General features: G+C 37.1%; 3 protein-coding genes and 1 non-coding gene across 11 annotated transcripts; 3 read left to right on the top strand and 1 right to left on the bottom strand.

Moving 5' to 3' along the window:
• Nucleotides 1-2,858: 2,858 nt before the first annotated feature.
• On the top strand, nt 2,859-2,940 carry TRNAL-AAG. The gene has a single exon. It is a non-coding gene; the product is annotated as a tRNA-Leu (tRNA).
• A 274-nt stretch (nt 2,941-3,214) lies between these two features.
• POLR3E (RNA polymerase III subunit E) lies at nt 3,215-30,906 on the top strand. 4 transcript variants are annotated; one of them, XM_031941979.1, is made up of 22 exons: nt 3,215-3,451; nt 5,110-5,182; nt 9,480-9,558; nt 9,676-9,726; nt 11,221-11,298; nt 13,741-13,856; nt 14,266-14,348; nt 15,077-15,184; nt 16,173-16,222; nt 17,531-17,650; nt 17,904-17,989; nt 18,252-18,296; nt 18,402-18,493; nt 18,920-19,040; nt 19,527-19,608; nt 21,387-21,446; nt 22,062-22,219; nt 22,768-22,829; nt 23,735-24,255; nt 27,174-27,251; nt 28,486-28,611; nt 30,162-30,906. In XM_031941979.1, exons 3-22 carry the CDS (start codon nt 9,523-9,525, stop codon nt 30,216-30,218), a joined length of 2,130 nt encoding a protein of 709 aa, XP_031797839.1. In that variant the 5' UTR covers nt 3,215-3,451; nt 5,110-5,182; nt 9,480-9,522; the 3' UTR covers nt 30,219-30,906. The 4 variants fall into 4 exon arrangements, with proteins under 4 accessions (XP_031797839.1, XP_031797838.1, XP_031797844.1 ...); XM_031941978.1 differs by having other exon boundaries at nt 5,110-5,186; XM_031941984.1 differs by lacking the exon at nt 5,110-5,182.
• A 2,490-nt stretch (nt 30,907-33,396) lies between these two features.
• CDR2 (cerebellar degeneration related protein 2) lies at nt 33,397-63,893 on the bottom strand. The gene is made up of 5 exons (XM_031942022.1): nt 63,498-63,893; nt 52,300-52,412; nt 38,172-38,320; nt 37,710-37,874; nt 33,397-35,380 (listed from the first exon to the last, which is right to left on the bottom strand). Exons 1-5 carry the CDS (start codon nt 63,574-63,576, stop codon nt 34,522-34,524), a joined length of 1,365 nt encoding a protein of 454 aa, XP_031797882.1. The 5' UTR covers nt 63,577-63,893; the 3' UTR covers nt 33,397-34,521.
• Nucleotides 63,894-64,044: 151 nt separating this feature from the next.
• LOC100917830 (transmembrane protein 180) lies at nt 64,045-112,285 on the top strand. 5 transcript variants are annotated; one of them, XM_012542761.3, is made up of 7 exons: nt 64,045-64,178; nt 80,663-80,838; nt 82,911-83,642; nt 90,713-90,867; nt 94,366-94,449; nt 96,722-96,865; nt 111,483-112,285. In XM_012542761.3, the coding sequence occupies exons 2-7, from the start codon at nt 80,689-80,691 to the stop codon at nt 111,622-111,624; spliced, it is 1,407 nt and encodes a 468-aa protein (XP_012398215.1). In that variant the 5' UTR covers nt 64,045-64,178; nt 80,663-80,688; the 3' UTR covers nt 111,625-112,285. The 5 variants fall into 5 exon arrangements, with proteins under 5 accessions (XP_012398215.1, XP_023353201.1, XP_023353202.1 ...); XM_023497433.2 differs by lacking the exon at nt 64,045-64,178 and adding an exon at nt 64,185-64,529; XM_023497434.2 differs by lacking the exon at nt 64,045-64,178 and adding an exon at nt 78,464-78,564.
• The last annotated feature ends 1,548 nt before the right edge of the window (nt 112,286-113,833 follow it).

The raw sequence follows: 113,833 nt of genomic DNA, 5'->3' as shown, positions 1-113,833 counted from the left end.
CTGGTTTTAGGATAGTCCTAGGTCTGTTGGTTAGTGATAATTAAATTCCCAAGACCACTCCTCAGTTCTACTTCTAGGCCATAAAATTAGCATATCAATGATATGAAGAACTAGATAAATGTGTCTCCTTGATTCTAGTCCTTTACTAAATTCTTTTAGAATTTAGCTCACTTCAATTGGCATTACAATTACAATAAATTTTGCCCTTTGACTTGAGTATGGGTTCAAGCCTGCAAATTCTTTTGAAACACCTCTGGAGACTGGTCTGTGACCCCCAACCTTTTGGGGTCCCTTCCCAACCTCAACAGTCTCCTCATAATAATTAGCTCATTTTATTTGTCAGGGGAATTATAATGACCCCTGAATGTCCAATTGCTACATTCTTTGTCTGCTTTGTTACCTACTCTTAAGTACTAGGGAGTTTATTTTAGATGAAAAGTCTTAAATTCAGTCATAATTGCTCCTGAGTCCCCGGTTAGGAAAATCCCTTTAACTTGGACAAAGGTTACATTTTCTGTAACTTTACATTTAAATCCATCTTTAATTAATCCCTAACTTCTTTGCAGGTGAGGCAAAATTCAGTTTGCTGGGGGGGGGGGGGGGGAAATTGGGTAGTAAAATAGCATATGATATTATAGTGACTGTGCATAAACAGTTGGGGAAAAGCTGTCCTTTACTATGGACTTCTGTAAGATTAACCTAGGTTCCGAATTCAAGTTCAACAAGCATAGTCTTAAAGAAGATGATTACGAATTTATTACTGTTTAGAATCTTGATTTAAACAAGATATAAGAGGAAACTTAAAGCATGAAAGTAACGAGCAATTAGCAAACCCGGAGATCACCAAGACAATATAAGAAACGGACAACGTACAATATATACCATCTCCACTACGAGGAAGCACCAATATCTGAATTCCAATAGCTGGGAGAATGGGTCACAGCTATCCAAAGTCTCCAGGGGGAAGGCTGGTGGGCAAGTAGTACTAAGCTTCCCAACTGAGTTCTCAAAGTCCCTTTCCACTAAGGAGTTTTTATAGGCTGAAAACAAAGAAGGCACTACCCTAAATATTCTCCGTTGATAGGTGACCCTTGAGCCAGAATAGCCTCTTCAGGTACAGGGAGCAAAATTTGCATTTCTTTGTATCGTGTAAGTAAGAGAGTAAGCGTTTCACACTTAGTAAGTGCTCAATAAATTCCTGTTGTCTCCACTTTTTCCTTTTATACAGATGCTTAAGGGTTTGATTAATGGCTTTGATTGATTCAAGGAAGCATACACATCTTATTCACACTGTTCTGATTTTTTGATTTAATTAAAAAAGTATTTTCACCTAATCAAGGAACCAGAGCCAAAAGGGATGATTTTCACCTCACCCTTATGCTGTCTCCCTTCCCAACTCAAATTACAAGTTTATAAGATCAATTTTTTTAAAAAATAAGTCTTTATATTCCACCTTTCTAATGGCAATGATATTCCATTGCATTCATGTACTACAATTTGTGAAACAAATTTCCAAACTTGGTTTCCAATTTTTTTCCTACTGTAAAAAATGCCATTAATGACTATTTTGATATATGAAATCTATCTCTCCTCAGCCCCCTCGGGATTGCTAAATCTGAGGCTATGGACATTCTGGTCATTTTTTCAGCCTAATTCCAAAATGCTTTCTGGCATGACTGTAGCAATTCATAGTTCCTCTAACAGCATGTTTAGTGCTCTTGTCTTTTCCTCTAATCTCTTTAATATCAACTATTTCTGTCTTTTATCATCTTCACCAGAAGTGAACCTTCAGAGTGATTCTAATTTAAAATGTTTTTATTGGAGATTTGGAGCAACCTTCCATAGGGTCTTAATACTTTACTATTCTCCTTTTGGGAATCCTAAAAAAAAAAAATGGTAGGATGTGTGATATAGTAAAGTAAGTACAAACCTGGAAAACAACAAAGATGACGATAGTAATATAAATGAAAAATACACAGTAAAACGACACTGAAATTGTGTAATTATAACGCTCCAAAGAAGAGCTAGGAAAATCTATTTCCTGCATCTCCCTTCCCGAATCCCAGAAATGGGCGACCATGGCTGTGGAATATTGCAAATAACTACCGACTTGGTGACTGATGTGTTGCTTGTTTTTTTGCTGAATTGCAAGCACTTCCGCCCTCCCTCTCCTTTTAGTTCTTAATTTTTGCATCACTGGGTAAAGGGCAAGGGAGAGGATGGGAAGAGAGATAATGAAGTTTAATTTAATTTAATTTTATTTTTATTATAATAACTCTTTATTGACAGAACCCATGCCAGGGTAATTTTTTACAACATTATCCCTTGCACTCACTTCTATTCTGATTTTTCCCTCCCACTCCCTCCCCTAGATGGCAAACTGAAGTTTTATTTAAAAAAAAACATTGATTAAAAAAAAATGCAATAAAAAAAAAGGAAGAGTGTTTTTTTTTTTAATTTAAAAAGAAAAGATAACGAAAAAAATATATACATATAGCCAGGCAATCTTTCCTAGATAGCTCAATGCAACGCAATAGTGTTTGATATCCAGTATGTGCAAGATATTTTCTTGCTTCTGCAGATGCAAAAAGAAAGTCCTTGCCCTTCATTCTTGGGGTGAGAGGGGATCAGGGGAGAGAGAGAATATGCTTTGGACACTTATTTCTTGAAATGCAAAAAAACAAGACCGAATGATGAAATTCAGTCTTTCATCAGTAGGTGAATGAATTCTATTTTGGGGAAGCTCTAACACATACTTTTTACTTGGATCTTAAATCACGGGAATTTAAAAAAAAAAAAAAAGCGAAATCGTAAAGTAATAGATTGACTAGAGCTTAGGAAGCCATTTTCTCCATCTAGGTAGCGTGGCCGAGCGGTCTAAGGCGCTGGATTAAGGCTCCAGTCTCTTCGGGGGCGTGGGTTCGAATCCCACCGCTGCCAGAAATTTGTTTTTTTTTTCGGTTCTCCCTAGTCTGATGCACTTTAGCGCCATCTGTAGTAGAACTGCCGAAGTTATCGATGATAGAAAAGGGGAGAGCCGTTCTTCTCCAGGCACTGAGGTATTGGGGGAAGAGCGAGAAAGCGCGCAGAGGGGAGGTGCCTCGGCGCCACCTACTGGTCCGATGCGAAAGTACCGGGGGATAGTAGAGAGAACTCGGCTCCGCTCTGGGGCGGGGCATTGTGGGTAAGAGGAAGAGCCGGGGGAGGACCAAACTCCCCCCACGTGTCTGCTGGAGTTTTACCAGCAACATGGCTGCTGCCTGAGAGAGTCCGGCCCGCCGCCGCTCCCGCCGCCGCCGCCCCTGCCGCCCCTGCAGCCTGCGAGGATCGCTGCCGCCCCGGTCTCCCCTGCCGCCTGCTTCCTCGCGCTGCTCCGCCTCTTGCTGCCCCTTCCCCGCCCGCTCCCCCCTTCCCGCCGCCGCCCCCTCCCCGGCGTCCGTCTTCGGGCCAGGTGAGTGAGAGCTGCCCTCCTGTAGGAGCGGGGGCCGCCCTCGGGGAGCGGGAGGTTCTGCGGCCGCGCTCGGGGGCTAGGCCCGGCCGGCCCCGAGGGGGCTCCTGCGGCTCTCCAGGCCCGGGCACCCCGGAGGGCCGGGGGTGAGTTGGGGCAGCCGGGGCCGGGCCTGGCACCTCTCTTCCTTGCGGACCGAGAGCGAGAAGCAATGCGGGGACTCCTTGGTCGCGGTCGGGGTAACTGCACGAGGGTGGGGAGGCGGCCGGGGGCGGCTCCCACCGCTCCTACAGTTGGGGGGTGGGGTCTTGGGGGCCCAGACCCCGGGGCGTTCTAACCTGCTGGCGGTGCGGAGGCTGCTGGGCGGGGGCGGGGATCCCGGCCGGCCCCCGCCCCGGAGATGAGGGGCTTGGGCCTGGGGGGGCCGAGTTTGCCCGGGAGCTGCGCCCGGGCTAGGCTGGGGACGAGTAGGGGGCGGGGTGCTCTGGGGGTAACTCCCGGTGACTCAGGATCCAGGTGACCTGACTATGCCAGCCTCTTCTGGAGACACCTGGCTTGGAGAGAGGAGGTTCCTCGTTAGCTTATACAGTGTTTTCTCCCATGGACGGTGACAGCTTGCAGGGGGCTGGGATGGACTTGGCCAGCTGGCTTGCGAAAGAAATGCCCATCGAAATGAAGTGAGTCAGAGTTAGGGGCAAGTCAGTTCCCCTGGTCCTAGGGGAGAGGCAGTGCAGTGCCTGGAGAGCCGATGGCAGGAGGGACAGGAGGGGAAGAATCTGGGTAGAAGTAGAAATCCCTTTGGGGTAGCACCCTTGGGATCCTGTCTGTAGTGTGCTCTCTTCCCTTACAGGCGGACTTAGTCCCTGTCCTTTGTCCTGATAGCGTCTTTTTATTTAAAGGGTCAATTTAGAATTATGAACTCCTAGATCGGGAAGTAGTCTTGGAATCATATTCCCTCATTTTATTGAAAAGGCAGCAGAGACACAAAGAACGGACTTCCAGTCATTTAGCTCTTGATCCTTTCCATTTGCCTTCATTATTTCTTTTTGAACCCTAGAGGTTATGTCATTGATGCCCCCTCCTGTTCAGGTCTGAGGTTGGTTCTTTGGTGCACAGTGAACACTATATTAACTTATGATTTCATCATTTATGACTCCTCACCCCAAAATACATGTACACATACCTTCTTAATTCTCAAGAGTGCGCTGGCTCGCTCTCTCTCTCTGAGTCTGGGACTACTGACTATTCTAGTTCCCTGGGTTCATTTCAGTTCTGATGATTCCTTAAAAATAATTTGCCTGGTGTACAAATGTATTAGTAGAAATTCCCTATTCTTCCTCCACAGCAAGTGGTTTAGAGAAGACAAGGGCAAAATGCTGTGACCTCAACTTTGGATCCTTTGGAATTGGCGGAAGGTCTACTTTTTTTCTTTGACATCTGTTCCAGCTTTGGTGTCATGCTGTAAATTCTCCATTCTCTTAGTGGGTTTTTCATGGTAACTTGGAATTGACTTTGTTTCATTTCCTGAGTAGTATAGGCCTAAAGCAAATGATTAGAAAGTCAGACTAGAAGGGCAGTGGCCATGGTTATGAATTTCTGTCAGGCGTTATGGGCAGGGTATTCCAATTTTTTTATATTTTTCGTGCCTCTTTTTCTTTCAGTTCAGTTTGAGAGGGGAACCTGGCTGTTGGTGTACTGCTCCCAGGGCAAACCCACATCTGCCCATCTGGGCAGGTAGGTATGTGCTCTCCAGGCCTTCCTCTGATCCCCTTTGAGGCAGAGTTCATGAGACTGGGAAGGGCCTATTTCTTTTGAATAAGGGAAAAAGATTTAAGCTCAAGCTTGTCTGGTTAGGATGGAAAGTAGATAGAAAAGTGGTCACAGAAGTGATGCATTGAGTTGATTGTGCAGGAGAACGTTAACATCCGAACATAAATCCCAGAAAAAGAGGAGAAGTGAGCAACTGAATATGAGGTCTCCATTATATCTTCTTTTCTTTTGAACACTTTTCTCCCTATAAAAAGCATTTGTACCATATAATTGTGCACTTGATTTTATGTGGCATTGTATTCTCTAGTTCATTCATTCCTTAAATAACTGTCAAGAATTATCTCCTAGGCACAGAGGTCTTTGGTCTTGTATTTGTTTTTAGAGATGATGGTGAGATCTGTATATAGATACTAGTGAAGTATGATTTTTTTTCTATGTGAGTATGCCCTCTACCTTAGTAGATCTGTGACCCTTCTGAATTGATATAGCCAAACAATTCATCATTGTACAGTCATCCTGGTAATGCCTCTTTCAGAACTTAGCTAGCCTTCTTTAAACAATTAACAAATCCCACATGTTTCTACTGATGCTTTTTTCCATTTCCAAATATATCTTCCTATCTCTCCACCCAGTGAGCCTTCCCTTGTAACATTTTTTTAAAACGGTTAAATAAAACACACAGGAAACATGTCAAATATCCAGCACACCCTATCTCCTACTTTTCCAAAGAAAAGAGGTAGATGTACTTTTTCAATCTAAAACCAAGACCAAGATTGAAGGGGAAAAAATAGTTCTTGCAAAATTAACTGATTTGTCAACCAAATATGACATGATATATAGAACTTTATACCCTATGCCCACCATCTCCCACTTCTGCAAAGAAGGGCTCAGTTTCATTCTCATCTGTTTTAGGGGTAAAGTTTGGTTATTATAATTTCATGGCGTTGACTTTCAGTTATTCTTTTACTTTGACATTTATTTCCTTGGTTCTGTTTATATTACTTTGCATTAGCTCCTATAAGTATTCTCATGCTTCTCTATATTCTTATTATTTATTGTTTTCTCTAGCACAGTATTGTTCCAGTACATTTATGTACTACAAATTGTTTTAGCCCTTCCTCAGTGTACTGTTACCATTTTTTTGTTATGAAAAAAAAGCTTCTATAAATATTTTGGTGGATATGGGAGATATATTTTTTATCTTTGATATCATTGGAGTATGTATCTTAGCAATGAGCTTTCTGGCAAAATGTGTGGATAGTAATAGATTTTTATTGATAGCTTTCAATTTTACATTATTTTCCCGATCCTCCCTCCTTTTCTCCTCTACAACCCCAAAGAGCCTTGGCTAATAAAAAAGAATAAAGAAGTGGATGCAGATTAAAAAAAAGAAGAAAGAGGGGAAAAAATCAACAACACAAATTACCACATGAAAGACTCTTAACACTTATATGTAGCTTTCCCTCCTCTTTCCCCTCCAGAGGACTAGGGAAAGATGTTTTTTCATAGGTTTTCTGAGGCTAAGCTTGGTCATTATAATTTCATAACATTTGGTTGCAATTGTTTTGGAAGGGTAGTTCCTTACATTTTTAGTTTTCCTGGCTCTGTTCTCTTCATTCTGTGTCATTTCATTTAAATTTTTCTGGGCTTCATCTTGTTTGTTATTTTTTATAATACAATAAAATTCCATTTCATTAATGTATGATAATTTGTTTAATTACTACACATTGATGGACACCTTAATTTCAATTCGTTGCTATCACAAAAAAGTGCTTCTAAAAATATTTTTAGTACATGGAATGTTTTTGTCATTTAAATCCTTTGGGTATGTGTTTAGGAGTATGTTCTCTGTGTTGAAGATTATGAGCATTTTAATTACTTGATTTATTCACATGATTCTAGATTGTTTCTTGGAGTGGGTTAAACCACTTTATAGCTCTTTCAACATCCACGCTTGGATTTCTGCAGCCTCTCTCATTATTTTTATGATTTTTCATCTTTATCAATTTGCTAAGTATAATGTGAAATTTCAGAGTTGTTTTCATTTATGTTTCTGTTAACAGTAGTTTAGAGAAATCCTTAATATGGTGGCTAATTTGTAATTTTTCTTTGGAGAACAAGCTATTTAGTAAATGCTTACTATGTACCAGTTATTGGAGATAGAAATGCAAGGAAAGAAACAATCTACTCTAAAGAGGAAACCACAAGTAAACACATATGTATAAAGTATAACTATAAAGAGAATAAATACAAAGTAGTTAAGTACAAGAAAGTTTGGGAGGGAGAACACTAGTAATTGAGAGAATTTGGAAAGGCTTTTTTGCATCTTGAGTTGGAAGGGAAAAGAGGGATTCTGTGAATTAGAGAGAGGTAAAGAGCAAGTACTTTCTAGGCATGAAGACTAGCCAATGTTAATTCTCTGTATATGATTTGAAGATTTTTTTTTTTGATTCAGGGGTATAATTATTTTGTATTTTCTTTCCTTTCTGTGTGTGGAATTTGGTCCATTGCAGAACTGTTCAAATGAATTCATATGCCACATTTTGTTCAAACACTCAGTTTTCTGTCAATACAAACAATATTATGGATATTTTGGTATATTTATATATACTATTTCATTGTGTCTTTGGTACCTTGGCTTATCGTACCTACCAGTAGGCTCTTTCCATCAAGGGGTAGCTACTAGCTTGTTTATCACATAGTAGACTGCATCTGTGTTCCCAATATGTCCAACATGGTAGGACTTGCCAGCGTTTCTTTTTAGCTGCCTTTGAAAACTCAGGATAGTGTTCATAACAGAAAAAAGTACTAGGGCAGGGCTTTAATAGAAATACTAAACTAGGACAAGTATATTCAGTGCTGTTTGACATGAAATGAAAAAGAGACAGTTTCTTGCTAGGAAAAAAATCAAAAAACTTCAAGGAGAAGCATTTGAGCTAGGCCTTGAAAGACAGGTAGAAGGTTTTTATCTATGTACATTTTATCTCTTCTCCAACCCATCTTCAGTCCAACTGCTAAAGTGATAGGCCTCTTTGTAAGAATGTTAATATCTTTGGAATTTGGAATTTAGTTCAGGTTTGTTTTTTTTGTGTGTGTCACTCATTTCTAGATATGTTCCTCTATTTTCCCTACTGCCACCACCAAAACCTGTGAATTTGTAAGAATAAAAAACAAAGGGAAAAGAAGCAGTTTAGCAAAACTAAACAACAGATTAGTATAACATTCTTCTTTGAGATCTTCTTTGATTGTGTTTACAGAATATTCACTTTCATTTTATTATTTCCACTTACGTTGTAATCATGATTGATACACACACACACACACACACACATATATATATATATATTTTTTTTTTTCCTGGTCCTGATTTATTTACCTTGAATCAATTCATATAAATCTTCTCATTCTGAATTCTCCAAATATATCATATCTTATGGCTTAGTTATATTCCATGACATTTCTCATCAGTTTGCTTAGCCAGTCTCTACTTAGTGAGCTTCTACTTCTAGTCCTTTTGCTTCCATAAAAAGTGCTGCTTTTGAATATTTTGGTGTGTATGGAACTTTTAAAATTCATCAAAATAATTTTCCTAAAGCACAGGTTTGATGTATATGTCTCTCCTGTTCAAGAAATTCCTGTACTTCTCAATCACTAACTTACAGTCTAGATCCAGCCTATCTTTCTAGTAGTATCCTATATTCATTCTTCTGATGATTTTTCATGTACTGTATTCCATCTCCTGTCTCAGTTTCTTTTCCTGGCTTTGTACCTTTGCAGAGTATGTCCCCTATACTTAGAATGCATTTGTTCCATATCTTATCTCTTAGGAGCCCTAGTTCCTTTAAAGCTCAGCTCAGGTGCTAACTCTTATAAGACTTTTCCCCATCTATGTTATTTCTTTCTGCTCCATAAGTTTGTATTTACCTTGTATGTACTTTGTATATACTTAACATGCATACGTGTCGTTTCCTTTGAAATGTAAGCTTTTTGAGAGTAAGGACTGTTTCTTTTTTTTTTTCCCTATCTTGCACATAGTAGGGGATTCTCAATCAGTGCTTGTTGATTGATTTTTGTATCCCTAGCTACCATGTAAGATATTTAATGGCAAAAATTTGTTTTGTGGTATCTTCCTTTACTCTCTTGACACAGTTGTAACAGCAGAATTTCATAATCATTTATTGACTTGACTTGGTCAGGCCTGAGTGAATAGGAAGGAGTTTTTGAGTTCTGCCTAAAACTAAACAATTTCCTTATTTTTCAGTTTGTGCCCCAAGAAGGACTGGTTTTTGTTTGCCCATCCTAGTATGGCCAATGAAGAAAATGATCCAGTCGTACAGGAGGTAAATAGGGCATGGTGTATGGAGTATTCCTCCCTGCTTCTTGCTCCATCATCATCATATGCATTTGCTTGGTCTTTGAGTGCCCTTGATTGGTAATGTGTTTTCTTACCTTTTCAGATTGATGTATACCTGGCCAAAAGCCTTGCTGAGAAGCTCTACCTATTTCAGGTAATTATAGGAGTTGAAATTCTGAAAATTACAGGGAAGAAGAAAGCCATAAAGAAAGTGTTTCTTTTAAAGTGTGATCATACATAAGTCTTGAATATAATTTTATGCTATTCAAAGCACATTGTGCTTTGAAATCTTAGGCTTTTTGTTTGTGTGGGTGGATGGCTAGGGGGTTGCTTTTCTCATTTTATAAAAGAAAATTGAGCCTTTGGGATTGTTCACCAGGTCAGTGGCAGAACTTGAGTTAGAATTCAAAGACCCCACTCTGTTTGCTTGAGATGTGGTAGTAGCAGGGTTCCAGCATGACAGTTTTCAAGAGGTAGTAACATATAGAACTTACAGAATTGGGGGTAGAGGTGATACTGAATCGGATGCTTAAAAATAAAAGGTAAATTTGCTGGAAGGTACTTCTTAGCATCACTTCTAAGTGATGCTTTTTCTCTTCTTCCACTTCTGAATTCCCAATGTTCAACTTATTATTTGGGATGTTTATAAACCATGAGTTTAGGAGGTGACAGCTCATTGTCTTCCTATTTGAGTGAAATTTTAGGAAATAACTCTTGTTTCCTCAAACTGGGATTTAGTTGTCCTAAAATGGCTTCTACCTTTGGCTTTGTGTAGTATAATATGTTTATCAGACTATAGACTTTGTAGGACCTTATATAGACTGGAGAAACTAAGCAGCGAACTAAAAATAATGTTAGTTACTTCATTTAATTAGTGCATCTACTTTGATGCATTGTTCTCCTTTATTTTCACAATAACTTTAGTAGGTAGAGTTGGTATCACCATTTTGCAAATTAAAAAATAGAGAGAGATTAAGTGCCATACCCAAGGTCATACAGCTAGTTCATGGTGTTGTTAAATTGAGAATCCAGTTCTTCTGATATTTAACCTAGGATTTTCCCCCAAAACTAGAGCTTTCTGATTAAGAAAAAAATCAGGAAGTATTCTAGGTTGCTTTATTTTATGCCAGCTGATTTATGCCCTTTCATTTCCCTTCATAGTCTTGTATGAGTCAGAGTAATATAAGTCACAGGTTCTGATTCTACCACCACTAAAGTAATGACTCTTAGGACCCTGGGATAGAAATATCAGTTCTTTGGGCCCAGGCCAGCAGCATGTTTCTTACATTGATCATATAGAAAGCACATATTCATTGTCTGAAAGAATGTAAACCAAGATGAAGAGAAATAAGACTTTGCACCAATGAAAAGATTCACATCATCTACCATTAAGATCTCTCACATTCTTGCAAAATAGTTTACTTTTTAAACTTTCCCTGCTAGAATTCTAGATTGGGGGGAGTAGGGAGAGTGAAGTAAGAGGTAGTATTTTACTCTTTTCTGCTTGACATTTTTTTTTTTTTTTTTAGTGCCAAGAGCAGTTTACCGTGTCCCCCAATCTAAGTTTTGTAGCCTAATTTGGGGGTGGTGAGATGGTAGAAAGGAATGAAACTGGAGAGATAGCTCAGTTTTTATTTTCCTTCTACAGTACCCTGTCCGTCCAGCCTCGATGACCTATGATGACATCCCTCACTTATCAGCCAAGATTAAACCAAAGCAACAAAAAGTAGGATTATGCTATTTGGTTATATTTTGGAAAGGTGGGGAGGAAATTGAAGAGGAGAGTTGGAAACTAAAGTTTGTTATAGAGGGGAGGTCCAAATTTGGGAGGGGAGGATTCGGGGAGAAAGAAAAGGTAATCCTAGGTTAGTATCCTGATTTGGAAATTAGGAAGGAAGTGCATTAGCACAAATCTCTACCTCCTATTATTACAGTCTTTAGAAGTTAATTCTCATGATAGGAGCTCAAAGGACTCCTTGCCTTCTGTCAGGAAGGTTAGTTCATTATTCTGCCCAGTCTTAACTCTACTAGAAAATATGAATTGAATTGGAAGAACCCAACACTTGAAGAAAGGAAATAAGTGGTGATAAAAGAGAAGGCTGAATTTAGAAGGCAATATTTAGTCCCCTTTATACATTAGGTGCTGTGCTCTGTGGTTTGGAGACACAATCTACTAAATGAGTTGAGAGATTTACCTAACAATTTGACCCAAACATAGTAGGTGGTATGTAAATATTAGCTGTCATCATTATAACCATAATTGTAATTATTATTGAAATTGAGTGATGGGAAATTGAGAATTCAATTTGGCTGGAGTATAGTTTTATGTGTTAGCAAGTAATGGGACATAAGACTTGAAAACTGGATTTCAGCTGGAGTATAGAGGGTTTTTTCTTGCTAGGCTAAGAAATTTGGACTTTGCCATTGAGAAGCCAATAAAGATGTTTGACATGGAGTTATTATAATTAAATTCATTAACACTTCTGTATGATGAAGAAGATCATTTCTGAATCTGAAGGAGACAGGTAGTAAAGAAATACTGAATGAGGGAGGTGGTAGTAGGAATAGAATAGCAGGAAGGTATGGAGGTAGAAATAGAAGCAAATAGAAGCAAGAGAACAGGATCATGGAGTCCAGGGAAAAGAGGTAAAGTTGATGTCTTTATTAGGAGATTGGCAGTGCAATATACCCAGAAAAAAGGAAGGTTAGGAAAAATAGCCAGTTCCAGAAGGGAAGATATGTAATTTGATAACAAAATTTGTGCTGCTGATTGCTTTAGGGAGAGAAGAGGATGGTAAATACACAGAAAACGAATAGAGGAAACTCTAAAGCAGAAATAGGCAGTTAGTGTTTGATGTTATAGAGACAGCAAGAAGGAAAACTAAGAAAAGGATCATTAAATTTGTCAGATAGTTGATTGATTTTGGAGAGACTAGTTTCAGTAAAAGGGTTGGATCTGAAGCTCTTTTGTAGGCATTTAAGAAAAATTGGTTAGTATACTTACTAATTTACTCATGTTACAAGTACTTACTAGTACTCAACTCATGTTATCCATTATACCTTTCAAGGTGTCTTTTCCTTTTGTTGAGGGGCCTGAGGTCTCACTGCAGGTGTGTAGAAGGCTACTTGGCTGTAATCTGTTTGAGTGTCTTCAAGACTCAGGCTATGCAGGCTCTGGATGTTTGTATTATGAGGGCCAGGTGAGGACAAGTTCAGTCTTGAAGTTGTAGGTTGATGTAAGTTGGATTCAGATCCTATGGGTCTGAGGGCAAGAAAGAGGAATAGAGAAGACCTGAGGCAGGGAAGTCACAATCTAAAATGTCATCTTTTCCTAGAGAATTCTTATTATGTGAAACTAGTGAACCCCCTCTTCATCCTTTTCCCTAAAGGATGATCATAGCCATCTTTGGAAACCATCTTTTTAAAAATTAGGACTTTTATTCCACATAACTGAAAAAAATATATACTTTTTATCCTATTAAAATTTTGAGTCCCAAATATTTTCTCTATGTCCTATCCCTCTTCCTTGAGAAAGCAAGCAATTTGATATAGATTATATAGTATACGGTAATGCCAAACATATTTCCAATATTAGCCATGTTGGGAAAGAAAAAAGAGACCCCACTCCCTCAAAAAAATTCAAGAAAAATAAATAGGTATGCTTCAATCTACAGTCAGGCTCCATCAGTTCTTTCTTTGAAGCATTTTTCATCAAATTCTTGATGATCTTGCATCATTGTATTGCTGAAAGTAGCTAAGTAACTCTCAATTGATTATCATACAGTATTACTGTTACTGTGCCTAATGTCTGATTCTGCACTTCACTTTGGTTTTGAAAAACCTGGAAAGATTTATATAAACTAATGCATTCTGCTCATTATTTTTTCTAACACTATAGTATTTTATCGCAGCCCTACACCATAGTTTTGTTTAGCCATTCCCCAATTAATGGAATCCCCTCAATTTTCAATTCTTTGCCATCACACAAAGAGCTGCTGTAAATATTTTTGTATATATAGGTTCTTTCCTTTAAAAAAAATCTCTTTGGAATACAGATCTTGTAGGGGTATTGTGGTATCAAAAGGTATACACTGTTTTATGCCTTTGAGCATAGTTCTTGGAACCATCTTAACGAGGAATGTTCTTAACCTGAAATGATTGCCTGCAGGTGGAGCTCGAAATGGCTATTGACACAATGAATCCCAACTACTGCCGAAGCAAAGGAGAACAGATAGCACTCAATGTGGATGGCACCTGCACAGATGAGACGAGCACTTATTCCACGTGGGTCCTCTTGCTAATTCAAGAGATTGTTCTTTGCTCCCTTGACTCCTTGAACTTTCCAGGAGGCTGCTCTGAAGCTTCATGGGGCTCCTTCAAACTGCAGATAAACTTTTTTCAGTGAAGGCTCCTTTTAGATGGACTATGATGTATATTATAAGTAAACGTAAAAATCCTGCTTTCTAGGATTGTTGTGAGGATCAAATGAGATAATGTAATTAAGATCTCGAACCTTAACTCTGCAAAAATGCTAGCAATTATTATGATTGGCCAGACTGGATTCTATAGGGATTGAGAATAGGGCAGGTCACTTCCTTACAGGGAATTTTCCTACCCTGAGCAAGGAAAGTTCTTGTATGCCCGTTCTTTCCTATTTTCCTCCCTTTAAAATAGGTTTCTGCTGTATTTCCAGGAAACTGATGGACAAACAGACATTCTGTTCTTCACAGACTACAAGCAACACTTCTCGCTATGCTGCCGCTCTCTACAGAAAAGGTGATTGGGGTTGGAAGCTGCTTTCGGGGTAGGGAGGAGGGCGAAGGAGGGAAGAAGTTTTTATCCTGTAGGCAAAGGAGTTTACTCACCTGATCAGGTCCAAAGGTACAAGCTTTTTGGTTTGAATGTGATCTAAATCTCTTTCAGAACTTTAGGTAATAGCAGGATTTGTCTGATTCTTCTTAAGAGCTAGTTGACTTATTAAATAAAGAACATATCTTTGCCCCCAAGTGCAGGATTTTAACCTGCCTCTCTGGGCTTCACTGCTCGTTTCTAAGTGAAGGCGTTGGAACCAGCTGATCTCCCTGGGCCCTTTTTGCTGTAGTCTTGTGATTATGTAGTCCTTAAGAGGTCACAGCTTTTTAAACCCAACTACAGTCAGACTCGTTCAGTTATCCCAGTGCTTGTGGATTGCACACATAGCGTGTGACCCTCCCTGCTCCCTGGACAGACTGCCTTGAGAAGTCAGGCTCAGACCTGGCATGAGAGCCCCTTTTCTTAGTTCAGCCCTTCTATGACCGAGCAGAGGGGGTATGGGAACAGATTCGTTCTAAGGGACAACTGGGCCAGGAATTGAAGCCTTGGAATTTGGCTTTTGCTTCACCTTAAATCAGTCCAGGGAGCTTGTTCTCTATCTTGTATGAGGGCCCCATAACCTGAAATTGGAAGTGGTTGGGGAAGAGGCCAGTCCTTAGAGAGCCCTGGGAGAGTCCCTCTTCCTCTGCCAGGCGAACTTCACTTGACCCCTCTGCACGGCATCCTGCAGCTGCGGCCCAGCTTCTCCTATCTGGATAAAGCCGATGCCAAACACCGAGAGAGAGAGGCGGCCAATGAAGGTAAGCACCCCTTCTCTTTACAGAGACCTGAGCATCCCATGGGAAGTCAGGAACTTGCTTGGGAAAGAGATAGAGGTCACTGGGGGAAAACAGGAGGGGGAAAAAATGAAAAAATAAAGTTGCAGTGGGCTCTTATTTAGGAGTTGGTGATCTAATGTGCATTTTTGTTTTTAACCTATCTTGCTAAATCTTGCTTTTGACTTTGAATGGACTTGAAGTCAAGAAGATCTGAGTTTAAAATAGAGCCTCAGACATTCACTAGCTTTGTGACTAAGCAAATTACTTAAACTTGTCTGCCTCAGTCACTTCATGTGTAAAATGGGGATAAAATAGTACCTACTTCCAGCATTATTGTGAAGATCTATTGAGGTAATTTTTGTAAAGCATTTTGCATACCTTAAATTACAAATATGCTGATAACATTAATAGACATTAGAATATATATATATATATATATATATATATATATATATATTTTTTTTTTTTTTTTTTTTTTTTTGACCCTAGGCTTGTCATTTAACTTCCCCTACTCTGATAGTGAGAGGATCAGCCCATTGAAAATCAGGGACTAGTTTTTTTTTTTTTTTTTTTTTAAGGGACTAGTTTCTTACTAGGGATTATAACCCAGTGACCAGAGCATTGACTCAAGCCAAGTGGCCTGGATTCTGGTACTAGTTTTGCCTATAATTTTCAGTCTGATTATAGTTCTTTCTGGTCCCTAATTTTTTCATTTGTATAATGCAGAGGGCTAGGTCATCATTTCCCAACTAGTTTTGTATAAGAAGAAGAGGAATTTCATGAGAATCTTGATAGCAGAAGTGTTTTTCCTTCTAAATGAAATGTATTAGAAATTCTTATTGTATGATGGTAACATTGCCTAAGACATTGTCTTGCCCTTAAGAGTAGACACTAATGAATGCTTGGAATACTGGATCAGCTTTGTAAGGTCCTTTCCAGCTCTAATATTCTATGATTCTTCTATTTGCAGCTGGGGACTCTTCTCAGGATGAAGCTGAAGAAGATATCAAGCAAATCACGGTATATCTGAGGCCTCAGGGCTGCTAGAACTTTCTTCTGTAAGACTGTTGTGGATTCTTGGGGGATTCATAGGGCTGGGGTTGAGGTAGAAGGGAGGATTGTGGCAGGATCAGGAAGAGGGTTGGAGGAAGGGAGGGGTGTCTGTAAAATGTGAAGTCAAACACAAAGAAACTAGCACGGGAAGATCTCTACTTTCACTTCTAACTTGCTAGGCCACTTAAAGTGAGTCCCTAAGTCTTTTTAAAAATCAGGGTTTCTTAACCTCTTCTGTGTCCTGGGCCCTTTTGGCAATCTGATGAAATGGACTCCTCAAAAAAATGCATTAAATAGAATTCAGTTAAATAACAAAGAAAACAATTATATTGAAGAATAATTATCAAACCATTATGTTGAAAATATATTGATAAGAAATTTTTTTAAGCTGAGTTCATGGATCTTTAATTTCAGTTATTTTCAGCTGTGAAAAGAGGGGCTAACAGTATCATGCTCTGTGCACATAGATTGAGAACTTAAGAATAAATGGCAGAGAGTTAGAGGCAAGGTCATTCAGCAGTCCAGCATTGAGTCCTGCATGCAGGGCTATGTGACAGATTTTATTGGTCATTGTCACTTCAACTTGTTCACTCCTTTAAATTTCACTTGCCATATATTTGAAAGGAGAATAATTCCTTATACCCCCTACTTCGTGGGGCTGCCTTGAGGACAAAAATGAGGCTTTCTTACTTTGGAGCACCATATACATATGTGGTGTGTGTGTGTGTGTGTATGTAAATAAAGTAAAAAAGAAGGGACTGTTAAAGGACATCTTTTTATAAGTCTAGGGGTTATCTGGCTTAATTTTCTTGTGCAGATGAGAAAAGTGTTTTACTCACAGTCCCAGGCAAGGTGTAATGTGAAAATTGGGACCAGAACAGGTCTTTCCCCTATACAATATTATCTGTGCCTTAAGTTCTTGGTCTAATTGAGATGTCCTCTATTCTGTCATCAAGTTACTGTATATCTACATGTTTTGAGGAGAAAAGGTAGGTAGACTGTAGGCTATGGTGGCAGATGAGACAATGGGCTTAGTCATAGAATTTTTGGGGGCAGAACTAGGCTTTGAATTGAATATTAATAGGAGCCCAGTAAGAAGAAGGAAGTTCTGCCATACATTTGGCATCAGTTTTTGGCAGAGGGTTTTGACAGTGGAGAAGCAAGTAGCAAGTGTTAGGCAGCAGGGAGAGGGTCTATACAACTCACTAAGGGGTTTGTGCCAGGACTTACAACTTTTGCAATGGCATGCTTCCCTTCCTCCCTTCCTTGACACAGGTGCGTTTCTCTCGGCCAGAGTCAGAACAGGCTCGCCAGCGGCGGGTTCAGTCTTACGAATTTCTCCAGAAGAAGCATGCTGAAGAGCCTTGGGTGCACCTGCACTACTATGGCCTGCGGGTGAGGACTCTGCAGATGCTTGGGTAAAAGAGGTCCTTGGCAAGGACCAGGAGTTTATGATTAGAACTGCATCCAGGGCTTACCTGCCCAGCACTGTTTCCAGTCCAGTCTTTTGTTTATACTCTGACTGTCAGAAAACTGTCAGTAATATGTGATGCAGTTTAGTCTCTCTGAGGATTAGTTCTGCTATTTACGATTCTGGGGAGTGGGAGTCACAGTTTGGGCAATGAAAAATGTCTGTTGTGTTCCCCAGGACAGCCGATCTGAGCACGAACGTCAGTATCTTCTGTGCCAGGGCCCTGGGATGTCAGAGAGCACAGAGCTCATCAAGTCTCCAAGGTGAGAATGTCCCCTCTGCTGATGTGGTACCTTCTAGGATAACATCCTCTCCTGGGAGGGCAGCTTCTTTGGGCCAGATTGGATGCAAGGTTTCTGGACAATGGGATAGGGAATCCCTGGTAGCTCCTATTTTTGGACAGTTTGGTTGTTACCTTTGGTCCTGAGCCTGTGCCTTGGATGGCAAACCTTAGTTTTTATGGTTTGGGAGGTGAGGGAAGGAAACCCTTGAAGTTATTTTTCACCTGTGATTTTCTGTTCACAGTGAGTACTTGATGATGTTAATGCCTCCAAACATCGAGGAAGAGAAGTGAGTGTCTGAACTGTGATTCTGTTGTAGCAGGGTCTGTGATACAGTATGAGGGCCACCTAGGGCTCAGTCTGTCTCTAAAAGCTCCTGTTATTTCTCCCTTAGGGAAAAACCTATGGCTCCTAGCAATGTCCTGTCGATGGCCCAGCTGAGGACTCTACCTTTGGCAGATCAGATTAAGATACTGATGAAGAATGGTTCGTGCCTTCCCACCTCTCTCTTTCTTATCCTTGTCCTCACAGTTTGTATTTTGTTATTCTCCTTCCTCACCATCCTATTCCTCGTCTACACTAGTTCCACAAGGCCTAAAAAACAAAAGACCTGGTTAAGTCTGAGCTCTCTGAGCTGGGAAGCCATTCTCCTGGCTCATTGTCAGTGAATGTGGAGCATGGACATTGTACAGGAAGCCTTCACAGGCGCTGGAAACCTTGTGCTCTAAGAGCCAGAGAGAGAACCCTGGTTCAAGTCCCATGCCAGCTGGATGAATTTGTCTTGGTAGATCAGGGTCCATAGATATCAAGCCTCCCTTTTGGTTCCCATTTTGGGGAAGAGTGTGCATGATCCAGGCTTTCGTGGCTTCTCGGCTGGGTGCTTTATGGAACCTGTTGTCTTGTTTGTCTCAGTGAAGGTCATGCCTTTTGCCAACCTGATGAGCCTGCTGGGCTTAGGAACCGACTCAACGTCTGTGCTGCGCTGCATCCAGCAGGTGGCGATGCTGGTGCAGGGAAACTGGGTTGTGAAGAGGTATGTTTGTTCATTCAACAAATATGTATTTGGCTGCAAAAATGGTTTGTGTCCTTTTGGGTCACACAGTGGTGTGCTCCAGACACTTTCTACAGTAGATCAGATGTGGTGAGAGTGAATATCTGATGTTAGGGCCTATCCTGTTAGAAAGTGTATCACCCTGAGCTGTTGAGCAAGACCCAGGGGTCTGCCAAATAAACAGCAGTCCTAGGGATTGAGAGTCCCAAAGAAATGAAGTAGGTGGAGAAAAGAGGAATCTCAGCTCTCCCTGCCCTCCTGGCATATCCTCCACTCTAGGTAAATGATTTCCAGAGTGGAATGAGGAGCCAAGGACTGGCCAGTATGATAAGGGATAAAGTGTTATCCTATCACAGGTGGGATTTGTTTGGGGCTGAGATAAAAGTGACCATTTGCCAGTTCTGGAAAGTCAGGCATTCCCTCACCTTGGTTTCCTGTGACATCTGTTGTTTGGTTTCTCATTGGCAGTGATATCCTGTACCCAAAGGACAGCTCCAGCCCTCACAGTGGGGTACCTGCAGAAGTGCTCTGCAGGGGTCGGGACTTTGTCGTAAGTAACAGAAGGGAAGATTTGTAAAAAGACAGCTGATGTGTAGGTTCTCTGAGAAGAGCCGAGTTCTGTCCCTGGGCTAAACAGGGAGGAAATCTATATTTCAAATGCCCCCTGTTTTTTTACTGTAATTTTCTGTAATCCTGGAACTTCCTTCCATGGCCTTTACATCACTTGTTCTAAACTCCTTTTATTCTAGAGCAGGGATTCTTAACCTTTTTTGTGTTGAGGACCCCTTTGGCAGTTTGACCTGAAAGACACCAATTTTTTTTTTTTTTTTTTAATTTAATAGCCTTTTATTTACAGGATATATACATGGGTAACTTTACAGCATTAACAATTGCCAAACCTCTTGTTCCAATTTTTCACCTCTTACCCCCCCACCCCCTCCCCTAGATGGCAGGATGACCAGTAGATGTTAAATATATGAAAATATAAATTAGATACACAATAAGTATACCTGACCAAAACGTTATTTTGCTGTACAAAAAGAATCAGACTCTGAAATATTGTACAATTAGCTTGTGAAGGAAATCAAAAATGCAGGTGTGCATAAATATAGGGATTGGGAATTCAATGTAATGGTTTTTAGTCATCTCCCAGAGTTCTTTTTCTGGGCATAGCTAGTTCAGTTCATTACTGCTCCATTAGAAATGATTTGGTTGATCTCGTTGCTGAGGATGGCCTGGTCCATCAGAACTGGTCATCAGATAGTATTGCTGTTGAAGTATATAATGATCTCCTGGTCCTGCTCATTTCACTCAGCATCCGTTCGTGTAAGTCTCTCCAGGCCTGAAAGACACCAATTATATTGCACACAGCATTCATGAACCAAAAGTTAAGCAATAGAGAATTTCAATAGAGAAATTCACACTAATGGATTGATCCATAAAGTTCTCTCTTTTCTTCTGCACATTCTACTAAAAAGTTTATTTGGCGTTTATAGTAGTGTTTTACCTATCTTACTTGTTTGATTTTCCCTACAAACCTTTCAGTTGATTACATAGGTATTACCCCATTTTACAGTGTAGTTGCAAGACGTTAAGTTACTGATTCAAGGTTACATAGAGAATAAGTGACAGAACCAAGACTCTATCCCATGTTTCTGCCTCTGTCCAGCATGCTTTTTGCCCTACTACTCTCTCACCCAGGATGTGGATTGGTTTATCTTGGAACTTTAAAGCGGGCTGAAGCAGTGCTTTGGGTTGGTGGCAAGAGAAGGAAGAAGCGAATGGGTAGAGAGTTAAAAGATGGGGGCTTTCTCTTCCTTGTTGATGTTTGCACCTTTTAAGAATGCCTCTTGTCTTTAAAATTACCTACTCTGTGCTTAGTCCTTTCTGGGATTATTATTCAAGAATTCTTGGAGTAGAATAGGGAAAGAGGAGGGAGTTAGTGGTCTGGGTGAAGTTGGTGGGGAGGGGAATGATGATGGAAGGGGAGATAGGAGACCCTGTCCGTGGCTTTCCACTGTTACACCCCAAGCCAATGTAAGGACACTCATGTCAGTATTGGTGACATGGAGAACTTGGGATGATAGAGATCTGAAGGAAGCTTCTAGCAATGGGGAATGCTGTGTATTTACTGTGGCTTCTAGAAGGCTTTCTGGCATCCATTCTCCAATGGAGACCAGAAGCATGCCTCCCTCCTATCACTAAGCACTCTTTGTGCAGCCCCCTGAGTATTAGGAAGTTATGTTTTTGTTTCTGCTCGGAAGCTATCTTGGAAGCCATCCCAGAGCTTATAGGATATGTGGAAACCCTTGTCTTTCTTTTCCCCAGATGTGGAAATTCACACAGAGTCGCTGGGTAGTGAGGAAGGAAGTTGCAACTGTTACAAAAGTAAGTATTTGTCTCTGAATCCCCACAGATTGGGGCCCAAGCAGTGGGAGAAGGGAAGAAAGGGGAGGACTAGGCCAGGCAGGTAGCCAGAGAGGCTCATTTCCCTCCCATTGAAGAAGCAAGTAGAGATGTCCCTGCCTTAGGTCAGTTGCCCACAGAACTTGTGACAGGATCCCTGAGATGGCTATTATCATAAAAGCCAAAAACTTTTTATGCAGTTTAAAGCACTTGTCATGCATTATCACATAATCTTCACAACTAACTATGATGATCATATTCCTAATTCTCAAGTAAGGAAATTGAGTCTCAGGGAACTTAACTTTCTCAGGGTTACATGACTAATGTCCTAGTGGTATTTGGTGGGTCTGTCCATCTCTTTATCCCCTCTGCTTAGTGACTTCTTTTCATCTCATTCAGCTTTTTCTTGAGGCCCTCACATAAGTCTGTTGGAGCAATTTGGGGAAAGAGAGTGAGAATCAGTGTGGTCTAATCAGGGAAAAACACCAGCTCTTAACACTTGAGGGGGTCTAAGAAAGGGAGCTAATTAAGCCCATCCAGAGACTAAATACGGGAATCTCAGATTTTCTCCAAAATCATTGTCCCTTTGGGTCCCAGCTTTGTGCAGAGGATGTAAAGGACTTTCTGGAACACATGGCCGTAGTGAGAATCAACAAGGGCTGGGAGTTCTTGCTCCCTTATGATGAAGACTTTATCAAAAAGCATCCAGACGTCGTTCAGCGGCAGCACATGCTGTGGATGGGCATCCAGGCTAAGTAAGTTGTGCTTGCTGAGAGTATTGGTCATCCTGAGAGGGGCTGGGAGGCCAGCAGAAAGGACTGGAGAGGGCTCCTCCTTCTCTCCGGCATTGAAGGAAGACCTACTGCTCTCTGCCATTTGTGCATTTAGAATCAGGATCTAGACCTTGTGTTTTCCCATAATGGTGATGTTAGTGAAGGTATTGGCTGAGGCATAGAAGGGTGGGTAGAGGGGAGTGGGGAACTTGAAGGTAAAGGAGCTTGGATTTTGAAGAAAGGATTAAAGGGAATGAATTGGGAGACCAGGAATTGGGAAGTTTGGAAAAGATGGGCAGAGAATGAAAAACGAATAATGTTTAGGCCAAATTATTGCAGGAAGATGGCAGGCAGGAGAGGCCGAGATGAATGGCCTATGGGATTTATTTAGTGAGGTATTAGAGATAAGAGATAACGAGATATTTATGAGGGGTATAGAGGGGGTTGTAGCCCCTTTGCTTAAGAGATAAGAAAAACTTTTAGCAAAAAGGTTTTTTTTTTTTTTTTAACCTGATACTTTCCCATTTCAGATTAGAAAAAGTCTATAGTCTTCTAAAAGAGACTGTGCCAAAGACTGCAGAAGGACAATCAGGTTTGTTTGGAGGAGGTAGAGAGAGGGATCTGGGCTGAGAGGGAGGTTGTGGACTGGGCTGGGAGGAGGGCCTCGGAAGAGAAATTTCCCGCAGTCCTCTCCTGTGGTTTGATGCCATGTGGGCAGTGCTTGGGGAAGGTTTGACTTGTTATCTTTTCCCATGCTTTTCTTTTCTTGTCCCTTCTGCCTCCTCTGGGAGGGAATCTTGAGTTTCCCTGTTGCTAACCTCGGGTCAATGTGAAAAATGAATTGAGGATCTGGCCAGAAGCCAGGTTCAAGTCCCTAGCATACCAAGAAGGCTTGGCCTGGGCAAGGTGACATGGTACGGTTGCCCCTTAGTGCAGAATGGAGTGGCATTCAAGACCGAGGGGGAACCAAAAGGGACTTCCGACACCTTCTAGTCCCACTACAGATGAGGAAACCCAGATCTGTGGAGGTCAGGCATGCCCCAGGGTTACATGATAGAGAGTTGAATTTAGGGCCTCCCACTGCAGGGCCCTCTTGTCCTCTCCCTTTCCCCCACCTTGGGAACTGTGGTTTCTTTCCCCTCTGTCACTGTTATCAGCAAACTCTGCTTCACCAGCTGAGGGGCAGAGATCCTTGTAGCTATGGAAGCTGGGAAGGGTTGGCTCTCTTTCATTAGTATTTCCTGGGGGCTTGGAGAATTCCATTGGGTTTCAGGCTTTTCCTATTTGGGAAATGGATAAGAAATAATTCTTCCTTTGCACTCCCCTCAGGCTGTGTATCCCCTTAGGCTTCTCTCCTGTTGCCCAACTCTTTCTATAGGAGTTTTTTTGGAATGAATTTGTAGTTGAGATGAGGGGCTCAGCTTTTGGGTCTTGAAGTATCATCTGCTAAGATCTGGGGTTCCCCATTCTGAGCAGCGCCCTTTCTTGTCCTTGTAGTGCCTGTTATGCTGATCTCTGGAGATCAGCGAGTCCAAGCTGCCAAGGCCAAGGCCCAGCAGAACCACCTGCTGCTGGAACGGGAATTGCAGTGGAAGAAGGAGCAGCTGCAGGCAATGCAGGTCTCCTCCAGTGTGCGGATCAAAGAAGAACCAGTGAGTGAAGAGGAAGAGGAGGAAGAGCAAGCTGACAAGGAGGAGGAGCCCATGGACACCTCAACCTGTGGCAGCCTCAGAAATAAGTTGGCCAATGGGCTTCCCACTGGACGAGCCATGGGAGGTGACACCCTCAACGGGCACCCCCCAACAGGCTGTGGGGAAGCACCTATGGCTCGGGAACTGAGGGCCTTTGTGGAGGCCACCTTTCAGAGGCAATTTGTGCTTACTCTGAGTGAACTGAAGCGCCTCTTCAACATGCACTTGGCCAGCCTTCCCCCTGGGCACACACTGTTCAGTGGCATTTCAGACAGGATGCTACAGGACACGGTGCTGGCTGCAGGCTGCAAACAGATTTTGGTGCCTGTAAGTAACATCCAGAATGGAGAGGAAGGGTTAGCAAGACTTAGTGTTTAGAAAGGAGTCTTGGTTTAAGTATAATCTTAACAAGTAGTTATGGCTTGGAGTTTTAGAGCTTCTCCTAGTACAGGTTGTCTGGTGGTTTCTGAACCACTTCTGCTGGTCATCCCATATTTGAGAGTGGCCTAGAATACAGATTCTATTGGGCAGAGAGAAAGATATTAGAGAGGTTAGTATGGAGAGCCTGCCTTTAAGGTAGGCTGTTTCCATAGATAGCCTGGATTATGAAGAATGGCAATTCCAGCTGATGTTGTGAAAGGGAATTCTTAGGTCTCACTGAAGCATCTCAGAGATGCCAGACTCTTCTAGTCCACATAAGCTTAAAGTAGCCCCCAGCATTCTGTGAGTTTCACAGGTGGCTGCCCTGACAGGCCAAAGTAGCTGCCCATGGTAAGCTGTGGTTGCTTTTTTTTTTTTTTTTTTTTTTTTTCTCTTGGTAGTGTTTTATTTTTCTAATTACATATAAAGATAGTTTTCAACATTCATTTTGAATTTCAATTTTTTTCCCTCTCCTCCTTACCCTCCCCCCTCCCCAAGATAGCAAGCAATATAATAGAGGTATATACATACAGTTATTTGAAACATATTTCCATATTAGGTTGTGAAAGAAAAATCAGAACAAAAGGGGAAAAAACCACCTTGGTTGCTTCTTAATAGTTAAGCTAACCAACCAAACCCATTTGATTTTTCATGATTGGCTAGATATTTGAAGATTGGAATTAACCATGGCTCTCATATTTCAATAGGCATTTCTTCAGATATTTTATGAAATTGCTGTTTTACAGATGTAAAAACTTGAGAGGATCTGACATATTCAAGCTCACCCAACTATTATTTGTTAGGGATGGTAACCACACTTGGAACTTCTGCTATTTCTGTGACTCCAGTAGTTGCCCCATTGCTCAGCCTTACTGCAGGCATCTCAAGGGCTTCATTCTGATTGGCTGGCTGTGGCCTCCATATTGATTGGAAAATAAGAAGAACCATTTATCTTTAAAACAACAACAACAATAGTGATGACAATACATCCACAGGTGAAAGAAGAGGCTGAGAAACTTTTTCATCCCTTGAATTTTTAAAAGGCAACTATTAACAGTGGATAGAGGATGGTGTTTGGAGTCAAATCTGGCCTGAGACACTAGCTGTGTGACTATGGGCAAGTCGCAACTTCTATTTACCTCAGTTTTGTCAGCTGTAAAAATGAAGATCATAATAGCACCTATTTCTCAGGGCTGCTGTGAAAATCATCTGAGGTCATATATTTTTTTAATTTAATAGCTTTTTATTTTCAAAATACACACAGATAGCTTTCAACATTCATCCTTGCCAGAATCTTTTGTTCCATATTTTTTTCCCTCACCTTCCCCATCTCCTAGACAGCAAATAATCCAACATAGTATTAGACTTGTGCAATTCTTCTAAACATATTTCCACATTTATCATGCTGCACAAGAAAAATCAAATCAAAAGGGGAAAAAATGTGAAAGAAAAAAAAAAGCAAACAACCAAAATGGTGAAATTACTATGTTCTGATTCACATTCCCCATAGTCCTCCCTCTGCATGCAGATGGCTCTCTCCATCACAAGTCTGTTAGAACTGGCCTGAGTCAAATGGTATGCTTAGCATTGCACCTGACACATAGTAGGCACTAAATATAAATGCTGTTGTTGTCATCATTATTTTTCTTAAAAAAATCTTTGATTTTTAGATGAGCATCCCAGGAAGGAGATGGGGCAAGGAGACTTCCAATTACTAAGCACACCAGTTGGGGACTGTGCCTTGTATATGATTGGGGCCCTAGCCTTCTGGACAGGTTACCTTTATCTTACTACTTTCTCCTGTCTCCCCAGTTGACTTGTGTTGGTGGAGATGGCTTAAAATAGGGTTGTAGCTCTGATGTCATTAGAGATGCTGGTGCCAAGGGAAGGTACATCTCAAATCTTGAGCAGTGCTATGGTCGTAAGACTCAAGTTCTATGAACTCGAGGGCTGGAAATGGGGTCAGTGGTCTCCTCTTGTTCTAATGACCTTGTCTTACCAACCCAGAAGCCTGACCTTTACTGGACAGTCATAAAAGGCTTGTGTCAGCTCCTTCAGCCATTCTCTAGGTTTTTGGCAGAAAACCAGAGCCAGGTGCTCCTTAGGTGAAGTCTGAGGATGCCTTTATGTCTGGGGGTTGGTTACTGGGGCTCAAGAGAGATGTCTTCCCTATCCCTAAGAAACCACTTTTTGGTTCCTTGTGGTCATTTTTTTCCTCTTGCCAGTTGGATTGGAAATCTAGGGGAGAGCCATTCTCTTGTTCCTTTCTTTTCTTTCTCTATTAGAATTAGATCTGCAGAGAATGAATGGCTGTGTCAGGGAAGTAGGGAAATGTCTCTGTGTAAAGTCTCTTCCCCTCAAGGAGCTCATCTAGGAAGAGACAGAAAGCAGTTATGTGCAAACATGAAGACAGAATAAGTGGGAGATAGTCAGCATGAGGAAGGCTTCTTGCAGAAGGCTCAAAGTCTTTTTAGTTGAGACTTGCAGGAAGCATGGGGCTGGAGGTGAGGAGGGAGAGTGATGCAGGCCGCGGTAAAGCCAGTGAAAATAAATGGCCTTGATGATTGTAATGTCTTGTTCAGGAAACAGCAAGGGGGCTGGTTTATCAGAAGTGCAGAGAGGAATAGGTCTATGTGAGAAGACTGGAGAGGTAGGAAGGGGTCAGTTGTGAAGACCTTTAAAAGCTAGGTGAGATTTTATATTTTAATTCTGGAGGTCATAGGCAGCCAATGAAGTTTATTGAGTAGAGGGTTGAAATGGTCAGATCTGTGCTTTAGGAAAATCAAACCCAGTGCAATCCCAGCTCACATGTGTGCCATGATTAGTTTCCCCCACAGACTGCTGCTTCTCCTGATGAGCAGAAGGTGTTTGCACTCTGGGAGTCTGGAGACATGAGTGATCAGGTAAAGGAATCCATCAAGTCCTTTTCACTGTTGCCCACTTGTTGTACTAGGAGAAAAGAGGGTTTCTTTGTGGCCAAATTCTTAAGAGGAGGAGAGGGTTAGGAGAATATTTATCCCTTAGCCACAGTTGGCCCCATTAAAAATAAAAAGGTGGAGGGGAAGGGAAAGGGCTAAAGGTACCTGAACTTGTTCAGATGTATTTGACCTTCAGAAAATAACAGATTTAAAAAAAATAATAACTGGGCATGTGTGGTGACTGTTTGCATTAGAAAGGGATTATTTGATTTAGAAAAGAATCCCCTATAGTTTTTGAGTTTTGAATAGTTGGCGTTTTTATAAGCATGAAAATTGTGAGGTCCATTGAGTTTCCCCATTGTCTTAGTGCTTTGAAAAGAGGTTCAGACAAAAGAGCTCTTTTGTAAAGTAAGGCACTCCTGCTCTGACCATGTCAGGAGCCCTGCTGAAGCATGTAGCTATGTGTCCCTACTGTGTTTCCTTCCACAACCCACTGTTTGTGTCCTTAGTAGAGGCGACATGATAAAGTGGGCAGAGAGCTGGGCTGGAAATCAAGGAGGACAGGATTCCAGTCCCACCTCTGACCTGAATATCTACGACTCTGGGCAGGTCATTAACTTCTCTGCATCTTAGGCAACTTTCCAGGATTTAAGTCATAGGCCAGTTGTGCTTGTTCCTGTATTTGAGTAAGTTTTGTTGATGCCCTTTGCTTTTACTCTCCAGTATCCATTTCTGATAAATGGATATTTATCCTGCTTCTTTCCCATTGAACCCAACTTTGTAAATAGAGGAAAAACAGGAGAGCCATCCAGGCCAGCTGCTGTGAGACCGTGGGCAACATTTATGTAGCCCCCGTTTCACTACCAAGAAGAGTGACCTCTTTTTTTTTAAAAGCAGATCTTAAGTGACTTGGGCTAAAAATGGACTTGTTAGAGAGTAGTTTGACTGTTTTTCCTGGCCCAGAGCAGAGCTGAAGGCCGAGTGCAGATCTCCCAGAGGGATGAGGAAGGCTTCAGGCCAAAGAGAACTTGTCTGTTTCCCCTCCTCCTCCAGAAGAAGGGCAGGAAGGACAACTTCCTGTGGGAGGGCTTCATTATCGTCTTCTGAACTGTTAGCTCATCCTGTCTCCTGTCATGTTTATGGATTTCTTTTTTGGAATTTTTTTTTCCTTTTTCTGGAGCGAGTGTTACAAATGATCGTGTTTTTACTGCCCCTTAAGCATCGACAGGTTTTACTTGAAATATTTTCCAAAAATTATCGGGTGCGTCGGAATCTGATCCAGACTCGACTAAATCAAGAATGTGGAGAAGATCTCAGCAAACAGGAAGTGGATAAAGTGTTAAAGGTAATAGCTCACTTTGGGTGCATCAGATTAAAAAGCTCTTCCTTCATGGCAGGGGCATCTATAAATTACCAGACTGCCCTGTGTTTGAGTTCCAGCAGTGCCTTTTACTGTCTATTTCTCCACAATCAATGGAAGTGAAATGATGTGCCCTAGGGTCTTACAGCTACATTAGGAGCCTTTATCAGGCTCATAGACTTAGGCAAATTTGTTCAATTCCTTCATTTAATAGTTGAGAAAAGGGAAGCTGAAAAGGTTGACTCACCCAAAATTCTGTAGCTATCATAAGTTGATGGAGTTGTAATTTGTTTTTTTTTTTTTCTTTTTCTTTTTTTTATTTTTATTTAATAGCCTTTTATTTACAGGATATATACATGGGTAACTTTACAGCATTAACAATTGCCAAACCTCTTGTTCCAATTTTTCACCTCTTACCCCCCTCCCCCCCTCCCCTAAATGGCAGGATGACCAGTAGATGTTAAATATATTAAAATATAACTTAGATACACAATAAGTATACATGACCAAAACATTATTTTGCTGTACAAAAAGAATCAGACTCTGAATTATTGTACAATTAGCTTGTGAAGGAAATCAAAGATGCAGGTGTGCATAAATATAGGGACTGGGAATTCAATGTAGTGGTTTTTAGTCATCTCCCAGAGTTCTTTTTCTGGGGCATAGCTAGTTCAGTTCATTACTGCTCCATTAGAAATGATTTGGTTGATCTCGTTGCTGAGGATGGCCTGATCCATCAGAACTGGTCATCATCTAGTATTGTTGTTGAAGTATATAATGATCTCCTGGTCCTGCTCATTTCACTCAGCATCAGTTCGTGTAAATCTCTCCAGGCCTTTCTGAAATCATCCTGTTGGTCATTTCTTACAGAACAGTAATATTCCATAATTTTCATATACCACAATTTATTCAGCCATTCTCCAACTGATGGACATCCATTCAGTTTCCAGTTTCTAGCCACTACAAAAAGGGCTGCCACAAACATTCGTGCACATACAGGTCCCTTTCCCTTCTTTATAATCTCTTTGGGATATAATCCCGATGGAGTTGTAATTTGAACCCAGGTCTTTTGAACACTATCTCTTAGCAGACAGAGTAGAATTTGGCTCCCCTGACTCCCAATCCAGGCTTCTGTTATCTTGGTTAACCCTTTTGAGAAAAATGTGCTTTACCTAGTATTTTAGATTTCAAAAAACACCACAGCATTCCTAAGAAGTATTGAAGTGCAAAAAAGTCCCAAGTAGTTTTGTCTCTTTATTCATAATGCTCTTTTCCCTTCATAATATCCCTATGTAGTTAGAATAGTCTTCATTTTGCTTTTGCTGTTTCATAAATGAAGAGACTATAGGCTAGCCTGGTAAATTTGTCAGCATGTTCATGTTGTGACTGGAGACCAGGTCTCCTGACTCCTAGCTGTTCATTAATTAGCCTTTATTGCTTAAATACTTAGTGATGGCATCTTTTAGAACATGGTGAATGTAACAGAAAGTTCCTTGTTTCTCACATCTGATTTTTTTTCTTCCCTCCATTCCCAGGACTGCTGTGTAAGCTATGGAGGCATGTGGTACCTTAAGGGAACAGTGCAGTCCTGACAGTCATAGTGCACTGCTTAATCCCACAAACATAGGCCAGAGGATGGATACCACAGTGAGCAGAGATGGAAGTAACACCTTGACTTGCTTCAGGGAACACGCGGCAGGATCTGATCTTCATGTGGACTCGGGGCATTGCACAAGGCAGTTACAGAGGTCGTCAAGTTGAGTTTGCATGACCAGCTGGAGGCCAGAGTGCTCCCAGGAAAGATCAGCCAGGATCCTCTTCCAGTGTCATTTGGAATTCCTAATGTATTTTGCTTCTCATTTGGTTCCATTCTAATAAAAAGAGTATATAATGATACAGGCGAGATGGGAAAAAAAAAATCATGGTTTAACATTTTATTTTGTAATTTAATGCCAACCAAGTTAAAAGTTCTGTTTACAAGATGAGAAAAGCTTGAGATTTTTAATATTTAAAATGCCTAGAAGCTGATGCTGAATCTTAGATTTTCTGTCTATAAAAGCATCTGCCAGTTCCATTAAACAAGCCAAATTGCAGTATAATACTGTTGGGGTTTTATAGCCACTTAAAAATTTTAAACAATGTTAACTACCTTATGTAGTGACTTTCTCTTAATTGTTTACATGAAACAGCAAATAGAGAGGACAGATTTGTGAATTAAATTTATATATTCTTTTGACCTGTTTGCACACCTATGCAAATAAAGGTAAGTCCTGGACAACATGGAAGTGTAGTTATCACAGTTTGTGATGTACAGATCTCTATTTTGTGTATTTTAAAAATAAATACTAACACAAACTCTTGGCATCATTTTGGTGCCATATCTTTTTATGACAAATAGAAAAACAATGTAACCAGCTTTTAAAGCAGTTGCACAAAAAAGTGGAGGAAGATCATTAAATAGAAGGGAAAATGAGATTTTTACTCTGTCAAAACTAGAGGTATCCAAGCTCTGATGAACAGGTTCCAGTTCATCACAGCCAATGTTAGACTGTGAGAGATGCTGGGAAATTTACTGTTTTGCCTGCACATAGGAAGATATTCAATTGCCAATCTATATCTTGTACGAAATCTGAGGGCAGCCTTTGTTCACCCTCTTGATATCAACTGTATATGTTGGAAAGCTTTGGAAACTATGTAGAAATTCCTTAGTTTTCATTAAAATATCATATCCCCTTCAATGGTGGCCATTCTTTCCTATTAAGTGTGAGACAATCAGAAACTTACAATCTCAGTCTTAAACTTGGGTCCAGATTTTGGAGATTATTTTAATCAACATCTGTCTGAAAGCGGTATCCCTTTTCACATTATCCTTGACAGTATCTTCTGGTGATTGGAAGCCATTGCTTCCTGAGTTTCCCTTATCATTTTAGCCAGTTTTTCTTCTAGAGGTAAAATAGTTTTTTAGGTCATAAAATACAGGTGATCATGTTTTGTTAAAATCAAAAGACCAAGATGAGAAATGGAGTCATAGGACTTTTAAAATAGCAATGATTAACTTGTTTAAACTAAGTTATTAAAAAAAGTAAAGTCCTTTAAGGGCAGCCTCTGAAAATATTTTGCCATGAGGAAGCTTCCTACTAGGTGAGAAACTTAAGCCATCATTGGATATGTGTACAGCTGGATCTATATGTGGGGAAGTGTCTCGGTGGCTTTCAAAAAATGCACATTTGAATGCAATGGATGATAGCGGATGAGTTGGGAAGATGAAGATATCGATAGTGGGTGACAGAAAAAGCCAGTGATGATAAAAATAAAACATTTGAACTGAAAGAAATCTAAGTCTTAAAAATATCTTATTTAAGATTTCACTTTATAGCCCATTTTCTTTTTAAAGCGATCGTATTTTAGGTGGGTAATCTATATTTGGGCAAATACATGAAAGATATGCAACATTAAGCTTAGTTTGTTTCCTAAAAAAGTTACCTAATGAATTATATAGTGGTCAATGAGGCAAGGTATCTGGCTATGTAGCTCAGCAGATAGTACCACGTTAACTGGTACTTTTTAAGATCACCCATCAGATTATAAGAACAGTTCTAAAGAAATTCAAATATAGTTAGAACCGATATATAATAGAAACATTTTTTTAAAGCTTCTCTGTCTTAATATGTCAAGGAGAAAGGTTATATTCCCTTTTAAAGTTTATTAGGTTTTCGGTATCTAATACATTAGTCATTCATATACAGATATATACACACACACACCCCTTTCACATTAGGGGCAGATTTGGTCTTTTTATAACCTTATACATGATCCTGAAAATTTTCTACCCATAGAGATATAGATTTATTGATTTGAATTATACAACTTGCATATCAAGGGTGTAATTATGCCCTAATTTCTTATATGTAGGTTTAAATTCTGTTATAATATTTCTGAAAGTGAAGGCACATGATTATTTTGTGTTCTTCTGGTGCCATTTTTAAGTTTGGGACTGAGGAGAGTGTGAACGAAGGTGGTTCTGTTTAGAAAAGTTTTGCTTTCTCTATTTTGAGCAGCAACAAGATATTGGGGTGGGGAGGGATGGGGACTGGGGCAAACACTCAAAGGTTTAAGAGACTTGAGTTAAATCATGTAAGTACTAACTAAGCACCGATGTCCCAAGTCCTGTTTGGAGGGTAGGGATGTAATTGTCCAATGAGATCCTTGACCTTTGGGAGCTTGGTTTGCCAATAGGCTTTTATAAAATATCGATTTCTTTATCTGCCAAATGTGAAGGGTGTCATAGGTTTTGAATTAAGACTTCCAGGGTCCTGTCCAGCTTTACTATTTGATGAATTTCCATAGTTCCCACTTGCATATTAATGGGGTTTTAGTATGAAGAAAGACTTCTTACACTTAAGTATAACAACGAACTTAAAGAGACAAATTGATGTTCAGAAGAATTCTAAGCATTTAGGTTATTTTAAGAAATGGAATTAAAAGTTTTGGTGTAAAGTGAGTTGGAAACAGTTGCAGAGATGAAATATTAAGTTTTAACTCCCAAGGAGTTATGCCAGATGAAGTGAGAGCCTTTGTAGTGTTAAGTAGTGATGCTACTTATCTTGCATATTACATCTTGCTCTGCCACAATGCACAGTGCTAAATAATTGAGCATGTGCCTCTGCTAACTAAATGGTGGTCTAAACTTTATAACCACTTAAAGGAGGAAGAATAGGTTTGCCCAATGGAACAATTTTAAGTTTATGGTATGAGTAACAGGCTTGTTTGTTTCCATAGATAGCTTTATTTTTAGAAAAATATTTACAGTAGTTCAGAACTCCAGTTCTTTTAAATAGTCTTAATTTATAAGAATGTATATAGGTCCTGTATATATTATATATATACTTACAAATGGTAGAAACAAATACTGTTTAATAAGGAAACAGATAGGAAATAAGTTTTTACAACTTCTGCAATTAGTGAGAAACATTAACAAAAATTCTAGGAATTGAGTTTATTTGGCCAGCCAGCCAACAAACTGCTTTCTAGTAAAACGTAATATACATAATAAACGGAATATACATAATAAACAGGTGGCTTTTGCAAAGAAAACCTTGGTCCTAATCAACTTATGAACAATCCCCATGCTGCTTCTCAACCCTTTCCCTCTCCTCCCATTTTTCCTTTCTAAATGAGTTCTGAAAACGTGCTCTTGAAAACAGGTATGTTATAAGAACAAGTCTGAGGACAACTATTTCTCCATGTTCATTGCACACAAAATATGATTTGTGAATAACTTGCCCTCCTTTGGTTCTTTTTGAGTAGTGAAGAATAACTTGCCTTTAACATTTAAAATCAACTCGTACAAGATGCAATTAAATTAGAAAATAGTCTGCCCTATTACAAATCATATTTGCCAAATGGCCTATTCCATGGTATATTTTCCATAACTAATTTATGGTTTTCAAAAATCATGTACCCTATACACATTTCAGGATAGCTGCCTCAAACATTGACTTTTACCTGGTTTTTTAAATGCTCACACTAAGCTACATTAACCATGTGGGTGAGAATGATTCGCCCATTTTGAATACCAGTGTTTTCAGGCCCCACCCTCCCACTATAAGTACACATAATTCTCCTACATATACTCTATACTCCATTCAAGTCCATGCACCAGCCTGTTCTGCAGAGAGCCAGCTGGTTTTGTCACAGCTACTGATCCTAATAGCTATTTTGCTTCCTCTCCTTGCTCCATACATTTGTGGGGTCAGCAAAGAGAGAGTCTTCATTTGCAACGTTTACAGTGGCTGCGGCATAACCTGGATCAATTATAAACTCTGGCTTGAAGTGTTAAGATGAGATGACAGAAAAGGTATAAAAGCAAAAGCTAGAGTACTACAAACAGGTTAGCTAAGAACGTGGTGAGCGAGACTGATACTTTGTTCTTTGTTCATCTATTTCTTGCTTAGTTTTCTTGATGCAACTAAAGATCTCCTTGAAGAGAGCTTTGTATTCTGGAGGAGGGGTGGTTGGACTACTGGGGCCTGGAATGATGCTGTCCAGTTCCTGGCTGCTGGGCACCGGCTCAGCTTCTGTGCTCTTCATATTCGGGGATGGGGGGGTACCCCTGCAAGTCTGCACTGCTTTATGTTTCAGGGAGTCCTCTTCCTGCTGGCACTTCTTTAGCAGTTCTTCGTATTTGACCTTCAAAGCTCTGTACTGGGTATCTACTTCATGCAACAGGGAAATCCCTCTCTGCTTCATGGCCTCAGTCTTCCTGATGCAAGTCTCTTCATGGCCTTTAACGATGTCACTGCCAGCCAGACTACTCAGGACTATCTCGCTGCTGCTGCGTTTAAGAGGTTTTTTGCTGAGCTCTGGCCCAGCCAGTAATATTTCCTCAAGCAGGGTCTGGCTGGGTTCTTTAGTGGACAGAAACAATGAATCTGGTACCAACTTTTCAACACCATTCACAAATGAATGCTCCGTCTGTAGCATCTGCCGCATTTCCGCCACCTCTGCCTCCAGCTCCAGTGCCCGGGCTCGGTAGGCATCGGAGGCGCCCAGCTGCTGCTCCAAATCGCAGTTCTCCTTCAGCACCATCCCGTACTCCTCCTCCATCGTCATTCTCTTCTTCCGCTCCAGGTTCAGCTGGGCCTGCAACATCGTGACCGTCTTTTTCAAGTTCTCATTTTCTTCTTCATCAGGCGTTTGCTGGTTATGCATGGAGGTTATCTTCTCAGCAAATATGTGATCGTACACGAAATGCCTGGGGGAGGGGGAAACAACGCACAGAAATGATTAGGATTCTGTCTCCAAAACCATCAATGGCTACAATGAAGCCACATGAGACCAGTGAGCAATAATAATACAATAAAAGTAAATATTCAGTGTTTAAAGTATCTCAAATAACTTCAATTCTCAGGGGAATCTATTGCTAGGTAGAGAGCAGTATGTTAACTTATGGGAGAATTAGTGCCAAGTCATTTACCTCTGCTAATGGACAAAGGTGCTTATTAACTGAGGTAGCTAGTGTGGCATAAGGATTGGATGCCGGGCCTGGAGTCAGGAAGACCTCAATACTTCCTAGCTTGGCAAATCATTTAATCTCTGCCTGCCTCAGTTTCCTCAACTGTAAAACTAGGAAAGTAATAGTACCTTCCTCAAAAGGAGGTATTGTGAGCCTCAAATGATAAAACGCTGTGTGGCACAGAATTAAGTACTGAATACATGCTTGTTTCCTTAGCAGTTTTGTCTCTCTCAAGTTATATTCTATTTAATTGTAGACACAGGGAAGGTGGTATAAGACAAAAGGGTCTGAAAAAAAATGATGGGTAAGATCCCTATTAAGAGGCAACCTGAGACCAATGAGGGGAGAACAAGGGCTGAGAGAACAGACCTGGCAGCCTTCATAGGCCTTAGGCTCAGATAAAACAAGCTTTTAAAGTTGTCCTAAATAGCCAGAGACTGATGGATTAAGTTAAGATCTCAGGAAATGAAAGTTACTGGTACACTTCCCTGCATTCTCTCTCTCTTTCTGTGTGTGTGTGTGTCTGTCTCTTGTCTCTCCTTCCTCTTCTCTCCCCCCATCTCTCTCTGTCTCTCTCTCTTAAGTGACTTGCCCAAAGTCACATAACTAGGAAGTAGTAAGTGTCTGAGGTCATATTCTAACTCAGACTCTCCTGAATTCAGGGCTGGTGCTCTTCTCTACTGCACCATCTAGCTGCCTCTCCTAATGGTTCAGTCTCAAAGATCACTGAGTTTTCCAATAATCGCATCTGCCAATTCTTTATATTGGGGTATAGTTATAGTGGGCCTGGTGACTGGAAACCAGAAAGGGCTGGTAGGTAGCCAGTTTCAAACTCCCTTCCAGTACAAAATGTAATTTTCTCTTGTAGAGAAAATCAAAGTCAGACTGACAAGCTGAGCTCTTCGCATTTTTCCATGATTGTCCCATCTACCCCCTATCCTACGGAATAGCCTTGTTCTGGTGAAGATGTACTAAGACAGCAGAGGTCAGCTGTTGGCTATAAGATCCTTGTGATGACAGGCAACCATATGCTTCAAAAGACTTAATTCTTTTAAGACATCACCATCCTACGAGTTACTTGAATTCCCAACTGGGATCATCTGTGACTCTTTCCTTGTGCCCCCCAACCTCTCCATGCCCTTGCCAAGTCTCATCAATTTGCCCTGTCCTATCCCCTTCCCAGGATCCAGCACTTACAGTAGCTCAGACTCTCATCACTTCTTAATCATTATCAACAGCTTTTGATTTGGTCTCCCTGCTTCTAGTCTCTATTCTTCAGTCTTATCCTTTCACAAACTGGACATTGATGTTACCAGGATGTGGATCTGATTATATCACTCTCTTACTCTTCAGTGGGCTGACATTGAAAGCCCTCTATAGTCTGTCTTCCATTTTAGTTAATATTACTCACCTTCACCCACTCTCCCTTCTGGTCAAACCTGCCCACTCATTGTTTCTCATGCTCATAATCTTTCTATCTCTGTGATTGCCTCCCTTCCTCCTCACCCTTTTATCAGACTCACTAGCTTCCTTCAAATTACTGCTCAAGTCTTCCCATGTCCTGACTCCTTCAGGTATCAGTGCCCTTGAAATTGCATTGTATACTCTTTGCATTTTACTGATCTGCATATCTTTTGTTCCCTCCTTAAAAAATGGAGGCTACTTGAAGACAGGGGACTCTCATTTGTGTCATTGTCTTCAATTCCAAATAAAGTGCCTTGCACATTCTGGCTAATAAAGTATCCACTTAATTAATCTTCTAATGTGAAAACTCAAAAATCTCTTAGAATGATTTCAGATAAAAGAAGAATCTGAAATGAAAGAAACAGCTGGGTCCATCTTCCTCAAATTTCTGGATCCAAGTGATGAGGGTTTATACTGAATTGCCATTAATGAAAGAATCCATCATTTATAAACACAGAATTCAAGTTATAGCCTTGCTTCATATCACTTGTGATTTAAAAACTTTTTTAAAGAAAGGTACATTTTGAAAAGTAGACAATTTCTGCTTAAGTGAAACTCTGAATTTGCTTGTAAATACAAAAGGAAGAGACAAGCAGTAGCATACTTGCGTAGGTCATACAGTTCCTTCAGACACGAGAAGCTGTGTACAGACTTTCGCTGCTCACACCTCTCCTGGCTCCCCCTCCTGCCATTAGCCATCTTCAGCTCCTCCATCTGGTTCTGGAGGTAATCAACATGGCTCTGTAGGCATTCGATTGTTTCGGTAAGACTGGAAGAAGAGAGCATAGACCAATTACAGCTTGTCACATTCAATCAAAGGCATGAGCTGCAAAGGGAGATTAGTTACACTCAAAGTGGGATTTCTTAATTGGAAATGACTTCTCTTAAACTCACTCTCCTTTATTCAGGGCAAAGAAAACAAGCCCAAACTTTACCACTTCTATCACTTCAGTGGGTCACACTTCCCTTGAATCCCCTAACTATTCAGTCTACATCTACAGAATAGGCTAAACAGCTCCTCAAGGTCTCCTCCAACTTCCATGACGACAGACTATAAGAACCTTACCTCTGTATCTTTTGCTGGGATGCCTTGCTGTCCGAAACTAGCTTCTGGTTTGTCTCTTCTAGTTCCCGTGCGGTAACATCCAGCTGCTCATAAACCTTTGCATGTTGTTCATTCATCTGTCGTAGGAGCTCCACTTGTTTGGTCAGGTACTACAAGGGAAAAATGCTCTCTTAGCAGCTCAACCAAGGAAGACACAACTGGTTTATTTATTGAAAAAGTGACTTTAAATCCAAAGTAACTGTAAAACAACAAAGTACATTCTTGATAGTGAACTTTCCTGTTACCATATATCTATGTGCATATAGGCATTCAAAACACTATTCAGAAGCCTTAACAATAACAACAACAAATCTAAATGTAGGACAGGGTAATCCCATTGGAAAATATGTTTTAGAGGAAATAATTTCTATTTAATTTATTTTACTATGAAAGCATTAAGTATAAACTCCTTTCAAAGAGCAGTAACAACAATGGCTCAAATGGAAGATTCTAATTAAAACTGAAAAAACAATGCCCAATTAGGGCAATTTATTATTTTTGGCAGAAAGTTAAGAAAAGTATATTCCTTTAACAAAAAGATATTTTAGCATAATACCAATCAACCTTCCTCCCCCCTTATTTTTAATTCTGTGTGAAATGTTCTTTCTGTAATCCTCTTTATGTAAGAAACTTGCCACGTTATTTATTTTTGTAGTTCTAAGACTGCTTTCAGAAAGAGCTAAGGATAAAGGATTCTTACAGTGAAAGGGGAAAGAGACCTTATAGACTTAGCATTTAAAGTCACCTTGAACTAAATTGACCAGTTTGTAGACATTACAGCTTATATTAAAATATTTTTCATTTTAAAATACACATTTATTTTGGGGCCTGAAGCAGAAGAAGAAATTTTAAAAGTGGGTTAAAAAATTACTACCAATTACCAATAAACTCACTATATATACTTATTGAATGAAGGTCACAACAAGACAGACAGGTTTCTAAGATTACATAATACTGAGAAATGATATTATGAAACTTAGGCAGCTTATGGTATCATTGAAACAACAGTAGATAAAGACATAAGACAACCTCAGGCAGAGTCCTGGTTCTGCAATTTATTTGCTTTGTAGAAATCTCAGACAAGCTACTTAATCTCTTTGACCAATCTCTTTATCTGTAAAATGGAGATAGTCATTTCTACCATACCAAACAGACAAGGGCAGTTTGGATCAAATGAGATCACGTATGTGAAAAAATCTTGTAAAGTGTAAAATGTTCCATGAAAGATGATACTATCAAAAACAACCTAAAACAGATTATCTGATGATAAGAAAGGAAGTTCATGAAAGTGTGAAAGTTACAACACAAACTTTGTAATTTTAAGATTGCATAAAACCCATTTTTATGTGGCTGCTTTATACCAGTCAAACCAGCTGATTATGGATACTTTATATACACCTTATCAGGAAATGGTTTTTGGGTACATTTGTACCATGGTGACAGCCTGGCACATGACAACCCTTTTCAGATTCATTTTCTTTCTTTCTTTCTTTTTTTTATTATAGCTTTTTATTTACAAGTTATATGCATGGGTAATTTTACAGCATTGACAATTGCCAAACTTTTTGTTCCAATTTTTCCCCTCCTTCCTCCCATCCCCTCCCCCCATGGCAGGTTGACCAATACATGTTAAATATGTTAAAGTATAAATTAAATACAATATAAGTATACAAGATTCATTTTTTAAAATTTACTTCAAAGGTGGTTAAGTTGTACAATGGAGATAAAGGGTTGGCCTGGGGCACAAAGACTTGAATTCAGGTCCTATCTGAGACATAGCTGTGTGACCCTGGGCAAGTCACTTAGCCTACCTGCTTCAGTTTCCTAATCTTGTAAAACGGGGATCAGAATAACATCCATCTCATGGTGTTGTGAAGAACAAATTAGATAACATGTAAAACTAGAAATCTTTTCCTGAGGCATCTGTGAGCTCTGCATGGTGGCTTTAGTATATTTTAAAACATTACAAGTATAACCAATGATAAAAAAAATCAACCTATATCAAATGAGATATTTGAAAGCCTTAAGAAGGTTAAGTTAAAGTAGGGTACTAGGTTATATTTTCTTTTGAATTATTCTTTAAAAAAAAAAAAAAAAAACTTTTCCCCACTTAATAGTATGTTATTATTTAGACAGCAACAAATAAGCATACCAGGCCATTCATTAAAAACAAACTAAGTAGCAAATGTCCTCACAATAAGTGTCATGCTAAAGTAAAATGCAAAGGACTGCTGCCTGGGCCAGATAAGCACAAAGAAAGCATTGAAGTCAATTAGAAGTAACTGGGTGAGACATAGCACTTGGAAAATGTAACTTTAAGAAATTAGGTGACAACACCGAATTAGTTCTCACTTACATGACAACTTATTTGAAGTAGGAGCTAACAGGTTTTGAATGGAATTTACCCTATACATTTCTCTTAAGAATTTGCCATGAACGGAATCAGCTACACCCAAAGAAGAACACTGGGAAATGAATGTAAACTGTTTGCATTTTTGTTTTTCTTCCCAGGTTATTTTTACCTTCTGAATCCAATTCTCCCTGCGCAACAAAAGAACTGTTTGGTTCTGCACACATATATTGTATCGAGGATATACTATAACATATTTAACTTGTATAAGACTGCTTGCCATCTGGGGGAGGGGAGGGAGAGAGAGAGGAGAAAAGTTGGAACAGAAGTGAGTGCAAGGTATAATGTTGTAAAAAATTACCCAGGCATAGGTTCTGTCAATAAAAAGTTATAATTATGAAAAAAAAAAAAAGAATTTGCCATGAACAAGCAAAAGTTGGGAATGATAAAAATGAATGTAATTAAGACACAGCAGAACACTCTAGGATAGCACCCGATGTCTCAACAATATCTTGATGATACATATTCAACATCTAGGCAAATATGATGGAGAAATTTGAGACTTAAATTTTTATTTCACTTCTAACTATTAACAAGCAGGAGGACCTGCTGCTGGACCACATCAAATAAGCCCTTAAAATAAAGTACTACTCAGTGATCACTTTTACAAATGACTTGGATCAGAACAAGTCACCAAAAAATCACATTAAATACTAGACCTGGGCAGGCAGTCTTGAAAACAAACAGTTGAAAAAGCAGAATTAACAGCATAATGAGAAAGTTTTGACTTTTCCCTTCAGCCTTGGCAAAAAGGTCAATGTACAGGTGATGATGTGGAAGCTCACATTCCAACTCGATTAGTTCAGAATGTGGGCCAATTGTTACACCTCAGCTAAGAGTGCAAGGTTCAGTCAGAAAGCCCAAAAGAGCCAACTTGGAGAATTAAAATAAACCTTTATTCCCCTCCAAACACTCTATAACTAAAAATGTATCCAGCAAATGTAATAGGAAAGTGAGAAAAAGAGAAACTAAAGCAGATGGATTTGGATAATCCCTGTGTCTACTCTTACTGGTAAAAAATCCTCTCAAGACTTGCCCTCCTGGAGAAGTTTCTATAAGTGAAGTAATGCTTATTTATGGGTTATTTCTAGGTTTACTTTCCAGCAACTCAGAAATCTTTCTTGTATTTTTTTTTTATTAGTCTGAGACCAAGACTTCTTTTCAGAGGACTAATGATTTTAGAGCTTTCAGGGACCTTAGCAAACATCTAACCTAGGTTAGTTAACCAACAAAGCTAACCATGGTCTTTCAGGATTGAGAAAGGTCTTGAGGTCAAAACAATTTTCATAATAAGCATTTGTTGGGAGGCAATCAAGGTTAAATAACTTGCCCAGGGTCACATACCTAGTATGTGTTTGAGACTAAATCTGAACTTGGGTCTTCCTGATTTCAGGGTTAGTGGTCTATCTACTGTGACACCTACCTGCCTCCTCCCTCTTCCTCTCCCTTCTCTCCCTTTCCATTTCCCTCTCTCTCTCCCAGGACTCATCTGCTAGATTTTTACCTCTCTGTCGGGATTTCTCTGCTACACCTTTACTTCTCTGTCAGGACCTGCCACCAAGGAAGTCAGCCAGCAAAGCTGACCTCTCAGTTCTAATAATAAACTTCTTTTGCCAGTTTAACATTTTGGGTTCGTAAATTCATTTATGAAGGACTTGCACCGATCAGAAGGGGGTTCCCACAACTCCCTGCCCTGCACCAGTTTCACAATAATATTAAGAGAGTATTTGCCTAATCGGACAGCTAACACGATAGTCATGGAATCAGGAAGACCTGAGTTCAACTTTGGCCTCCAACACTTACTATCTGTGTGACCCTGGACAAGTCACTTAACCTGGTTGCCTCAGTTTTCTCATCTGTAAAATGAACTGAAGGAAAAGGCAAATCCAAATGGGGTTAAAAAGAGTCAGATACAAATGAAACCAACGAACAACATTTTGTCTGTTAAAATACCCCTTCCCTTTTCAGTATGTCTATGAGGCTGGGTTTTCTTCAGACTTCAACCAAAATAATATATTGCAAAAGACTGAACGCAAAAGCATTCTATTAATTCATTAAAGAGAATTAAGACAATAAAGACATTTCCCAAAAGATGTAAAACAATGCCCCTTCTCTTACTAATTTGGAAAATTGTTATTATTCCTAAAAATGTGTTATCTATGTTAACATGTAATGGATTTCTTATTAATAAATATTTGAAAAGCATGTCAGTTTTTATTTTTATTTTTAATATGGTAAATATTAATAAACATAACCTAAATGTTGGATTCATTGCTTTCAGTTGAGTCTGACTCTTCGAACCCCATTTGAGGTATTCTTGGCAAAGATATAGGAGCTACAACAGTGATACTGTATGAGGATGTATTCTGATGGAAGTGGATTTCTTCAACAAAGACAAGATCTAACTTAGTTTCAATTGAACAAGGATGGACAGAAGCAGCTACACCCAAAGAAAGAACGCTAGGAAATGAATGTAAACTGCTTGCATTTTTGTTCTTCTTTCCAGGTTATTTATACCTTCTGAATCCAATTCTCCCTGAGCAACAAGAAAACTGTTCGGTTCTGCACACATATATTGTATCCAAGATCTACTGTAATCTATTTAACATGTATAGGACTGCTTGCCATCTTTGGGGAGAGGGTGGAGAGAGAGAGAGAGAGGAGAAAAACCGGAACAGAAGTGAGTGCAAGGGATAATGTTGTAAAAAATTACCCTGGGATAGGTTCTGTCAACAAAAAGTTATTTAATAATAATAAAAAAAAAGATATAGGAGCTATTTCTTTCTCTAGATCATTTTACAGATTTGGAAACTGAGGCAAACAGGGTGAAATGGCTTGCCCAGAGTCTGAAGCCACATTTGACCTCAGGAAGATGAGTCTGTCTGACTTAGCCCTTCCATTTCAGTCCATTCTTCACTCAGCCATTAAATTGATCTTCCTCAAGTTCAGATCTGCCTATGTCAAGCCTTTCTACCTTAGTCAATAAATTACCTCTTCTGTCAAAAACAAAATCCTCTGTTTGACATAATCTGATCCCCTCCTACCTTCCTAGTCTTGGTAGTACCTTAACTCACTCCCTGCACATTGTGACCCAATGACAATGGCCTCCTTGTTCCTGTTCCTCACCCAAGACATTCCTTCCTCAAACTCCAGGCATTTCCACAAGTCCCCTCCTTCTCATCTCTACCTCCCAGACTTCTTTTAATCCCAGCTAAAGTGCCACCCTTTAAAGAAGCTTTTCCCAATCCCCCTTAAGTCTAGTACCTTCCCTTGGGTGATTATCTCCAATTCATCATGTATATATCTTGTTTGTACAGAGTTGTTTGCACATTATCTCCCCAATTAGACAGCTCCCTGGGCACAGGGACTATTACAAAATTGCTTTTCCTCCCTCCTCCCCCCATCTCCTAGCCTTCAGCACAGTGCTTGACACACCAGGAGATGCTTAATAAAAGGCCTATTGACTGGTCTCACTGCTCAGTACCTAAGTTTTCTAGGAAGACAGATCTTCAAGAATAGATCTCCCAACAAGAATACTGCTATAGTTCTATTTGATGCCATGTACTGGAAATGATGGGGGGGGGCGGGGGGGATCCTGAAACTGTCCTGATTTTGGGGTTAAACACTTGAGAACTTCTTGAAGGGGAGAAACTCCTTGAACTCTCCTGGAAGAGACCAGCCTCAGGGAACCAAGATAAAGTGGGTTCATTCTGTTATCTTGGTGGGACTAGTTGAGTCCAGGACCACTCCTACTTAGGAAGCTGGAGATCTAGATTTCTATCGACCTCTATTGAGTTGGAGATTAGGATGTTTACACAGAGGTGTCTGCACACAGCAGGTGCTTAATAAATTTGCTGTGATAGACTTGGCTCTTCTCAGTAATATTCAAGACAATTAAAAAAAAAAAAAAAGGAAATGACAATTCCAATACACTTGGAATAGAAAATGCCATTTGCTTCCAGAGAGAATAATTATGAAGATTGAATCTGGATCAAAGCATAGGATTTTCACCTTTTTTTGTATGTTTGCTTTTTCTTTCTTGTGTTTTTTTCCCTTTTGGTTTGATTTTTCTTACATAACATAACAAATATGGAAATATGTTTAAAAGGATTGTATGTGTTTAACCTTTTATCAGATTGCTTGCTGTCTTGGGTAGAGAGGAAATAAGGAAGGAAGGGAGAAAAAATATGGAACACAAGGCCTTACAAAAATGAATGTTGAAAACTAAGTTTTATATGTATTTGGAAAAAAATAAAATACTACTGAGAAACCAAATAAATAAGCAAATAAAATCAATTTGCTGAACCAAATTATAAATCCTAGTTTAATACCATCTATACCCCATTATGCTGCCTTAAAAGCAGAAGGAGGTTCTCTAAGCAAAGTTCAAGTACTAATAATGATGAGATTAGATTCAGGGTAGTCTCCCCTCAATTTCTGGTCGGGGGACCAAATGATGAGATTAGATTCACAGAACCAAAATGAGATTGGGATTCCTGGGGTCAGGGAGTTAAATGATGAGGTTAGTGGCAGGTTTGGGGTTCAGGGAACCAAATGAAGAGGTCTGGCTCCCCTAAACCTTTTAGGATTCGATGCTTGGGTAGGGAGTTTTGGAAACCCCCCTTCTGGCAGCACAGAGATCCTTTGTAAAGGAATCTATGAACCCAAAAAGCTAGACTGATAAAAAATTTATTATAGGTATTGACAAGTCAGCCTTTGCTATGCATGAATAGGCTGAATTCCTTAGTGGCAAGGTCTCAACAGATAAGTAAAGTTTCTAAGTAGAGAAATCCCAAAAGAGAGGTATAAAGTCTCATTAGGGAAATAGGTGAGGATAAAGAGAGGGTGACGCTGAAAGAGAATATTCCAGCGGGCAGAGTTTGCTAATATGCTATGGATGGCATATTAGGTCCTCTGCAAGGAGAGGGTTTAAAGTCGCAGTTTTTATAAGGAAATCTGAGACAGAAGTTTCAATTGAATGAGATTCCCTTAATGCTGTCACTGCCCCCAAGCCTAGATGAGACCACTTACTGGGAGTGGTTTTGAGCCAACAATAGGGGCAGGAAATCTTGGAATTGAATATTTCACCTAGTCTCACCACAATAAACCACTTTATCTTGGTTCCTTGGGGTGGATCTCACAGAGGAAGATTCAAAGAGAATTTCTCTTTGACGTCTATAGAGAGTTTTGGGGTCCCTTCCTCAATAATATTAAGAATTTGTATACTTTATTACTCCATTAGCAACCACTTAAAATAGCTTATAGATGAAGTGATAAAACTACCCTCCACTCTGTTCACCTACTGAAAACACAAACTTGAAAAGGACTTGTGGAATTGTAAAGGCTATCCACCAATCTGTGTCGGGGCACATGGATGTTCAAAGTAATTTTCCACATTAAATGTTTTTCTTCCTTTTTCCTTTCCAGAACCGAAAAATTAGTCCTGGAATCCAGAAAACCTTGATGCTCAGATGTTAATACTAGCAAAATATCTGAAATTAACAGGAATCTATCCAACTTGAGCACAGATAACTTGACAAACTAAAAAATCTCTTTCCAGCTAGCAGGTTGGTGCCAATCCTATTAGAACTGTTAAAAATCTAGTTTTCCAAAGAAGCCACATTGTAGGTCTAAAATCCCCACTACTAAAATTCCCCGTAGCCTATCTACTTCCTTAATAGGTCAAAGGCTGCTCTAATTTACAATCATCTTTTCTTCCACAAAGCCTGAGGTTTCTGGTGTGTTAGGGAAACAGCAAAAAATCAACCTTAATCATCAAGGAACTCACATAGTTAGGAGGAGTGTACATGATAACACATATACAGGAAAGGAAATTCAAACATAAACAATGTAAGATAACCAAGTCATTTTTGAGGGGAGGACACTAGCAACTGAAATTAGGGGAAGAGGGGAGTGAAGAGGGAACAAGATAGGCTTTCAGTAAGAGGCTGTAATAGTAAAGCTGAACTTTGGAGATAAAGAGGACACTTATTTATTAAAGACCTACTATATGCCAAGTACTGTGCTAAGTGCTTTACAAAATTATTTTGTTTGATGTTCACAACAGAGAAGTAGGTGCTAATATGATCCCCTACCCCACTACAGTTGAAAAAAATGAGCCAGACAAGGGCAATGAACATTTGAACTCTGCCCTTCCTGGGCCTCATAGCTGCCTCTTCTTTTTCCTGAGGGAAGCAAAGTATTCTGTAAGACATGACAGTGAGGAGGTTATATATTCCAGGGATTGGGATACAGCTCAGGCAAAGGCATGGAAATGGGAAATGGAATAAAGCACACCAAATGGGGAGGTCTGGCTATAATTTAAGATATTAGGAAGGTACAATAAACCCAGGAAAGTTGGCTGGAGCCAGAAGATGAAGGGCTTTTTACAAGTCAAACAGAGGAGTTTCTTTCTATGTTAGCCAAAAGAGGTGCTGTCAAGACGACCTGACCCATCACCACACATTGTTCTTCATTCAATGTGAGTGGTTTGCTTTGGGATTATCCTTTTTTTTTCCCCAGTCATGCAAAACATTTCTATTTTAGCCAACTTGTCAAAGAAAACACACACGCGCGCGCGCACACACCCCTACCCAAGAAAAATAAAGCTTAAAAAATTGCTCTGATCTGTATTCAGATTCTATTAATTCTTCCTCTGGAGGTGGAAAACAATTTTTCATCATAAGTCCTTTGCTTAATTGTATTGCTGAGAAAAGCTAAGTCATTCTCAGTTGATCATCATTTGATATTGCTATTCCTGTGTACAGTGCTTCTCCTGTTTCTGCTTACTTCACTTTGCATCACTTTGATGACAGTAAAACTACCTGAGAAAGCCCTGTAAAGTTATGTAAAATCATCAACAAAAAGTTATACAAACTCAAATGGTCTTACATCCTCTGGAAACAGGAAGATGAGTCTTCAGAAAATGTCTACTTTCATATACAAACTCAAATGATCTTGCATACAGAATGTCAATTCATAAGACTCATGTATAAAATGGGTCTTCAGAAAATGTCTCTTTGCAAACCACTTCTCTCTTGAGAATGATACTGCCCACCAAGAAAGTCTTTCTCTTGGTGCCTCTTTAACAATAAAAGCTTTTTTTTTTTTTTTTTTTTTTTTTAAACCACAACCTTTGAGTTTAGCAAATTTACTTCTCGGTGAACTTGCGCCTTGGAGAACAAGGAAACCCTCACTCATTCCTGGCACACCTCTCCTTTGGTACCCTGCCCTCATCAACTTTATATAAGTTTTTCCAGGTTTTTCTGAAACCATCCTGCTCACTTCTTATAATACAATAACATTTCATCACAATCATATGCCACAACTTGTTCACCCATCCCAATTAATGGATATCTCTTTTAATTTCCAATTCTTTGCCACTACAAAAAGAGCTGCTATAAATATTTTTGTACATACAGAATCCTTTTTCATTTTGGGGTTGAGGGGGAATCTCTATGGATAGACCTAGTAGTGGTATTGTTGGGTCAAAGGGCATGCACAAATGTATAGCCCTCTGAGCAGCCTTAGAATTGTCTTAAACTTTCGAATTGTCTTAAACTTTTGTTTAAAATTTCCCTAAGGTCTCTGCTAACAGAGTAGATCAAACAATTAATCAACAAGAATTTAATAAACCACTACAATATGTCATGTACTGGGGATACAAAGACAAAACTAAAATAGTTTCTGACATTAAGGAGCAGACTTCCTATCTGAAGCAGGAAAGACAACTTAGGCATACATAAGTACATATGAAAAAATATAAATTTGGAAGTGGGGACAAGAGAATACTGAAGCTCTGAAGTCAAGTAAGAGATTCTAAGAGCTGAGGGTGAGAAGAGAGCACTTTCCAAATATGGGAGACAGCAGTATAAAGGTACAGAGAAAGATGAGTGACTATGTCATCATGTGTGAGGAACAGTAAGGCAGCCAGTTTGGCTGAATTATAGAGCACAGGAAGGGGAATCAGGGCTAAAAAGGTTGGAAAGGCACATCAAAGCTAGTTTGTGGAAGTCTTTAAAAGTCACAGGAACATTATTTGATTTTAGCACTAATAGGATCCAGCTAATAAAGTGAACTTTATTGAGTGGGGGTGGGAGTGAGAAATGATTTGTATTTTAGGAAAATCACTTTTCCAGCTGTGTGATGAATGGGAGAAAGAAGAATTGTTGCAAATAGACCAATTAGGAGGTCTTTGCAATAGTGCAGATTAAAGGCGATGAGGACTCAAACTAGGGTGATGGCCTTGATAGAAACATATGAATATTAGAGATATTACAAAGACAGAAACAACATTTGGTAACTGATTGGATATGTGACATGAAAGAGAGGATTACTCACGGTGAACCCTTATGCTGTTACTTGAGAAACTGGAAGGACGGTGGTGACCTAGACAAAATTAAAGAAGTCTGGAAGACTTTTTTAGGGGATAAAGATATTCAATTTCAGACATGTTGAGTTGTCTTTCAGAACATCCAACTGGAGATGTTTAGGAGGCAGTTGGAGATGAATGACTGGAGCTCAGGAAAGAGTCTAGGGCTACATGTAGAGATGATTTCTACATAAGGATCATATTAAATCCATGGGAGCTGATGAAGTCACCAAATGAGAGTAGAAAGAAAGGAAATAAAAGAAGGCCCAAGATGGAACTTTGGAGAATACCTGCAGTTGGAAGGAGAGAGGGGTCATCATATAAATGATCAACCAGTAAAAATAACTGATAAAGAGTCAGATAGGAACAAGAAAAACCAATAAAACAAGCAGTGTGTTAAAATGATAATGTCAAAAGCCAGACTACCAAGAGTTAAAAAATAAATAAGAACGCAAGAAGTAAAGGGGTGAGATTGCCCTTTTTTTTTTTTTTTAAACATGATGTTTAAAGTAAGGAAAACAATAAGGATAAATACTCTTTATTATGAATTCTTCCCACCTCGCTCTCTTCCATTTTAACCCCTCAACTCCTGCCAGATCTGATCATTCCTTTCTCAAAAACTCTCAGGACTCCTTTAGGTCTTGCCAACATCTCACCTGCTGGTCAAGCCACTGTGCAGTGCTTACCCTATCTTTCCTCTTTTTCTCCCCATATCCCTCAGAATACACTAACTGCAGTCAAACTGGACCGACTTGCCTCCTACCCATGTTGTGCTGTTTCCCATTCCAGAAATGTCTTCACCCCGGCCTCTGGATTTCCTTCCCATTTTTAAAACCTAACTGCATTTTTAAAACCTAAACTGTACCTTCTTCAGGACCCCCTGGTCAGTTTAAACTTTTACCCTTTGGAGTTTAAGCAACACTTCACTTTGTCCCTCTCCAATGTACTCCAATAGTGCTGCATATTGTTATCATACATAAATGTGGAAGGACCTTATAAGATAAGGTGACAAACTTCACTGTAACCTCCAGATCAAGGATTGTCTAAATTAAACTCTTGACCTCCAAGTAGGCAATATTGTGCTCTGTGCACAGTTGGCATTTAATAATTAAGATGAATCTGAAATATATAATTATCAGAGTTAAGTGTACTTTAAATCATCTTGGGACTATGTAATATAAAACAAAATTTTCTTTCCCTTCTGTTCTCCATATATGATGTGAAGCACAAAGGAATTAATCAAATAATATGATCCATCTAGGGTACTAGTTAAGCTAGAAAGTAATTTTATTTGGCTAGTGTGCCATCTGACAAGCCTTGAATTATTTTTTAAAAGCTTGGGTAAGCACTTGTAGGTATCTTGGCAAACTCTAAACCTCATTAATTTCAACTTAGGGAACAGTATGTTCTACACTCTTTGTCTAACACATTAAAGTTGTACTTGGTTAATTTCAAGACCCACTTTCCCAAAAGTTTTAGAAATATGTTTTGAGCAAGGCACATAAAGTTTTGTGAAAATGAAGGTCTACTGCAAACTTTGTCAAAATAGTAGAACTAATAAGTGCCTTAAGTGAACAAACAAGTGTTTTTGCTTTTGATAAGATCTTTTGGGTGGAATAATTTCTGAGTAATGCATTCTTAAGCTTCTTGTGTTTGGCTCCCTACAGGTTATAGTACAGTAGAAGACAGTCAGAAAGATGAAGCCAAGTCAAAGCTCTGTTTTAATTAGCCTGAAGAAGTCATTTCACTAAACCTTCTGTGTCTATAAGCTAATGGCACAGGGCTACCTGACCTCAAGTCTATTTTTGTTCTGATACCTGTGTCTCCTCTGTTTATCACCCAAGCACTTCATAGAGAGGTGATCCTCAAAAGATGCTGACTCAGGTAACACAGGCTCCATGAGCACTAATTTGATAATTTTCTAAGTAGGAACAAGTCTTAGACCCTATATTTTCAAAAATCTTTGGAGGTTTAACTTGCGAATAGTATTAACTGAGATGTTTCTAAAAAAAAAAAAAAATTAAGTTTACTAATAAAACAGTTATTAATATTATGGTTATAGAACCATAAAAAAATCTTCAGTTACCTGTGCTAGTTAAATGGCAGTATTTACCAACAGTGAGGGTAAAAACAATTATCCTATCATCAAATCAACACTGTTCATGGATAGACTTACCAACTAGATAACTTTCTGCACCAAAGTCTTCCCTGACTCACCCCTTTATGCATTGTCTTTGTTTTTTAATTTATAACCCCAGTGCCTGGACACAAAGTAAGAGCTTAAGAAATGATTTTCTTTACTAAAGGAATTGAAGTTAACCATTTCTCTTAGATTAATAAACCAATCTACTTAGAATTTAGTTACATTGGTCATTCACCTTCAGAATACCTTATCATCATCTTCAAAATTTAAGAAACAAACACAATATTCTCACCATTGTTTTATGTTTAAATATTGCCAAATGCAATTTAAAGTTAGTTAGTTTTAGAAGGACACAGCAGGGCAGAAAAGAAAGAGAACTAGATGAGTCTTAAAAGACCTGGTTCTGATTTCCCCTCTGACATGGCTCAACTGTGACCTTTAATACGTCACCCTGCACATAAAGCACTCGCTCTCATACAACATTTACTGGTTTACAAAGTACTTTCCTTACAACCTGAAGGTAATATAAAGAAATACTATTCCATTTTTACAAATCAGGAAACTATGAGGTCTGAAGGAGATGGGATTGAATTAAGGTCTCTTAGTTCCAAGTCCGGATTTTCCTTCCACATTGCATGTCCAAAATGAGAATTGGGCTTTCCTTTACAGATCTAACATTCTGTAGCTCTCTCTACAAATGCCATCAATGGGTTAACATGACATAGGAGATAATGTTCTGAGCTGGAAGTTTAGGCATTCATTTTACCCATGGCTCTCAGACTAATTCCTTGACTGTAGTTAAAAATCACTTCATTTTTCTAGGCTTCATTTTATTATATATTGATAAGAAGGGGACAGGACACAGGAGCTTTTAAGGTTCCAGGTAGGTCTACAATTATTGTATGTTTTCCAAAATAGAAGACTAAAAGATTCAAATTTTTTTGGTTTTCTGCATCTGAGGCAAGGAGGCATTATTTGAACAATCTTGTGATTCAGTTAAATTTTCTCACTATTGGTTAAGGATATACTGAAATTCAGATATTGACTTTCACTGCAGCAGTTTGTTTTTGTATTCATTATATTCAACAGATATACAAATTAAAGAAAAAGACACAAACTACACTAAAAGCCTAGAACAATACCTCAGGAATCTAACTGAGTTTACCTCAATTTCCTGTAATTGCTCCTGATTGGTTGTGTACATGTGCTGAAGAGACTCCTCGAGCTCTGTGTTCCGATCCAACAATGTTTTCCCAAGCTCAGCAGCAAGTTGCAGATCTAACAACAGCAACAAAAAAATTTATATGCATAGATATATAACAATCATTTATTATATACATAATATAACCAGAACAACAACAAAGCATTCACATAGCACTTTAAGTTTATAAGGTGATTACATAAGAGATTTTATATAGATTTATATAGATATATTTTATATAACATATTATATAAGATTGTATAAAAGATTATATTTAGCAAAATCTAAGAGAAATGTGGACAGACTTCAGACCCAGATTCTGACTAATTAGCCATGTGACTTTGGGAAGTCCTTCCTATCTTTGAGACTGAGTTTCTTCATCTCTAGATCAAAGTATTTTAACCTAATGATCTCAAAACTCTTTTAAATTTCTTTATTTTCTATATTAATTTGGAGGTTTACAGCAGTTGGCCAGTGTTTTTCTAAAGGTTTCAGCAAACTATCACAGATTCACTCTCTATATGGAATTCCAGAATATAATTATTTTCCTTATTTCTAGTGATACATTTTAAAACAAAAGGAAGAAAAGAATAGAGAAAATTGTTAAAGGCCTGGCAAACTTTGTTCTTGTGATAAGGCTAATTTAATTAGGCACAATTTGCGGGGGAGGAGGAAGGAGCTTAGAAAAACTGAATCTCCTCCCCACTGTAAACATTTTTTGATGAGAAGGAAGTGGTGACTAGGAATTTTGCGATGAATAGGAATATTTTTATGACACTTTGGGAATTTATAATATTAAAAGACATTTTATATCAACTTAGTTTTGATAAAAGCCTATTAAATTTTATTTGTAAACCTATTTGTTGCAATAATTTGATTATACTAATAACAATTATGTCCAAAATTACTGTGATTAGTGAAATTTTACTGTATGAGAAGAAAGCTTTTTTGGGATCCTGAATATTCTTTTTGGTTTTCCATTCTTCACTGTTTTTATTTATTGTGTACTGGGACCATCCTTAAATGGATGCTTAAGAAAACAAAAAGTCAGCAGTCAGTGTCTCAGTGGCTCTGAGAGTCAAGGCTAGTGAATCTTTCCTGAGAATAGGTTAAGGAGGAAAAGCTAAGGTTGGACATCTTCCCATGCAAGAAATCTGTCTAGCTAGTTCCATATGCTAGACTAGTTATAATGGAGAAATTAAGGACCAGTTCTGATGCTGATGTCCTTGTTTATAATTCTCCTCATAGCAAATTTCTATCATCAATGTAGTCAAGGAATAGAAGTTATTGCAATACTGAATTTATTAATTAGATTAATACTAAAGCATTTGAATTACTGTGTAATAAGCTGTAAATTAGAAAGATCTCAATGTTTTTATTTGAATTTGTTGATATTCCAGGGCTTAGGCAAGAGTTAAATTAGTGCTTAAACTTGTTATATGCATATGATTAAATTCCTGAAGTATCTCATTCTTTCAAAATCATAATGGGTATTAAGCCCATATAGTTAGACAAAGGCAGAGAAGCCTGTAAAACAAAGATGTGACTCTATAAAGTTAAAATTAAGAACCTCTTTTGTTTATACTTTAAGGAACAGGATTTCAGTACAATTAGTTATATTAGTGAAGAGTAGTAATATATGAACTATCTTGTGTCACCCAACAGGAAACCTGATTTTATTTGTATTATTTCATCTGGGATTAGAACATGTGTAGAAATGCCCACAAACTACTTGAGTTACCTTAAAGATGTTCCCATAATTTAAAGGGATTCTAAGAGTATTAGTTTATGCTTATGTCTATTTGAATGTGGTTAATAACTGAACATGTTTTACTATAGATGTTTCATATAAGCCACTCTCTAAATAAAATTTGGGATTATGAATATTTTATTGTTATTAATGTGAGCTTACAGTCAATACTTGTTATCTAGGATATTTGATCCTACAGAGCTGAATCCATCTGATTATTGGAATTTGCTACATAAGCTGTTTTGGGACTGAATTGATATCATTTAAAATTTGACTCTAGGGTCAACATCAAGAAATACTGACCAATGAATTGATAATGCCTACAACCCTATGGAGTTTACATTTATGAAATACAGATGGAATTCTCAGGAGGAAAGATGGGAGAATGACTCTTGGCATGCGCTTAGGTTGGATTTTCCTGACTCAATATGATGTTTCCTCTTGAATGGAAATTATACCAACTAGCTGACTTTAAGCTTGGATCAATGGAAGTGGCTATGGATATAATTTCTGTCTGGAATAGATACCCAGATAAGGGAAAATTTTCTTTTATATCTCTATCTTCCTTCATGGCAAATTTCTATAATCATACCCTGTGATCAGGATGAATACAAACAAACACTGAAGCATATGTGCGCTACTATCATAAGATACAGATAAGATTAATTAAATTAAATAAATTAAATTAAAAAGCCTTGATGAAGTATTTGTTGTATCAGTAATTCACTAAGAAGGATGTGTCTCTTAATAAAATCAAATAGAGGAACGAGTAACTTATTAATAAATAATAATGTCGGAGAGATTCAGAGTTCCCCTTTTCTCTCTTATTTCAAGACTTCAGCCTCTGAAGGTCTCAGTCTGACCTCACCCAACTTTATAAGGAATCCAGTGCTAGTTTAAGGTGAATTCCATTCACCTTGGGTAGAGATAGACATTTTTATCTAAATTGTCCAAGACTGGAAGTAATCTAGATATAGAGACAGTCTCTCTATCCAAGGCTGAGATGATGTCTCTTTTAGTCCCTCCCTGGAATAAGCCTACTTCTTTTTGTAAAGGCTGCTTCTTATAATTGTTACCCTATCTGGATTGATTGCTATCCTGGGGAAACACCTATTCTTGGAAAGGCATAAAAACTATGAGCTGACTACCCAAGTCTTTGCTGGCATTATTAATAAAATGATTAAATTACTCAGAAATTTAAGATGTCATATGGTGAAATTAGTTTACACTAGTTTTTACTGTTAACTAAACAGAAAAACGGATAATGATGTTAGTAAACAAAACAAAATAAAACCAAAAACCCCAAATCCCAACTGAAAAGAATCTCACATTGCAGGCTGCCCCTGCTCTGGACCTATCCCCACTTCCAGCTCCTGACCTATCCTAGAAACTTCTCTTGAGGTGGAAGACACCCCAACAATATTAGGATCTCTGGGTTGGTGTTATGAGTATGGCAAAAGAATTCACAAAATCAGTTTGCCTGCTAGTTAAGTGGAAAAAATTTATTACACTGCCAACAGTGGGCTTATAAGTTTCAAGGGAATTTAGCAAAGAACAAAGAGCAAGATCATTTTATAGGAAAGAGAAATAAAGATCAGGTTCAAGTCATTGATACACTAATATTATATCTTAGAAGTACAACTGAGGAGTGGTAGGGATGGGGTTGTACCCATTACTGAATTCTAAGGCTTCTATATTAGAATAATGAACAGAGGTGGAGCAGCTCCCAACATTGAATTCTATGACTTACTGACCAGTGTTCTCTGATAGCCAGCATTGTTGGTGGCACTCCCAAGGCCCACTAGCCTTAGGGTTTCTCCGAAATTGCTACGTTCTCCTTAGGACCTACACCCCATCACTTCATGCCCTCTGACTGTAAAGGGGGAAACATCTATTACCCCATCTCTAGAGTATCCTGATCTGTGATATCAGAGATCATAACTCTCCTCTTTCTAGTGCTGAATTTGGGAGTCACAAAAGACCTTGATTCATCTCATTCTCACCTGTGCCAGTTACCTGGCAGCTTCCTCATCTATAAAACGAGAATAACAAATAATATTTATTCTCTCTCTCAAGGGTGTTATGAGGAAGACATTTTTATACATTGTGAGATACTATATAATAACTTGTTTGATTCATAGCACTTGGGAGTTATAGGAGATTTTCCTCACAACAAACTATCATGTAACTATTATCCTTATTTCATGGATGAGAAATTTAAGGCTCAGATAATGTAAGTAACTTGCCTAAAGTCACACAGCAAGTCAATGGAAAGGCAAGATTAACTCAAGAGATCCCTGGACTTTACCCACTGAAGAGACAGTAATTTTCTGTTAGTGACAAATGTTCATTTATAAAGAATGAAAGAGAAAGATGTATATCTATTATGAAAGCCTTTAATTGCATTATATTTTACCAATTTGATACAAAATCAAGTTTTTAAAGGAGGAAAGATGGAGAAATAGTATTTAGTTCTTATTGCCAGTACCATTAAAGTTTCATATCAATCCATTAATATTGGAAAAGTAGTAATAAGTAACAAAAACTGATGCCAACACAACGTCCACTTAAATTTATATCTATCTACACACATATATGTGTATATTACTATTATGAAGAAAATTATTTAAAAATATTTGCAACTACTTAAAGTCACTGAGAGGCACCATGGCATAATGGATGGTTCAAGTTCTGTTTATATACATACTAACTCTATGACCCTGGGCCCAAAAGTTGCCAAATAATTGATATGCTTTGTTGAAGGAAATCCCTTCAATGGGAGTTCCCTAAATCAATTAAATCATATATACACAAGTAAAAATAAACAAAATCCTTACAGTACTAGCAAATCTGGTGCTAAAATGCATTCCTATGAACTTATTTACAATAAACAATACTGCAAATATTTCATTGAGATATGAGGCCTTAACTTACTATAATACCACTGGTATATGTACATGAAACACCTTTCTCACAAAGAACATAAATCATTTAATATTAATCCTCTTAAGACATTTAGTCTTATTATTCTTCTTTGTAGAGGAAATTCCTCTTTCTAGATAACAGAGACACAAAAGATGTTAAGTGATTAGTCTAAAAATGCACTGAGTCAGGGGCAGAGACTTCTGTAAGTTTACCAGACAATACTTGTATACCAACCCCATAAACACTCTCTTCAATCATCTAAACTATTATCACTTTACATTTATGGAAAATAAAAATTCCTGCAGAAAAAAAAAAGTTATCAGTTTAACGCAACTTATTTTTGCTGGAGAAAATACTTACTTCCTGGGTGGAAATAGCTTGATGTTTTTTGGTTAGTTTACTACATGGAACTATGGAAATGGAATTAAAGAACTTGGATTGTTATTGCCAGTACTGTGGATGAGTCACAGGCTCAAGCAAATCTACATCCTGGTTTTTTCCAGCTGAAAAATAAATTGCTACTACCCAATAATACTCATTAAATTCTTTTTGATCTTTGGACTGAGATACTATTGAAAATAGTTTATATGAATAGGGTGTGTAAAAACCACACAGACGCTACCCTGTAGTAACGGAGTCCAAAGCCTGCCATGACATCATTACTTAGATATTACTTAAACCTTCCTGTGCCCTGGCCTATTTGTATCACAGTATAATAGCCAGAGGCAGGACAAAAACATCCTAAATTAGTCATCCGAAAGGAAATCTCTTCCACAGTCAGGCCTCTAGTTGGAGACTACTTTTCTGTTCAGCTGTATAAGGTCATCTGGAATACTTTTATTTAAGAACCAGCTTCATCTTTAGTGTAATATTAACTACTTTTCCTACTGTTCAAAGTAATACAAAGTACAAAGCTCTTCAAGCGAGCAACAAAACAGCATAGAATTTAAGGTATATTCTTATCACAAACTAAATAAGTCCTGATGGCTTAACCTTAAGTAACAAGCTCCTAAATATTTGACTTGACATAGTATTATGGTAGTGTCAACCATAAAAGCATATTCTTATCTTTTTGAAACGGCAAACCATTTGTGAAGTTACTATACACTATTAGTGTTTCTATTATCTTAAGGACAATGTTTTTGTTATTGTTTCTTTTTTTTTTTTTTAAACTATTTTTTTCGAGTTGTATAGAATCTGGTTCCTACTTGCAGGCAAAAACTGACAAGAAGCCCAAAAAGACTTTCTAGAGTAGGGACAGATGAGATAATAGAATTTTTAGTAACCTTATTTGGCATTTTCAATTAAGGCCAAAGTGAAAAAGAAACCAAGTTTAGAAGATCCTGTTCATTTGTCATTAAATAATTATTAGGGTATCTTTAGTTAAGGGCTTCTCTTTTCTCAGCTGTTTAATGGTAAAATCACCTATCTGAGGAATCAAATGACTTAGATTCTAGTCTCAACTTTGTCACTAATTCCCTATGTGCTTTGGACAAATGACAAATTCTTTTTGCTTCAGTTTCTTTAATTATTAAATGAAGGGGCTACAGATGACTTTGAAGGCCCCTTCCAATCCTAAGAATCATAGATTCTGAAACTATTACTGAGAAACTTGCTGCAAGAATTCCTGAATTACTCCCTATTCATTCTGGGTTCAGAAATTCCAACATAGTAATGCCTTTATATATTTTAGAATTCAACAAGTTATGCAGGGGCTCAAACATCAGTATAATACAATTCTTCCTATTCAGAAAATGAGATCTAAGTCCATCAATGAGAATGTCAAGACTGAAGTTGATTTAAAAAAAAAAAAAAGTTGTCAGTTAAATTTAAGTCTTTAGTCCACAGCTATTACATTTCTTTCAAATAAAACAATTTTAAGTCAGCTGATAGTCTGAAGCAACAACTCTGCATTTGCATGAGCTGAAAGCTTTTGCCACTATAAAGTAACATGCGTCACTAAATGATACTTTGATGTTAACTTCTGTTGCTAAGCTTTTGGGAAAGCAAAAATCCCTAAGCATAAACATCAAGTAAAATGCTGGTATCTGTTTTAATGACCCAAGAAACAGTGATTCAGCAAAGAAGTTAACATAAGGCAGATGTTATCAACTTCAGAAAATACTGAAGTTTTATAAAGCAATGGCACATGCCTGGTATTCTTATAAAAACCAAGGTGTAGCTTTTTGACGCATAAGGTAGAAACCTGAGTCCTTATTCTAGGCTTTTGCCTGGCTCACGAAGGTAGGAGATGTAATAGCAGCTGTTGTAAAAGAAAACTAGAGCTCTAAAGTCTCTTTACCTTGTTCTCTGGGGCACATTTCAAAGAGTAAGCCATCATTATCCTGTATAGAAGGATCCTGTCCCAGAAAAGCTTTTACTCAAATAGATCACAGGCCGTATTTTCACACACTAACCCCTATAACAAAAGACAGTCTTTCAGCATCAAAGAATTTTGTAAAAGTGGAGAATTTCTCCTTCCTGTACTTGCGAGATAGGATAAAAGAACTACTTTGACCATTACTATTATTCTAACCAGAGATAAGATGGCAGATTAGTTTCTTCATTCTAAAGATGTTCTTTCAATTTTTTAAGTTTTAAAAAAGTACAATTTTTTAGGTAAAGATTTGACCCAGTTAAAAATCGCAAAGATTACAAGAGAGATGCTTTTGTAGTTTGAGGTACGTACTTCCTTGAGATTTTTCTCCAAGACTGACAAGATGTCTTCATGATCAATTAAAGACAAATTTTAAGATGGGGGAAGGGAAAGAGAAGCAAGAACTGTTTTGCTCTGTTTCTAGATCCTCCTCATTGAGAAAATGGAAAAGTAATCAATAGTAAATACATAGTTAATCATACTAAGAACACAAATGAAACCACCTAACAAGACAGCAGGATATTTTCATTAACAGAGGAAAATACCTCCTAAATTTCTAAACATTACATGAACACAGATTAAAAGTCACTAGGAAAGTATTTTTACAAATATTTAGATCCAAAGCACTTCCATTTTCAATTTTTAAACAAAGTGCTGTGGTAGATTATACACATGAAAAAAATATCACATGTCTCATTCTTGAGATGTTTATACTTGTCTAACTTTCTTTGTGGAGTTACAGTGAGAAGGAATCATATAAGGTAATACATATGAAAGCACTTTGAAAAGTATACAATATACCTTGAAGTAGGACCAAGAGTGTTAGACCAGGCGACATTTAAGGCCCCAGCCAGCTCAAAAGACTATAACACCACATTAAAATTTAAAGTTTAGAAAGTTAAAAAGAATTCTTCACATACCTCCAACATTTGCTTTCATTTCAGAGTAGGTGAAATATTAACAGTGGTTAGTCACAACAAATTCTTAGTTACAAAGGGCAAAGGCTTATCCACATTGTAGAAAAAGCTCTCTGTACAATATACAATTAGGAGCTTAAGATTTATTCTTGTAAAAAGTAGAAAGAAGAAAATGTTTAAGTGAGATATACAGGTCTTTGTTGTACTTGGAAATATGTACCTCTAAATTTTTATTTGGCAGACTTACAGCTGAAAGGAGATTTGGAGGCTAAGTATTCCTTTGTCTTCATTTTTAAAAATGGGGAAATGGGCTCAGAGAGGTTAAGGGACTTGCCTAAGTTCATACATGCAGTATACAGCACAGCTAGAATTAAAGATCAGGTTTTTCTCTTAACTCCAGAAAGTTTACAAGTCATTAAGCACATATTCCTGGAAGAGGAAGTTTAGTATTCTAATGCCCTTCATTAATCTCATTTGGAATTTAAAGGGCAAATTAACTCTCAGCCCTTTAAGCAGTAAAATGTGCCTACTCATAATAATGTTAAAAAACGATCTATGCTTTAAAAAAAAAACATCTGGTTTATGATTTCATTGATATAAGGAGCTCCCTGTGTCATAAAGAATAGGCACCAGCTCTACAATCAGGTTTGAGAGTTGCTTGGGACATGGAGAAGTTAAATGACTTTTGCCCAGGGTCCACTATATTTCTCACCAAGGCTTAAATCCAGGTAATACAGACTTTGATGCTGTTTTCTATCCATTCACTATATCACACTGCCATTGTTATATTTGATTTTATAAAAATTACTAACTGTAACGACCGTACTGGTGAAATTGCTTAGATCTTAGGAGGTTGTTTATACGACATAGTCGTGTGGATTTGAAACTATCATTAAATTTTGTGCTCAATTCAACAAATAAAAGGAAGATAACTGTTCAAGGTTAAACTAAATGTAGGAACTGTCCATAGTTTAGAAACAAAGACATTTAATGTCGAAAAGCAATATAGTTCTCACAAATAAGAATTTCTGCTATCTGTTCACTATGTTAAAAATGAGCAAGTGGACCCGATGTGTAAGCAGATCAGAAAAGTATTTATTTTGGGATGAATTGAAGCAGAACTGTCAACAGAGAAATCCGTCTCAAGCAAGCATTGGTATTAGGTGCGCAGGGGAGCTTTTGGAGGACAAGTAATAGGTATGGTGGTCCGTATTAGGCATTACAATTCAGCAAGGGTAAATTACGGATAAACAATGTTTAATTGTTTAAGGCATTTGAAGAAGCTGCAACCAATGATTTAGGATAAGTTTCAGCAACCTCCCTTAGCCACCCCGATCATCCCCATCCCGGTTCAGCTTGTCACACATTAGGACTCGGCCAAGAGGACAGAGCACAAGAGAAGCTGATCAGCAGCATCCCAACCAGTAGCCATAGACCTAAACGATACCGCAGAAAAGGGGAGGGGCAGGAAAAGGGGGTCCTTCTGAGCTGGGACACGGCCGGGTCAGGCGAACCTTTTCAGGATGGGCCTCCCCTACCACCTCCTTTCTTCCCCGCTTCCCCCATCTCCTTTCTTCCCTCATCTCACCACCTCTTTTCTTCCTCAGTCTCACCACCACTTTTCTTCCTCAGTCCCACCATTCCTTTCTTCCTCAGTCTCACCACCTCTTTTCTTCCTCAGTCTCACCACCTCTTTTCTTCCTCAGTCTCACCATCTCCTTTCTTCCTCAGTCCCACCATCTCCTTTCTTCCTCAGTCCCACCATCTCCTTTCTTCCTCAGTCCCACCATCTCCTTTCTTCCTCAGTCCCACCACCTCCTTTCTCTTCCTCAGTCCCACCACCTCCTTTTCTTCCCTCCCACCACCCCTTTCTTTTAGTCCCACCACTCCTTTCTTCCTCGGTCCCCACTCCTTTCTTCCTCGGTCCCCCCCTCCTTTTCCCTCTCCCACCACCTCCTTTTCTTCCTCTCCCACCACCTCCTTTTTTCTCCCACCCCTCCTTTCCCTCGTACCACCTCCTTTTCTTCCCTCGGTCCCCCCCTTTCTTCCTCGGTCCCACCCCTCCTTTCTTCCTCGGTCCCCCCCCCTCCTTTCTTCCTCGGTCCCCCCCTCCTTTCTTCCTCGGTCCCACCATCCTTTTTTGGTCCCCTTCCTTTTTTCCTTCCACCACTCCTTTCTTCCTCTTCCACCACCCTTTCTTCCCAGTCCACCACCTCCCTTTCTCTTCCCTCGTCCCACCACCTCCTTTTTTTCCCGAACCCCTCCTTTTCTTCCTCGTCCCCACCTCCTTTCCCCTTTCCCCCCTCCTTTCTTCCTGGTCCCTCCTTTTCTTTCGGTCCCACCCCTCCTTTCTTCCTCTTCCCCTCCTTTCTTCCTCGGTCCCACCCTCCTTTCTTCCTCGGTCCCACCACCTCCTTTCTTCCTCGGTCCCACCACCTCCTTTCTTCCCTCGGTCCCACCACTCCTTTCTTCCTCGGTCCCACCACCTCCTTTCTTCCTCGGTCCCACCACCTCCTTTCTTCCTCGGTCCCCCTCTTTTCTCTTCCTCAGTCCCTCCTTTCTTCCTCGGTCCCACCCCTCCTTTCTTCCTCGGTCCCACCACCTCCTTTCTTCCTCAGTCCCACCACCTCCTTTCTCTTCCTCAGTCCCACCACCTCCTTTCTCTTCCTCAGTCCCACCACCTCCTTTCTCTTCCTCGGTCCCACCACCTCCTTTCTTCCTCGGTCCCACCCCCTTTTCTTCCTCAGTCCCACCACCTCCTTTCTTCCTCGGTCCCACCACCTCCTTTCTTCCTCGGTCCCACCACCTCCTTTCTTCCTCGGTCCCACCACCTCCTTTCTTCCTCGGTCCCACCCCTTTCTTCCTCGGTCCCACCACCTCCTTTCTCTTCCTCGGTCCCACCACCTCCTTTCTTCCTCGGTCCCACCACCTCCTTTCTTCCTCGGTCCCACCACCTCCTTTCTTCCTCAGTCCCCCTCCTTTCTCTTCCTCAGTCCCACCACCTCCTTTCTCTTCCTCGGTCCCACCACCTCCTTTCTTCCTCGGTCCCACCACCTCCTTTCTTCCCCAGTCCCACCCAATGCAGCAGTTCCTCACCTTTCGGCGTCCGCCTCACAATTACACAGAGCCCGGTTAAGGTTCGTCCCCGGACCCCCCCCCCCCATCCTGGGGAATTTGGGGGGTGCTCCCTCACCTTGTTGTAGGTCCTGCTGGTCGTACCACGGCTCGTCCTCCTTCATCTCAAACTCCTCCACCAGGTTTTCCGCCAACATCGCGACGGGGTATCGGGCAAGCGAGCTCGGTCCCACCGCCTCCGCCCCGGCTGCTGCCCCCGGCTCCCGGCCGCCCGGGCCTTTGCCAACGCCCACCCAGGCCAGGAGCCCCGACAAGGAGCGGGCTCCGGCAGCGCTCTGGTTTCCGGGCCGGCCGCCAACGTCGAGCGCCCAGGTGCCGGCGCACCCGAGGCAGCCCCGAGCCGGCTCTCCCCAGCCCGCCGCCCCAAACGTGGCACTTTGCAAAAGTCGCCCTCCCCAACCGGGGAGCGATTCAAAACCCAGGCCGCGCTCGCACCAATCCCGGGCCGCCGCTCTGACGAGGGGCGGGCGCTCTCGCCAATCACGCCCTTCGGGTAGAACCGATTCGTCTCGGCTCCCAGGGAACAGACCAATGGAGACCCTAGAGAGAACCAAGGAGGAGGAGAAAGGAGAAAGGAGCGCAGAAAAGCTAATCCAACCACGCCTCGCGCCCTGAAATGGAGAGCGAGGCGCACGCGCAGTGCGCGGTTCTCCACCCGGCTTCGCTCTCCGGGGCACGCCCCGTACCGGCACAGAGGCAACCTGCGCGGCTGCGGAGGTGGAGGGAGGAGGAGAAGCGGGTGGGTATCAGGGACCGAATCGGGTGCTGGCAAGAAGCTGCCCCCCGGCGCGAGGGGCCGGAAAAGCGCTCCGGGTGGCGGGGGGTGTAAAAGGTGTGTTCACCGATGGGATGCGCGACACTCCGGGAGACTCACCTGGGCTCGCTGACGTCACCCTGGGAGTGAGGATGAGGAGGATGAGGGGCTTGCGACTTGAGGTAGTGCATAGTGGTGCGAAGCACGGAGTCCTGGCCTGGCATCCAAGAACCCGGGCTCTGACCTTGCACAACCTTTCACTCGTCTGGTCCTCAGTTTCCTCACTTGTAAATGATGGAGTTGAAATCCCTTCCTCCTGGATCTATTATTGCTGAGGTGAGGAAGGCTCATCTCGAGGTGGGGAAGGGAAATGAGGGGTGTGCAAAAAAAGGGGGGGAGGGGTAGAAGTTCAGCACAAGGCGTGGGATAGAGAGTAAGGAGTTGCTTAAACTGGTGGGCTGGTTTGATGTGGAGTTCTCATCCAGCTGGCCCCCTTTTCCTCAAACGGCAAATGAGGGGGTTCGATTCAATGGCCTTTGAGGTCCTTTGCACCTGCAGGTACGTGAGGATGAAGTGAGGTACGATGGGAGAGGAAGGTTGTTGTCGAACTGAATGGTGTACAGTATAAGTGGAGGGAGGGGAAGGAGCTAAGAGCCACCTGGTGCACTGAGATTAGGTTTCCTTGGGGCTGTCTTTGCAGATCTGGTCATCTGTTCAATATCTTTTGATATTGAATAACTTTCCCTTTATTTTTCTCCTGTCATTCCCTTGATATTTAGCTGGAAGGGACCTTGGAAGTCACCTAGTCCATTGTGCTCATTTGTTACAATAGGAAATTGAAGGGGGGGAAAGAAAGAAACTGAGACTCAAAGAAGTTGTCTGATTTACCCTTGGGCGTACTGGTATCCTATCCATCATTCTCTTCACATGGCCACTATACTTTCCCTACTGACTCATAGTTGACTTGAGGATTTGGCAGAACATACTTTTCACTCATCCCGTCCTCAGCCAGCAAAGGGTAAAATGATCATGACCGAATGTTAAAGATGTCATTAAAAGTCTATGTAATGTGTCTTAAGGGATCTTTGCCTGCCTTAGGCAGAGGTAGATTGTTTTCAAAGGGTGCTGCAACAAACCTATTTTTATGGGTGGGGCTGTTGCACCCTTAAAATTTCATTAACCCATTTAAGATAAAATGATGATGTTCCTAGGAATGCTTAAAATTTTAAGCTATTATTGGTTTTTCACACTTTAATTTTTATATGTTTTTTATTCTTTTCTGAGAGGATGTTGATAGAGATATAAAAGCACCTTAGCTTATTGTGAAAAGCTTCCATTGAATAAGTAACTTTTTCTATTTAATTATTTTTACTAGGTCTTACCCTGAGTAGCCCAGTGAACTCTCTTTAAATCTAGAGAACTATTCCAAACTACCTATAAGATTTATAGTTTAAAGGGACTTTAGAGATTGTCTAATCCTGGAGTTCTTAAACTTTTTTGAGTTCTGGACACTTTTAACAGTGGTGAAGGCTACAGAATTCTCCTCAGAATGTTTTAAAATGCATAAAATAAAGTACATAGGATTACCAAGGAAATCAATTATATTAAAATTGTTGCTTTTGTTCAATCTGGTAAAGATACTAGAGTAGTTTGCCATTCCCTTTTCCAGCTTATTTTACAGATGAGGAAACAGAGGCAAACAGGGTAAAGTGACTTACCCAGAGTCATACAATAAGTATGTCAGGCTCAATTTGAATTTATATTTTCCTGACTCCAGGCCAAGCACTCTATCCACTAGACTACTTATATTGAAATATGGATCCCAGATTAAGAAATACCTTCCTTCCTCCCCCATTATACAAGAGGAAAAAACCAGAGGTTACAGAGGTAGTTACTCAAGTTTATACAGTTATGTCAGCAGAGCCTGGCCTAGTCATTAACCAAATTTTTGCCAATGAATTGTAACACATATATAGGGAGACAAATGTAATTGATTAAGGCATATTTCTTATAGCCTAAATACAATGATATTAATCATACTTACATATATGTTGATTTTCATGTGACATGACATACATAGTTGTTCCAAGTTAACATTACCAAATATTTCTAAAGAATTGTCCTATCCCCATCCCTGCAGTCGTAATAGATAGTTTTCATTTGATCTTGAAGTTGGAATCAGTAAAAGTTAAATATATTGTATTATCTAGTTAACACATTCAAGCTTCTGCTAGAAGTTTGAAAACTGATGATTACATTGTAATATTGACGAGGGAGCCCCTAAACTCTCTAAAAGTCCTTCAAGGAGAGTTTCCTTGAATCCTGCCTCTGTAAAAGATCCCTTTGAGGACAAACAGCTTCATTCTGTTATCTAGGTGGGGCCCTGAGCTGGAGAATTCCAACCCTATTGAATTGAAGAGACCTCCATTCAATTCTAAGATTTTCTGTTCAATTCAGTGCAAACTGTACTTAGCCCCATCAGGAACTGCTCCCAGCTTGTAGATAATAAGAGCCAACTTGGGGCTCAGTCCTTGCAGAGGACCAAATATGCCATGCCAAGGAAACATTGGCAAAAACTTGGTTAATGACTAGGCCAGGCTCTCCTGACATAACTGTATAAACTTGATTAACTACCTCTGTAACCTCTGGTTTTTTTCCTCTTGTATAATGAGGGAGGAAGGAAGCTATTTCTTCTCTCTTCTCTCTTCCTGGCATAGTAGCCCTATTCCTCTGCCCGCAGAAATGATGTTCTCTTTCAGTGTTACCTTCTCTTAACTCTCCCACCTAAGACTTTATACCTCTCTGTCGGGATTTCTCTACTAGAAACTTCGCTTCTCTGTCAGGACCTTGCCACTAAGGAATTTAGTTTTTCTATTAATCCTAAGGGGATTTAGGGGAGCCAAACCTCTTCATTTGGTTCTCTGAACCCCAAACCTGCCATTAAACTCATCATTTAACTCCCTGACCACCAGGAACTCAAATCTCATCGTTTTGGTTCCCTGAATCTAATCTCATCAATATCAGGTGTCATGGGGATAATTGAAATCCACAATTTATTTTAGTTACTACAATTCATTTCCATGTTTCATATCTTCCCTTTTTCCTCTGGCAAAGAAGGACTGATTAACTAATGAAATAATCTACTCAAAACCTGAAATATTTCCAGGGCCTGATTTAGGGACTAGCAAATTTTCATGTAGTATTTACTGATTTAGGCATTGATAAAGTAGGCTACTTTTCAGGGATACTAAACAAGCCTATTACCTTTTGACAAATTCTTTTCCTATCTTTGGTGTCTGAAATTTTACTGATACACCCCATGTATTTCTGGAAATAAAATGGATAAACCCAATGAAATTTTACTTTAGTACAAATGAATTTCAGATTCTTACCCAAGAAAAGAGTTGATAACTCTCATTCAGTGAATGTTAGAAATGTTAGAAAAAGAAGAAATATCCACCTCCAATAAAAGTTGTATCTTAAAGATTATAGATAGTCACTGTGGGCACCATCAATACAGAGGTTGTAGACAAAAGACATGGCAGTTCCTTTCAGGAGGAAAAGCTGGGGGAGCTCCATAACACTAATGTTGTTACTTTGTTATTTATTCTTTGTTCTCCAAGAAATCCATGGCATCAGGGAGGTGGATTTAGGTGAGGATGGATGGTGCAAAGTCACCCTGCCTCCCTTCTCCTCCAGAGCCATCTGGGTCTAGTGGAAGATATAGATCAGAGTGACTGAAGGTGGCCCTAGATACAGTGGGAGACTTAGATGTACTTTAAGCTAATATTTTTAATGAGTCTCAATTTGAGGCAAAGCCCATGCTGAGATTAAGGTTAAGGATGGGTAAAAAATTGAGCCTTTTACTTAGTTTCTAGAGTCAATTGACTAGAGTCAATCTAGGTTAAATTGACCTTTTGGAGCTTGGTTTGGGACCTATTCTTGGCCAATCACCAATTTGGTCCTTAAGAAAGAAATCTAGTCAGTAAGTCCCAGGATATCTTGGGAGGTTTCATCTATCAAAAAAACAAAAAAATTACGTTCCTTTAAGCAGAGTACCCACAGGTAATTAAAGAATTTAATTCTGTAAGAAATGGCCAGCTTAGAGTTAAATAAATGGGAAATAACATCAGTTGGGAATTTTTGTTTTTTGCCCTGAAATCGTTGCATATAAGGTTGAATTTTTGGAAATTTATTGCTTCCTTTCTCTTTTGTGCTGACTCTTCAGTGATGCAGTCAATATGATTTCAGGAACTGATACTCTTTATAGGAAAAAAATATCTAGCTGAGCTCTTTTTTCTTGCTCTGAGAAATGGCTAAGCTGATTCAGAAATTCCTCCAAGGCTTCAAAGATCTGGAAAGGAAAAGCTAATCCTGGACTTTATGAGCTCTACCAGAGCTCATAACAGACTACAGATTACCTCTAGTATATTTTTCTTCCCATGAGGGAATTATTAAAAATGCAAAAAATTTACTGATCTTTGACTTTTTATTGTCTCGATAAAACATTTCTCTCTATTGTGCACTTCCTTTACCTGAAATGGCAGAAATTAAACCATGGTCAAAAATAAAAATAAAAAAGGTACTACAAATTTAAAAATAGGTGACTACAGAGACCCTTTGAAGCAGAGATTACTGAATTTTTAATTTGTAAATCATGGTTTTTGGAAATTGAAGGACTAAGGTATCAAAGTTCATCATTTTTTATATACATATATTGTATTTAACATATACTTCAACATATTTAACATGTATTGATCTACCTGCCTTCTGGGGGAGCAGATGGGGGGAAGGAGGGGAAAAGTTAGAACAGAAAGTTTTGCAAGAGTCAATGCTGAAAAATTACCCATCCAATATGTTCTTGTACCATAACTTATTCAGCTATTCCCCAATTGGTGGGCATCTATTTACTACAAACAAATTTGCACATATGGGTCCTTTTCTCTCTTTTATGTTCTCTTTGGGATACAAATTCAATAGAGACACTGCTGGACTCAAAAGGTATGCACAGTTTGATAGCCCTTTGGGCATAGTTCCAAATTGCTCTCCAGAATAGTTGGGATTATTTCACAACTCCAGCAATGCATTAGTGTTCCAATTTTCCCACATTCCCTCCAACATTTATCATTATCTTTTCCTGTCATTTTAGCCAGTCTAAGAGGTGTGAAGTGGTACGGTAGAGTTATCTTAATTTGCTTTGTTCTAATTAATAGTGATTTAGAGCATTTTTTTCAGATGACTAGAAATGGCTTTAATTTTCTTTGTCTGGAAATTGTTTGTTCATATCCTTTGACCATTTATCAGTTGTATACTCATAAACTTGAGTCAATTCTCTATGTGTTTTATAAATGAAGCCTTTATCAAAAACACTGGGTGTAAAAAAAATTTTCCCCAGCTTTCTGCTTCCCTTCTAATCTTGGCTGCATTGATTTTATTTATACAAACTCTTTTTAATTTAATGTAATCAAAATGATCAATTTTGCATTTCATGATGTTTTCTACTTCTTCTTTGGGCATAAATTTCTTCTCCACAGATCTGAGAGGTAGACTATCATTTGTCCTCCTAATTTGTTTATGGTATCACCTTTTATGTATAAATCATGAATCCATTTCAACCTTGTCTTGATATAGGGTATTATATGTTATATAGGTCAGTGCTTAGTTTTTGTCATGTATTTCAGTATTCCCAGGACTTTTAGTCAAATATGAGTTCTTATCCCAGAAGTTGGATTTATCAAACAGGAGATTGCTTATAGTCATTGACAGTTGTGTCTTGTGAACCCATTCTATTCCACTGATCCATCATGCTGTTGCTTAGCTGGTACCAAATGATTTTGATGATTAACACTTTATAATATAGGAAAACTGATAAATATTTTAATGAATAAATATTTATTCATTCAAAAGTAACGACTCCATTGCACTTAACATTTTAGGAAAAATAATCATGTTCAAAAAAATGAGTGGCATAAGAGAAGAATGGCATTGTTTTATATATTTTTGCAAATTTCTTTAATGTCTGGCTTAATAGATATATTCTGATACGTGCTTCTGCATTCAATCTTTTAAGAAATGTTGTTTTGTTTAAAGTCTGTGAAGGAAATCCAACCTCACACAGATATAAAGTTGGAAAAGAGGGAGTATTTTAATAAGCAAATATTATCTTGGTATTATTGTGAAAATTTTGTTTAGATTTTGTAGACCACCTGAAAATGTTTCAAGAAACTGCAGAGATCCTTGGACCACACTCTTCTGTGCTCACTGATTCCCCTCAAATGTACCTGTTATCAGTTCTTATAGAACAACAATATTTCATTACATTCATATACAATAACTTATTCCGCCATTCCCCAATTCATGAGCATCTACTCAGTTTCCAGTTCCTTGCCACGCTAAAACATTTTTGCACATGTGAGTCCTTTTCCCTTTTTTATGATCTCTTTGGGATACAGATTCAGTAGAGACACTATTGCATCTAAGTGTATGCATAGTTTGACAGCCCTTTGACAGAATGGTTGGATCACTTCACAATTCCACCAACAATGCATTAGTGTCCCAATAAAAGATAATGATAAATGTAGGAGGGAATATGGAAAAACTGGAAACTCTCTCACCTTTTTAATGCTTATTCATTTATTGATGTCAATATATATATATATATATATATTTTTTTTTGTAGCTTTTTTGCTATTGTTTTCATTGAAATTTTTATATCAGTATTCATTAGGGATATTGGTTTCTTTCTTTATTTCAACTCTCCCTAGTTTAGGTATCAAGACTATATATTTTGGTATCGTTGAAAACATTTGGCAGCATTCTTTCCTTTGCTATTTTTGCAAACATTTTGTATATCATTGGAATTAATTATTTGAATATCTAATATATTTTGGATCCATCTGGCCCTGGTCCTTTTTTCTTTAAGATTTCATTTGTGGCTTGTTTGATGTCTTTCTGAGATTAGGTTATTTAAGTTCTCTATTTCTTAACCCATTAATCTAGGTATTTGTATATTTGTCATTTTTATTTGTCCATTTTATTGTCATATAACTGTGCAAAATAGTTTTTAATAATTGTTATTGTTTATTCATTGTGAATTCTTATTCAGTTTTGATACTGGTCATTTCATTTTTCTCTTAATTTTTGGTTAAATTGATTAATTTTAATAATTCAATGGTTTTCTTGCTTTCAGTTTTGTTAATATCTCCTTAGAGTTTTAGAATGTCTATTTTAGTATTTAATTGAGGTTTTAAAACTTTTTGGTTTTTTAGGGTTTCTTTTAGTTGCTTGTTCAGTTCATTAATCTATTCTTTCTTTTATTGCTGAAAGGGTTTTTAGACATCACTTTCCACTAAATATTGCTTTGGCAGCATCCTCAAAACTTTGATATAATTTCTCATTATTATCATTATCTTTAATGAAATTATCTATTGTTTCTATGATTTTTTTCTATAACCCAATCATTATTTAGCAATAAGTTATTTAGTTGCAGTTGATTTTTAATCCTTTCTTCAATAGCCTTTTATTAAATATAATTTTTATTATATTGTGGTCAAGAAAGGATGTGCTTAATATTTCTTCTTTTCTGCATTTGTGAGGTGTTTATGCTCCATACAGCTGTTCCCAAAACTTTTTGATCTTGGGACTCCTTTACATTGTTAAAAAATTTCAAGGATCTCTCCCTAAAGAGCTTTTGATTTTATGAATTATTCTACCAATATTGCCCCATATTATAAATAGTGATTAGTATTACTATGAAAATAATTTTGGCTTCACAGGCCCCCTAAAAGGGTCTCAGGGCTGCACCTAGAAGACAGATTTTTTTAAAAATGCCATGCTCAGGTGAGAAATATTTATGTTTTCTATTCCTATCCAATAATCAGAGATCTATCATATTCAGCTTTACTAAGATTCTATTTGGGTCCTCAATTTCTTTATGGCTATTTTTTCCACTAGATTTGTCTAATATTTTGAACTTAAAAAGAATGATTTTACTACCATTTGACTTCTGAGTCAGAATTAGTAGAGTAGGTCATGCTTCATAAATCATCATATCTAATACAAAGTCAAGGGGGAAAAAAGTGCCTTTTAAAAGTCTAGTTTTTGATGACTTGAATATAGCTTATAAGTTCTATTTCAACTTTCTGAATTCGTGGCAAGGTTTTCTCCTTGACAAATTTGCAGCACATTAGCTTGAGTCTACATTCTCTCCATTGACAAAAATACCTTTATGGTATATTATCTACAAGCATAAAATTAAAGAAAAGGCCTGGTGAATTCAAATTCAAATTCAAATCAAATCATTATTCTTTACCTTCTCAATTATCTGAGTTATTTAGGCAAAAAAGACTTAAGCCCAAATCACCTGAGTTATTCTGTCTGAATAGTCCGATGATAGACCTTCTAAGTCAGAGCAGAGAATGGGCCTTTTTTTCCTTGTGAAGTTATTTGGATAATTGTCTGTTATTTGCTTCAATTAGAATGTAGGGACATAATAATCTAATATAACAACTAAATAGTTTAGTAGGTTAAAAGGAAATTGAAAAAAATGGGATATATAACACTCTTTAAAGTTAAAAGGGGAGGAAAAGCACATTTAAAAGAATTCTTAAATAATGAATTCTTAAATTAAAAAATAAATTAATGTTAAACTAGCACATGAAGTTTCAAACTCCATGTGCTAGTTTAACATTAATTTATTTTGCATATGGTTAAATTGAAGCATAAATGAGTTGATCAAAGTCCCAGAGAATATTTACATGACAGCCAAGTTCAGAACTCCAAGTTTAGTTATTAGTTCATACTATTCATCAAGAATGAATATTGAAATCCAATTTTCGTCATTGAATGCACAGAATTCTGGATTCTGATCTGGAACCAGTCTCCACTGCAACCTTTTTTCTTACTTGATAAGCAAGATGCTCTCAGAAAAACCTAGAAAGACTTACATGAAGTGATGCAAAGTGTACTCACTATTACAAAGTAACAGCAATATTTTGAGATCACCTGTGAGTGACTTAGCTATTTTTAGCAGTACAATATAATTCAAGACAATTCTGAAGAATTTACAATGAAAAATGGAATCCTTCCCTAGGCAAAAAACTTAATATAGACTGAAGCATTACTCACTCTTTTTCCCTTTGGCCAATTTAACTTTTCAAGGAGTTTTTTTTTCCTTCAGTGAATTTTTGTGCCTTTTCCCCTATTTGCTCAATTCTGCTTTTCAAAGCATTCTTCTCATTAGCTTTTTGTAACTCTTTTTCTCATCTGGCCTATTCTGTTTTTTAAAGTGTTATTTTCTTTAGTGTTTTTTCTTGTCTTCTTTACCAAGCTATTGACTCTTTTTCATGATTTTCTTGCATTACTCTTAATTTCTCTTTCCAGTTTTTCTTCTACCTCTCATACTTGATTTTCAGAATCCTTTTTGAACTCTTCCATGGCCTGGCACCAATTTGTATTTTTATTTTGAGGCTTTAGATGATGGATCGTTGACTTTGCTGTTTTCTCCTAAGTGTGTGTCTTGATCTTCTTTGTCACCATAGTAATGTTTTGTGATTAGAAATTTTTTTCTGTTGTTTGCTCATTTTTCAATTTTTTTTTTGTCTTTTAATTCTTTGTTGAGGTGGGACTGTTTATGCAGTTGTTTTCAGAGATTCTTCTGGTAGTATGATGTAAGGAGAGATACATTTATTATTCTCCTGCTTGTGCTCTGCTCTGTGAGTGACCACAAGCACTCTTTTTCTGCTCTGGAATTGTGATAAGGGTCCCTGCTGTACTGTTTTCTGTAACCTCTAATGTGCTAGTGTTTCTCCTCTCTCTGGAATTGCCACCTAGGACCACGACCCAGATCTGACTATGATCAAAGCAAAATACTGCCTCCAGTACCAGCAAAGAGACACCCCCCCCCCAGTTTCCTTTTGATCAGTTGTTCAACCCCCTTACGTTCGGTGGGCTTAGAGTTATGGAAGCAGCTGCTACTGCTGCTGCTGATTTAGTCAAAGTGAGAGTATATTTTATACCCTGGAAACAGTTTGGGGAAAAGCATGAAGGTGGAAGATGGTATGTCCTGCACAAATAATAGTTAAGTGGATCAAACATAAAATATGTAAAGGAGAGTAATGTATAAATGGGAAAAGGTAAGCATGAACCAGATTATAATGAATAGCTTTAAATGACAAAAAGAAAGAATTTATATTTTGTCTTACAGAGAAGGAGGAGCCATTGGAGCTTTTGAGCAGGGGGTTGACATGATGATGAGTCCATTTTAAAAATATTCCTGGCAGCTTTATGGAGAAGGACATAGAGAATAGAGAGATGGGTGGCAGTGAGACCAGTTAGGAAATCATTTGCAGTTGTTTATATGAGAGATGACAAACTACCAAACTAGTGTGGTATGTAAATTAAAAGGATCTGTATTTGAAAGATGTTGTGGAGGTAGAATTGACAAAACCTGGGAATTGGTTGGTTATTTGAAGGAAGAAGAAAGAGAGGAGTTGAGAATGATCCCCAGAATTGTGAAACTGGGTATCTTAAAAGGATAGAAAAGCCCTCAAAAATTAGGAAGTTTAGAGGATGGATAGATTTTGGGGAAAAGATAGTGAGTGGATATTTTGATTTGGGGAATGAGAATATTCAATAAGGCAGTTGATGCTTAGAAGAAAAACTAAGGCTGGCTGCAGAGACATCTGTGTAGAGACTACTAAACTTATGAGAGCTCTCATCATAAACTCAACATGTCCAAAATTAAACTCAATTCATTCTCCCCAAACTTCTCCCCTTCCAAACTTCCCAATATTATCAAGAGGATCACCACCTTCCTAGTCCTTTAGCTTCCCCAATCTAGGAGATCTCCTGGACTCCTCAATATCAATCACTCTCCCCAGCCCCCAGGTGTAATCTGTTCTCAAGACTTGTTGATTTCATCTTTGCAACAATCTCTCCTGATAAATGCCAACACCTTGATGGAAGCTCTCATCACTTCATTCCTGGACTACTGCAATAGCCTGCTGGTGGTCTGCCTGCCACTAATTCATCCTTACTTCCATGCATGTTTCATTCACCTCCCAAAGTGATTTCCTTAAAGTTCAGATGCACTCTACTTAGTAAACTCCAGTGACTCTTTGTTACCTCCATGGTAAAATATAAAATCTTCTGTTTGATGGAATCAAATCTATTCATTATTGTTTACACTAGTGGTGTCAAATTCAAATAGGAACTAAACCATATATAGGGATCTTTGTGGGGACTTAGAAAACCACATATTAACGTTCAATTATATTTTTATTTATTTTAAAAAATATTTTCTAATTAACATTTTGACCAGGTTTGTGAGTGCAGCTTGATACCTCTGTATAGCACAATAATTTTCCATTACATTTGTATATTTTAACTTGTTCAGTCATTTCCCAATCAATGAGCAGTAGGATAATGTTTTAAAAGTTTTTTTTAAGGCTAGGGAATGTTTATAAGTAGCAAGTAAAGAATTCATCAATAGTGAAAGATTGAAAATTAGAAGTGGAGGATAGGTTTGGAGGCAAGCTATTGGAGTACATAAATTAGAAACTATAGAGACTGAATTTGGGGAGAAGGGCTTCCTAATTATCAGAGAATGGAGTAAAAGAAGGAACGAAAGAAGAATTATGTCAAGGATTTTTGAGGTGTAGAGAATAATAAGAAGCTCACCAAAAATGGTCTTTTCCCCCTGAGTAAATAGAATATGAGGCAAGGCCTTCTGTTGAGAGGCAGGAAGATCAAGCAACATAATACCCTTAAAAAGAGAAAGTTCAGAACAGTATCTTTTGAGACTGAGCTAATCAACTAGGGAAGAATAAAAATATTGCCTTGCTATGGAAAGATGACAATTGAAATAAACAAACTTGTAGTTGATTCATTGAGCATGGTCTTGTGATTTTTGCCAGCACTTTTCAGTAGGAATGTTGAAAGGAAGTAAGAATGGAAGAATTAGATGGTAATATAGAGTTAAGTGAGGTCTGACTAGACATAAGCAGAGATAGAACAAGAAGGCAGGATTTTTATTCTTTGTAACAAGGGAAAAGTTGCAGTCATTAAAGGTGCTGCACAATACCTGAAATAAACCAACTATTCATTTTGGGACCTAGTGATTATCTTAAGATGCACACACACTCTAAAGTACTAGTTTTCTTACTTGTCCTTTCAATTGTATATTATAGACTGGACAATAGGTGTTCAAGGCCAAATTCTTCTGAATGATTATATACTTAATTTAGGGAAGCTGTACAGTTTTCTAAGACTTAATATAATCAGAAAAATGACACCTCAAAGAGGCCAATTTCCATTTATTGGGAACCCCCTTATATTTGTTCTGCATGATCTCTGTGACAAGGGAAAAAATACATACATGTCATGCATGTATATCATATGTGAACATATATGTATATCATGCATATATTTTTCTTTGTTTTGCCTCATATTAATAATAATATGATTTTCAAAGTTATTCTTGTAAAACTCGACTCTTTGCCTTCTAGAATATCATATTCTAAGCATTCTATTACTTTTCTGTGATGACTGCTAAATCTTTTGTGATCCTTACTGTGACTCTGTAGTACTTGAATTCTTTCTTTATGGCTCCTTACAGAATTTTTCTGATCATCTAAGAGCTCTAGATCTTGAATATAATATTCCTGTGAATTTTCATTTGGAATTTCTTTCAGGAAGTTGGCAATGGATTCTTTTAATTTTTACTTTTTTCCTTTTATTTTTTCTTCAATTAAAAAAAATCAAGCTTGTTTTATTTTTAATTCCAAATTCTCTCTCTTCCACTCATTAAGAAAGCAAAAACATATATAATCATATGAAATACATTTCTGAATTAGACATGTCCAGAAAAAGAAAGAAAAGAAAAGAAGAAAATATGTACTTTGAATGCATGAATTCTCTGTCTGGAGGTGAATAACATATTTCATCATGTGTTCTTTGGAATTGTAATTCATTATGTTGATCAGAGTTACTAAGTCTTCTAAAGCAGATTATCTTTACAATATTGCTATCATTGTATAAATTGTTCTATTGGTTCTACTCACTTGATCTTGTATCATTTCATATAAGTATTCCCAGATTTTTCTGAAAGAAAGTACAGTAGTATTCCATCACATTTATATAGCATAACTTCTTCAGCTATATCCATACAGTTCCCAGTTCTCTCCCTTTAAAAAAGGACTGTTATAATCTTTTCTCTCTTTCTTTGTTCTCTGTGGAGTATAGAACTAGTAGTGGAATTGTTGGATCAAAGAATAATCATAGTTTAATAGCTTTTTGTTATTCTCTAGTTTTAAGCTATCTAGGCAGTTTTCTCTTATTGTTTTTTAAAATATGTTGTTTAGACTTTTTTTGTTTCTGTTCACTGCTTTGGGGTAATGCAATGAGTCTTAAATGTTTGTTTTGATCTATTTTTCAGATCAATTATTTTTCTTGTGAGACATTTCATATTTTCTTCTATTTTTTCAGCCTTTTGTACTTTGTTTTATTATTTCTGGATCTCATGTAATCATTCATTACCTTCTATTTGGCCAGTTCTAATTTTCAAAGAGTTATTTTCTTTAGTAATTTTTGTGCTTCTTTCACCAAACTATTCATTTTTTTTTTCACATCTCCCAAATGATATATATGATCCAGGGAATCTGAGTCTCTTGGTCTGAACTCTGCAAAGTCCTGACCCAGGTTTGGATCTGTTGGCTTGTCCACAGGTGAATGTCATTAGACTACTGCTTGATTTAATCACTGTTAGCTGCACTGGGAGTGCTAACTGTAGTGTTCTTCTTTTCTAGAATATGATGGTTCTCTGGGAGCAGGTTTCTCGGCGGAGGTTCTGGAGGCATCCTTAGTTTCAGTTCAGAGTAATAATCACCTCAAACGCAGCCAGCTGATAAAAGTTCAAATCTTTTATTCTCTCTTCCAAAATAGCCCAGTTAGCTTTCTTTGGTTCAGAGAGCTCTTCAGCCTCCAGCTCTCTCTGAATCTTGGTTCTGTCCGACTGCAGATTAGTTTCTCAATCTCCTTAACTCTCTTTTCACTCTGTCAATCTTCTGAACTGAACTGAATCCACTGACTCAGCTCCTTTTTATGCTCTTTTAGAGGTGTAAACTCAAAGGTTGACTCCTCCTCCAAGAGTGGGATTATGGGAGGTATAAACTTGGATATCTCCCTACTTGTGAACTCCAATGTGTGAGCCAATGTGCAAACTTTCTTAAATGTGTGACCTCTAATGTGTGAAATCTCCCAAAGGTGTGAACTCCAAAGTAAACCCAAGCACATAAGCACGGTTTCTATCAATTCCATTCAGTTAACACTAGGATTCTAACAGCTAACTCCCTTTGGACTCAGAGCCACACAGGTATGTTTCTCAAACTTGTTCCTTGCTCAGTATAATTCACTATGCTCCTCTTCTCCCTATAATTGTGTCCTAGGACTAGGTAATGAGCAACAAAGCTGGCAGGTGGCATCTTGCACCTCGCACTATTTCAGGACCCCCTGGGATTTCTTTTTGCCCTGGTTCTTCCTGCTGTCATGCTCTATCTGGGCCTTTTGCCCATCCCTGTGTGCCAGAATACTTTCTCCTCCACTGCTATTTTGCTTACTCCTGGCTAGTCCCTTTTGCCATTGTCTGCAGATCTCCATTTCCCTAAGCTATCCTAGGCTGAAAAAAAATGCTAACTTTTTCTTGACTTTCCCTATCAGAATTTGGTTTGGTGCATTTCCTAGATGATTGTGGATCTAGGTTAGCTAGGCAAAATGCTTTTTCTCACTCTACTGTCTTAACTCTGCTTCTCCATTGAAAGCTTATATTTTTTTGCACCTTTCAATCTATTTGTGACTATAAAAATGTTATTTACTAATGAATATATATATATATATCTATATATATATCTTTGTGAAAGCCTGCCTGTTCCCTTCCTATTAATTTCAAAGATACAGTTAATCCCTGTTTAGGTAATTCTCATGAAGATTTTATAGAAATGAGAAAGTAGAGCTGTTGGTGATAGTTTTTGACATCCTTATATTCCTATTGCCTTTTAGAAATGGAATGAAGTCCCTGATTTTTCCAAATATTTTGTATCCTTTCCTCTTTTGAATGTCTTGAGAATTAGCATCATAGCAATCTCAAGATTTTGTCATCTCCATGTTGAACTTCTCTCTGTAGACTTCTATTTTAGATGATATTTCCATCTTTATTTTCCTTTCATTTCTGTTCATCATGTAGTATATTCAGATTGACATTAGGTTTATTGCCATTGATGAAGAAAAATTTTTTTTTAGAAAATTTGACTTTCCCACTTTTTTTTTTGGGGGGGGGGAAATCTGTTTATAATCCTCTGGTATTCATCTTCATGAGTTCCGAGGTTGATTTTATTGAATTGATTCTCTTGCCAAACTTTCTGAAAATTGGCTTTTCCATTTTCCATGAATAAATCCTTATTTTGTGAGGTATTACTGATTGCAGTCTTTTTGCCATCATTATCCATAAGATTCTACAAAAGAGTATATGTTCTATGTTCTGTGGCTTACACATATATCTGCTTAGCAGATAGATCAAATGTTTATTAGCTACGGTGATTTCAAGGCAGACTGATTTGATTTTTCTTTTTTTGTTGGCTGATTTACATGAGTTAAATTTCCTTAGCAAATGGTGATCATCTTTGAAAACATTTGCTGCAAAAAATGTCTATGTGAATATTGCCACAAATACAGCATATGCCATATATACCAATACCAATGGGATTTTATAAATATGAAAGATAATTTTGATATATTTTTCATAGTAAGCAATATGCAAATTAATGTGTTAAAACTAAGCAAAGGCTCTTTTTTTTTTTTAAAGTAAGTTTTCATTGATGTGTTGGTAGTTTTTGTGTCACCATGGTTTTCCCTAATATCTCTCCCCCTCCCAGACAACTGTCTCATATAATAAATATTTTTTAACAAATAAAAAGAAGCTGAAAAATCATTGAAAAAGTCTGAAAATGTGTGCACTATATACTTATGGACCTCCTACCTTTGTAATGGGAGATAGAAGTGGGTGGGAGTGATTTCTCAGATCTCTTATTTTAAACCGTATTTATTTAAACTTCTAATTTTGCTACATTCACTTTTTTTTTGGTGAGTTTGTTTACATTGTTATAGTAATTGTATGTTGTAGTGTTCTATTGGTTCTGCTTAATTTTGTATCACTTCATTTTGATTTTTCTATATTTTTCAGTATTAACATTTTTTGAGTAAAAATCTCAATCCATTAAATGGATTAAATGGACACCCATATTAATTTTTTTTAATATTGTCTTGTATTCTCATTCAAAATTGTATGGCTTTATTTAACCTCATGTTCTCAGTGTGATTAAATATACTAGCATCTGAGATTTTTGCTTCTCTCAAACTTTGTGATACTTTTAGTAACTTGTAGAATGAAAATCTTTTTATTTTTGTTTATAACAAAGGGAACAAGAAGTATTCTGCATGGAAAATGAAGCTTGTACGAGTTCATGCCAATGCTCTGGCATATTCCATGACTACGCTAGGGACAATGATGATGAATACAGTCTTTAATTTTTACTACATGCAGCTTTTTTTGAAGCGATACAAGATTTCAGAAGCTGCCTTTCACCAATCTCAGGTAAGAGAGTTCTTCCCTGGTCCTTTGCTTTTGGACAAGATGCTTCTCCTCTATAACAATGTAATAATTAATGGGATGTGAGTGTGAACTATTCCCTGAAAGTCTGTTGGAATTATATATACAATTTACAATGTGGAAAGCAGTTTGGAATGCTTTAGTTGTGAAATCTTCCAAGTTATCAAATGATAATTCCATAAATACTCATTTAATGCAGTCTTTTAAAAAACTAATTACCCACTTGTTTAGGATGAATAAAATACTTCAAGCAGGAGGTTGAAACTGGTTGGCATAAATACAGAAACATTTGCTAACGATAACAATCCATTTGTTTACCAATAAGTCATCTAACAATTTCGTCCCATTACTAATATATAAAACCATGAATAAGAAAGAAAAAGGCCTGCCTCCAATAAAAACATTTCTTACAAAGCCTTTGTTCTAGAACTAAAAGTTTCATTCCTGTAATGATCATAAAACCAGGGCAGTGAGATGTCACAGTAAATAGAGCCATTGTCGTGGAGTTAGGAGAACCTGAGTTCAGATCCAGTTTTTAGACACTAGCTGTATGACTTTGGACAACTCACTTAACTCTGATATCTCCCTCTCCTCCACAATTATAAGACCAAGGACTTATAACTTGGATTCTGAAAACTTGTTTAAAAAATTTTTATAACTATTTCACTATTATTGGTTTCCATTACAACCTTGTGTGTGTTTTTTTAATGTATTTAAAAACATTCCTGTGAGAAGGAGGTTTCACCAAACTTCCAGGAGTTCATGGTACAAAAGAAAACCCCTGACTTAGAGCCTTGTTGATTCTTACTTGGTATGAGGTTTTTTTAAGCTTAATTATATGATTTCCTTGTATGTAGTATATTAGAAACAACTAGAAGGCATTTGTTTTAGGAGACAGGCAGCAAGGGAGATGGCAAAAAAAAAAAAAAAAACAAACAAAATAAACAAAACTACCCAGAACTATGGTATTACTCTATATAATAATATATGTCTATAATAGTGATGTTTAATGATCAAGAAAAGGTTGAATTATGTTCAATATATATTGTTTAAAGGCAGCTTTGTGTAATGAATAAAGAGCTGGACTTTAAATTAAATCAGAGTTCCAGCCCCAACTTTAGGAAATTCTGGCTCTATGATCCTTAAGTCACTTAAATTCTTAGTGCCATAGGCAAAGGTGAAGAGCACTTGTTCTTTGTAATAATTGAGGGTTTCTTTACTGAAAATTCCCTGTGCCAGTGAGAAGTTCACTGTGTTATTTCCCTTCTGCTTAATAAACAATTAAGCAGAAGGGAAATACACAGTGAATTTTTGTCAAAAATAAACAATTTTAATACCTAGTAGAATATCACTTAAGTATAGTTCATTCTCTGATAAGGCTAGATAATTAAGGTTTAAGACGTGTGTGTGTGTGTGTGTGTGTGTGTGTGTGTGTGTGTGCGCGCGCAAAAGAAACAAATATTGACCTACTAACTTCCTTTTATAAGGCTATTTATAGATATTTATAAATTATGTTGAAACTAATAGACATTGGACATTGGTCAGAAAATGGATAAATTATAAAAGAAGAGACTTATAAGATTTAGAATGGTAGAAACCATTTTCTAGAATTTTTGCATTCATTTTTGATAATACCATCTTGATTCCTTTATAGGAAGTAAAAATTGATATCTTAATTTTCCTGGTAGAGTTATATAATCACAAACCAGGTTGTTAATGCCTTAGTTCCATCAATATGGAGCTCAAAGGGATATTACAGTTTTAACATGCATGCCCTCTGCTGGTTCTGGAAAAAACTTCATAATCATAGAAACAGAAGATTGCTAGAAAACATCTTTTATATCTTACTAACAAATGCACAAGACAACTGAGACTTCTTGTATTCTTCAGTGGCATAGCTATGCCTTCCAGGATAGCTCTTCTATCTGCTGTGTCAATAGGAACATAGTCGAAACAATAAATACTTGATTACATTAAAAAAAAAAAAAAAGTTTGGGGCTGTTTTTAGTTTTTTCTGCATTAATTAAAAAATCCTGAATCTTTTTTTTTCCTCTTAGGTAATTTTTATGATCTGGAATGCTCTTAATGACCCTCTTTTTGGATATCTTCAAGACAACGCCAAGGCATCTTATTGTTCAGGACGTCAGATTGCTATCTTGTACGGTGCTCCTTTCTATGCTTTGGCGTTCCTGCTTCCTTGGTTCCCTTGGAAACACTACCGTGAAGGTGACTGGCTTAGTGGACTTCACCTTGTGGTATCCCTATGTGCTTTTGATGGCATGTTGACATTTGTACAGCTAGCCCAATGTGCCCTGTTTGCAGAGATCTCCACTCGGCACGAGAGCCGGCTTCAGCTTATTAAATATAACCAAGTGGCGTCACTAGTGGGATCTACCAGTATACTTTTCTGTGGCCTTATCTCCGATAACATGGAGAATTTACCCCATTTCCAGGCTTTTTCCATTGTCATTGCTGTTCTTGCTACTGCCTGCCTTTTCTATACTGGTATTTACAGTATGAGTCACTATGAACTTAAAGGAAGCCCTGGAGAAACCAGTATCTCAGAAAGCCAGCCGGAGCTCTCCTGGGCCTCAGTCATCTTGCTGACCAAACAGATATTGACCCAGAAAAACTTTCTGCTTTTCTTGGCAATGAATTTCTTTCAAGTCTTCCATTTAACCGTCTTCAGTAACTTCATGATGATCTTTGCAGATAACCTCATCCCCAAAGATGCTTTTTCTTCTTCTATGAGGAGCATCATGTATGGGGCAGGGTTTATTTGTCCACAGGTATGTAATAGTGTTTTTAATCTTTCCTACAGGGATGAAACAAGAATTAACTCTTTGTTGGCTTTAAAATCAGCAATGCCCCAAACTAGCCAATGTCAAGAGTCAGAAAGGAAGAATAAAAAAATTGCAAGTAAATATCTGATCATTGTCATTTGTTTTACAAACTAACTGGGGTTTTTAAAATAAGAATTTTAATTGATGCTGGCATACTGAAGACATATATAAACATAAACAGAGACCCATACATAAATAGAAACGTCATTCATTGCTTCATACATTCATGTATACACACACACACACACACACACACACACACATTATAAATACACATACATATGCCCCATGGTTACCCTACTTCCATGTTAGGGGCAGGTATGTAGAGAAGCAAAACTCTTGGTGACATCATGGAGAATCAGAGAATCTTCAGGGAGCTCATTATATTTTGTTGTAGGATGGACTTCTCTGAAACAAAGAACTATTTTACCAGATCATTTTATATGTCAAGGAATCAATAATATTTCTCACTTCCTTTGGTGTTACAATCTTGCCTTTCCCTGTAGCAGGGTTTCTTATAACCTCTTTTCACCTGAGAAATTTTTATGCACCCCTGGTTATATAGGTATATGAAAGAGGGATTTAAATCAAACATTTAATGATAATAAATCATAATTTTTGCAACCCTCACATTCAGTTACATGATCCCATATAGAGTCATGACCCATAGTTTAAGAAGCTTTGCTCTATACAACCAATCTCCTTTGTTCCCAAAAATTTCTGTATGAGATAGTTTTTGGAAAATCCAAGTGACAGGAGGTAGGTGGATCTGAAACTTATCTGAGACCCCACTCTCATAGAACTTATTGTCTTGACTCATAGATGTAGACATAGAAAGGACCAGAGAAAGAAGTCATCCAGTTTCATATTGTTTAGAAGACAATAGGAGCTAAACACATATCTATAATATACAGTGTTTCAAAATAAATGAATAAGTATAAAACAAAGTACAACATGAGGTACAAGGAGAATAATTATTACCAAAATGATCAAGAAGGGTTTTCTTGAAATATGTATACCAGATTGCTGTCTTGGAGAGGAGGTAGGATCTTAACAAAAATGAATGTCAAAAGCCATCTTTACATGTAATTGGAAAAATAAAATGTTATGAGGAAAAAAAAAAAAAAGAAAGGTTTCCTTAAAAAGATAGCATTTAAGTTGGGCTTTAAAGGACTGATAGACATTCAATCAAGAAGGGGAAAGGAATACATTCCAAAATTGGGAATGGCCCAAACAAAAGCAAGAAGGGAGGAAGTTGGTGGGCATGTTTGGGGACAGGTCATGATCTAGCTTGGCTGAAGCTTTGAGTGAATAAAAAGGAGTGTTATAAGGCCATAAAAGCATTCTGGCAACAGATTATAACAGACTTACTTGTAAGTCAAAGGAGTCTAAACTTCACTAGGTAGGCCCTAAGGAGTCACTGAAGATTTTGGAACAGAACTGTGACATGATGGGTCAAGGAACACTGATCTGTTGGCTGGTGTGAGAAATGTATTGGGGGTGAGGGAGTGGACTCGAATAAAGCAGAGGCAGAAAAATCTTTTATGTAGTTATCTTTGTTTCAAGGGGCTTCCCAGCTCTTCTACAGATATATAACATTTAAACATAAATAAACAAGATTATTGGAGGAGAAGAAGAGCACTTAGAAGTAGGGAAATAGGAATAGGGAACTAGAAAAGATTTCCAGGGGGAGACATCAACTTAGTTGAGCCTTAAAGGAAGTTAAGGATCCTAAAAGGCAGAAGTGAAGAGGGAACTATGTGTCCTAGGTATGCTGGACAACTTAGTATTAGCTTAACACTATTGAAACAAAACATGATTTTAGTTAAACAGATTAAATCTTGCTTATCCAGTATTACTAAAGAAATTTATTATACTTAATTATGTTAATTTGAGAAAAGATTATGTTTTATAGATTAATTATATACAGACTTGTAAAAACAGAAAGAAAAGGAAAATCATAATGAAGAAAGGAAGTAGGCAAGGGAAGATGGGAAAAGACTGGGAAAACTCATTGAGAACAAAATAAAATAGGATTATAAGATCATGGATTTAAATCTCTTAGGAACTTTAGAGTTTAAATTTTTTTAAACTCCTTGAGCTTTGAGTGATTCATCTGGCAGTCATCAAAGTGCCTGCCAGATATCATGGAGACAAAATCTAGGCAAAACTTAATGAACCTTTATAACATATTAACGGTAATAAAACACATTCACAATGATAGGAGGGTCTAAGTGAAGACCAAAAGGCTGAAAAATTTATTGCATTAGTTCAAGCAGGTTAAAAATAAATATCTATATTCTAGTAATAATATTGGAAATAAATAAGAGGGAATAAAGGTAAAAGATCGTATAAAAGAACAATCAGCAAAGCTTAGTAACTGATTAAATAAAAGAGAAAAAAGGAGAGGGGAAAATTAACAACATTAGGCTTTTGGATGTGATAGTCCAGTAATCTTGATTTAATGTTTTGATGTATGACTTTCTTGAGTTTTCCCTGAAGTTTTGGCAGACCCATGGAGGTAACATTTCCTCAATGTGGGTCCTAATTGCTTCACTTGGGCATTTAAGATTCCTTAAATGTATCTTTAGTTAAAAGAAGTTTTGTCCAAGGGATCTTGGTCCAATTTTCAGGCTAAAGAGAACACAGAATATTCCCAATGGTTGTTAAAATAACAGTAGAGATGAATGATTTATAATAACCACATCTTAATTTTTCAAAGGGAGCTAGGGAAAAAAAAACCCTGCACTAATAAAACTTTAGTGTATATAAGCTGAATCTTAGTGCCTAGAGAACCAAATGTAAAAGTTTGCATTGACATAGATAACATGAATGTTATTCCTGTTTCTCAATCTTAGTGTCAGAATAAGGTTTTCTATGAGAATAAACCATATAAAATCTCATCTGTCAAGAACTCTCAAGATTTTCCTGTAACTGAGAATTTATCCCTTTTAACTATGAAAAACCTTATTTTAGCAATTTTGGATGCAAATATTTTTAAGACATATAATGGACTTCCCTACTTAATTAAATTAAATATCATTTAACTTCTTAATGTCTCAATTCTCTCATCTGTAAAATGAGAGGACTGGCCTAGATTATCTCAAAGGACCTTTCATTTTTTTCCTGCAAATTTAAAATCTAATCTATATCTCTTAACATAATCTAACCTTGTGTTGATGACTCAAAGTCATCATTAGGAATATCACTCCTAATATGGTCTGTTGAAGTGTGAGTACAGTTTGCCTGCATACAAGTGGACCCAGATTACTGTGCTTTTCGAGTTTACATGCTTTTTAAAAAGCATCCTTTTTTGTCATTTAGCTGCTGGCTGTCATTTTTCAGATCTTTCAAGGCACCTGATTAGAGCAACTCCTTGCTATGTCTAATGTCCCCTGTGCTTGAAGATAATGAAGCTTGTTAAAATTGCATATAAAATAAGAACAAATAGTTTCTAAGTAAAGATTGTCCTATGAATTAAGTGCGTAAGCTTTAGTATTTGTATAAAATAACATTGTTTCTTTAAGGCCCTTTTCACAAAAAGTAATTAATGTTGGAAAGGGTAGAAAAAGTATCTTTGTACAATAGAGAAAATATATATTAATTGACAGAATATGAACTGTTATCATTTTTGTGAGGTGAACATTTTGATAATTAATATGATTAGAAAAAGAACTTTGCTTTAACACAAATTAATAAAGCAGTACGTTTTGTGTATTTGTATGAATAAGCAATTTTCATATGGAATTTGGACAGTTTTGAAGAGAAAATGATCTGCAGTATAGATTTGTGAACTCATCTCTTAGTTACTATGTGGGGATGATTCCTCACTTGTATGGGCTAGTTAATGTTATGAACAATGTACTTAACACACATGCTAAAGCTTAAATACTTTGTTCACAGGGCAATTCCTTTATTTGGAGCTCCTCCAACTTCCTTTCATGCTTTGGGGGTCTAAATTTTCAGAGAGAGAGCTCATCATCACCCTAAATTTACACTCAAACTCTCTTATTGTCCTAGAAATGACCCAGTTGAGGGGAAATAGACTTCCTCTATCTACTACTATAGCTTTTGAGCCCCTATCCAAAATGTTTTCTAGCTCTACGATCAGCTATTCCAAATAATCACACTTTTTAGATCTTAAATATAACTGTTTACTTGGTAAAATAAATAATAATAATATATGTACTAATGTATTAAAGCAAATACATAAGAAAAAATCTTTCACAATACACAGATAAATTCAGCTAGCTCTTTTCCTCATGCACTCAATAAATCATAGCAAAGAGTGGCAGTGCACTTAAAGGAAGCTGACAAAGCAACCTATGAAGGAAGAAAATGCATATACTTAGGGTAGCTCACAATTCAAGATTGTAGATTTCAGTGTTATTGGTCTTTTCAAGGAGTGAGCCCACCCTAGATAGCAATGAGGTGTTTCAAAGTATGTGAGATGAATCACTGATGTAGACGAAATCTCCCCATTTATTCAATTAATGTGTATATGGACTAAAATAAAGGGTTTGTTTCTGAAAGCGCTATAACAGCTTAATATACACAAGCGCCTTTGTTTTCTGCATTTATTAAATGTTTATAACTCATTTGAAAATAAAAGAAAGGAATATCAAAATCTTTTGGTCAGATTTCTCTTGAATTTTAAGGACATTAGAATGAGAAATACATGATCACATTGAGTCATTCTGAATTTGTGTAGCTTATACATGTATGATGTGCGTGGGTGACAAAGATTTTTTCCTATCTTATTTTTCAATGATGGGAAGGAAGAAAGGAAGAGGAAAGCTGCTGGTAGAGTTGCTTAAAAAGAGAAAGAATTATTGAGAAATTTTCTAGAAATTAATAGGAGAAGATAATAGGAAGTCCAGAAGAAAATCCATACAATTGGACAGCTTTGAAAGTTACATATTGAATTTTTCATATACTTATTAAAAGGGAAAGGATCCTACATAAATTAGAGATTCATAGTTTTATGGATAATTTTTTTCTTTTCTACTTTTAATATGTAGATGCTCTTTTTATTTGATATAAAATAAATATATATTTAGAATAAAAACAAAAATATTTAAATATAAATAAATAAATAATGTATATTCAGAATGAAAAACTTTGTTTGAATTTCAGGAACATTTAAATCCAAGTTCTGTTCTAATCTGAAGAGCCTGACTTTAGCACTTCAAATTTCTGTCAGTCAAAATATTGAACTGACTTACTTTAAATTGACTTTCAAGTATAGACAACTTCTTTTTATTTTTCAGATTGGGTGTATATAGTATATAGAACTTAGGCTTTTTTCAGTAACAGGATTTTATTCAGTTGTTTGGATTTTAATAGTAACTTGATTTTAATAAAGAGTACTGGGCCTGTGGAATTTCATTTTCTCAAGTTGACTTTTCACTAATGGTAAATAATACTCATGAGGTGAGTGAGTAAAAGAGAGAAGAAAAAACAATAGTAATTTTATATATCCACTGCTCTATCTTCTGTTCAACCAAAAAAGCACTATCCTTACTACCCCTGTGAGGACATGTGCCAGATCTGTGATGGCAACAGAATGCTCTCAAATGTCTGTTCAATAAACATAAAAATTAAAAGTCCCAATTTGTACAAAGTGAACAGTTTTCAGGGAAGGAAGGATAATTCTTTCACACTTTGTAACATTCTTCATTGCAATCTGAAAAGATTTCTTTCAGTATTTATGAAATTATGAAATCCCTCTCACATTTGTTTAAAAGTGTAAACTTCTATGTTCTTATAAAATTAGCATAAGGATAAATATAATGGAATCATGAAACTTTGGATTACAGTAGAACTCCAATACTTAGAATTACATTAATTAATTAATAATCTAATTCAGGAAGTCCCCAAAAGAGCTATTTGTTAGAAAATATCAGACATAGAAATAAAGTAGAAAAAAATTTAATGTAGAATAATTGAGACTTTATTAATAGAAGTAGGTATAACAGCAAGTTCAAGGTTGTTGGCCCAATTGAGCCTTTATAAAGAGAAAGGATGAGGGGCAGTCAGTAAGAAGCATCATAAAAAGTTAAGTTGAAATCATGAAGTAATACTTACATCCCATTTGAATTTTGGAAGTTATATTTCTCACATTATAAAAGGACCTTTATATAGTAGGAACTTACCAATTTTTAAATTAAATGACATATTTTGGAAACTGGGAAGGTTATCAGAATTGGACCATGAAATATACCCTTCAGTTTTCATATATAGATTATGACTTTAGATTTGGATCAGTTAGACCATGAATATTATAATTACCCTTTCCTTTTTTTTTTTTTTTTAAGCAGAGGCTTCTTTTATATGGTAATTTTCATTTTTACATATAAATAAAATTGTAGAGTACCATTTTCATAGGAATAAAACAATAAATCATGTCATTAATTGCTGGATATGATCATTCTTTGATGGATGTTTTTGAGGTTGGCTGTGTATAACTTGGCAACACTGGTGGAACAGAAAGAGCTTGAATTGTGTTCTCAGAAATCCTTTTAAGTACTGACTCTGCCACTTTTATGACTTTGGGCAGATCACTTAATTATTAACTCTTGATCTGTTTAAAAAAAAATCAGGGAAGTCATACTTTCACCTCCTACTTCACACTTGGGAGAGATGAAGTGTCTAAAATACTTTATCTAACAGACAAGCTACATAAATGTGCATTTTATTGTAACTGTCAACAGCATCTCCTTCAGCTTGTGTGCTAATAGATATATTGAGATGGCCATTATTGGGCAGAAAATTCTCCCCTGGGAAAAATATTGTCAAAACTATGAAGCAGTTATGTAAGTGAGAATCATTGCATGTGGTAATAATTTAAGATTAATATTAGTTATTAATTTATTTTATGATCCATTTACTATTATATAAGTTTAATTATATTGATAGCTAATAACAATTAAATGAGAATTATTACTTCACTTGCCATAAATAAGAATTATGAGTCTGTTCTTTCCTAACCCAGGATCATTTTCTTTCTGTTTTAGTTTCTTGTGCTCATCAGCCACTCCTGGCTCAAGAAGTTTGGTTACTATAAAGTCATTTTATTTTCCTTTTATGTAGAAGTAGCAGCTGCGACTGTGATGTTTGTCTTGGGACAGGAACACTATTATATTTTGGCTTTTTATCTCACAACTAACATGTAAGTACAATGTCCCTGATTCAGAATATTTGCCAATTTAGAAGGAAAAAATTTTGAAAATTGCATTAGCTCTTTTTGTTCATCTTTTCCAAGGTAGAAAAAGTTTTTTGACTGAAGTCCTTCTATATTTTTCTATTGAAGAGTTTATTTTTTAGAGAAACAAGAGGCTGATTTGTACAAAGATAGGACATGTTGGATTATAAGCTCTTTTTGCTTTTCGTTGCTAAATGTATGAGGTAGGGTCCTAAACATAATATTGAAGTAAACTAATTCCTTATATTTTCTTTCTTTACCTTTCTGACTTCCCCCCCCCCCCATAAACTCTATCCTTAGAATTTTTATGCTGCTGCTTTGGATCCATGATGCCACTAATGTTCTTTCAAATTAATTCATGATGAAATGTTACTAACAGATTTTTTTCTTTGCACTTTTTAATGTAAGGCCAAATATATTTAAAATAACATTTTTACAGCAACCAAAAGCACTAAATATTTAGACCATAGTATGTAAACTAATGAAATAACCTTAGTCTCTTAGCTTTATTAGATTTGGGGAGGAAATAATTGAGTTTGTAAATAAGATAGAAAAAAATAAGTAGAAAAAAAATTAAAAGAAATAAGTAGAGGGGCAGCTAGGTGGCGCAGTGGATAGAGCCAGCCTTGAAGTCAGGAGGAGCTGAGTTCAAATGGGACCTCAGACACTTAACACTTCCTAGCCTGCGCAAGTCACTTAACCCCAATTGCCTCAGGGGAAAAAAACAAAACAACAACAACAAATAAACAAAAAAAAGAAAGAAAGCTTTCCCATATGGGTACAAAGAGCTTTCTTTGAGTTAGTTTTCATGTTTCCTTAAACCTGAAGAGAAACAGTAACTGAAAATGACTTCAAATCATTGTAAATCATAAACAGAGATCTCAAGAGCCTTTAGATGTCCTTGCAAGTATTCATTATTTGTAGTTCAAATAAAGGACCAACTTAAGGTCCAAAAAGAATGGAAAATTTTTTCCCACCACCAAGACACAAATATCCTTTTAGAAGAAATTCTCCATATGCTGAGCTATAATTATTTGACATTACAAGTTTTTAATAGTAAGAATATCACAATATTTTTGTTGTAAAAAGAAAACCTGGAAGGAATGATGGAAATTGATTTCTCATGATGAGGTTTGGGTAGATTCCTCTCAAATTATTCCATATTTTTTGTCTATTTCACCTATAAAATTAAGGATTATTTTTGCTAAAAATCATTTATATAGATTTTTAGAATTAAAGCAATATGTTTATAATGAATAATTATTGGCAAATTTTTAGAAATTTATTATACTTTAACTCAGACTATTTTCTTTTTTTATTTACTTATCATTATTGATTCTATTTTCCCCTATTTGTACCTTATCTGTTTTATTCATTATGCCATGAGAAAAGTTTCACATTTTTCAGTGGTATATCCTATTAATTAGAGCTTATATCAACACTGTGAGCCAAATTTAATGAGCTGGTAATGACTCTTGAGGTCTCTTAAGAAGATAAAAAAGTAGTTTAGGTTTATTTTTATCCAAAAGGAAAATAATTGTTTAGTATTTCTTACCAATTGTTTTCATATTTTCAAAAATATGAAAGAAGGGAAATGCAAATTAAAATAATTTTGAGATTCTGTCTCACAATCATCACAACGATCTCTTGGTTCTGCTCATTTCACTCAGCATCAATTCATGTAAGTCTCTCCAGGTCTCTCTGAAATCATACTGCTGATCATTTCTTTATAGAACAATAATATTCCATAACATTCATATACCACAACTTATTCAGCCATTCTTCAACTGATAGGTATCCACTCAGGTTCCAGCTTTTTGCCACTACAAAAAGGGCTGCCACAAACATTGGGTCCTTTTCTCTCATTTATGATCTCTTTAAGATACAGGCCCAGTAGAAATACTGCTGGATCAAAATGTGTGCACAGTTTGATAGCCCTTTGGGCATAGTTCCAAATTACTTTCCTGAATGGTTGGATCACTTCACAACTCTACCAACAATATATCAGTGTCCCAGTTTTCCCATATCCCCTCCAACATTTGTCATTATCTTTTCTGTCATCTTAGCCAATCTGAGAGGTGTGTGTAGTGGTACCTCAGAGTTGTCTTAATTTGCATTTCTCTGATCAATAGTGATTTAGAGCACCTTTTCATATAAATTGAAATGTTTCAATTTCTTCATCTGAAAATTGTTCATATCTTATGACCATTTATCAATTGTAGAATGGCTTGAATTTTTATAAATTTGAGTCAGTTCTTTATATATTTTGAAATGAGGGCCTTTATCAGAACCCTTGAATGTAAAAACTTTAAAAATCACTTTTGAGGAAATTTTATGAACAGATTTAGAATGAAACAAGTAGAACCAGGAGAATTTCATACAATAACAACAGTGTAAAGATAAGCAACTTTGAAAGCTATAAAAACTACGATCCATACAAGGACTATCCATAGTTCCAAAGGACTGATAATAGAACATTTTCTCTCTATCTCCTGACAGAGAGGAATAGATTTAGAGTAAAATAGAATAAGATGTATTTTTAAATATAGCCAAGGAGAGAATTTGTTTTGCTGTACTACAAAGAATTTGTTTTTCTTTTCTTTTTTCCCCCCAGTGGACTGAGAGAGGAGAGAAAATTATTGTTCATTTGTTCAGTTGTGCTTAATTCTTTATGAATAATTTTGGGGGCTTTTCAGCAAAGATATTATATTAGAGCAATTGCTATTTTCTTCTCCAGCTCATTTTATTGATGGGAAAACTGAGGCAAACTGGGTAAAGTGACTTACCCAGAGTCACACCGCTAGTAAGTGTCTGAGGCCAGATTTGAACTAAGTAACATGAGTTTCTAATTTCAAGCCCACCACCTAGCTGCCCTCAGGAGAGAAAATAGATTTTTGTTGTTTTTTTTTTTTTTAATAGAGGTTGAGGGTGGTATTATAAATGTGGGATATTGCCTGTTTTTCCAGATAAGGTCTTTATGTTGTTAGTTTTACTTAATTGTCTTACTTTGTTATATTTCTTCTGGAATGGGGATGATCTGGAAATGCTTGTAATATAAAAATAACTCATCAATAAAACTTTTTTTAAAAAATAAATCTATCTAACACCATATGCCCACCTACAAGACTGCATGAATATCAGTGCAGAACTCTCCAGGTATGTATAGAGTCTTGTGTCTGCCCGAGTCAACAACTCCTGATAACCACATCTGTGTCTGATTTTTGTGACCTGAGTGATCTCCTTTAGTTCCTTCTTGCATATTGGCTCTGGAGTCTCCTATTCATAAGACAAAAAATATATATATATATTAGCTCACTCCTCCTGATGTATTCCTTCTACAATTTCTTTTTCTTTAATTTAAACCAGCTACTGGTATTTACTTGATTTGTTTCTAAAAAAAAAACAACAAAAAATAAACCTATGATTCTAATAAGCATTTTCACATGTATATTTTCTTTTTTCTAGGGTAGTAGTTCAAGCCTCATTTAGTTTGTTTAATCTTCCTCTGGCTGACATCATTGATGCAGATGTACTGAAATTCAAACGGAAGTAAGTTCCTTTTAAACAATGACTGCAAAAGTCAACAGTGTAGACCAAGACTATAAAATTTATTGCATTTCAGTTATGTTTTTATTTGCAAATACACTTCAGTCATAGATTTAGAAGAGCACTCAGGAGCCATTTATTCCAGCCTTCTCAACTGACAGTTGAGGATGCGAAAGCTGATGGAGAAATGTAATTGTTTATTTGAAGACACATAGTGTCCATGAGGAAGACCATAAAGTGGCCATTTTAAAAAAAGTTTCTATTACTCTTAAAATTGTCACTTTAAGAGAGCTTGTAAGACCAGTATATAAAACAAATGTTAACATTGGTAGTTTTCTCTCCTTTCCCAAGTGATTTTACAATTTTTAGGGGCAGTATAGCAAATTACTGCTCATATTAAGAAGTCTCTGTAGTACTATAATAATAAAATTAAAGGATAGATTTTACCTTTCTGTGACCACCAAAAACCAAAAGGGGAGAAATGTTAGCTGACATTTATATATCAACTTAGGGTATACCAAGTTTTTTACATTTAATCTAATGTGTTATTAGCCTCATTTTATAGACAAGGAAACTATAGAGTTCAGAGAGATTATGATGTGTTTTAAGGATCACACAACTTGTAAATATCCAAGACAGAATTTATACTCAGGTCTTCCTGATTGCTGATCCAAATAGAGATAGATGTCATTAGTGGTACAGTTTAGGTTAGCTGTTTGAGAAGAATGTAATTTGTTTGTAATGTGTCAATGTGTCAATGAAAGTATTCTTAAAAACAAAAATGCCTTCCCCAGAAAATAAAGGTGAAAAAAGATTTACTTTTCAGAAACTTTTGAAATCATTTACCAACTGGTACATGTCTGACACAAAACTCAAATTATTCTTCCTGTAAAAGAAGAGATTGAACTTTTGCTCGGTGACACTTCAAGAACAAAATTCAAAGTCCATGGTTGTTGCTGTTAATTGCCTAGTAGACATTTTAGAAATTATGAGAAAAAAATTTTTTGACCTGTAGCAAAGAAGTTGTCTATCACTCAGACTTGCTTTAAAAGTCCAGCTGATATGCATATCCAGAAAAGGAGTTAATTGTGTCTGAATATAGATTGAAGCATACTTTTTTTAAAAAAGCTTTTTATTTTCAGAACACATACTTATTTAGTTTTCAGCATTCACCCTTGCAAATACTTGTGTTCCAAAATTTTTTTCTTCCCTCCCTTCCTCCTCCCCACCCTCTCCTCTAGACAACAATATTTGGGATGTGAGGGGCTTGGAGATCTATGGTTTTTTTTCTCCCTACAACATAATCTTTATGCTCATTGGGGAGGGAGAGGAAAAGAAGGAAGAAAGAATTTGGAACTCAAAAGTTTTAAAAACAAATGTAAAAAATTTGTAACTGGAAAAATATATATACATGCTAAAAAAAAGGGGGGGGGGAGATTTCTGAGAATTATTTTGACTTAGAAAACCACAAATTAAAATATCTATATGTAAAGTTCTGATTCCCTTATATTTCTAGTGTGCTTATTGTTTCAGATTGAAAAGGAATAGATGAATTTGAGACACATACTCTGTATGTTTTCATTTGAACTCTTTTGCCAAGGAAAGAAGCCACACTCACCACTCAATTGATCAAAGCTATTTATTGGCAAAGATACTCAAAGAATGCGTCGTTAGCTTCTCCTTACAATTCCTGATTACACTGAACTAGTTTTGTGACTGCTTCACAAGGGTTATAGCACTGGGTCTTGTTGCAGTTCTCTGTAATTTTTTAACTTTGGTCACTATTACAGCTGAGTCTGTAATTTTATTATTATTTTTCGTTACTATGGTTTCATAAATAATTCAAACCTTATATGATTTCAGTGTGTTAATTGTCATTATTATGTAAGATGCTCTTTAATTTATTAAAAAGAATGTGATAAGCAGGTAACAGGCCTGTGTCCCCGTGGCTTCATGCTCCACATCCAAGAGGAATAAAGATATTAAGATCATGCTAAAAAACCCTTTGTAATTCTTTGCATTGAACCATCAGATTTATCAATACCTCATACTTATCCAAACTTGTTTTTGTCATTAATATTTATTTGCTTAAGAATAAGTTCGTTTAAGTACTCCTGTTTACTGTATGTATTTACTGTATTCATCCTTTTGGTTAGCTCATCTGATTTTATTCATTTGTTTTTAAAGAGTTCCATGTCAGGTTCCATAAATCAATGAATAGGTGTCTGCACAGGATGAATATGAAATGGTTTTATTTTGATCTTATCCATTACAGATCACCCCTTTCCTCAATGGTTTTTGGGACCAATGCTTTGTTTACCAAACCTGCCCAGTCTTTAGCTCCTATGGTTATAATCACTGTGTTAAACCACTTTGGGTACGAACAACTAAACAAGAAGTCCATACAGATTGATCCCAGGTAAAGTACTTAAAATTATGGGGAAAAAACTGAAAAAGTTGTGTATACTATATTCCAGACACAATGCTAGGCATTACAAAGGTAAAAAATGATAGTCCTTGCTTTCAAATAACTTACATTCTTTTGGTGGAAAACAACATATATCCAAAAGAATAAATAAATCATACAAAGTAAATATAAAGAAATTTCACTGGGAAGGTACTAGCCATGGGAATCAGGATAGATTTCCTGTAGGAAATGACAAGTGAACTGATCCTTAAAGAAAGCCAGGGATTATGTGAAGTAGAAATTATGAGGGAGTGCATTCTCTGTTTAATAAATTCCATAAATAGTAAATATTTATTGCTTTGCCTTTAATTGACTACATAAAGTCCAAGGGATTGGAGATGGTATGCCGTGTAAAAGAAATAGCAAGTCAGTCAGAATAGTGCATGAAGAAATACAGAGTATAGCAAGTCTGGAAAGGTTTGCTGTAGCCAGATTCTGAAAAAGTTAAAAAAAGCCCAATTAGAATTTGTATTCTTTTTTTAATGATAGAGGCAAGAGGGAGCAACTAGAACTTCTTGAGCAGGACAGTGACAAGTCAAATTAATACTTTAGGAATATCAATTTCATAACTATGTGTAGGGCAGATTGGAAAAGAGACCAGTTAGAAGGCTATTATAATTGTCCTCGTGAAAAGTGATAAGAGCCTGAACAGGGGTAGTTTGCTTTCCTTGAAAGTAGAAATATTAAAGACCTATTTGTTTGTGCTTCAAGAAGAGATATATTAACTATTTAACAAACTGATCTCAAGATATATAACTATTTTAGAGATCTATTCATTCAGGTATGTTGTTGAGCAAATCTGTGATAAGAATAAGGTGACAGGAGGTTTTGCCTCAGGACAATAAAATCTAGAGAGCAGTGACAGGCTTGTTATTCCTTAAGCAGGTTAGAAACAACTGAATTCAGCAGGTAATCAGCAAGGATAATAAGTTAATATAGGAAGCAACAAATGGTATCATTTTCTACTCCAGTCCTCCAACTTTACTCCCTTTCCTGAGATGCCTCAGGGCATCTTAGGCTCGCCTGTACAACAAGCAATTGACTTCATTTTTAAAAGTTCATTTCAGGAATTTTTTTCCTGCTTCTCACCCTTGGTGTGTGTGTGTATGGTTTTTTTTTTTTTTTTGGGGGGGGGGGAGGAGGTAGGAGTAGGTTGAGGGGTGAGTGCCAGAATTGCTAGTTATCTTTCTCTGACATTTAGTGCCCTAGAGTAATTTAATATTTGATTTACCAATGGCTTGGAGGGATAATGTATTTCCGAAAATGATCCAGCATGATGTCCATAAAGTGCTTTAAAATCCTCCATGGCAAAATTACTTAGCAAAATATATAAATATAAATAGCTCACAGCATCCTTGCATGTGCTTTTATTGTTTTGCCCCTTATAATTTATACAACTGCAACTTGGGGATAATGTTCTTTATTGGACTGTTTTTAAGAGCTACAACTAACCATATAAACTTTATTTCTGACCCCAGTAGGGTGGACAGATTTTTGTGATTATATGACAAACATTTGTTCCAAATTTGGTGATTTCCACTTCTTGGTGTTAATAGGATTTGGCTTCAAGTTGCCCCCATATACTGCATAGTAGTCCATTATGGATCTTCCTGTCAAGTTACTGAGCAAGAAAAGCAGAGTTTAATTTCTCTCCATTTTACCAGTGAAAATCAAGTCCTTAGTTCAGGAGTCAGCAAGGCCTGCCAAGGCCTATGTGACCATAAAGGCTCAGTAGGCTAAGAATGATTATAAAAACTATTTTAATATAGCTCATTGAACCATAGAAAAAGAGAGTACCATTTTAAATGATGTTAAAAAAAAAAAAAGACAAAAACATTCTTAGTTTGTGGGTTGTTTAAAATCAGATAGTAACCTGAATTTGGCCATTGGCCAAATTTGCTATCCTCTGCTTTGCTTCAGTTATTATATAGTATAGTTGTTTTCATATCTATATCCTACTAAAAATCACATTGAAAATTCCATTTTATCTCTTTCTGTACTGAAGACTGCTAACTGATGTAATTAATGCTAAATTGAAAAAGCCTAGGGTTTGTCCTTCTGGCCAGCAAACCTTTTGTGGATTAGCAAGTACTATTATAATATAGATGCTAAATATCACAGTAATTTAAGGAAGTGATGTCATTTTAGGTATATGAAATATATCCTATATTTTTTCCCTCTGAGGCAATTGGGGTTAAGTGACTTGCCCAGGGTCACACAGCTAAAAAGTGTTTAAGTTTCTGAGATCAAATTTGAACCCAGGTTCTCCTGACTTAAGGGCTAGTGCACTCTGCCACCTAGCTGCCCCTATGAAATATATACCCTAATATAGAACACTGGAACTCAATACATATTGTTATTCTGGCCCAATTCATATTGCTTTTTGATATATGTTGGAACTGGGGAAGGAAATTGAGAAAAGTGTCACAAATTAATATTTGTTGAGTGCAGTAGAATATATTCAATGGCTTTGCAGCCTAATAAAAGAGAAAGCATTCATCCGGGAATAAACATATGTTTATTTTAGAGAATATGCTAAAATAAACATGTTTATTCCCTGATGAATGCATCATATTCTCAAACAAAGATGAATGATATTTGATTTGCTTTTTCTCTTTTATCTGTTTCATAGTAAAAAAAAAAAAAGCTTTGCAAAATTATACTTGTAAGAATAGTTTAGAAAGTGATTTCTCTCCAAATGACAAAATAAATAATACTGTATTGAACTTTATCCAAGGAAATGCTGTAGGGTAAATGGCCTAATGTAATTGAAAATTACCTCAAGGCTTAGTTTCTATGTAATGAAAGAGTTCTTGGTGTTTAATTTTATATAGCTAATCATTAAAATCAGTTTTAAGAACTGTTCATTGAAAATGTGATATCCATAGAGATTTATTACAGCAACAGCCCCTATAATAACTGGAGAACACTCTGTTGTTTGTTTAATGGCCTCTGTTTCTTATTAAGGTGTAATTCACTGTTTTATTCAGTAGTAAAGATCAGGTTACTAAGGAAAAAAAAAGGACTCTTGTGTATTATATTTGGCTATAGTGGATTTCATTCTTACATTTCATGCCTTTACTATGTAGTTTATTGAATTGTATTTGTGAATTATATTCTTTTATTTGTTCCATTTAATTTTTTTCATATCCTTCTTAACCTCTGAGAGGGATGTGAAAAAAATCTCTTAACCTCTGAGAGGACATTGGAACCTTGTCTTGCAATAGAACAATATTCCCTCTTTTAGAGAACAAATCTGGAAATCAGATTTCTTGAGTTCACTGTCAAGCAACAAAAAATAGCTTTAGCCCCCTCCTTGAGTACTGAAGTACTCCTTGAGTACAACTGGTGAGTTGTAGACCAGGCAAGAACCATAAATTGAAATAGCAAAACATTTAATTAGAACAAAATAGCAAAGGAAATAACTAGGGGAAATCCTGCTGCCCCCCCCCCCCCCCTTACAAATGAATACAGTTTTCTACATACTCACAAATTGTTGTGAAAGGAAAGCTCCTCAGAAAGCTCATGTTGTGAGGCCGGAAGGGACTTCACTGCTGTGTGCTTTACCTCATGACTAGGAAAGGCTTCTCTGCCTGACTTCTCACTGCTTTATGCCCCAGAGTGCCCTGTGCCCTCCTGCTGCTTAACTCTGCAACCATCAACTCTGGATGCTCCATCTCTTCCGCTGCATCCAAACTGACCAGAGTACCCTGACTCTGCCTCCTAACTTATTTGTTTATTGTTCTCTACCACTCAACCTTCCAAGTAGAGAAACGCCTTCTAGCTTCTTAGTCTATATCATCCAGGCTAAATTCTAGTCTATCCTCCACTCCTCATGGCTGCTACTTTGGAGAATTGTCTGTGTTCTCTTAAAGATTTTAAGTGAGGCTTATTCATCTTTTTATTTTTTTTTTCTGTCCTGGACTCCTTTGGCAGTCTATAAGCCTCTTCTCAGAATAATCTTTTAAAATGCATAAAATAAAATATATAGGATTATAAAGAAAAACAGTTATATTGAATTGTCAAAATATATTGTTTTTGTATACTGACCGTTCAATCTGATCCAGAAAGGACTTTATTCCCACTTTGCCTTATGCTCTGTTGAGATGAGTAATTAGCCAGATAATAGATAAAAGTAAAATGTGTATGTCTTGGGAATAGGGAACACATTTTTGCCTCTGTCTTTAACCTCCTTCATAGGGAGATCTAACTGGAGAACAAAGGGTCAGACAGAGAATTATAAGACTCTTTTTCCTTGCCTTGCTCAATGAAAGGTTTCCAGCTTTTACTCCCAGCTGAGTTAGAGCAAGTAAAATCTCCTCTCAGACTCAAGGAGTAGGTATTATTAGAATCATGATGAAAATCAGCACTTTCACTGCTGTTGGAAAAGGTGTGTGAATAAATTAAAGATTTATTCACAATCCCAGTAAATTAGGGTTTTTGTTTATTTATTAAAAACAAATACAAAATGGAAAAAGAAAAACATTGCTAAGTGTACAGCAGAACATGAGAGGATTCAAAATATGAGACTAATTTCCATTTCAAAAAAGCCTTTAAAATAAATACTACGCATTGTATTCAGAGCCATCAAGCTTTCTTTGCTTCCCTATAGGTTTTCTTTTTTCATCCTATATATCAGTGAGAAGTCAGGCAGAGGAGGCTTTCCTAGTCATGAGGCAAAGCACATAGCACTGAAGCCCGTTCCGACCTCTGCTGTGCACTTTTTACTTTATTCTTTTTTTCTCCCTTTCTTACCCCTGATTTCTCCCATGAAGGCTCCATTTAAGCATAGATATGTGTGTATGTGTGTGTGTGTATATATGTATATGTACATATATGTAGATATCTCTAATCATATACATGTATACACATATACATTCATATACATCTATGTAAGGCTGTATGCTTGTTTTGTCCTCTGTTTTTCTGAAGGTGCATAAATTTATCCTTCATAAGTCCAAGTCTTTTTATATTTTTCTAAATCTACCAAACTCATAATTTCTTACACCACAGAAATATTCCAACCTTATACTATCTAGTTATTTTAAATAGTCTAAACCAAGCTCCTATGCTTTACTTCTACCTATCTTGCTTTGCTATTACTTATCTTGCCCTTACCTCTCCCTCCCTTATCCTCTCCCCACCACTTTCTCTTTTTATCCCTTTCCCATTTATTTACACATCTTTTTATTTCCCCCAATCCTATTCTCTCACCCTTTTATTTCTTTATAAATTTAGAAGACTTTTTATACCTTCCTAGGTAAATATGTATTGTTCCTTCTTTAAATTGTTCTTTCTCAGTGTGAGCAGGATTCCAGCCCTTTTCCCCCTAATTCCTCTATCAGTCCTTAGTCTTGTACTTCATTTGTACAATATAACTATTCAGTTTATCTTTTCATTCAGGTTTTGCTTTTTGGAATCGTCATTTTCAGTTCTATTCCAATCTTAGTTTCAGACTCCCCAATTATCAATGACAATCTTAGACATATGACTTATATTTCCATGTATAAAACATAAACAGTTTGTCCTTATTGAGTCCCTTGAAATTTGTCTTTAATATTTACTTTATATTTCTCTTGGATCTTATATGTCACATTTTCTGTTAAGTTCAAATATTTTTGCAACAAAATCCAGAAAGTCTGGCAATTCACTGAATATCCTTTTTTTCATTCAGAATTATGTTTATTTTGCTGATTATGACCTTTTTTATTACAACCCCAGTTTTTTGTTTTTTTTTTTTTTTTTTGTTCTTCTATATATATGACATTCCAAGATCTGCCATCTTTTAAGGTAGCCATCTTTTTAAAATTGTAGCTTTTGGGTAGTCCAGTTATTATGTTTTTTGTTCTTGTTCTGTTCTCCATGTGAGGGTTGTAGAAGACCCTTACCCAAAATAACTACTCAGAGATCAATAAACAACTTTTCTCCCTTCTAATGAGTGAAAACCTCTCGAGGATGAGCCGTCCCATCACGAGATAAGAAAGAGAAAGCTTGTGGTAGGAGGGCTAAAGTAGTAAAGATACATAGCTTTTATACAAGAAATTACATCACAAGTAAGAGAGCATTGAGAAGGGGAGGGGGAGGCATCTAATTGGTTGTTGCTATTTGGGGAGATTGGAATGGAAGGTTTCTGTTTTCCTGAAATCAGCCTGACAGTAAGTCAGGCCTTCAGGCTTAATCAAGCAGACAGTGGTCCAGCTAATAGACTAAATATCGATAAATGTCAAATATCAATAAATGTCATCAGGTTAAGTAAATATGTTTCTAGCTGGCCAAGGCTCAAGTAGATATGAGCCTGCACATATTATATATAGATCTATAGCCTGCACATATAGGGGAAACACAGAAATAATAAAATACAGAAAAAGAATTCATACATTCCTGTAAGTTCTTCACCTTATCTATTCCCCACATCCAGATCACTTGTTTTTCTTATGAAATGTCACATACTTTCTTGTATTTTGTTTTATTATTTCTTGGTCTCTTATAACTTCATTGGCTTTCCCTTGTCCTTATCCCCATAGTAACATTTCATTTTTTGTAGCAGATTGTTGGTGTCATGCTGCAAAAGAAAACAGAAAAAAAAATAAAACAAGAAAATTAAAGTTAAAAAGTATACTACAGTCTGCCTTCAGAATGCATCAGTTCTTTCTCTGCAGGAGAATAGTACTTTTCATCATAGGTCCTTTATCTTGGATCATTTTCTTGATCAGAGTAGTTAAGTCTTTAAACTTAGTCATCCTTACAATATTGTTAAGGGCTTACTATATGGCAGGCATTGTACTAAGTGTTAGGGAGGCAATTATAACAAAAAGAAAGTCAATTGTCAAGGAACTTTTACATTATAATGGGTGGAAGGAAAGAAGTATATGTCCATGCCATCTGTATAGGGGGTAGTCAGAAGCACTACTGGTTAAGGTTTCAAATGTAGCTGTACTTAGCTCTGTTTCTAAATGAAGACTCTGAATGGAACTCAATATTGAGAGAAAGGGCCAGCATGACAGAGACATTACTTCTTTGAGAGGGATACCTGTTTCTGTATTGAAAATCACTAAGGTTACGGGGCTGTGGTTGTTGCTGAGAATGTCTTATTAAAGAAGTGAGAAGTACAGTGAATAATTTTGGGGAAAAGTGAAGTTTTGCTTGGTCTTGAGAAGTGCATATTTTATTTAAAACATTCCTGAAACTGATGAATTAGGATGGTTATGAAGGTTTTGGTAGGAATTAAGACTTAATACAGTATGTTCCAGAGCTAAATCCATAACTGCTATTACTAATGAAACAGAAGCATGATGAGAAAGACATTATCTGGATAGTAGTGACTTAAAATGATGGTAGATTTTATGAAAAAATAGAGCATCATGAAAAAATAAGGGAAGAAGATAATGTGATGATTAGGAGATATTGTGAAACTGTAAAGCTAAGCAGGATTAAGGAATGCATTTCTACCCAAGGATTAAACAGATATGGTTTGGAGGGGGATTTAAGGTATTATGGTAGAATCAAGAGGTAGATTTTCTGAAAACTAAGAAGAAAATGGGTCAATGCAATCATTCCCATGCCAGCAGGAAGAAGGGAAAAAGAGAAGAGAAAATAACTTTTAAAACTATGAAGGCCTCCCCTTTGAATAAAAGGTGAAATAAAAATAAAGACCTCTGAAAAGAAAGGTAACCCTTTCTGACTGCATCAAGTAATTCATTAAAGTTGTAGGAAAATATCTATTCTGTAGGGAGACTGAAGTTGAATTGCTTGGAGATTTCAGTAATAATAACATAAGCCTGAGAAGACTGGATCATATATGACAATGGTAGCTATCAAATTGCCCTATTCATCCAAGTACCCGCCTCTTTTCTTGCTCTTGAATTCAGATCTAATGACTCATTCTCCTTTTGCATTTCTGACCTTGTGTTCAGTGGGGCCTTTTCCTCTGCAGATTGTCACAGGTGTTCCAGTGCTCTGTTATCATGGGGAAAAAAAGAGGAAAAGGCAAACCTGTTCTTAGAGATTAAAAAGCTTACTGAGAGGAACCAGTGGCAGCTGGAGTCCAATTTCTGGGTATTCCAGTAACTGGAATTTGCAATAAGCAGAGAATGACAACAAATAATGGGCTTCTTGCTACTAACTAAATATTCAGACAATGCATAAAGGTGCCCCAAACAGAAACTATATATTTTTTTTTACATATAGTGTAGCAATTGTACAATTTACACCTCATAGTCATGTATTTACAGTTTTCTCCTTTATTTAAAAACATTTCATTTATGGATTTGAGACAGTTTAATGATTTAAATGATTTAATGATTAATAATAATAACTTTGCTTCCATCAGCCTTTGGTATATTTGGCTTTTGCAGAAGATACTCCTACAATGAGTGAATCTATCTACTCTTAACTCATGAGAACAGGTAAAAGTATGAAAGTAGATTCATGCTGATGACCAACTCTAGCAAGAGCCTGCAGAGAGGGCTTGTGCTCCTTACACTTGAAATTTATAACCAGCTGCCTTCAGTCATTGATTTCCCTACTACTGATAACTATCCTGAAATCAGTGAATCCATTCCTTCCTGTAATTAAAGATATATCTGTTAGGAGATAAATCTATGATTCTAAGTTAAAAGTTCAGAATTATAAATTATAAATTAGGTCAGAGCCAAAATCAAACTGACCCTCAGGATTTCTCTGTGTGTCTGATCCTCCCTTCTTTTCCTTCTGTATATCTGTTCTGCGTGTCCTTTGTCTGACTGTCCCTCATCACCTCAGGCATCAGCAGCCCTTCTAAAGCCAAAAAGTTGTTAACAGCTATGGGACTAGCATAGAGCTGAAAAATGGTTTAGAAATGACTGAGAAATGGATAGTTTTCTAATGGTACCAAGGCCTTTGCGTTCGAGTGACAGAATGAAGAATCATAGCCAGTGACCAGCCATGTCAAAAGGAAATGAGGTAGTACTCATGTACCAGCACCTTTGAGAATCATACTTATAATTCAGTCTGGATCATCCTAACTGTGGCTTCAGAAGGAAGAAGAAATTACAGGGATTTCAGTAATGGCCATGGCTTTAGAATATATTCCTAATTATGGAATAACTGGACAAGCTACTGTCAGAGTACTCTCCAGAAGTAATGTAAAAACCAAATTACATGAATTATTCCCTTTCCGGTCCAAATATTATTCTACATTTTGCCTTTGAACCAATGCAAAAAAGTGTTATCACAACTGGTTGAATTCCTGGGATTTTATTCTATTCATTATATTTTTGTCATCTCAGTGAACTCATGGAGAACCTTTGACATATTCAGTAGATGCCAGTTTATTTTATTTTAGTATAATTTATCATTCATTCTTAATAGTAAAGTTTTTCACTTCTTATCCACAATTCTATAAAATGTTTTATTCTGCCTCAATCTCTAATGTTGTTACTTAATAATATAGTATAATGAGAGAAATGATTACTGAACAATCGATGATTTGGGGTGATCCATGATTTCCCCCCTTTTATAAAATCATAATTTTAAAAAGTAAAAAGGTTAGTCTCTTTTTTTATTAAGCTTTTTATTTACAAAACATATGCATGGGTAATTTTTTCAACATCGACCCTTGCAAAATCTTTAACGTTTCCCTCCTTTCCCCCAACCCTCTCCCCTAGATGCCAGGTAGTCCAATACATGTTAAAAATGCTAAAGTATATGTTAAATACAATATATGTATACATATTTATACAGTTATCTTGCTGCTGCACAAGGAAAAATTGGCTCTAGAAAGAAAAGAAAAACTTGAGGAAAACAAAAATGCAAGCAAACAATAACAGAGGGAGTGGATATGCTATGTAGTGGTTCACACTCATCTCCCAGAGTTCTTTCACTGGATGTAGCTGGTTCAGTTCATTACTGCTCTATTGGAACTCTTTTGGTTCATCTCATTGTTGAAGAGGACCACCTCCATCAGAATTGATTATCATGTAGTATTGTTGTTGAAGTATATAATGATCTCCTGGTCCTGCTCATTTCACTCAGCTTCAGTTCATGTAAGTCTCTCCAGGCCTTTCTGAAATCATCCCGCTGGTCATTTCTTAGAGAACAATAATATTCCATAACATTCTTATACCATAGTTTACTCAGCCATTCTCCAACTGATGGGCATGCATTTAATTTCCAGTTTCTGGCCACTACAAAGAGACCTGCCACAAACATTCTTGCAGAAACAGGTCCCTTTCCCTTCTTTAAGATCTCTTTGGGATATAAGCCCAGTAGTAACACTGATGGATCAAAGGGTATGCACAGTTTGATAGCTTTTTGAGCATAATTCCAAATTGCTCTCCAGAAGGGCTGGATCTGTTCACAATTCCACCAACAATGTATCAGTGTCCCAGTTTCCCCATATCCCCTCCAACATTCGTCATTATCTTTTCAAAATATTAGTCTCTTGAAGGATGATGAGATGAGAGAGATGAAACTCTCCACAATCTTGATTAGACCCCTTATAGCAATTTTATCTAAGGTGAGGAACCCTGTTATGATCTACTCAAGCTTGGGTACACAAATCTTTTTGTCTAGATAGCCCAAGTCTGGGGTTTCTTTGAATAAGGGTGACATTATGTCACTTTCAGCCCCTTACTTTAATACAGCCCACTTCCCAGAGTTATCCAATCAGAGTTGATTACCCCCCCTTAAGAACAACTACTCTTTAAAGGATATATGAATTGTGAGCCCATCACCATGATTGCCTTTGATCTAAGATGACCAAATGACCATCCTTTTATGAATAATGTGCTGGCCTATTAATAAAATGATCAAATTTCCCAGAAACTGTCTCTCAAATATTTAAAATTACCACAATATTTACTTTTATAGTTTTCATACCCTTAGTATTTTCATCTCATGATCAATTAGATATCTTTAATTTTTTTTTTTAATTAAGAAAATTATTTTAAAAGGGCCCACTCAACTAGGTGTGTGGTGGCGGCTCAGTGCTTCTGGCGAGGCTAAGGATTGTGGCTTGCTTGTGCTTAGTAATTCTGAACTGCAGAAAAACTAAAGGCCACTTAGTTATCCACATTAAATCCAGCACAAATAAAGTGAGCCCAAATGGAAATGGAAGACTATGAAACTACCTAAACTGGGGCACATTTTTACCTGTATCATCATTGGGATTAGGCCCAAGGGACTACTACACTTAGTGTTTACTAAGAATGGCTCCTGGGGATTATTATTTCTCTTAGTTAAACTAAATGTGTGACTCAGAACCCTCAGCCTGTTTGTGCTAGCATAAGTCAGAGTGGTTTTTACAAACTCTCAATAATTTATATCTCCTTTCTCCTAGATTGCCCCTTCTTTCAAGTCTCCCTACATACATTCAACTAGATAGATTTTTTTTTTTTTATCAGCTGCTGAGATGTAGTAAAATCACCTGATTCAAATTTACTTTTTATCTCCCCCACATGTCCTTTGGTGGAAAGTCTAATTAACAATACAGTCAACAAAAGGATGCTTGTTATTTATAAATTAAATAATCAGTTTATAAATAAATTATATGTGGCTCTTTCATATTTTTCTATTTAAATTAAAATTGTGGTTACTTTATTTCTTTTTAAAATATAATCTTAAACATTAGCAAATATATCAAATGAAGAATAATTTTTTTTTTTTATGGAACCCTTAGCATCTAACAAAATAGAACCAATCATCTTAACAAACAACAAAGATTATGCTTGCTCTCTGTCCTCTTGTAGAATATAAGCTCATTGCCAGTAGGAACCATTTTATTCTTTATGCTTGTATCTTCAGAATTTTAGCACAGTGCCGAGCATATAGTAGTTGTTTACTAAATAAAATTGATTGATTCCAAGTTCACATGAAGTTCTGTCTTTTGCTTTGCTTTCTTTTATCTAGAATTGTAATAATATACTTTCCTTAGTGGAAAGAAAATTAAATGTTGCTTTCTATTCAATCAATCAACAAGCATTTATTAAGTGCTTAATACTAGTCAGGCTCTATGTTAAGAAAAGTTAAGAAAAACTGAAAATACTTTCAAGGAACTTACATTGCGACTGGATGAAAAATGAACATGAGTGGGAAAAGATTCTTGTAGAAGGTAACATCAGAGTTAAATCCTGAAGGAAGCCAGGGTTTCCACAAAGCAGAGGGTAGAGAGCAGCAAAGTGGCCCAATGGATAGAGAGTACTGATCTTAGAGTCAGGAGGAACCGAATTCAAATGTTATCTCAGAAACTTAGTGCCTGTGTGAACCTGGGTGCCTTTAAAACAAAATTTTAAAAGGGGGGGAGGGGAAGAAGAACATTCTAAGCATTAGAGACAGCCAGTTTAAAAATACAGAATTGAGAGATGAAACATTGAGAAGGAGGAACAAGTAGGCTAGTTTAGACTGTCTATATGGAGGAGAATAAGATTAGAAAGATAGAGAAGGGCCAGGTTGTGATGCTCTTTAAATCTCAAACAGACAAATTTCCATATATATATATATATTCCCACCCTATCCCTAGGCAATGGGGATTAAATGACTTGCCCAGGGTCACACAGCTAGGAAGTATTAAGTGTCTGAGGCCACATTTGAACTCAGATCCTCCTGACTTCAGGGCTGATGCTCTATCTACCGTGCTACCTAGCTGCCCCCAACAAATTTATATTTGATCCTAGAAGTAGGAAGGGGCTCCTGGAATTTATTGAGGACAAGGGGAATATGTAAAATGCTCAGACCCATATTTTAGGACAATCCTTTTTATAGCTGTGTTGAAGATGGATGGTAGTGGGGAGAGACTTGAAGAAGATCAATTAAGAGGCTGTTGCAGTAATCCAGGCAAGGAGTAGTAACTGTGAGTAAAAAGAAGCAGACAACTTGAGATATTGTCAAGATAGAAATGACAATATTTGGTAATTAATTAGCTAAATAAGAGAGATTGAAAGCTGAAGATGTGGTTATAAACCTGAATGAAAGAATGGTGATGTCTTCAACAAAAGGAAATTTTAGGAGAAAATTTTTGGAAGTTCCTTGTGGGACATGTATGAATTTGACATGCTTATGGGACATAGAGGATAAATAATAAGTGGTGCTAAATAATCAATAGACAGAAATAACTGTGTCTCTCTCTGAAGAGAAACTAGAATAGGATTTTTCAGCATGCAGATGATAACCCAACCCATAAGAATTAATGGCATTACCAAATGAAGTAATAGAGAAAAAAAAAAGGGCCCAGGATAGCCTTGGGATGTACCCATAGTTAATGACATTAGTGAAGAGCCAGTAGAAGATTCTGAGGCGTCAGGAAAAGCCAAGAAGTAGTGAGTTTTCAGGGGAAAAAAATGATCAGCGGTACCACATGCTTCAGAGAGGAAAAGAAAGATAAGAATTAAGAAAAGATCACTAGCTTTGGCAATTAGGGTTTTATTGGTAACTTTGGAGGGAGCAGTTTCAATCGAAGATGAGATTGAAAGCCAGATTTTGAAGAGAGAGCAGGGAAAGGAAATGGAAGCATCAAGTAAGTACCATATTTCCAAGGCATTTAACTGAGAAGGGGAGGAAAAATGTAATAGCCAGTTGCAGGCCTGGTAGGATCTAGTTGCCTCTAAGAATGATGAAGATTTGCACTTGTTTATAAGTGCAAGGCAGCTGAGTGGTGCAGTGGATAGCGTGCCAGGCCTGAAGCTTCAAATCTGGCTGCACATAGAGGAGGAAGAAAGAAAGAGATCTGAAATGAAAGGCAGTTAATTATTGATGAGGAGTTCCAGAGGGCACAGAAGTCAGGGCAGGCAGATCGAGAGAGGTCATTAGCAAGATAGGTTTGAAGTAGATTGCCAGGAGAGAGGAGACAGGTAGGACTGGGAATGAGGTGCTTGTTCCTTGGTAATTGGGATTCTAATATTAATGAGATGGGAAGAGTAATAAGGAGATTAAGAATGCACTAAGCATTCAGAAATTAGTCCAGCCAGGATACCAGTGGCTAGAACGAAGTCTGCTCATAAAAGCAATAAATCTGTAAAAGATTTAAAACCTCCCTGGACCCCGGGGCCCTCAAAGTCTCTGAATAACTCTCAACTGCCTGGTCTTCAAGGCAGGTGATATTGTTGTGTTCAGAGAACCTCACTTTACGGTACTTGGAAGGACATAAATAAGTCTTGGGTCTAACAGAGTCTTACAAAACTTATTTTGACTTCCTCTATTTCTCTCTAGTGAGGTCTATGTTTTGTGAAATTAAATTTAGAAAAGCACCTTTAAACACTGCTAGATCATAATCACATGTATAAAACATTGTTAGTTGACCTACATATACTTCTAAGAGATTAAATCAGTGAAAAGTCAAGAATAGTATTATGAGAAAAGCTAAGTGTCAAATCTTGGTTCAAGTTTCAGTTTTACCACTAACTGACAAAATACATAGAGGAAAAGTCAGTCTCAGAATTTGGTTTTCTCATTAGTACAGTGCAGATAATCCAGATCATCTCTAAACTTCCTTTCAGTTTTAATAATCTGTGATTTTATAATTTTCTGAAAAACATTAAATCCATAGGAAAAATTGTTACTACAACAGAAAACTAACTGTGTTCTATCTTTTCTCTAGTTTATTAACAGGTCTTCATGATGCAATGTTCTCCTTGATTTGTCTGGTTCCCTTGTGCATTGCAATAATCCAGATTCTAGCTTGGACTCCCTTCTCTATCAGAAGTAGCCATGACTCAAACTGGGCATTCACCTTCCAATAAGATCATATTCTGTCGTAAGATTAAAATGTGGTTTAAGATTTTTGTATTTTTTAATTAAGATGTTTTTCAATCAAAAATCTGCCTTCTCTTCCTCTCTTCTCCTCCCTTTGAGAAAGAAATGAAAAACAAACTCCCTGTAACTTTTATATTTTTTATATTGAATTTTTACTATGCCAAAAGGGAAAATTCCTCATTATCACCTCTTATCTATTAAAAAAATAACTTCAAGAGTTCCCTTGCCTCTTCTGACTATGGGACTAAATATAATTTGTTATTAAATAATGATGTGCCTCTGGTGCCTGTAGATTATCATTTATAGTTCTCAGAATATATTATATTCTCAGCATAGCCTAAAACTCTAGGCAATGGAATTGCCACATGATTTGGTTAAATGAATTCTCTGTGGGTTGGTGGGAAGCTCTAGAGTATACCTGCCTATTATATACGTTATTTTCAGTTTCTCTCACTATACTGTTCTGAGCTGATTTTTAGAAATCGATTGGTCCTTTATGATGGAGGGATACCTCTGTATACAGTTGGATTAGCTGCAAAACATTACTGTGCCATAATGAGCAGGTTTCTTAGGTTGGTGGACCTTTGAAAGTTTAGGGATAAATGGTCAAAGGATTTAAACAGACAATTTTCAGATAAAGAAATTAAAGTCATTTATACACATATGAAAAAAATGATCTAAATTACTGTTGGTTAGAGAAATACAAATTAAAACAACCCTGAGACACACCTCTCAGACTGTCTAAGATGACAGGAAAAGATAATGATGAATGTTGGAGGGAAAACTATGGCACTAATGATTTGTTGGTGGAATTGTGAGGTGATTAAACCATTCTGGAGAGCAATTTGGAACTATGCCCAAAGAGCTACTAAATTGTATGTCACTATTGGGTCTGACAAAGAGATCATAACAAAGGGAAAAGGACCCACATGTGCAAAATTGTAGCGGCTCATTTGGTAGTGGCAAGTAATTAGAAATTAAGTGGATGCCCATCAATTGGGGAATGGCTAAATAAGTTATGGTATATGAATGTTATGGAATATTATTGTTCTCTAAGAAATGATGAGCAGGCTGATTTCAGAAAAACCTAGACTTACATGAACTGATGGTGACTGAAGTGAGCAAAACCAAGAGAACACTTTACACAGTAATAGCAAGATTATTGATGATCAATGTCAGCAATGGAGCTGGTTCTTCTCAACAGTGCAGTACAAGGCAATTCCAATAGGTTTGGGATGGAAAATGCCATCCACATTCGGAAAGAGAACTATGGAAAATGAATGTGAATTGAGGCATAGTATTTTCACCTCTTTTTTGCTTGTTTGCTTCTTCTTTCTCATGTTTTGTTTTGTTTTGGGGTTTTTTGGTCAGTTTTTTCTTGTGCAATATAACAAATATAGAAATATGTTTAAAAGGATTGGACATGTTTTACCTATATCAGATTACTTGCTGTCTTGGGAAGGGAGAATATAAAGAAAGGAGAAAGAAAAATTTGGAAGTCTTACAAAAATGAATATTGAAAACTACGTATATTTGGAAAAATAAAATACTGTTGAGGGGGAAAAAAGAAAGTTTAGGAATCAGAATGATAGTTTATAATGTGCTTCTCATAATAAATAAATAAATAATATTAAATTAAATTAAAATTAAATTATTAAATATCATTAAATATATTTATATATTTAAATATAAACATCAAGTATTATTAAATATTAAATATTAAATTTTATATTTATTAAATATTATTATATTAAATATAAATATATTATTTATATATAATATAATATATTTATATATAAATTATATATATTATATAATTTATATACAATATAATTTATATATTTATATATAATTTATATATTTAAATACAAATATATTAAAATTAAATATTAATAATAAATAAATAATAGTAATTATAAAATTATATATTATAAATTATAAAATAAATAAATAAATAATAAAGTTTATAATGTGCTTCTCAGGTTTTAGTATGGTCCATCAGTGTCTAAGAGTTGAGGTGAAAGAAAAGGTGTGCAAAAACAAGGGTACTTCTGTTCTCTTTAGTTTGTTGAATTTGCCTTTAAATTGGGACCTGAAATCAGCTAGATTTGCTTCTATGAGTCCTTGAGGTCCATAAGCATGACATAAAATGAGATAGTTAAGTTCACTTTCTTCCAAATGGACCCCTGACCTCCA

This window comes from Sarcophilus harrisii, chromosome 1 (genome assembly GCF_902635505.1).
Source record: "Sarcophilus harrisii chromosome 1, mSarHar1.11, whole genome shotgun sequence".
Taxonomy (NCBI): Eukaryota; Metazoa; Chordata; class Mammalia; order Dasyuromorphia; family Dasyuridae; genus Sarcophilus; species Sarcophilus harrisii.
This window is presented reverse-complemented; position numbering and strand designations above follow the sequence as displayed.

Excerpts from the sequence above, each read along its gene's own strand:
- POLR3E (XM_031941984.1), top strand. The coding sequence starts at position 9,523 with ATGGCCAATGAAGAAAATGATCCAGTCGTACAGGAG. Across the intron at positions 19,041-19,526 it reads GGAAACTGGGTTGTGAAGAG|TGATATCCTGTACCCAAAGG; the intron begins GTATGTTTGTTC and ends TCTCATTGGCAG. Across the intron at positions 21,447-22,061 it reads AAGTTGCAACTGTTACAAAA|CTTTGTGCAGAGGATGTAAA; the intron begins GTAAGTATTTGT and ends TTTGGGTCCCAG.
- CDR2 (XM_031942022.1), bottom strand. The coding sequence starts at position 63,576 with ATGTTGGCGGAAAACCTGGTGGAGGAGTTTGAGATGAAGGAGGACGAG. Across the intron at positions 38,321-52,299 it reads AGCAATTACAGGAAATTGAG|TACCTGACCAAACAAGTGGA; the intron begins GTAAACTCAGTT and ends TTTCCCTTGTAG. Across the intron at positions 37,875-38,171 it reads TCCCAGCAAAAGATACAGAG|TCTTACCGAAACAATCGAAT; the intron begins GTAAGGTTCTTA and ends CTCTTCTTCCAG.
- LOC100917830 (XM_012542761.3), top strand. The coding sequence starts at position 80,689 with ATGAAGCTTGTACGAGTTCATGCCAATGCTCTGGCATATTCCATGACT. Across the intron at positions 83,643-90,712 it reads CAGGGTTTATTTGTCCACAG|TTTCTTGTGCTCATCAGCCA; the intron begins GTATGTAATAGT and ends TTTCTGTTTTAG. Across the intron at positions 90,868-94,365 it reads TTTTATCTCACAACTAACAT|GGTAGTAGTTCAAGCCTCAT; the intron begins GTAAGTACAATG and ends TCTTTTTTCTAG.